The sequence below is a fragment of the Macaca thibetana genome, chromosome 2, assembly GCF_024542745.1.
Source record: "Macaca thibetana thibetana isolate TM-01 chromosome 2, ASM2454274v1, whole genome shotgun sequence".
Lineage (NCBI taxonomy): Eukaryota > Metazoa > Chordata > Mammalia > Primates > Cercopithecidae > Macaca > Macaca thibetana.
This window is the reverse complement of record NC_065579.1, coordinates 48870213-48990701: the sequence shown is the minus strand read 5'-3', so window position 1 is coordinate 48990701 and position 120489 is coordinate 48870213. Positions and strand designations below refer to the sequence as shown.

At 36.6% G+C, this 120489-nt stretch overlaps 2 protein-coding genes across 3 annotated transcripts; both read left to right on the top strand.

The window, feature by feature from the left end:
* The first annotated feature begins 8745 nt into the window (after positions 1 to 8745).
* PLSCR2 (phospholipid scramblase 2) lies at positions 8746 to 56459 on the top strand. Its single transcript, XM_050778167.1, has 8 exons — positions 8746 to 8842; positions 32208 to 32443; positions 33852 to 33894; positions 36844 to 37064; positions 38159 to 38320; positions 42327 to 42488; positions 49982 to 50045; positions 56229 to 56459. The coding sequence occupies exons 1-7, from the start codon at positions 8815 to 8817 to the stop codon at positions 50009 to 50011; spliced, it is 882 nt and encodes a 293-aa protein (XP_050634124.1). The 5' UTR covers positions 8746 to 8814; the 3' UTR covers positions 50012 to 50045; positions 56229 to 56459.
* Positions 56460 to 67944: 11485 nt separating this feature from the next.
* Positions 67945 to 92675, top strand: LOC126947480 (phospholipid scramblase 1-like). 2 transcript variants are annotated; one of them, XM_050778166.1, is made up of 8 exons: positions 67945 to 68029; positions 72998 to 73100; positions 74432 to 74474; positions 81936 to 82156; positions 85215 to 85376; positions 88104 to 88265; positions 89462 to 89463; positions 92477 to 92620. In XM_050778166.1, the coding sequence occupies exons 2-8, from the start codon at positions 73017 to 73019 to the stop codon at positions 92571 to 92573; spliced, it is 771 nt and encodes a 256-aa protein (XP_050634123.1). In that variant the 5' UTR covers positions 67945 to 68029; positions 72998 to 73016; the 3' UTR covers positions 92574 to 92620. The 2 variants fall into 2 exon arrangements, with proteins under 2 accessions (XP_050634123.1, XP_050634122.1); XM_050778165.1 differs by lacking the exon at positions 89462 to 89463 and having other exon boundaries at positions 92477 to 92675.
* Positions 92676 to 120489: the final 27814 nt, after the last annotated feature.

Genomic DNA, 120489 nt, shown 5'->3' with positions numbered 1-120489 from the left:
AATGCTACTTTTGCCAGCTATTAACTTTTCATGGATTTGTAGATCTGTTTTCAAGCTTCCTCTCCTATTCTATTGTTCAATATTTTTGTATAAACAATTCCCTTCAAACATTCCTGACAACGTATTTCCTCTTGAATATTATTCTGGTCCGGTATCTTTAAACAGCTGCATTTTATTGATGGAACATAAAACAGGCAAAGGGAAGGAGCAAGATACAAAGTTCATTTAATATCCTGAAAAAATAGATCAGCCTTTAGTATTTTAACAGCTATATATTATTTATTTAGTGATCTTGGTTTTGTTTGTAAACAAGCTAGTTATATTGTAGTAAAGAAGAAATGTGGGAGGAAAAATAAGACTTTAAAGATGTATCTAATCTTGTAATTAACATACATTCCTACTCAACATTTTTAATTTAATGTAAAATATTTTAGGATATACTATGCATGTTTTTAAATCACTTGATTTTAAAGCTTTTTAATAGAAAAAAAAGATACAAAGCTGAAGTTGTAAGGGTAAGGGTTAAGTATTGAAGTTTTGTGGGCCTAACAAATGACTAGTTTATATAATTTGTAGAATACTTTCTTATTTTACCTACTTAGCTAATACAAGTGGTGCCTAAATAAGTAATGTTTTATAGAATGAACTGATGCAGGTGGGAGAGTCACTGTCATACGAAACTGTCAGAGGCATTTGAACCAGAGCAACTCTATCTTGAATAGAGGCTGGATAAAGTAAGTCTGAGACCTATAGGGCTGCATTCCCAGGAAGTTAGACATTCTTAGTCAAAGGAAGACACAGGAGGTATCTCAAGATACAAGTCACAAAGACCTTGATGATAAAACAGGTTGCCATAAAGAAGCCAGACAAAACCCACCAAAACCAAGATGTCAAGGAAAGTGATCTCTGGCCTTCCTCACTGCTCATTATATGCTAATTATAATGCATTAGCAAACTAAAAGACACTCCCACCAGCACCATGACAGTTTACAAATGCCGTGGCAATATCTGGAAGTTACCCTACATGATATAAAAAGGGAAGGAACTCTCAGTTCTGGGAATTACCCGCTTCTTTCCCAGGAAACTCATGAATAATCCACCCCTTGTTTAGATATAATTGATAAATAACTATAAGAATATTAAGTCAAGTAGCCCATGCCACTGCTCTGTCTATGGAGTATCCATTGTTTTATTCCTTTAGTTTCTTAATAAACTTGCTTTCACTTTAGTCTATGGGCTTGCCTCTAATTCTTTCTTGAGTGAGGTCCAAGAACTCTTCTCTTGTGGTCTAGATCAGGACCCCTTTCCAGTAACAAAACTAGGGATCAACTTAATCTACAAGTAAATTAAAATATGCTTAATTAAACTGAGTAAATATTAAATATGCTATCAAAGAGAATATAGTCAGAGAGACAAAAAACAAGGAGGGAAAGGAAGCAGAATCAAGACTGTTTGCATTCGGCCGGGCTCGGTGACTCACGCCTGTAATCGCAACAGTTTGGGAGGTCGAGGCGGTGCGGATCACGAGGTCAGGAGATCGAGACCATCCTGGATAACACGGTGAAACCCCATCTCTACTAAAAATACAAAAAAAATTAGCCGGGTGTGGTGGCGGGAGCCTGTAGTCCCAGCTACTATGGAGGCTGAGGCAGGAGAATGGCGTGAACCCGGAAGGTGGAGCTTGCAATGAGCCAAGATGGCGCCACTGTGCTCCAGCCTGGGAGACAGAGCGAGACTCAGTCTTGAGCCCACAACAGTGTAGTGAGGTAAAAATGTAGTGGGTGTCTAGCCAAGCTGGGCTTAAGTCTCAGTTACAGCTGAGTCTGCACGAGCCCCTGCACTCCCGCAGACTCTGCAAATGAGTCACCAACCACACACTGCTGATGTTATAATAAGGAAAATCCATGTGCACTGAATTCAAGCGTATTTACAGTTGTAGCCACCGGTGGACTTACTGGTGCCCCACTAAAGAAAGGTCTTAGGAGAAATTTGTTTCACAAATGAAGGCAGAGAAAGTAAAAAAAGAATTTGAGGCCGGGCGCGGTGGCTCAAGCCTGTAATCCCAGCACTTTGGGAGGCCGAGATGGGCGGATCACGAGGTCACGGAGATCGAGACCATCCTGGCTAACACGGTGAAACCCCGTCTCTACTAAGAAATACAAAAAATAGCCGGGCGAGGTGGCAGCGCCTGTAGTCCCAGCTACTCGGGAGGCTGAGGCCGGAGAATGGCGTGAACCCGGGAGGCGGAGCTTGCAGTGAGCTGAGATCCGGCCACTGCACTCCAGCCTGGGCTACAGAGCGAGACTCCGTCTCAAAAAAAAAAAAAAAAAAAAAAAAAAAAAAAAAAAAGAATTTGAGATATGTAAAGCATCTTGACTTGTATACTCACTAGAGTTTCTAAGTATCTCAGGCCTTTTGTTCTCTCTGCTGAGTCACATCAGAATCAGTATAGTTCCATGTAGTCTAGCCTGTTCCACCAGATTGAAATCCGTTCACTTGGGAATGGTGGGAATTTATTTTCTAGTCACTTTTGTCAATTGCCCTGCAATAAAAGGAGTCCTTCAATTACATCTATCCTTTCTGTTTACCAGGTGCTGCAGGCCACCTATGGGTTGGGTAGTTGGAGAACAGGGAGTCTCAGTTAACAAAGCTTAGTAGACTATTAAAAAAGAAAAAAGAAAAAAAAAAAAATCTGCCTGAGATTTGCATCAACTGTATTTATTGAATCATTTTCTGATCTGTGACTCAAATGGAAAATGTATACCCTGGGGATTTGAATTATTATCAGGCAACTCCTACAGATTTCTATTTGTTTTCTTGTTCGCCATAACTCATAGCAGATTATATTCTGACTTTAAGGAGAATGATGTGAAGTTCTCACAGAGAAACTCCTCACATGGGTAGGGGCGAGAAGGGAACAAAGTAATCCCATGCCAGTAAAAAAATAAAGGAGATATATCCCATCATGAACTTGTATGTCTCTGTGAGCTTTGTTTTAGGACTCATATTGACTAGGACTAAACCTGATAACCAAGACTCATGACTCAACTGCCTGCTTGGGCCAGACAAGTAAGATAAATGCATAGTACTACAGGTATAAGACATCCAGGAATGAGGGAAGGTAGGTGCGTTTGTCTGTTTTACATTGCTATAAAGAAATATCTGAGACTGGGTATTTATAAAGAAAAGAGATTTATTTGGCTCATAGTTCTTCAGGCTACACTAACATGGCACCAGTATCTGCTCAGCTTCTGGTGAGGCCTCTGGAAATTTCTACTCATGGTGGAAGGCAGAGAGGGAGTAGGTATGTCACATGGTAGGAGAGGGAGTAAGAGAGAGAGAGGAGAAGGTGGCATAAAAAACAACCAGCTTTCATGTGAATTAATAGAGTGAGAACTCATTCATTACCACGAGGATAGCACAAAGCCATTCAAGACAGTTCTGCCTTCATGATCCAAACACCCTGCACTGGGTCCACCTCCAATACTGAAGGTCACATTTTAATATAAGATTGAGAGAAGACATACTTCCAAACCGTATCAGTAGAGAACCAAAACTGCAGCCCAGCTAATGTCTCTCAAATTAAAAACACACAAGCAGGCTACTTTGCTGGCCAAATTCTCAAATGTAGTCTGGCCTAACTAGTCCTAAATGTCTCCATTTGTACCCACCTACCAGTAGTTTTGTCATATCCATAAAATGCTCCTCAGAAGAGAATGGTTCATGAATAAAATTTAAGTCTTTAAAATGATTTATTATAAACATCAGCATTTTCTCATGATTGAAAGTGGAGACTGTGGAAATGTCCCATTAGAATTAGTATCTCAGCTCTGTCGCATTTGAGCTCTGTGCTTCAGTTTCCTCTGAGCAGTTCTGTGCTTTGGGCAAGTCACATAACTTTTCTATGTCTTAATGTTCCCATCTGTAAAATAGGCCTGTTAACAGGGGGAACCAACTAGTCCGCAGAGGCCGTACTTTTAAATAGTTTCAATACAGTTCAAAGGGTTGTTTTAAGAATTTTATGAGTTTTGATATGAAAACTCCTTTGAGCCATGTCTGGCATATTGATAGCATGCAGCACAATGACATTGTCTATTATTATGTTACTCACTTTTCCCCTTTAAAGTGAAAGTCTGTTTGATATCTGAGTATCATACTTGCATAATGTTATGGTCCGAATGTTTTGTCCCCTGAAAACTCATATTGAAACTTAACCCCTAGTACAACAGTATTAGAAGGTGGGGCCTACTAGAAAGTGTTTAGGTCATGAGGATGGAGCTCCCATGAATGAATTAATGCTGTTATACAAAGGATTGTGGGAACAGATTTTCTCTCTTCTGTTCTTTTGTCTCATAAGAATCAGCGTTTCTCCTCTCCAGATTATGCAGGGTTCAAGGTACCATCTTGGAAGTGGAGACTAGGCCCTTACCAGACAGCAAACCTGCCAATGCATTGATCTTGGACTTCTGTGACTCCAGAACTATGATAAATCATTTCTATTTGTTTATAAATTACCCAGTGTGTGGTATTCTGTTACAACAACACAAAACAAATTAAGATACAGAGTTCAGTTATTCTGAAATCATTTAACCACTTGCCTTTAAAACTTATTTTAAAATATCATTTCTAGTTAAAATTTGGAGCAGGTATATCCATGACACGTAACCTATAAGCTAGGGATCTTTTGGCACAGGGATTGTTGTCAAATTTTACAATATATATAAATTTCCTGGAGAACCTGATAAAATAAAGATTGCTGGGCCCATCTACAGTGTTTCTGACTGAGTGGGTATCAGACTTTCCCAGAGAATTTATTTGCATTTTAACAATTTCTAATGTGATATTGATTCTGCTGATCTGGAGACCAGACTTCAGAACCATTGTCTTAGCAAATGACATCCAATGTTTGTTTGGTAAAGAATTTTGAAAAGGTAAACAGTAAATTTACTCCTCTATGTGTGTATATATACATCCATCCACATTCACATATATAATTTAATAGATATATAAAATTATCATTTACTGTGCATTTAAAAAGACATTAAATAATCATGCAGTATGAATATGTAGGATGTTTAATATTCATATAACATTTCTAAATTGCCATCATTGGCATGTTTAAAAAATATTTTATTTCATAAACATGGGATTTTTTAATTTCTTGAAATGACTAATTAACTCATTCACCCTTGTCTGACAGATATGTATGTAATCACTGTTCATTTGGGGCAGGAAGCCTTCCTGGATGACCTCCTTCGTGCCCGTTCCTGGCCCCTGCTCACCTTGGTAAAGGTCTGGGAAAAAAAATAAAACAATGAATAAACAGAAAACTTTTCTGGCTTCCAGGCGCATGATTGTGTATGTATATGAGATTTTTGAGATTTTATTTTAATGAAGAGTATTTTCCTTTAACAGTATAATTGGAAAGAATATAAAGCCATGTAATATGAAAACTTTAATAACTATTAGTGGCATAGTAATAGTAAATAATGTAAGGAAGTGGAGGGCCAATCAAAACACTAATGAGCGAGCTTGTATTTTGTAACTGAGTTTTTCTTACGTATAGATGTGCATAAGTTAAAATGCAAGATAACATGTGAAAGATTTATTTGAACTTCCCTTTGTGGTAAAACTGGCAGTGAAGTACTCATATCCAGGGACATAATGCTCTAATTTTGGAGTTTCACTCTTGTTGGCCAGACTGGAGTGCAATGGCGCGATCTCGGCCTACCCCAACCTCTGCCTCCCCGGTTCAAGCAATTCTCCCGCCTCAGCCGCCGGAGTAGCTGGGATTTCAGGCATGTGCCACCACGTCTGGCTAATTTTGTGTTTTCAGTAGAGATGAGGTTTCTTCATGTTGGTCAGGCTAGTCTCTAACTCCCCACCTCAGGTTTCCCAGGCCGCCTGCCCTGGCCTCCCAAAGTGGGATGACAGGCATGAGCCACTTCACCCAGCTATTATTTCTTTTATAAATGTGAGAGGGAACTAGTATTTGAACTTTGAAAAACTGGGTGATTCGAGCTACTGTCTGATTTAAACCCATGAACTCACCAAATGTAATAAAATGTAATAAAATCATATTACACTTTCTTATCTTGCTGAAAATATAGGTATGTTTTATTGAAGCAACTACATTCTTAAGAGAAGGAATTAATTCTTTTCACTGTTAATGTATAGAGTGTCTCAGAACATAAAATAATCTAGGTGTTTCCATGTGGCCAAATTGTAAAACAGTATGTCCTAGGATTCTGCCAAGTCATCAGACAATGTTCCCACATCTCCCATTCAAGATCACAGGATATCAGCTTTAAACAAACAGAACTGTGAAGCCCAATAAATCTAAAAGGTGGTCCATTTTTGTTAGTTTCTTGGTTTAGGGCACCATTCTGTTTTATTGTACAGGTCATAAAACTCATGTGAAATCTGTAACTGATCCAGCTTTTCCAATTGAAGAAATAAGTACCCAGTTCACCTCCTTGCCTCTGAACGGCATTTTGAAAATTATTAATCAAACTACTTTTCTAATAATAAATTGATTTCATCCATCTGTAGCAAAAGTAAGTGCTGGATAATTAAATTTGATTATATTATCGACCATAAGAAATAAGTAAAAGTAAATCATTGTTGCTTCTGAAATCCAAATATGACAAGGATTTGATTTCAGGCACCTGAACTTTGTAGCTCAATTTGAACAAAAATATTAATAAAGGTTATCTAAGCTTTGGTTTTCTTACCTCTAAAATTAGGATAATAACTTCTTCATTTTAAAGTTTTTATTAGGATAAAGTAAGCATGTTTTACCATTATTCTTCTTATTTTTGTTATTAATGCACCATTAATTTTCAGTTCTACTTAGATGACATTATGCTGCAAACCATTTTTTATTAATTTCATATAATGTAGGTAGTACTCTAACTGATGAATAATTTTTTAAAAGAATATTTATTCATTCTTGGTATTGGATATATCTAATCTAGCATTTTCCTTCTGAGGAGGTAAGAGCTCTCTTCAACTACTGGTGCATGTTTGTGACATAATTTCAGGTCTTGATATGTAATGAAAAGCATTTATTTGTGTGTGTATCTACTTACTTAACAACAGACACATGCTTCAGCTCTGCTTTCCAATTTTAGATTTCCAAATTTTAGTTTTTTTGTTTTGTCTAAAATTGTAAGCTTACAATTTTAATTCAGTTTAATATCTATATATCAAAATATGATCACTTCCTTTAGAATTCAAAAAAAAAAGAGTGTTTGGGATTATATGCACTACCAGAGAATTTTATTACCAGAAGAAACCCTGCAGTATAATTTATAAATAGAAAAACTGAAGTTTTAATGTTACTAAGTTAATGTTAAAACTCATTATATTAATATTACTCATTGTATATTCTGGACTTTGAGGTGTCTATATTACGTCATGATTCTGGAAAAAACAGAGAACATAGAATATTCTTTTCGGTGACTGAAAAAAGAGAAAAGTAAAAGGGCAGTTTTGGGTGAAGAAGCTTTTGAGGCACTTTCTCTTTAAAAAATCTGAATATACTAGTTGTGGAAGTGAGACACTGTTGTTTCCATATTTCATTTCATCACTTTTATGTCAGTGTTCTGAAACCTATATCCTAAGTTAGTGGGTACAAGAGGACCCAGTTCTGGGAGGCTAATTTGCTCTTTACTGATCCAGATAAAGGGGAGGTTTCCAACATGCTAATCTGGCTGAGGGCTTATGAGACTGCTATTTGCCTGTGATCTATTTGACCTCTCTTGTCTTCTCCATGGGGAAGTTACACAATTTATTTTGGACAGGCTAAGCTCATCTTTCATGAAGTGGCAGCCTTTACCCTTTATTGTTTCCATTGATTAATGCCAGTAGGTTCTTATCTGTCTTGACCAGCTGCTGCTGTGAGGTGCGAAACCTGTGCCCTTATTCACAGGAAATGCAACTCCCCCACCACCACCCTGGGTTTCACTGACATCATGGTCAGTGGAAGAAGTAACTTCATGCCCATGTACCTTCACAGGAGGCCAGATCCCTTCACTTTGTTCAGAGGGGATTACAAACACCCAAGGCTATTGTGCTGTCCATAGCTAAGCTTGGCAAATCGGCTCACACAAGAGAGTGACTTACCATAGTATCCTTACCACTCTGCTTCTAGAGCCTGTAATCGAAATGTATCCAGGTTGTTTCATCTTTCATATATTGTGAATACTTTTCCCTCCTATTTTGAGATACCAAAGAGGTACTTTCCTCTTACTCAAACCCTACTACAAAACATAATGTTCTAATTTACTTTCCACTTAGGCTTTCTCTCTTTCTATATGACTGAGAAGATCTCTCAGTAACAGTGTCCTCTTGCACAAAGTGCAAGGTAATGAAACTAGTACAACAGAGGACAACGTACAATGCTCTGAAACCATTTTATGCACCATCATATAATTATTTTATTGTTCCATTTTTTTGTTTAACGTGTAGTGGTAAAGCCTTAGGTATCAGAAACTTCATGTGGAACTGGCTCCAATTGATCAATTATTGGAATATAGGAGGTGTGACATACTGCTTTGAGGTGTGAACACTGCTTTGAGGTGGCACACTGCTTGCAGGAAGCATGGCCACTGCTTTGAGCCTTTACTGCCATTCCAAAACCATGGGAGAATTATAAGCTTTATATCCTGGTATGCATACAATTATCCATAGAACTAGTTAGCTTCAAAGTTCTAAATGGAATGTATATTGTTGTGGTTGCTTGTATCTGCCCATCTTAGATTCTTCCTAGCAATAATTTTGAGAGACTATGGATTGTGGGCTGAATGGAGAATGAAGCCTTTTCAAATTCGCCTCCCAGGTAGCCAATGACATGTAGTTTCCAGAGACTAACGTGCTTCAAATGTTGGTCTCTATAACTACTATGTACTCCCTTTTGTTTATGTATATGTTCCCATTCATGAACTACCTAATAGGGGCCTTAAACTCATACTCGGTATGTTAAACAGTCTGAGCTGCTGTAACAAATACCATAGACTGGGTGACCTATAGTAACATAAACTGGGGGTTTCTGTTTCTGTTTCTCTTTCTCTTGGTTTCTGTACTTCTGGAGGCTGGGAAGCCCAAAATTAAACAGATTTGGTGTTTGATGAGGGTTCACTTCCTCACAGATGACCAACTTCTTACTGTAACTTCACAGGGCAGAAACGGGGAGGGATCTTTCTGGGATCTATTTCTATAAGGGCATTACTCCCAATTCTGAGAACTCCTCCCTTGTGACCTAATCATCTGCCAAAATCCCTACTTCCTAAAACCATTGGGAGTTAGGACTTTAACAGATTAATTTCAGAGTGTATTCAGTCCTTTGGACTGGGAAACTGTAGTATTCAGAATTTATTACTTTGCTGATGCTTCATTGCTGCACATATAATACAAAAGAATATTTTTATGTATTTTTAGAGACATTGCCTAGGACTCCAGGTTTGGGACGAATCTCTAAGCTACCACTCAGTACAAAGTATCCAAAACTAGGAAGAAGACATTCATGTTCCTCTCTAGAGAGAACAAAAACGAATGCCATAGTTGGAGTGTAACAAAGCCTCCAAATTCACCTCACATCTAACTTGAAAATCACCATGTACATGAAATATATCTGACCCTGAATGACCCTCTTCTCTCCTACTCTAATTGATACCCCTCTTTCCTAATCCATTGTCTATGTCAACTATCCCTGCTATTCCTCTTCTTTAGGATACCTGGATTCACTTTATAGCTCTTCCATATATAAATCTAATGGATAACACAAAATCTCTGAGGCTCATATTTTGATCTGTGAAACTGGGATGAAGGGTAACCTACAAATGATCTGCAGGTTTCTACTAGGTGAACCCACTAGAAAACGCTTCTGGAGAGAGAATGTTTCATAAGTATGAGACCTCACGATGGAAAGTCTGAATTTTCTTCCCAAAATTAAGACACCTATATATTTGGGTGAAGCATAATGCAAAATGCATTTTCCTTCTGAGACTTCAGGAGAACTCTCCAACTAATATAATTGTGTGATTATTACTATTCTTTGAAGATCTGTGATTTAGAAAGTATTTAAACCATGAGTGTTTATAAACAGTGTTTGTATTTTAGGTTCACTGACAGCAATATATTACTTTATCAAATTAAATAGATTTATGAATAATACAACAATGTAACATTGAGATTATTTGGCAAAATAACTAGAAGACCACCTGTTTGTCTGGCATAATTATATATTTTGTCTGGTGACATGTATGTTTAAAAATCAATATAGTTATACTTATTAGCAAGTATTAAAACATGTATACATATATGCACTATATATGCACACCTGTAGACAATATGGAAAACAGTAATATACTTAATAAAACATAAAAATTAATAAATACATATTGGGATTTTTAAATTAAGTACATTGTCATTCATGTATATGAAATATTTATGTACTTACCAATGTACATAGATTTGATGTACTTCTTATTTGTTTTCATTTCAAATAATAGTCTCTGTCTATATACAATTTCACATGCACAAAAAAATTCAGAGTAAGGGCTCCAAAAATCTGTGCCTCAAAGAAAGCAGTAAGAATCCAGGAAAAAATGGGCAAAACCAAAATTTTAGAACTCTGAACATTAAGCAGTGATCTCAAACAATATAAAGGTCATTTTGAAAACTGTGAAACTATCATAAGAACAGTGAGCTGTGGAATTTCAACTTGTTCTAATTCCATCCCCCAACCCCCAGATTCACAGAAGACTTGCAAACCAACAGCTTTGTAGTCACAGTAGCCATAATGTAATCAACAGAAAAATTCCACCTAAAGATGTGTGTGTCATATTTCCCAAAACCATAAACATATTATCTTATACATTATCATATATGTCAACATAATGTCTAATTGAATGAATCCAGTGACATATACTTTAGAGACACAATGTTCTTAAAGTTTTTACAATTGCCAAACAAAAAAAAAAAAAAAAAAAAATTGCCACCTTGGACTGAAAGACAAAAACAGAAAGAAGAAATGAAAGAAATTCACTGGACTACCAAAATTGTATAAACAGAATATTTCCTAATAAAATTACTCAGCTGAAAACACAAGCTTACTTTTTTTTTTCAACTTTCATTTTAGGTTCAGGGGATACATGTGAATGTTTATTACATGTGTAAATTTTATGTTGTTGGAGTTTGGTATGATTTTGTCACTCAGGTAGTAAGTATATTGCCTGATAGGTAGTTTTTCAACTCTCACCCTCCCGCAAGCCTCCCCCTTCAGGTAGGCTCTGGTGTTTGTTGTTCCTGCCTTTGTGTCCATGTACACTCAGTGTTTAGCTCCCACTTACATTTACATAAAAATGCCCACTTTTAATGGGGTCATTTGTTAATTCCTTGTTGATTTCAGTTTCTTATAGATTCTGAATATTAGACCTTTGTCAGATGCAAGGTAGTTTGTGAATATTTTTCTCCTATGCTATAGGTTGTCTGTTTACTTTGCTGACAGTTTCTTTTGCTGTGCTGTGCAGGAGCTGTTTAATTATGTCCCACTTGTCTATTTTTGTTTTTGTTGCAATTGCTTTTGAAGTATTTTCCATAAAATTTTTGCCAAGGCCTATATCCAGAATGGTATTTCCTAGGTTTTCCTCCAGGGCATGTAGTTTTGGTTTTGCATTGAAGTCTTTAATCCATTTTGAGTTTACTTTTTTATATGGTGAAAGGAAGGGATCCAGTTTCAATCTTCTGCATATGGCTAGCCAGTGGTCCCAGCACCCAATATTGAATAGAAAGTCCTTCCTCATTGCATTTTATTGTTGACTTTGTTGAAGATCAGATGGTTATAAGTGTGCAGCTTTATTTCTGAGTTCGTTAACCTGGCCCATTGGTCTGTGTGCCTGTTTTTGTACCAGTACCATGCTGTTTGGTTATTATAGCCTTATCATATGGTTTGAAGTAAGATAGCATGATGTCTCCAGGTTTGTTCTCTTCCCTTAGGATTTCTTTGACTATTCAGGGTCTTTTTGGGTTCCATATAAAATTTAGAATAGGTTTTTCTAATTCTGTGAAAAATGACATTGGTAATTTGATAGGAATAGCATTGAATCTATAATTGCTTTGGGCAGTATGGCCATCTTAACAATATTAATTATTCCTAGCTATGAGCATGGAGTATTTTACCATTTGTTTGTGTCATCTCTGATTTCTTTCAGCAGAGTTTTTTTATTCTCATTGTAGAGATTTTTTCACTTCTGTGGTCAGCTGTATTCTTAGGTATTTTATTCTTTATTAGGATATTTGTAAATGATATTGTGCTCTTGATTTGACTCTCAGCTTGGTCATTATTGATGTATAGATATACTACTGATTTTTGTATATCCATTTTGTATCTGGAAACTTTACTGAACTCTTTTTTTTTTTTTTTTTTTTAAGTTTTAGTAGTCTTTGGGCCGATATTATGGGGTTTTATAGGCATAGAATTATATCATCTGCAAAGAGAGATAGTTTGGCTTCCCCTCTTCTTACTTGAATGTCTTTTATTTCTTTCTCTTGACTAATTGATTTGGCTAAGATTTCCAGTAAAATTTTTATTGTTTTGAGATCAGATTGTTCTCTGTTGTCTAGGCTGGAGTGCAGTGGTGCAATCATGGCTCAATGTAGCCTCAACTTCCCAGGTTCAGATGATTCTCCCACCTCAGCCTCCCAAGTAGCTGAGACTATAGGTGTATGCCACAATAATAGCTAATTTTTGCATTTTCTGTAGAGATGGGGTTTTGCCATGTGGCCCAGGCTGGCCTCAAACTCTTAGGCTCAAGCAATTCCTCAGCTTCCCAAACTGTTGGAATTACACCAATATTATTTTGAACAGGAGTGGTGAGAATGGTCATCCTTGTCTTGTTCTGGTTCTCAAGGGGAATGATTACAGCATTTGCTCTTTTGTTAATAGTGGGATGTTGACTGTGGGTTTGTCATAGATGGCTCTTATTATTTTGAGGTATATTCTTTCACTGCCTGGCTGTTGAGGGTTTTTAACACAAAGGAATATTGAATTTTTATCAAAAGCCTTTTCTATGTCTATTGAAATGATCATGTGGTTTTTGTTCTTAGTTCTGTTTATGTGATGAATCACATTTAGTGAATTGCATATGTTGAACCAATCTTGCATTCCAGGATTAAAGTCTATTCAATCATGGTGGATTAGTTTTTTGATGTGCTGCTGGATTTGGTTTGCTTATTTTGTTGAGGGGCTTTACAACAGGGATATTGGCCTGAAGATTTTCATTTGTAGTGTTTCTGCCAGGTTTTGGTATGAGAATAATGCTGGCCTCCTAAAATGAGTTAGAAGATATGCCCTCTTCCTCAATTTTTTGCAATAGTTCCAATACGACTGTTATTATTTCTTATTCATGTATCTTGTAGAAATAGGCTAGTCCAAGGCTTTTTCTTCTTGGTAGGTTTTTTATTACTGACTCAGTTTTGGATCTTGTTTTTGGTCTGTTCAGGATTTCAATTTCTTCCTGGTTTAATGTTGGGAGGTCATATATTTCCAGGAATTTATTTTATTTCTTCTAGATTTTCTAGTATGTGTATGTAGAAGTGTTTGTAACAGTCTTGGAGTATTTTTGTATTTCTGTAGGGTCCATAGTAAGGTCCCCTTTGTCATTTATGATTAAGTTTATTTAGATTTTCTCTTTTTATCTTTATTCATCTAGCTGGTGGTCTATCAAAGCAAGCTTGATTTTTCTTTTAAAAAACCAAGTTTTGGTCTAAGTTAATCTTTGGTATGGTTTTTCACATCTCATATTCATTCAGATAGCTCTGTTTTTGGTTATTTCTTTTCTTCTGCTAGCTTTGGGATTGGTTTCCTCTTTTTTTTTTTTTTTTTTTTTTTTTTTAATTCCTTCAGGTGTGTTAGGTTGTTAATTTGAGTACTTTCTAACTTCTTGATGTACGTGTTTGGCACTATAAACTTTCCCCTTAACACTTCTTTAACTGTGTCCCAGAGATTCTGGTGTGTTTTAACTTTGTTTTCATTAGTTTCAATTTTTTTTTTTTTTGATACTTTACCCAAAAGTCATTCAGGAGTAAGTTGTTTAATTTCCATGTAATTGTAGGGTTTGTATGTATCTCCTTAGTATTGATTTATATTTTTATTGCACTGTAGTCCAAGACTGTGGTGAGTATGATTTTTTTTTAATTTGTTGTGAATTGCTTTATGCACAAGTATGTGGTTGATCTTAGAGTATGTGCTGTGTGGATATGAGAAGAATGTATATTCTGTTGTTATTGGGTGGAGTGTTCTGTAGATGTCTGTTACATCTGTTTGGTCAAGTGTTGAGTTTAAGTCCTGAATAGCTTCATTAGTTTTCTGCAGAGTATTGTTGCCAGTGGACTGGGAACACCTCAGCCTCTCCAATGCAGTGAGTACTTGATCTCAAGGGGCCAGCACGTAAAACTAAAGGCCTGTTTCCAGGTCAGTAATGTCAGAACATACAGCTGAGAAGTGCTGATCAGAGCCTTGGCACCATGTAAGCATTCAGAAATGAAGCCAATTGCTAAACCCAACTTATAACACAGTCAAATCCTTCAGGGCATCAAACCTCATCTAACCGGTTTTCAAGGTTTTTATTAGCTTCCTTGTGATGGGTTAGAACATGCTCCTTTAAGTCAGAGAAGTTTGTTATTACAGACCTTCTGAAGCCTACCTCTGTCAACTCGTAGAAATCATTCTCCATCCAGCTTTGTTCCATTGCCGATGAGGAGCTGCAATCCTTTGGAGTAGAAGAGGTGCTCTGGTTTTTAGAATTTTCAGCTTTTCTGCTCTGGTTTCTCCCCATCTTTGTGTTGGTCTTTGATGTTGGTGACCTATAGATGTGGTTTCAGTGTAGATGTCCTTTTTGTTGATGTTGATGCTATTCCTTTCTGTTTGTTAGTTTTCCTTCTAACAGTCAGGTCCCTCAGCTGCAGGTCTGCTGGGGTTTGCTCGAGGTCCACTCCAGACCCTGTTTGGCTGGATATCACCAGTGGAGACTGCAGAACAGCAAATATTGCAGAACAGCAAATATTGCTGCCTGATCCTTCCTCTGGAAGCTTCATCCCAGAGGGGCACCTGCCTGTATGAGGTGTGTGTCAGCCCCTACTGGGAGGTGTCTCCCAGTTAGTCTCCACAGGGTTCAGGGACCCACTTGAAAGGCAGTCTGTCTATTCTCAGAGCTCAAATGCCATGCTGGGAGATCCACTGCTCTCTTCAGAGCTGTCAGACAGGGCATTTACGTCTGCAAAAGTTTCTGCTATCTTTTGTTCAGCTATGCCTTGCCCACAGAGGTGGAGTCTATAGAGGCAGTAGGCCTTGCTGAGTTGCGGTGGGCTCCGTCCAGTTCAAGCTTCCCAGCCACTTTGTTTACCTAGTCAAGCCTCAGCAGTGGTGGACACCCTTCCCCTAGCCAGGCTGTGGCTTTGCAGGTCGATTTCAGACTGTTGTGCTAGCAGTGAGCAAGGCACCATGGGTGTGCAACCTGCCAAGCCAGGCACAGGAGAGAATCTCCTAGTCAGCCGGTTGCTAAGACCATGGGAAAAGTGTAGTATTTGGGAGGAAGTGTCCCTTTTCCCAGGTACAGTCTGTCATGGCTTCCCTTGGCAGGAAAGGGAAATCCCCTGACCCTTTGTGCTTCCCAGGTAAGACGATGCCCTGACCTGCTTTGGCTCACCCTCCATGGGCCACACCCACTGTCCAACCAGTCCCAGTGAGATGAACCAGGTACTTTAGTTGGAAATGCAGAAATCCTCTGCCTTCTGTGTCAATCACTCTGAGAGCTGCAGACTGGAGCTGTTCCTATTTGGCCATCTTGGAACGGAACTCCAGGAACACTCTTGTGTAAGGTGCCTGGTGACCTCTGTTGGTGGTGGTTCTCACCCAGTTGGGAGGCACGGGATCTGAAACCCACTTAACAGAGCACTCTGGCTGTCCCTTTGTCAAACAGATGTGCTCTTCTAGGGGGAATCTCAATCATCTGGGCTGCCTGGTTTCCTCAGAGCTAGCAGGGGGACAGACTAAGTCAGCTAGTCCATGGAGACCATGGCTACCCTTCCCCTTAGGGGCTCAGGCCCAGGGAGACCAGAATTTTGGCCCTAAGTCCCTTGCTGGAGTTGCTGAAGTTTCTGCAGGGAGGCCCCACCCAGTAAGGAAGGATGCATCAGGGTGTGGCCTAAAGAGGCAATCTGGCCATGATCTGTCACAGCTGGTGTGCTGCACTGTGGGGAATGCCTTTTGAGTCTCCCAGGCACCAGCAGGGGAAATACGGTGGGCTGGAGCTATAGTGATGGCTGCCACCCTTTCCTCCCAGTAGTTCAGTATCTTAGGCGGCTGGCAGCTGCAGTGTGGGCTGCTCTCCTTTTCCTGGGGAGCTCAGTTGTCTTAGGCAGCAGGCAGCTGCAGGGATGAAGGCTTCCCCTCCCCCTGGGAACTTAGCAGTCCTAGGCAGATGCCAACTAAATAGCTGTTGAGAATCTATGCAACTCTGTGATTGAGACCCAAAGCCCTGGTAGCATGGGCTCATGAGTGGGATCTTATGATCCATGGGTTGCACAGATCAATGGAAAAAGCACAGATCTCCAGGCTGGGTAGCATGATCACTCACCGCCTGCCTTGGCTGGGGCATGGGAGCTCCCCTTGCCCCATGTGGCTCTCAGGTGAGGCAATGCACCACCCTGCATTTCCTTGCTCCTGTGAGTCACACCAACTGCCTAGTCAGTCCTGATAGAACCTGGGGGTATCTTGGTTCCCAGTGCAGGATTCACACACTGTCTTGGTTCTTCTCGGTGAGATCCTTTGGTTGCAGCTGCTTCTTGTCAGCCATCTTGGCCCTGCCCTCCCCTACCCATGCTATATAACAGTTTTGGGAAATAATTAGTGATAATTGTTCAACATGACAATTGAATGAGGCCTTAATAATAGTTGGGGCATAGAAGAAGCTGACCAAAATCTCTTAAAAAGACAATCTGGAGAATGAGATATTAATAGGGGCTTTTAAAAGTTCTGACATATTCCTGAAAATTTAGAAGGAAATATACCTGTACAGAACTGTACACATACCCAGAAAAGACCTGAAAAAGAAATAATCTCTCTCCTCTGGCTGACCTTAAGTTTCTGTGCAAGCAATGAGAGAAAGCTAAGCCAGTATTGCAAATCATCTATTGGATCTTTGAAATAGTGCCCCCAAACACACAAAGGACCTTTTGGAAAAGGCTGGGAGATACACTTATGCAGCATATTTAAGGAAAACGATATCCATTTATTGAATGACCACTAAACTAACTGAAGAGATGTCAGTGGTCACACATAATGAAGAATATAGATTAATATAATTAGTTGAGGAAAGTAACCAAACAAATGCACAATAGGAAAGACCCCACCAACAACAAAGCCTGGGGAAGAGGCAAATACAGTTTCCAGAGTTGTCATATTATATTATTCTAAATATATGGCTTTCAACAAGTTATGAAGCATGTAAAGAAGTAGGAATGGAAGATGAATAGGGCCTGAAGTGAACCCCCAGCAAACTTCAGCAGCCCTACAGAAGAGGGACCTGACACAACAACAAAAATGGTCCCCACAAAAATGGCCCCGACAAATTGGCCCCCACAAAAACCCCATCCAAGGGTCAGCAGCCTCAAAGACTGAAACTAGGCAAACTCATGAAGATGAGAAAGAATCAATGAAAAGATACTGAAAACCCAAAAGACCAGAGTGCCTCTTCTCCCCAAAATGATTGCAACATCTCTCCATCAAGGGCACAAAACTGGACGGAGGATCAGATGGATGAATTCACAGGAGTAGGCTTCAGAAGATGAGTAATAAAAAACTACACTGAGCTAAAGGAGCATGTTCTAACTCAATGCAAAGAAGCTAAGAACCTTGATAAAAGGTTAGAGGAATTGCTAACTAGAATAACCAGTTTAGAGAGGAACAAAAATGACCTGATGGAGCTGAAAAACACAGCATGAGAACTTCATGAAGCATACACAAGTATCAATAGTCAAATCGACCAAGCAGAAGAAAGGATATCAGAGTTTGAAATCCACCTTACTGAAATAAGACATGCAGACAAGAATAGAGAAAAAAATGAGTGAAAAGAAATGAACAAAGCCTCCAAGAGATATGGGACTTTACAAAAAGACTGAATCTAAAATTGATTGGAGTACCAGGAGAAGACAGGAAGAATGAAAACAAGCTGGAAAACACACTTCACAATATCATCATCCAGGAGAATTTCCCCAACCTAGCAAAACAAGCTAACATGAAAATTCAGGAAATACAGAGAACACCATTAAGATATTCCATGAGAAGATCAACCCCAAGACATATAATCATCAGATTCTCCCAGGTTGAAATGAAGGAAAAACTACTAAGGGCAGCCAGAAAGAACAGCCTGTTCTCCTACAATAGGAAGCCTATCAGATAAAAACAGACCTCTAAGCAGAAACTCTACAAGTGAGAAGAGAGTGGGAGCCAATATTCAACATTCTTAAAGAAAAGAATTTCCAACCCAGAGTTTTAACTCACATGTTAGAACCATGATGCAAAGTGAAATCGTCCTCTGCTACTGTTTCCCATAAAGCTGTGTTATACCAGTTACCCCTCGGTGCTGTGGAAGTCTTGGAGCTTTTGAAAAGAAATAAAACCCTCCATGTAGAAGAGGACAACAGGTTAAAAAAAAAAAAAAAAAGGCATGTTTTGAGTATGAAATTGTGGAAAGAACAAAAATAAATATCCTCATAGATTCTATAGCCATAAGTCAGTCTTCACATAAGTGTACATATGGGCTGTACATGTACATGTACTTACGCACATCACAGATACATATTAATACATTCATATACATATACAAAAGTAAGCAGGAAACTCCTAGAAATTCCCAATATGACTCTTCTTTAGCCAAATGTAAGTAATATAACCAAATGCATGCCAATAACAGAGAAAGGAGCTTGGATTCATTATGATTGACAACTAACCAATATTTGTTCTTTGGGTTAGGACATTCCTTTTATGAACACATTGTTCTTCAAGAACTGAACAAAATAGAACACTTAGCAATGGTTCTTAAAGTGAAGTCCCTGGAAAACCATCATCAGCGTCACATGGGAATTTATTCGAAAAGGAAATTCTCAAGCCCCATTTCAAATATATTGAATTAGAAACTCTGAATGTGGGGAACACATATAGAGTTTTAACAAGATTTCCAGGTGAATCTGAGGGATACTAAAATTTGAAAACCACTATTTTACCACATAAGAGCAGATACTGAGTTTTGGTTAGTCAACCAACAGTGTGTTTATGTTATACCGAGATGTGTTCTAATTTAAGATAGTATTTTTCAGCCAGGCACAGTGGCTCACACCTGTAATCTCAGCATTTTGGGAGGTCAAGATGAGTGGATCACCTGATGTCAGGAGTTCAAAACCAGCCTGACCAACATGCTGAAACCCTATCTCTACTAAAAATACAAAAATTAGTTAGGCATGGTGGCAGGAGCCTGTTATCCTAGCTCTGGGAGGCTAAGGTAGGAGAATTGCTTGAACCCGGGAGGCAGAGGTTGCAGTGAGCCAAGATCGTACCATTGCACTACAGCCTGGATGATAGAGTAAGACACTGTCTTAAAAAAAAAAAAAAAAAAAAAAAAAAAAAAAAAAAAAAAAAAAAAAAAAAAAAAGATAGTGCTTTTCTTCAGGATTATAATACAATGAAAGTGACGAAAGTCAAAACAAACAAAACCCAAGGCTGTAATAAGCCAAGTATGACAGAAAGATGAGATTGTATAGCAGGACATAAGATTTCAACTAATTTGAGAATATGAAAAAAGGTAGATGTGGCAAATCATTTTGCAAGACACAGGAAGTCACAAAGGGTGTCTAGACAGATATAATAAAGAGATCCAATTTATTTCCACGGTACCCCAGAGAGAAGGAGGGATTGGTGATGCCAAATTAAGGAAAGGTTAAAATTCTATGATGGGATCAGTGTTCTTATAAGGAGAGGAAGAACCAGAGCTCCTCCTCTCTCTGCCACGTGAGGACCTAGCAAGAAAGGGACTGTCTACAAGCCAATCGGAGAGCCTTCAACAGATGGTGATTTTACTGGCTCCCTGTCCTTGGACTTCTCAAACTCTAGAACTGTGAGAAATAAATGTCTGTTGTTTAAGTCACCCAGACTATGCTATTTTGCTCTTGCAACAGGAACTAAGACAGATGTTGCTATTGTCTGAATGTTTTTGTCCCCTCAAAATTTATACGTTGAAGCCTAATCACCAATGTGATATATTAGGAAATGGGGCCTTTGTGAGATTAGGTCAAGAGAATGGAACTCTCATAAATGGGATTAATACCCTTAAAAAAAAAAAAAAGAAAGAATAAAACACCTTAGAGAGACCCCTCGTCCCTTCCCCTTTGTGAGGACACGGTAAGAAGATGCCATGTATGTGTCAGAATATAGGCCCTCTGCAGACACTGAATCTCCTGGCACCTTGGTGTTGGATTTGTCAGCCTCCAGGACTATGAGAAATAACTTTCTGTTGTTTATAAGCTACCCAGGCTATAGTATTTTCTTTTAGTTGCCCTAATGAACTACATGAAAAGAAGTCAAAATATAAATAGATACTTTCTCAATTTTAATACTTCTTTGAATAATTGATAGATCAATCAAGCCAAATATTTAGTTAAAGTAACAGCAAAATTAATAAACTGACCCAGCCCATTAGAACAAAAATACATCACTCATACACAACTGCAGAATACACCTATTTCTCATATAAAATATTTATAAAAATTGACTGTGTGCCAAAATGTCATAATGTAAGTCTTAAAATTTCAAATGACTGGAACCATACACAGCATGTGCGTGCACTACAATAAAATTACAAATAATAAAAAGACAACTAGACATTCCCAACTACTTGGAAATAAGGAAATGAACAGACATCAAGGAAGAAATATAAAAATGTCCTGGGTACAGCAGGCAGTTTAAAATAAGATTCAAAGACCAGAAGTCAAAATGAAAAAATCAAAGTAAAAATCACTGAAAATAAAAATTTCTATATGGTGAAAGCAACCTCAAATAAGGTTCAAGCCAGAGACCCAGTGGGCAAATGAATTGTATCTTGGCCAGGCATGGTGGCTCATGCCTGCAATCCCAGCACTTTGGGAGGCCAAGGTGGGTGGATCACCTGAGGTGAAGAGTTTGAGACCAGCCTGGCCAACATGGGGAAACACCATCTCTACTAAAAATACAAAAATTAGCAGGGCATGGTGGCATATGCCTGTAATCCCAGCTACTTGGGAGGCTGAGGCAAGAGAATTTCTTGAACCCAGAGGGTGGAGGGTACAGTGAGCTGAGATCATGCCACTGCATTCCAGTCAGGGAAACAGAGTGAAACTCTGTCTCAAAAGAAAAAAAAAAAAAAAAAGAATTGTATATTATTTAACATACCCACAATATATAAAGAACACTAACAAATCAGCAAGAGGGAAAAAAATCCCAATCCAATAACAACAACAAATGAGCATTATATTTCAGACAAATCACAGAATAAAACTGTAAAATAATTAGTAATCATATGAAAAAGTCCTCATTCTCATTAACAATCAGAATCAACAAACAAAAAATAATATAATACTTGCCATTCACAGTAGGAAACATTTAGAATTGGTATTTGAGAATTGAAGAGATGTGGAAAAATTATCAATCTCATGACTTATTGGTAAAAGAATAAAATGATATGTTTTTTTGTATTGTATACAGAAAGATATGTGCAAAGATGATGACTAGAGCATAATTTATAATTGATAAAACTTAGAAACAGCACCTAGATTATTAGATCAATGATACAGTTCTGTATTAGAGGGATAGAGATTTCCAAGATGCATAGTTAGGTGAAAAACACATCAGAGAAGAGTTGTGTAAAATAATCCTCTTTGTGTAAAAACAAACAAACAAACAAACAAAAAACACACAAACAAAATACTGTGTAGCTGTGTATATACATATCTGTATGTATATAACATTTACTGAGCGCTTACTCTATGGCGGGCATCATTCTAAATTCTTTATATATTTTAACTTCCTTAATCATCATAAAAATCCTATGTGGTAGACACCATTACTACTCTCATTTTACCTATTAGAAAACAGGCACAAAGATTGTCAAGTAATTTTTCACAAGTCACAGGCACAGGAAGTAAAAAAGGAAGAATTCAAATTCAGGTAGCTTGATTTTCCTTCTTCCCTTTTGTATATTATTTTCTCAATTTCTTTCTCCACCTTCCTGCCTTCCATTCCCTTTTTTCTTCCCTCCTCCCACCTCTTAGTATGTCTTCAAATGTCTGTGTCAACCTTGGTTAGCAGGGTAATCGGGAGAAAATGGAGAGGGTGAGGTTTCATTTTTCTCCATATATGGTGTTATTGTTTGGAAGACCACGTGCTACTTTTTTTTTTTTTTTTTTTTGAGACGAGTCTTGCTCTGTCTCCCAGGCAGGAGTGTAATGGCATGATCTTGGCTTACTGCAACCTCTGCCTTCCGGGTTCAAGCGATTTTTCTCCTTCTTCATCCTCCTGAGTAGCTGGTATTACGGGGGCACACCACCACACCCGGCTCATTTTTGTATTTTTAGTAGAGACGGGGTTTCGCCATGTTGTCCAGACTGGTCTTGAACTCCTGGCCTCAAGTGATCCGCCTGCCTTGGCCTCCCAAAGTGCTAGGGTTACAGGCGTGTAAATAAATTTTTTAAAAATCAGTAAAAACGTCAGAACAATATGTATTTATTTATTGCATGAGGGTGTGCCAGTTGAAGGCACACCCTGAAAAATCAAAGGCACGCCCTGAAAAATTAAACATTCCACACAGCTCATCATTTTCACTCTTAAAACAGGTTAAAAATGCCTTTTGATGGAAAGAAAAGGGAAGAGGGTAAAGGCTACAAACAAAATAATCTCGACCGCTCCTCATTTGTAGTCTAAGCTCCCTCACCTTGAAAAGCCGCAGGCTTCTGAGGGATGCAGGTCAAGACCAGAGTTAAGGAAGTTCCCGGGGGAGGCCACTCCCTGCCTGATAATTTTCCAGTTCCAGCTGGTGTCGAGGTCCCAGTTCATCTCTGCCCTTCTGCCCTTCTGCCCTTAACCACTGGACAAACGTATCCGGAGCCTCTCGGAAGGGCAAGAAAGGGGACGGGGATGGGGAGGGGGAGACGGGACGGGCTGGAGGGCAGCTCCGCGCCGCACACGGGGTGGTGGGTTCAGTCGTACCCCCAGCTCGGCCGCCCTCCAGCAGCAAAGCCGGATCCCGTGTGCCCGCGCAGGGGCCAGGGGAGGGAAGCCTTGTACCCTTGGTATCCAGAAAGCTAAACGAGGGGCTGCTGCGGGTGTAGATTCTGAGGCTGGTCCAGGCCGCTTTCCCGCCAACTTCAGGGAGGATTGTGCAACAGGTGGGCCTGGCAGTCAAGGGGCGGAGGGGAGGAAGCCATACTAGGACCTCGGCTCGCTCAGGGCTGTGCGGAAACAGCTGCAGCCGCGGGTGGTGGTGTGGTAGGGGGGAGGCTTTCTTAGTCGCCTCCTTATGGGACTGGGGTGTGCGCGGCTTGTGGGGACGACGCTCCGCCCCATAACTGTGTTTGCGTCAGAGGGCTAGGCAAGGGTCGATGGGCCTCGGGAACCGACACCTGAAGTGGAACAGGAACTCGGCAAGGGGCCTCAGGCAGCCCAGCGGCACCCGGGCTCACCCCAGAACCATTCGAATGAAAAGGGGTGTCCTGCCTGAAAACGCCTCGCGGGGCTCGGCTTCCCCTTAGCTACACTGCTTTATAGGCAGATAGCGGCCCTGAATCATGGGCAGAGGCTGGGCTCAGGACCATGTGCTAGTATAGTGGCGCTATTAGAAGGGACGGTTAAGACAGCCTGCAAGCTGTCATTTATCAGTAAGTATTCGCTGAAGTCCGCCTGGAGCGCACATCCATGCTAGGCCCTCTACAATACCAGCTTGGAAAAGATAGCGGTATCTAGCACGGTTGCTAAGACAATTCGGCCTCTACTGGTTCCCATCTGTGGACTGTCAGCCAATTTCTTCATATATGTTATTTCCATTGCCTCATCTCTGAAACTGTGCAACTGTTAAAAGAGCTACAGAGTATTACATGTGTTAATGTAAAGTTCTTAGAGCAGTGCCTGGCACTACAGAAAGTACTCAGTGAAAGTTAGCTTTTATTATTTTAAATATTTGACAAAGTCTCTGCTTCTGCAAACTGACTCTCTGGTTCCCGTGTGGTTTCATTCATGCACTGTTATTTCTGGACTTCTTGCCATGGCCACTTCCCAGTTCCAGGAACAGGCAGTCGTTGTTTCTTCCAGGTTATCACATTGAGATACATGATTAGTACCAGTGACACTTAGAAGTGTCAGGAGGTTTGGGGGCTCCTTTCTTTCTTGAACTTTTCCTAAGAGCAAACCTTTCTCTTATTGCCACCCTGATGTTTACAGTAGAAGGGTTTTGAGCAATGGACAAGCACAAGGAAATGAAAAACACATACAAAGGAAAATGAGTGGATTGCTGCAGTTGGATAGACAAGCGTAAAATACCTGGGTCTCACTGTACATCAAGCAGCCTTCAGATCTTTAAGGGAACTATTCTTACTGACTGAAAAGAACAAAATAATACTGTCCACTTATTGTTGAATTAACCAACACAGATTAAGTGGCCTGTCTTGGACAAGACAAACCAAGCTCTGGCCTTTGAGGGCTTAAAGTACAGGTAGAGCGACTTTAAACATTTATGAACTGGCCCTTGTGCACCTTTCCATCCTCATCTCTGAGGGTCTCTCCATCTTTTGCTCTGTAATTTCATAGATTTTCATTTCCCGAATGAGCCCTGTTTCCTGCAGCTTAGGACTTCTACCAGTGAATTTCCCTCTCTCTATAAGGCCCTCTCGAGGCCCTACCCCGCACCTCACACATCTCCATGGTCTGGCTGATTCTAGAATTTTTTCAGCTCTCTGCTCTGACTTTCCTGACAATGCCATCACTACTCCATCTAAATCAATGACTCCATATCCTTTTTATTGCACCATTATTTGTATTCATAGTACTTAATATATTTGTATATATACAAATACGTTTGTATTGTTATATATGTGTTATCCATAATATATTTATAATGAATTTAATTAATATGATGTGCTGGAATATATTTAATTGTATTAGCTGTCCGTCTCCTCCATTTTTAGTGCCTGTATAGTGCCTTTCATGCTCTATGCCTTTGATTAATATTCCTTGAAAAACAAAATAAGCTTTATGTTAAGTATTTATGTACTTACATATTTATACATATGTACATATATGTGGATATATGTAGGTACACATATGTGTACCTATACACACGCTCTATAGCACTGCCTTGAACAGTGCTAAATTTAAAAGCCAAAGCACTTGTTAATCAGTAGTAACAACTGTGCTTTTCATTTCTCAAATTTTGTTGCTAAAAACTGCTTTTAACAATTTTTTGCCTATCCTAGTTAAAAACTAATTGGTTGTGAGACTAAATTGAAATTCAACATAGTTCTATCTTACATAAGAAATATACCTTAAAGATAACCTCTAACAGCTTTCACTGAAATTTGGCACATTGGGAGAATGTGGGGTTTTTTGTTTTCTTTTTATTCAACGAAATGGGAACATGAGTGCAACAGATACAAATCATGACTAATTTCAATTCAGCTAGTTAGTGAGCTGTACAGCATTAAGTAAACACTTTATCTTTATGGGCTTAGTTTTCTCATTTATAAAGAAGGAAGGAAAACTCAGATTTGTGAGGGAGGTCTGCGTTGTAAGGAAAGGTTTTTGAGCAGTAATAAAGCAATCAAATGAGAAAAACTGACTTTAAGACTCATTTTTGTTTCTTTTGTCTCCTTGTTTTACTTGTTAGTTTTGTAGAACACTTTACTACTACAGTTTCAGTTGGGTCTAGTTGATATAGTATCTACATTTTGATTCAAGGTTTAATATAAAATTCTATAGGCCAGGTGTAGTGGTTCACACCTGTAATCCCAGCATTTTGGGAGGCTGAGGCAGGCAGATAACTTGAGACCAGCCCAGACAACATGGGAAAATCCCATTTCTACTAAGAATACAAAAATTACCCAGGTGTGGGGGTATATGCCTGTAATCTCAGCTATGCCGGTGGTTGAGTCACGAGAATTGCTTGAACCTGGGAGGCAGAGGTTGCAGTGGGCCGAGATCATGCCACTGGCCTCCAGCCTAGGCAACAGAGTGAGACTCTGTCTCAATAAAACCAAAAGACAAACAAACAAAACTGTAAAAGGCTATCTTACATTGGTTCTAAGCGTATGTGTTTTGTTTTCTTGAGCCTAAATGCTGAAGTGGATTTTTATGGTAAAACTCCCGGTTACGAGGTACTTTGCATTAATAACTGGCCTCAGTCACCCTACTTCAATCTCATACCTCACAGATATGATGGGCTTTGTACTCAAAGGCTCACCGTCTTCTTGCCCCACATATTTGTATAAATGCATTTGTGCTTGCTCTGCTTTACTTTGACTGAAAGCACAATTCAACGGATGAAATGTTTGTCTTCTTAGATGGTAACCAAATCTTTTATGTGCATAAAATTTACATATCATGTAACTGAATGACATGAAAGCTATTTAATTTGTGACTTACCTCAATAAATGTTGCCTTCTCCCTGGGCTATTCACAGTTCCTCTCTGGCATAGCATAATGTCTCATTCTTACTTACTGGTAGGAAGTTAGGCACCTAGAATTCTTGTGATCGTTTTCAGAATGGTAGAATTTTACTAAAATCATTCAGAACCTATGTCTCTGCTTGGGGCTTGAGAAGAATGTGAACTGTTTTATATTGTGATTTTTTTTTTTTTTTTTTGAGGGTGAATGTGGCTGGAGAGAGTTGTTCTTAGGCATAACTAGATTTAGGTTATTAATCTGAATTTATTTGTTAATTATCTATGTTACAGGCATAGTAATTTTAGGATCTTCCAGAATTAAGTATGATTTCCCTGTGAGTTCCAGGTTTTACTTTAGTTATGTTTGAAAGCAGTAAGACAAAAATTTCAGACCTTAAGAAATGGGTCAAAAGGCTTTAGCTGTGTCAAAAGATAAATTACAACAAATTTAAAGATGTAATTAACTTATGTTAGAAATTTGTGAATATGACAGCATCTTATCTAAAAATAGAGAGATGCTACATGGGGCATTGCAGAATAGTCAGCTTTTATAAGGTACCTTGAGCAGCAATGAAGAAATAGCATAATACAAAAAGTGGATTAGTTAACATTAAATTAGTTCAGGTTACTCTCTTTATAAGGGCTAAAGTGTGGGAAATTCTTTATTATGTAGGTTGAAACTGCCCTGTTTGGAGGCTAGACTTTCATTTCTCTCCTGATTTCTTGGAAGGTCAAATAAACAACTTAGTTTCAATTTGCTAATGCGGAACTTTCGCATTAGTTACTCCATTTTGATTTGATCTGTTGAAGCCTAGTGCAGGAGCTCAAACCAAATCGATGTCGTCCTATACAGTTGTTAATATTTAACAACTGTAATACAAATTGTGAAGTCAGAACTGGAAATCCTCTGTGCTGCTTCTCCCTCTCCCTGAGTGCGGAGGTTTATAATTATCAAATAGTCCAGAGCAGACATGATTTCTGATAGAATTACTTTAAAAGAGATGTACTAATGTGTATATAGTATGTGCTACCTCAATTTACTCCAAATTTATCACTTACCAGAGAGTTAGAAAGAAGTGTGTAGTAATCAGATTGTAACTTGAAGTTCTGTGTTTGTTTTGGAGTAACTATAATTCAAATGGTACAATATATAATATGACTTTATCACGAACATTTATTTTCTTTTAGTACAGCATAAAAATATGATTTTCTTTTACTCTGAAGTTATTTCTGAAATTTACCTTTTAGTAAAAGTGCTGGAAGCAATGATTTAAAGTTATCATGTTAGATTAATTAGCTAATTTATTCAGGACACAGCCCAATCATTTCCTAAACTGAGTTATGTCATTTCTTGGAATAGACTTATCATATTAGTCAGAATTCTCTAAAGAAACAGAACTAGGATGGAGATATATATATATACACACACACATAAATATATATACACACACATATATATATACACACACACGAAGAGATGTATTATAAAAAATTGGCTCATGCAATTTTGTATGCCGAAAAGTCCCACCACATTAGAAGTCTGTAAACTGGAGACCCAGGAAAGCTACTGGTCCACCTTAGTTAGTCTACCCTAGTTACACATGTTTACTAGCTTATTGTTCACCTTATAGATTAATTGCAGAAAAATATGATTTAATATTTCTACTCTTCTGACTTGATGAGGTCCACAGCATTGATTTCTGACCAGTTAACGCAAACTGGATTCCTATTGTTCTAAGACAATCCAGGAAGTTAAATTAGTAACACAAATACATCTTTTGATTTATTTCAGGGACAAATAAACCCACTTGGAATTATTCAACCTTTGCTGAACTTCTTAGATGTAACTAAGAGGTGACTGTAATTGGAGCATTCTTAAGAGTTTCACTATATTATGAAAATGTGTGCTTAAAGTTGGTAATCATAAAAAATAATTTTGAAATGGCAAGGAAGGAGGTGGTTTCTTCTTGAGAACTCTATATTTTATTTGAGGATGTGGAGGGATCAGTTGACTTATTTGCCACTTAGGATTGCACAGTAGGAGGAGTTGGTAAAAGGGCAGCCAACACCAGAGTGGGCCTGAGAAGTGGGAGGGCAGTTTGCATTAGTGCATATGGGTCAAAGATAAAAATGTTGGGTAATGGAGATTTGCCTGATGTGTTCATTGTAATTAACAGTCATGAAAAGCACCGGGATCTACAGTAGATGGAGAAAATAGTGACTGGATAGTAGTGGGAAAGACTAGGATGGGGTCAAGGCATCAGAAGGCAGAATTACTGAGTAGAATATTTGCTGTCCTTTATGTTTCTATAGAAATACCAAGTACAGGCAGGGAGCGGTGGCTCATGCCTGTAAGCCCAGCACTTTGGGAGGCCGATGCAGGCAGATCACGAGGTCAGGAGATCAAGACCATCCTGGCTAGCACGGACAAAAACATTAGCTGGGCGTGGTGGCGGGTGCCTGTAGTCCCAGCTACTCCGGAGGCTGTGGCAGCTATAGCTGTGACAACTCCTGAGACTGGGTTCTCTGATTAAAAAAAAAAAAAATACATCTCTTAATGAACAGAGTAATGTCACAACTTCTCAAATTTACAGGTCAGGATTGGAATGACAGGTCCACAGGACCTGAAATTTTACGAGATAATTGCAGTGGTGTGATCTGATAATTAACCTTTCTTGCTCTTTACCTGGACCATTCCTGGAGCCCAAGCCCAGAGGCTTGGAAATGAACCACACACTTCATTTAGGTTGTGCAGGCCGTGAAGACTGAAGTTTTAGCTCAATTACCCTTTGGGGTCTTAGCTCGCAGCATTTCTTCCTGATTAGACTCTCTTCCTAAAGTATTCTAGAAAATGATCACCATCAGCCAAGTGCAGTGACTCACGACTATAATCCCAGCACTTTGGGAGGCCGCAGTGGGCAGATAACGAGGTCAGAAGTTCGAGACCAGCCTGGCCAACATGGTGAAACCCCGTCTCTACTAAAAAATACAAAAATTAGCTGGGTGTGGTGGCGTGTGCCTGTAATCCCAGCTACTCGGGAGGCTGAAGCAGGAGAATCGCTTGAACCCAGGAGGCAGAGGTTGCAGTGAGCCGAGATCATGCCAGTACACTCCAGGCTGGTGACAGAGCAAGTCTCCATCTCAAAAAAGAAAGCGTTCATCATCATGGGCTGACCAACAATTTCTACATTCCTACCGAGGCCACATGCAGCGGTTTGTGCCTGTAATCCCAAGACTTTGGGAGGGCGAGACAGGAGGATCACTTGAGTCCAGGAGTTTGAGACCAGCCTGGGCAACATAATGAGACCCTGTCTCTATATAAAATAATAATAAATTCTACTGTGAAAACAGCAAGGGGAATGAGGTCAAGCCCAAAGGATTTAAATGGCCAGATAAGGCTCTACTCGACGAATAAAGAGGAATATCCCGTGAATGTGACTGTATTGTTTTAGAATATCTTGTTCCAACAGTTATACTGGACCTACAAATGTATAGACAACATATTAATATTAGGTCTCTTTCAGAACTATTTCAATCCATGAACAATAAAAGTAAGTTACTAAGTGTTTAATTTCCTCCCTATAATACTAAATGTGTTGTTGACTTGTTCTTTGTTGTATTTTTTTTAGCTTACGAAAGGATATTATTTGTAGCTATGTTTTCCTTTGCAAATCCCAGTACTGGGCACTCCTAAAAACTTTGCAAGATATATACGAGATCATGGTTAACTCTTCTGCTTAAATTCCTCCAGTAATTACCAATGACACCTGGGATAAAATCCAAACTCCTTACTAAGGGTCTCCCTAGATGAACTTCTTCCTATTGCTTTGGTGACAGCCATGCATACTCTTCTTTTCTTATGACTCTCCTCTCTCATGAACATGCTAAATTCCTTACAGAGTCAGGGTTTTTACATTTGCTTTTCCTTCCTCCTGTAGCATTTCTCTGCAGGTCTTCACATAAAGCTTTCCTCTTCTCATCTTTTTGATTTCAACATAAATTATATCCATCTTCCTCTGCCCTTTCTCCCAGGTTTTCCCCATCATACCAATATGAAGTTTTTTTAATAAAAAAATTATTTTATTTCCTCCAGAAGTTGACTGTAAGCTCATTGACAGCATATTGACTTTTTGATAGCTGTATCCCCTGATTCCGCAACACAGCCAATCACATCATGCATCATCTATATTCATTAATTGTAGGAGGAATAAATTATAAAAGCTATATTTACAGTGCATTAGTACTAGGCTAAATCTGTTTGCTAAGCCTTATTTTTATTAGTATATGAGCCTGTCACCAGTGTTCCACTTAAATGTACTGCCTATTCCAAGTATTATATTTTATGTGGCATTAAGTATTCATTTAAAATATTGAGGAACATAGTCCCTTGAAATTATTTTCCATTCCTATGGAATCACTACACTGTGGACTATACAAATAAGCTTATGAAGCATCATTGCAATGTACATTTGCATGTAATATAAAGATTATACTTATTACATTTTTCTCTATTCTGCTAAATACTTTAGAACTTTTCATCTGTTCAATGTTTTGCTTCAAAGTCTGTTGATTTTTTTACTTTTGTTTTGTTGAATTTTATCAAATTGTATGTTCTAAAGATCTAAGAGTGACAAATTGTGAAATTTAATTTTGTAACTGCAATATCATAATTGATGTTTTAAGAAAATTATCAAGGGAAACAGGAGAGAAATACGCTGTAGATTAAAACTCCTGGTAACCTGTTGGCCCAGACAAGCATCTGAAAACTGCTAGGAGGAATGACATGATTTTACCTCTGTATTAGGGTTTCTCAGCACTGTAGTATTTTGGGGTGGATAATTATTTTTTTCCACGGGGATGTTCTGGGCATTTGAGGATGTTTAGCAGCATCCCTGGCTTCCACCAACCAGGTGGTAATATCAGTCTCTCCTCCAGTTGCGACAACTAAAAATGGATCCAGACCTTGACAAATATCCCTTCATGGGTCAACCCCCCTCCCCATTGACTTCTATACATATAGGATATGTCATTTGTTATAATTCCACAATTATAATTTTTCACAGGGTGCTTTTGGGCTCTGGGAATGCTGAAACATAGCCATTATTTTTGGTTTGTTTTTTTTTTTTCAAATTTCATCTCTCTTTTCCATGAAGGCATGCCAGAATCTTCATATAGGTCACTTTAGATCAGTGGATTTACTTTCACTTTCACAGGTATAAAAGCATATTTTCTATCTGAGTTTTAAATAGTAAGGATAAAGCTCTGGGCCGACACTATTCACAGCGAACCACCCTCAATATAGAAGTGAATGTGGAACCACAGATATTTCATTGAAACATATCTGAAGATGAAAACATACCTCAAGCTTCACAGATATAAGACTTCTGAGTTGAGAGGTCAGTTTGTAGATAACTAGGGTTATTCTAAAAAGGATTGATGACAAATTATTTTACTTGCTCCTATTTCAGGACCTCCCAGACATACTGTCTACCCTAAGCACCAGGCTGGACACATTGGGAAACAGGCTGGCCACCTGGGCTCCCAGGCCTTCTACCCTGGACGTCAGCATAGCTACCTAGTCCCACCTGCTGGCGCAGCTGGCATTCCTGTTCAAAATCAGCCAGGTAGACCTGCAGGGGCCCTATGGATGCCAGCACCACCACCACCATTAAACTGTCCACCAGGATTGGAATACTTAAGTCAGGTAATTTCAAATACGTAAAATACTCAGAAAAAATAAAACTGTGCTTCTGGTTTTTGAACCATAGAAATTTTGGTTGAGTGATATTTATTTATTTACTGCTTATTAATTAATTAATGTCAGAAATGGTAAACAACACATTCTGTTAACAAGTTACAGGTTCTTTTGGGTTCGATTCATTGTTAAATCAAAATATGAATGTCACAGGTGATTGTTTTCTAAGATTTTTTATATAATGTGATAATAGTCCAAAGTCAAAATTTATTAAGCACTATTTTCTAGGTTTTGTTTTTAAGCATTATACATGTATTACCTCACTTACTCTTTCCAGAATCTCTATGATGTGTAGGCGTTGTAATCATCATCACCCTACACAAGAGGAAACTGAGGTCCAGAGCAGTTACATAACTTACCCAGGATTAAAAACCTAATGAACTGGGGGTGCCGTGTTCATCACCAATCAGGGGCTGGTACCCTGATTCTGGATTCTGTGCTTTTTAATTCCAATACTGAATAATTTTCTTGACATTTAAAAGACATCTAAAGTTTAGAGTTGAGTTTTAGTAAGTAGTACCAAAAATGACTTAATATTGTTGTGTGGGATTTGAGTCATCTTTTTCTTCCAATTAGTAAAATTACATTTTTATGATGCTTTTATTTTTTGGAAGATCCAATTTTACAAATGTCACCAATAAGGAAAAAAAAAGTCCTGGATTTTGCTGTACTACATGATAGCTTACCTCAGCAAACCGAGGTTTAATATTGGTTTCGTCTTAGAGAACGGATTGGTAAAATAGGAATATAAAGTTTTATATCTCCAATCTATAAACAAATATTTCTGTGATAGTCAATGAGTTTTCAGTAAATGAATTATCTCTCTTTTACTCTTTATAACTTAATTTCCCACAATGTACTTGCACAGTGAATATTATAAGAATGTTTAGTAGTTCATATTTCTCTAAGAAATACCCTAGTTTTTTTAATGAGAGTCTCAAAAATATATAGAAGAAATTGTCAGTTACTATAAAATGATTATATGAAGTAGACATAAAATGAGTAACTGAGACTTACAATAAAAACTTATTTAAATTGATAAAAAAAGTCTTTATATTTTAAATCCTCATTTAGGAAGAACATTGTTTTCTAACTTTTATAGGGATTCCACTATATTAGTTTATTTTACCTAAGTTTACAATATTAGTAGTGAATGCTTTCAATAAACATACAGCATTTTTAATTAAGAATATGTTAACTTTAGTTTTACAATAAAAGGTAACAAACTTATTAAGAGTTGATAATGATAAATGTCAATAACTGATTATATGCAGTATTAAACAATAAAAACATGAATAGTAATTGGTTCTCTATAAAATATTTAACATACAACTTAATTTTCTTTTTACTATAATAGATAGATATGATACTAATTCATCAGCAAATTGAACTTCTGGAAGGTATGTATTAATTGTATTGCTTATATATCTAAAAAGAGAAGTTTATGCAAATAAAGATACATCAAAAACTATAAATATAGCATTCCGAGGGATGTGGGATGGTAAACCTGATTATTTACAAATATCTATCTTAACAATAATGAAATCAGTAGTCTATTTCTGAACATTAGAAGTGAAATGGTAAAATACAGTTGGCCCTTCCTATCTGTGGGTTCCACCTGTGTGAATTCAATCAACCATGGATCAAAACCATATTTTTAGAAATTGTACCTGTACTGAGCATGTGCAGACTTCTTTTTCCTTGTCACTATTTCCTAAGCAGTACAATATAACAACTCTTTACATAGCATTTACCTTGTATTTGCATATTATAAGTAATCTAGAGATGATTTAAATAATACAGGAGGAGGTTCATAAGTTATATAGTAACACCACGCCATTTTATATCAGGGACTTGAGAAGCCTAGGATTTTATTATTCACAGGAGGTCCTAGAACCAATCTCCCACGGATACTGTGGGTTGACTGCACTATTACGATAAGCATCTGTCCTAATGTTATAAACTCTAATGTAGAAAGAATACAGTCAAGACTTACTTTTGCTCTCTTGTCTCTCTCCAAATAACTTTAAGGGATTCAATCACTTTACCTGACTTCTACCACTTCAGCTCTTTTCTCTCCAATTTGTGATCACCTTGAGAATGGCACAGAGCCACATCCAATATTTTAGTTACCTTAGTACATTTCCAAGTGAGTAAACTTTTTGAATTTGGATGGGAGTGTTTTGAAAAATTGTTGTTCCTGCCCACAGTTTCTCTTGGGAGTTCAGATGAATCCAGTAGAATCTTTGTTCCATGCACTGTAGATTACTAGCCAGGGTGCAGGGGCACTGCAGTGTTGGAGGATGCTGACCAGCAGGCCTCCAGCTTGTCTTCTTAGAAGAGCACTCCTGCTCCTGCTGAATATTCCTGATGCCACCAGGTATTTTCTTGGGTCCAGTGCTTCCTAGGTGCAAGAATAAGTTCAGTAAGCCTCTACATGCTTCAGAACGGCCGCTAGGGGAATGAGAGCCTAGGTAGAGTTATGAACCACCGTGTCTTCCCTCTGATATAATAAAGTTACTTCTTCTATGTATTATAAAAACTGCTGGTTTTTAGAAAATATCTGTTAAATAAATTCATTTTTGCATAGCTGCAGTTTCTTTAACTTGTTGAAATTATAACTTGAATTGTACAAGCAGAGTAATGAATTTCATTAACATATACAATTGTTACCTATTACATTTAAACTGCTTTTAAAATATGTGATTAGATATTTATAATGTTCTTGGTTTTTTGTAGTTTTGCTAAATTAAGTTTGCTCTGGAAAGGAGCACTATGTTCTGTAATAGTTTGTATTCTGAATTATTTAAAATGTTTTATTTTATGGAATATATAATAGAGATTATAAAATCCAAAAGGCCAGACAGTATACATTATACAATATTATGTTTACAATTTTTAGATTTATAAGCTTTATATATATTTGCGCAATATATGTGCTTCATTGAAAAATACAAAGTTCCACATTTACCAGTTTTTAATTTTTTAAAAAGACATTTTTAATTTTCTTTTTTTTTCTCAAATTGAAAGTCTATATTGTTTGCTAACATCAAGGCATATAAAAAGATGATTACTCAGTTTATTTTTAGCACCTGAGACTATGACAAATACTTATACCTTACCATGACTGAAAAGTTAATAGATTCTAAAAATATAATTGCTGCAGTCTTTTGTTTTGTCTCCATTTTTCAAGTAACTTGAAGGAAACTTCAAGATTGTGTAACCCCATTGATCTCATTTTATAGATAAACGAGCTTAAGATTTTTTGCAAGCAAGTTACGTAATTAAACAATTCGTTGGATAACAGATGCCCACACAGGAATTAATTTTTTTAAATTCGATTTAAAATTTTTTCACAAACTTTTGTCTATGGCAGATGTTGAGGTCAAGTGCAGTTCCTATATAGGCACAGTCCAGGACCTGTTTGAGTCCCACCATAGATTCTTAAGGAAGTTTATGGTAATAGGACTTGTGAGGAACAATTCTGTGTGATGTCCTTCTGTGGATAGTGGGACAATTCATTGCTCCTTCATGGCTTTAAACAAGGAGAGGTTTCCAGTGTGTGGTTCAATATGGAAGTCCTTGGTAAGATACCATGTGAGCGTCAGCATTTTGCGTTCTTCTGTTTCCCCAAGACGTTAGCCTGTCTAAGGTACAGAGTTCACTTAGGATGCTCACAGTCTAGATATTCTGAGTTGAAGCCCTGATTGCCAAGCACCTTCCCCATTTGTTTAATATTCATCTCTTACTTTCAAATTACTGCAGAGCTAAATAAGGGTGCCCTGAGCCCAATGTGATGTTCTAATTTGCCTTCCATTTTTGCCTCTCACTTTTTATGCATGTGCCTTGAGAATTAACCCTCCTATTGCCTTTCATCAAACAGTGCAAACAAACAAGACATAAGTGTGGCTTATAAAACGAAATCTTAAACCAATTGATTTAATATATTTTTTGCAATCATCCTATATTCCTCTCCATAATATGCGATAACTATACCAAATAAATGGACGTTTTATCCGTACACCTAGCACCATTGTGCTTACCTGCAGCATTGCCCCAATCCTCAGCAGTGAAGTGTCTCTTCTCACAGGAGTCTATGGGATTAGAAAAATATGACTTGCTTTCTTTTCCATGTCTCACAGAAGGACTCAATTTCTCCATGCATTAATAGCCTAGCTTCCTCCTTTCCCTTTGCCTTTTTCCTCTGCCTGATCAATTCTAAATACCATTCCTTTTTATTCTTTCTATGATACTTGGAGCATCATCTAAAACTAGCTAGATATTATAATGTCTTAAGATAGGTTCAATAATTTTAACATAAAGGCAACTGATTTTATTTTCATTTTTAGTCCTATTCAGTTTTGAAAGTAGTAACGTGTATGAAATCAAGAACAGCTTTGGGCAGAGGATTTATTTTGCAGCAGAAGATACTAATTTCTGTACCCGAAATTGCTGTGGGCGGTCTAGACCTTTTACTTTGAGGATTACTGATAATGTGGGTCAAGAAGTCATAACTCTGGAAAGACCACTAAGATGTAACTGTTGTTGTTGCCCCTGCTGCCTTCAGGAGGTATGTGAGCAATTACTAGAGCTTTTCGTAAAGTAGTTCAGCAAGGATTTCCGCCCTTTCATTGAATCTGTATAATCAAATGAGATTTAAAGGAATATGGCTCCATGAGCTATATGTTTGGGCTTCTGAATCAATTGTATAAGAAGGCAAGGAAGGCAAGTAAACAACAGGGAATAGTTAGCCTCGTGTCCTGCAGCAGTCTGCCTCATGGGGTTGAGCAACTGCTCAGATATGAGAGTTCTTGATATTCAAGGGAAGGTCAGATAGGGCACCTTTTTCAAATCATTTTTTAGAGATGACTACAAGAGGCATGGTCGAAACCAGCAGAGTTGCACCATTGAAAATATCCTAAAATAGCATTCTAGGATCATGGAGACAAAAGAATGAAGGAAAGAACAGATGTGTTCATCTCATAATTTTGGCCAACCTACTAAGGGACAAACCTAGGACAAAGTCTTATCTCCTATGTTTTTCATTTCTCCTTTTCAAAATAAAAACCTATATATCTGTGTCATCTGCAAAAGGGATGTCCTAAATGGGAGTATCTTCAGCTCTGTAAAGACCAGATATCTCTGTTTCATATTGCATGGCAGCCTACTCCTAGAGAATACGATTTCAGGGAAGACACTGGGGTTCAGAGATGTTTTAGGAAGGTTGGCCTTTTCCAGGATCCCACTGGCCCAACACCATATCTGCCTGGGTAACTTAGTCTTGCATACAGATTGCTGTGAGAACATCACACAGATAGAGATAAAGGCATAGACTTATCTAAAGTCTAATACTGTACTTATTTTGAGAGGATAATTGAAGTTATTATTAGTGAATTGCTTTGTTTTCCATGCCATTTAGGTTAGGTATAATTATATATTTGTAAGAATATCTATCTGAGGAAAAACTGAGAATTTGATGGGAAATGCTCTATAATTTGAATAGCACATTAAAATATGTTACATTGTTTGATCATTTTTTAAAAAGTCCTAGGAAGTCCTCACTTACAATGTCTGGCACTTAGGAAATGCTCAGTAAATTAGAGCTATTATTAGATATTTTTAGTATGATGATTTATTATATTCACACATATTTTACTTTTGTAGATAGAAATCCAAGCTCCTCCTGGTGTACCAGTAGGTTATGTTACTCAGACCTGGCACCCATTTCTAACAAAGTTTACAATTAAAAATCAGAAAGGAGAGGATGTACTAAAAATTAGTGGTCCATGTATTGTGTGCAGCTGTTTTGCAGGTGTTGATTTTGAGGTAAGAGATGTCATAATGTTTATACAATTTGCTTGTTTAATATAAGAAGAATATAATTTTGCAGAATGTTATGAATGCCTTAAATTAGTATTGTGTACTGATGTCTCAATAGCAAGATAATATTCCCATATATTTAACTTTGATCAGAGGGGGGGTTATTACTGACTAAAGGTCAGTATTGATAATGATAAATGGATGAAAAAAGAAGCAGAGCTCTGTAGTCAAATAAAAATAAGCAAATCATCTAATACTTAAACATGTTGGTTTCTGTGTGGTGACACTATATATTATCCATTATAAATAAAACTTTAACCTTGTCATCTAATTCTGATTGCCAAAGCATATTGATCCTTCCTTAATCTGAAATATAGGCTGCCAGTGCTCCAGGCCATGTCCAGAAGTTCTGACATCTTTGAGTTCCTACAGAAAGCCCAATCATGCAAAGATAGTTTTGAGAAAGTCAGTGTAATATGTATTACCCAATTATACTTCTCTGTGGTCTCTTCTCTAACCCTGTATTAAATTAGGTCATTGGAAACCACAATATGTCTCTATATTAAATTCCTGCAGAAATTTCATTACAGCAGTTCTCCAACAGACAGCCTAGCCTTATAATCAAATCATTTAGCTGCAAATATTTAACCATCAGAAGATTTTATAACTTAATCTTGATTTCCTGATTCTCTTGGAAAATCAGAAAATTTGGTAAACTAGGCCCACAATTCCACAAAATAAGGAATAAAAATCCTAAAGTTGAGTAGGGCTACCTCACTTATGATAAAATGTGGGAACTCTGACAGTGTCCCCACATCTTTCTAAGGTTTTGCACTATCCAGTTTCATTCTGTTGCATCCTTTCTTCTCTAATAATATGATTTTTAATTTCTCTATTAGAATTTAGTTATATAAAAATGAATGCTTCCCCTTTTCAACTTCATAATCTGATGACAGAGATGGGAAATTCTAAGAAAACACATGTGTTGTAGAGACTTAAAATGCTGTTATAAAGGGATATATATATATGTATATAAAATGTATGATAATATGTGTATATAAAATGTATGATAATATGCATTGGATATATGCGCATGTGTGTGGGTGTATATGGGTGTGTGGGTATGTGAGTGTATAATATGTATGTACAGGAAACTTATGTAGGGATATGTATAATAATAGTTCTCTTTTCATGCCCATAAAAATCCAGACAAGTGAAAGATTATTTCTCCTTCTAGGAATGATATTAATAAAAGTCAAATAGGAATATAATTTATTTCTAAGAAATGAGTAAATCACTAACAAATTGTGAAACATTCTTAATACTAAAAATTTAGATTTCATTCAGTAGCTCTTCAATTCTCTATGTCTGCAGACACCAGATTCTAAGAGTAACTAAAAGTCATATGATTTGAGAATGCAGGAAAATAATGCATATAGTAAATTTTATAGCAATTTTGAGCTTGTAATTTAAAAATACCTTTTCAGTAATCTTTCATAAATTATATGTTTTGAATTATGTAGCTCCTCTAGTATCTTACACATTATTTTAATATATTATTTTGGTGTTTACCTAGGTTCTATGTGCTAGTGGCCTATTTGTATTTTTTGCATTTATAATTTACATTGCAAATAAATATTTAGTTTTTTTAGACTATCTTTACCAATTATTAGTATTAAATTTACAGACTTATAAATTTCATGCTAATATAATACACTACAATTCTTTTTTTACTCATACTTCTGATACCAAATGTGTGGATATTTTTTCCCCGTGTCAACCAATTCTCTTTCTCTACAGATATCTACTGGGTTCCCTACAACTCAGGTCAATTCTGACACTCACTCACCTGGAGTTAATGCAGACACCACAGGTTAAGGTCTCAGTCCCACAAAACTGTTCCGTATTTCAAACTCCAACCACAAATGCAAGATCTCCTGTACATCTAACCAACTGGCTATAAATCAGGGTTCTCACAACCTCCTCCATGGGTTTGACAATTTGTTAAAACTATATACAAAATGTAGGAACACATTTTATTTATGTTTGCTGATTTATTATAAAGGATACAGATGGATAGCCAGATGAAGAGGTTAATAGAATGAGTTCTGGAAGAGTCCTGAGCAAAGGGGGATCTGTCCCTGTGGAACTGGGGTAAGCCACTTTCATGGCACGTGAGTTCACCAATCCAGAAAGCCTCTGAACCTGTTGTTGAGAGTTCTTAGGAAGTTGCATTATGTAGGCATAACTGATTTAAACCATTGACTGTTGGTAAATAACGAACTCCAGCCTTACTCTCATCTCTGGAAGTTGGGGACAGGACTGAATGGTTCAATCCTCTAAGCATTGCTTGGTTTTTCTGGTGTCCAGCCTAATACTGAAGCTATCAGGAACCCCAACCAAAAACCACTAGTCATCTTAGTATACAAAAGACTTATTGTTTAGAAGATTCTAAGGATTTTGAAGCTGTGTGCCAGCAATCTGGGACAAACACCAAATATTAAAGCAAGACTCTTCTATTACCCCTAGTAACTTAGAAAGTTAAGAGAATTTTAGAAATTCTGTGTCAGGAAGCAGGGATAAAAACTCAATGTAGGCCGGGTGTGGTGGCTTATGTAATCCCAGCACTTTGGGAGGCCGAGGCGGGTGGATCACCTGAAGTCAGGAGTTCGAGACCAGCCTGGCCAATATGGTGAAACCCCGTCTCTACTAAAAATACAAAAATTAGCCGGGCATGGTGGCAGGCACCTGTAATCCCAGCTACTTGGGAGGCTGAAGGCAAGAGAATCGCTTAAACCTGGGAGGCAGAGGGTGCAGTCAGTGGAGATAGTGCCATTGCACTCCAGCCTGGGGGACAAGAGTGAGACTTTGTCTAAAAAAATAAATAAAATAAAAACCAAAAATAAAAAAACAAAAACAAAAACAAAGAAAAAAACTTAATGTATAGTTCTTATGATATTGTAAATACCAATGTATTATTTCCAGAGGTTGAAGTAATTTTACCTTATTTTCTGTTTTGTTTTTAAAATGTTATACAGAATTTAGCTAAAATTATCTAGACTTTATAACTTTTTTTCATAAAAATTATCTAGACTTTATAATGATCTGCATATGTAGGTCATTATTTATATTTCTGATCCTGTGTTCAAATTTGCAAACGACATTCCTGACTTGGGTTGACATAACTCTTACATGTAGTTTGGTGAATGTTAGCTATATTCAGCCACTACCTGCCCATCTGGTGAGGTGTTTTTGTCTGAGCACACTCTTTTCAACCCTAATGGTGACCCCCAGGTTTCCTCAGCAGAATTTTTACAACCTTTATTTTTTTTTTCACAAAAATAGAAAAGTTTTACATTGGAGATCTTTTCTACCTATTTTTTTTTTTTTGGTCTTCACACCCCACTAGTTATCTGGTCTTGCCCACACCCTTGACTTGAGGCATCCCATCAAGTTACTTATTGGTTGCTTCTTCACTCAAACTGTCATTCTTCTTTTCTAGGCTCTTAGCATTTTATGTTTTCCTACTGACAGTGGGTGGTAGTGAGGCCTCTCTTCATATTTAAACGTTCAGCTGTGTAAACGCTCTGTGCGTCTCTAAAAAGCAGAAGTCTAATAGGAGTTTCATTTATTTCCTTCCTGATGGCTTCTAGAAATTATATCAAAGAAATACTTCAAATTTATATCCTTTTCTGCTTAAATTTTGTTTGGGGTCAATTCAAATAAATAAAACATATGTTAATGTCTATCTTAATATAAAATAGAAAATGTTAAAAATTTCAGTAAAACTACTTTTATATAAGTTTTCTATAAAATAGAACAGTTTTTTTTATGTATCTATAAATATACAGGAGTCTATATGCATCTAATGTAACATATTAACTGTATGCTCATAATTATACATGCTTCCTGTTACTCCAACTTTAAAAGTACTTTTGCTATAAGTTTTCTATAAATTTTTAAGATTTTTTTTTTTTTTTTTTTTTTTTTTTTTTTTTTTTTTACAATTTAGATTACATCTCTTGATGAACAAATAGTGGTTGGCAGGATTTCTAAGCACTGGTCTGGGCTTTTAAGAGAGGCATTTACAGATGCTGACAACTTTGGAATCCAATTCCCTAGAGACCTTGATGTTAAAATGAAAGCCGTGATGATTGGTGCCTGTTTCCTCATTGTAAGTCTATTCCTCCTAATCTTGGTTACAGATGTCTTCTCTAGAATCATTCTGAAATAATTTAATAAATTATACATTGTAAGATAACCATTTAGAGTATAAAGTTTTTATAAAATGTTCTCATTTAATCCCAGCACTGAAATTCTATTTGATTCTGATTCTCCGGACTTATAGGCAGTTAGTTTATGTCTGAAGAGTCTACACACTTTCAAATGGCAAGAGAATAACTTTATATGCTAAGAAGAAGCTCTGGTTTGGGGGAGGGTTATTAAAAAATCAAATATATTATTAGGAGAAAAATCTGAAGCTAGTCTTACGTGGAATAAAACTCAGTGAAACACAGAAATTTCATCCTGACTCATTAAATTAAAACATCTAACATGGGATTATAAAGTGCAATAAGAGTATACATTCAATCAAGCCTCTAAACCTAACTACCAGTTTACAGGAAATACATAGGGTAAAGCGGTGATTCTGAATGTATATTTATATTAGAATTATCTAGACACTTTTTGAAAGCCCTCACGTACCAGGCCATTCCCCACTTCAACTAAACAAGAAGCTCAGAGTCAGAAGTTTGTGTAGTGCCCCAGATGATACGAACATGCAGCCAAAGTTGAGGTTTATGGAAACAGCGCAATGGTCCTCAACTTTAGCTGCACAGTAGAAACACCTGGGTAACTTTCAAACTCCTCACGTCCATCCAAATTTACTAAACTAAAATCTCTGGAGTTAGGATGAAGACTTCAAGCTGTTTAAAGCTCCCAGGTGATTCCAATATTCAATCAAGGTTTGAAACGCCAGATAGATATCTTAAACGTTAATTTGGTGATATAATCAGAAAACCTTAACAGAGAACATACAGCAAAAAGGACCCAGCTCCTTCAACAAGAAAATGGCAATGAAAATAATGGGATAAAGTTAAACAGGGGAAGCTGATGAAGATGGCTGAATAGAAGGCTCTGAGAATTATCCCCATTGCAGGAACTCCAAATTGAACAACTGTCCACACAACAGAAAGCAAGTTCATAAGAACTAAAAATCAGTCATTTGACTGATCATTGTACCTGGTTTAAAGATCACATTTAAAAAAGGCACTGAGGAGGGTAGGACAGAGAGTCTTGAATTGCCTAAACCACTCCTCCCACATACCTGGCAGTGGCTATCTGGTGGAGAGACAGAATCCGTGTGTTTGGGGGAGGGAGAACACAGTGATTGTGGGACTTTGCATTGGAACTCTGTGCTTCCCTGTCATAGCAGAAGGTAACATGTGGCATAGCACTCACGGAGACAGCATATAAACCAGCCTTAGCCAGAGGGGCATTGCTCATCCCACCATTCAGAACCTGAGTTCTGACAAACCTTGCTACCATGAGCTAAAGTGCTCTGGGCTTCTAAATAAACTTGAAAGACACTCTAAGCCACAAGGACTACAATACCAGGGCAAGTCCCGGTGCTGTGCTGTGCTGGGCATGGAGCCACTGGACTTATGGTGCCTATAACCTAGTGAGACACCAGCCAGGGCAGCACAAGGAGTGCCTGTATCACCCCTTCCCCAACTCCAGGCAGCACAGCTTGCAGTTCCAGTAGAGACTCCTTCCCTCTTCATGAGGAGAGAGGAGGAGAGAATAAAGAGGTCTTTTTCTTGCAACTTGGATACCACCCCTAGCACTCAGACAATGTTTCTAAACACACTGCAGGCCAGAAGAGAGCCCACTGCCTTGAAGGGAAGGACCCAGTCCTGCTAGGATTTATTGCCTGCTGACTAAAGAGCCCTTGGGTCCTAATGTCTGTCCTGTTGGTAGCCAGGCAGTACTTGCTGTGGGCATTAGGGGAGACTCTAAGACATGCTTACTTCAGGTATGGCCCAGCACATTCCCAGCTGTGGCAGATATGGGGAGATATGGGAAAGTACATATGGCTGCAGTAACTGAAAACAGATCAAAACACCCAAGTTCTTTTGAATACCTGGAAAGCCTTCCCAAGGACAGGTACAAACAAGCCCAGACTGCAAACACTGCAATAAACACCTAACTCTTCAATGCCCGCACCCTCCTACCTGAGGAAAGAAGAGGAAAGAGGACAGAAGATTTTGTCTTGCAGCTTGTATACCAGCTTGGCCACGGTGGGAGAGAACACCAAGTGGGCTCTAGTGTCCATGATTCCAGGCCGTGGCTCCTGGATGGCATTTATGGACTTGTGCTGGGCCAGAGGGGAGCCTGCTGCCATGAAGGGAGATATTCAGGACTGGCATAATTCACCACAAGGTGACTGAAGAGCCCTTGGGCCTTGAGTGAACATCAGTGGTAGCTAGGTAATACTTAACATCAATGGCAGCTAAACAGTATATATTATGGGCCTGGGGTGGTGGTGGCCAAGGGGAAAGGCACTTTTTCTTAAGGAAATGGAAGAAAATCATGTGAAGATTTTTTCCCTGCAACTTGGGTTGTAGCTCAGCCACAGAATATGGCACCAAGTAGATTCCTAAGGTTCCTGACTCCAGACTCAGGCTCCTGTATAGTATCTCTGGACCTACCCAGGATCAGGAGGGAACCTGATGCCCTGAAAGAAAGGATACAAGCCTGACTGGATTTGACACTTGCCAATAGTAGAGCTCTTGGGACTTGAGTGAACATAGGTGGTAGCCAGGTAGCGGTCATTGCAGGACTTAGGCAAGACCCGGTGCTGTGCTGGCTTTGAGTTTGACCCAGTGCAGTTCCAGTGGTGGTGGTCACAGGGGTTTTTGTGTTACCCTTCCCTCAGATCTAGGCAGCTCAGCACAGAGATGCTCCTTGTTGGGGGAAAGTCAGAGAAGAGAACAAGAGTCTGCTGGTGTCGCAGGGAGTGTTTCTGGATTTTACCCAAGACTGCCAAGGGATTACTTCTATGAGTCTCCAAGAGCCACAGCATTACTAGGTTTGGGGTATCCACAAAAGTACATATGGCTGCAGTAACCAAAACTTAGATCAAAACACCCAAGTTCTTTTGAATACCTGGAAAGCCTTCCCAAGAAGGACAGGTACAAACAAGCCCAGACTGCAAACACTGCAGTAAACACCTAACTCTTCAATGCCCAAACATGAATTAACATCCACAAACATCAAGACCATCTGGGAAAACATGGCCTCACCAAATGAACTCAATAAGGCACCAGGGACCAATCATGGAGAGACAGAGATATGTGAACTTATGGACAGAGAATTCAAAATAGTTGTTTTGAGAACACTCAACAAAATATAAGTTAACACAGAGGAGGAATTCAGAATCCTATCAGATAACGTTAACAAATAGATTGAAATAGCTAAAAAGAAACAAGCACAAATTCTGGAGTTGAATAATGCAGTTGATGTATTGAAGAATGCACCAGAGTCTCCAAACAGTAGAGCTGATGGAGCAGAATAAAGAATGAGTGGGCTTAAAGACAGGATATTTGAAAATATGCAGTCAGAGGAGACAAAAATTAAAAATAAAAAAACAATGAAGCTTGCCTGCAAGATCCAGAAAATAGTCTCAAAAGGGCAAATCTAAGAGTTATTTGTCGTAAAGAGAAGGTAGAGAAAGAGACAAGAGTAGAAAGTGTATTCAAGGGGATAACAGAGAACTTTTCAAACCTAGAGAAAGATATAAATATTCAAATACAAGAAGGTTATAGAACTCCAAGCATGTTTAACCCAAAGAAAACTACCTCAAGGCATTTTATATTCAAACTCCCAAATGTTAATGATAAAGAAAGGATCCTAAAAGCAGCAAGAGAAAAAAAATAAATAAATAACATAAAAGCAAGATCCGATACATGTGGCAGCAGACTTCTCAGGTCAGAAGAGAGTGGCTTGGCATATTTAAAGTGCCGAAGGAAAGAAATGTTTATATAGAATAGTATATCCAACAAAATTGTCTTTCAAACATGAAGGAGAAATACAGACTTTTCCAGGTAAACAAAAGCTGAGTAATTTCATTAACACCAGATCTGTCCTACAATAAATGCTAAAGGGAGTTCTTCAATCTGAAAGCAGATGTTAACGAGTAACAAGAAATCATCTGAAGGTACAAAACTCACTGGTAATAAATAGTAAGTACACAGATAAACACAGAATATTATAACACTGTGATTGTAGTGTGCAAACTACTCATATGGTAAGTAGAAAGACTAGAATATAAACCTATTAAAAATAAAAATTGCAACAACTCTTTAAGACATAGACAGTATAATAACATATGAATAGAAACAACAACAAATTTAAAAATGAGATGATGAAATTAAAGTGTAGATTTTTTTATTACTTTTCTCTTTGTTTGTTCATGTAATCAGTGTTAAGTTTCCATGAGTTTATAATAATGGATTGTAAGATATTATCTGCCAGCCTCAGAGTAATCTTAAATCAAAAACATAGAAAAGATACATACAGAATCAAAAGCAAGAAATTAAAACAGGCCACCAGAGAAAATCCCTTTCTCTAAAAGGATGACAAGAAGGAAGGAAAGAAGGAAGAGAATATCACAAAAATAACCAGAAAACAAAATAACAAAATGACAGGAATAAGTCCTTACTTATCAATAATGGCATTGAATATAAATGGACTAAACTCTCCAATCAAAAGACATGGAATGATTGAATGGGAAACAAAAACAAGACCCAACCACTTGTTGCCCTCAAGAAACACACTTCACCTCTAAAGGCACACATAGACTGAAAATAAAAAAGATGGAAAAAAATTCCATGAAAATGAAAAGCAGGACTAGTTATACTTAGACAATATAGATTTCAAGAGAAAAACTGTAAAAAGAGGCAACAAAGGCATTATGTAATGATACAGGGGTCAATTTTGCAAGAAGATGTAACAATTGTAAATATATATGCACCCAATACTGGAGCACTCAGATGTAGAAAGCAAATATTATTAGAGGTAAAGGGAGAAATAGACCCCAATACAATAATAGCTGGAGACTTCAACACCCTACTTTCGGCACTGGACAGATCTTCCAGACAGAGAATCAACAAAAAAAACATCAAATCGAATCTGCACTATAAACCAAATGGACCCAAAAGATATTTTCAGAACAGTTAATACAATGCCTATAGAATACACATTTGTCTCCTTAGCATATGGCTCATTCTTGAGGATAAACTATATGTTAGGCCACAAAAAAAGTCTTAAAGATTCTTTAAAAAATGAAATTAAATTAAATATCTCCTCTAACCACAATGGAATAAAACTAGAAATCAATAACAAGAAGAACTTGTGGAAATTAACTTGTGGAAATTAAACAACAAAAAAGAACATATGGAAATTAAACAATATGCTCCTAAATTACCAGTGGGTAAATGAAGAAACAAAGAAGGAAATTAACAAGTTAATTGAAACAAATGATAATGGAAACAGAACATACCAAACGCTGTGGGATACAGCAAAAGCAGTACCAAGAAGAATGTTTATAGCAATAAGCTCCCATATCAAAAATGTAGAAAAAAGTTCAAATAAATAACCTAACAATGAATCTTAAAGGATTAGAAAAGCAAGAGCAAATCAAACTCAAAATTAGTTGAAGAAAATAAATAATAAAGTTCAGAGCAAAAATAAATAAATAAAATTGAAATTTAAAAAAAATACAAAAAGATCAACAAAGTAAAAATTGTTTTTTTGGAAAGATAAATAAAATCAACAAAGCTTTAGCCTGAAGAACTAAGAAATCAGAGAGAAGACCCAAATAAATAACATCAGAGATGAAAAAGGAGACACTTTAATTGATACTGCAGAAATTCAAAGAATCATTAAAGACTACTATCAACAACTGTATGCCAATAAGTTGGAAAATCTAAAAGAAATGGATAAATTTCTAGACATATATTATCTACCAAGATGGAACCATGAAAAAATGTAAAACCTGAACAGACAGTAAGTAATAAGATCAAAGCCATAATAAAAAGTCTCCCAGCAAAGAAAAACCCAAGACCCAATGGCTTCGGTGCTGAATTTTACCAAACATTTAAAGAATGAATACCAATCCTACTCAAGTTACTGAGAAATAGAGGGGGAAGGAATACATGCAAACTTATTCTATGAGGCCAGTATTATGCTGATACCAAAACCAAAGACATATTTAAAAAAGAAAACTACAGGTTAATATCCCTGATGGACATTGATCCAAAAATCCTTAACAACATACTAGCAAGTCAAAATCAACAATACATCAAAAAGATCATTCGCCATGATTGAGTGGGATTTATTCCAGATAAGCAAAAATGGTTCAACATACGTTTTGGATATAGCCACTTATCAGATATATGGTTTGCATATATTTTCCCCCAATCCATTGGCTGTCTCCTTCCTATGTTTATTGCTTCCTTTGCTGCACAGAAGCTTGTTAATTTGAGGAAATTCCCTTTGTCTCTTTTTGTTTTTGCTGTCTGTGCTTTTTGGGTCATATCCAAGAAATCATTCCTCAAACCAATTTCATGGAGATTTCCCCCTATATTTTCTTCTAGTTGTTTTACAGTACAGGTTTTACATTTAAGTTTTTAATTCATTTTAATTTTACTTTCGTGTATGGTGTGAAATAAGGGTCGAAATCCATTCTTCTGTATGTATATTTAGTCTTCAAAACACCATTATTTAAGGGTACTGTCCTTTCCTCATTGTGTCATTGTGTGGTGGTGGTACCTTTGTCAAAAATCAGTTGATTATAAATGTTTGAGTTTATTTCTGTGCTTCCTTTCCTGTTCATTGGTCAGTGTGTATCAGCCAGTATCAAGCTGTTTTGATAACTATATCTTTGTAATGTATTTTGAAATCAGGTAGTGTGATGCCTCCAGTTTTGTTTCTCTTGCTAAAGACTGCTTGGCTATTTGGGGTCTTTTGTGATTCCATACAAATTTTATGATTTTTTTCTACATCTGTGAAAAATTCATTGGTATTTTGAGAGAGATGACATTGAATCTGTAGTTCCCTTTCAGTAGTATGGACATCTTGGCAATATTAATTATTCCAATCCAGAAACACAGAATATCTTTCTATTTATTTGTGCCTTCTTCAGATTGTCTTATAGTTTTCAGTATATAGAATGTTTGCCTTTTTGGTTAAACGTATTCCTTAGTATTTAATACTTTCTGATGCTGTTGTAAGTGGAATTATTTTCTTAATTTGTTGTACATGGAATGAATTCAAATTACAAGAAGAGTTATATTACTAGAGAAGGACTGCAAAACATTAAATAAGAAAGATTTCAGGAGGATAAAAGTGACACAGAAAATGACATAGGATTAATTAAATTAATGCAGGTGTCAATAAATACATAGGATTATAGGTTTTAATTTCTATTAAAATAGATAGCTGAAGGTAGAGATCTTATACCTGTAGACTTTTCTCCCATTACTTATTATAGTTAATTTTTCTTATTTAATGGACACTTAACTGTGTTTCATCAGATCCCTTAGCATTTCTGCATCTGATCTCTGGTTTCTGAGAACTCATTTCTGTATTTTTGTTTTTATCTAGGACTACATGTTTTTTGAAAGAACTAGGTAATGACTGGAATGTCAGAGTGTGGGAGTGGATTAATGTAAGTCTCCTCAGAAAATTTGAAGTCTGTATGTTGATTAGGGTTATCTAAAAGAAAAATTCAGTGTTTTTTCTTTTCTTTACTTAAATGACTTACACCTGTGTGAGTTAAGCTGTGATGTTTGTAGCTCTGAGTACATAATTTCACTTTTCAAATTCTAACATATATTTTATCAGTGGGTTATAAATGTTTTATGTATTTTATTAGATTATTCATTGTATATTTGGGGAAAAGAATATAGGAATTTTTAAATTTAGACACAAACCTCCTTTGAAAGACAACTTGAATTATAGTCTGAGTTTCCATTTTATGAGCAAAAATTAAAGGCTTATTAAAGGAGTTTTAATGTATCATATTTTACATTTTAAAGCTAGTTATAATTTATTTTATAGTAAAAATTAATATGCAAATACTGTATACTCAGAAAACAACTTAAAATTGACACAATTTCAGTCTCTTTTACCATGCTAAATATTTAATATGCATATTCTCAAGCAAAACTAAATGTGAATTTTTTTTTTTTTTTTTTTTTTTTTTTTTTTTTTTTTTTGAGATGGAGTCTAACTCTGTCACCCAGGCTGAAGTATTTTTTAATCTTCAGGAAAGCACACTATATTTAACTTCTCCTATCAGCTAACCTAGTACTATAAATAAGATTTTCATAATGATTACATGATAAATTAACAATTTTTTATGGTTTTCAGTAAATAAAGACAGACATGACTATGTGAGTCTATCCAAAAGATAGACTCATTCTAAAATTTGGTATTGTTATCACTTTTGAAGTTATTTATTATCACATGGCTCCTGTATTCTATCATTCCCAGAATATGTTAGTTACAAGATTAATCAGGTGTAAATGAAATAAAAAAATGTGTATCTTTACAAAGCATATTTCATCAGTGGTCTTAGGTTATTTGATGCCAAAAATCAAATTCCTAAAATAAAATTTATTGATATAATTTTTGCATATTTTATTTTTGTTATTAACAAAACTGGATAATCCATCCAGGTGGCATTTTAGACAATACACACTTACCTCCTTTAAAATCACCTTTAAGGAGGAGGTTCCAAGATGGCCAAACAGGAACAGCTCCAGTCTACAGCTCCCAGCGTAAGTGACCCAGAAGATGGGTGATTTCTGCATTTCCAACTGAGCAAACAGCACACCAGGAGATTATATCCCACACCTGCCTCAGAGGGTCCCACGCCCATGGAGCCTCACTCACTGCTAGCACAGCAGTCTGAGATCAAACTGCAAGGTGGCAGCAAGGCTAGGGGAGCAGGATCTGCCATTGCTGAGGCTTGAGTAGGTAAACAAAGCGGCCAAGAAGCTCAAACTGGGTGGAGCCCACTGCAACTCAAGGAGGCCTGCCTGCCTCTGTAGACTCCACCCCTGGAGACAGGGCATAGCTGAACAAAAGGCAGCAGAAACTTTTGCAGGCTTAAATGCCCCTGTCTGACAGCTTTGAAGAGAGTAGTGGTTCTCCCAGCACAGAGTTTGAGATCTGAGAATGGACAGACTGCCTCCTCAAGTGGGTCCCTGAACCCTGAGTAGCCTAACTGGGAGGCACCTCCCGGTAGGGGCCAATTGACACCTCATATGGCTGGGGGACCCTCTGAGATGAAGCTTCCAGAGGAAGGATCAGGCAGCAACATTTGCATTCTGCAATATTTGCTGTTCTGCAGCTTCCTCTGGTGATACCCAGGCAAACAGCATCTGGAGTGGACCTCAAGCAAACTCCCAACAGACCTGCAGCTGAGGGTCCTGGCTGTTAGAAGGAAAACTAACAAACAGAAAAGACATCCACACGAAAACCCATCTGTACATCACCATCATCAAAGACCAAAGGTAGATAAAACAACAAAGATGGGGAGAAACCAGAGCAGAAAAGCTGAAAATTCTAGAAATCAGAGTACCTCTTCTCCTCCAAAGGAATGCAGCTCCTTGCCAGCAATGGAACAAAGCTGGATGGAGAATGACTTTGACGAGTTGAGAGAAGAAGGTCTCAGACGATCAGCAATAACAAACCTCTCTGAGATAAAGGAGGATGTTCAGACCCATTGCAAAAAAGCTAAAAACCTTGAAAAAGATTAGATGAATGGCTAACTAGAATAAACAGCATAGAGAAGACCTTAAACTACCTAATGGGGCTGAAAACCATGGCATGAGAACTACTTGATGCATGCACAAGCTTCAGTAGCCGATTTGATCAAGTGGAAGAAAGGGTATCAGTGATTGAAGATCAAATTAATGAAATGGAGTGAGAGGAGAAGTTTAGAGAAAAAAGAGTAAAAAAACAAAAACAAACAAACAAACAAACAAAAACAAAAACAAAAAAAATGAACAAAGCCTCCAAGAAATATGGGGCTATGTGAACAGACCAAATCTACATCTGATTGGTGTACATGAAAGTGATGGGGAGAATGGAACCAAGTTGGAAAACATTCTGCAGGATATTATCCAGGAGAACTTCCCCAACCTAGCAAGTCAGGTCGACATTCAAATTAAGGAAATAAAGAGAATGCCACAAAGATACTCCTCAAGAGGAGCAACTCCAGGACACATAATTGTTGGATTCACCAAAGTTGAAATTAAGGAAAAAATGTTAAGGGCAGCCAGAGAGAAAGGATGGGCTACCCACAAAGGGAAGCCCATCAGACTAACAGTGCATCTCTTGGCAGAAACTCTACAAGCCAGAAGAGAGTGGGGGGCCAATATTCAACATTCTTAAATAAAAGAATTTTCAACCCAGAATTTCATATCCAGCCAAACTAAGCCTCATAATTGAAGGAGAAATGAAATCCTTTACAGATAAGCAAATATTGAGACATTTTGTCACCACCAGGCCTACCCTACAAGAGCTCCTGAAGGAAGCACTAAACATGGAAAGGAACAACCAGTACCAGCCACTGCAAAAACATGCCAAATTGTAAAGACCATCGATGCTAAGAAGAAACTGGATCGACTAATGAGCAAAATAACCAGCTAACATCATAATGACAGGATCATTCACACATAACAATATTAATCTCCTCAAGCTCATAAGCAGCTTCAGCAAAGTCTCAGGATACAAAATTAATGTGCAAAAATCACAAGCATTCCTATGCAACAATAACAGACAAACAGAGAGCCTAATCATGAGTGAACTCCCATTCACAATTGCTTCAAAGAGAATAACATACCTGGGAATCCAACTTAAAGAGATGTGAAGGATCTTCCAGGAGAACTGCGAACCACTGCTCAGCGAAATAAGAGAGGACATAAACAAATGGAAGAACATTCCATGCTCTTGGATAGGAAGAATCAATATTGTGAAAATGGCCATACTGTCCAAGGTAATTTATAGATTCAATGCCATCCCCATCAAGCTACCAATGACTTTCTTCACAGAATTGGAAAAAACTACTTTAAAGTTCATATGGAACCAAAAAAGAGCCCGCATTGCCAAGACAATCCTAAACAAAAAGAACAAAATTGGAGGCATCATACTACCTGACTTCAAACTATACTACAAGTCTACAGTAACCAAAACAGCATGGTACTGGTATCAAAACAGAGATACAGACCAATGGAACAGAACAGAGCCCTCAGAAATAATACCTCACATCTACAACTATCTGATCTTTGACAAACCTGACAAAAACAAGAAATGGGAAAAGGATTCCCTATTTAATAAATGATGCTGGAAAAACTGGCTAGTCATATATAGAAAGCTGAAACTGGATCCCTCCCTTACACCTTATACAGAAATTAATTCAAGGTGGATTAAAGATTTAAATGTTAGACCTAAAACCATAAAAACCCTAGAAGAAAACCTAGGCAATACCATTCAGGACGTAGGCATGGGCAAGTACTTCATGACTGAAACACCAAAAGCAACAGCAACAAAAGTCAAAATTGACAAATGGGATCTAATGAAACTAAAGAGCTTCTGCACAGCAAAAGAAACTACCATCACAGTGAACAAGCAACCTACAGAATGGGAGAAAATTTTCACACTCTACCTATCTGACAAAAGGCTAATATCCAGAATCTACAAAGACCTTAAACAAATTCACAAGAAAAAAATCAATCGACCCCCATCAAAAAGTGGGCAAAGGATATGAACAGACACTTCTTAAAAGAAGACATTTATGCAGCCAACAGACACATGAAAAAATGCTCATTATCGCTGGCCATCAGAGAAATGCAAATCAAAACCACAATGAGATACCATCTCACACCAGTTAGAATGGTGATCATTAAAAAGTCAGGAAGCAACAGATGCTGGAGAGGATGTAAAGAAATAGGAACACTTTTACACTGTAGGTGGGTCTGTAAACTAGCTCAACCATTGTGGAAGACAATGTGGCGATCCCTCAAGGATCTAGAACTAGAAATACCATTTGACCCAGCCGTCCCATTACTGGGGATATACCCAAAGGATTATAAATCATGCTGCTATAAAGACACATGCACACTTACGTTTATTGCGGCACTATTCACAATAGCAAAGACTTGGAACCAACCCAAATGTCCATCAATGACAGACTGAATTAAGAAAACATGACACATATACACCATGGAATACTATGCAGCCATAAAAAAGGATGAGTTCATGTCCTTTGTAGGAACATGGATGAAGCTGGAAACCATCATTCTGAGCAAACGATAGCAAAGACAGAAAACCAAACACCACATGTTCTCACTCATAGGTGGGAATTGAACATTGAGAACAAATGAGAACACTTGGACACAGAATGGGGAACATCACACACCGGGGCCTGTTGTGGGGTGGAGGGAGGGGGAAGGGATAACATTAGGAGATATACCTAATGTAAATGACGAGTTAATGGGTGCAGCACACCAACATGGCTCATGTATACCTATGTAACAAATCTGCATGTTGTGCACATATACCCTAGAACTTAAAATATAATAATAAATAAATAAATAAAATCACCTTTAAAAAGAGCAGCAAAAGAAAAATTTAATCACTAAATCACTATTGAAAATAAAACAAAATGAAATGACTTTCTTGTAAAAATAAATAAAATCATTTGTTTCCATTTGTTCTTAATTTTTAGGGATTGAATTTTCTCTTCTAATTTTATTTTTGTATATATTAAGGACCTATAAATTTTCAGGGCAAAGTTATATTGTAAGATACATATAAAATTCTACATAAGTACATAGAGATGTTTTCATTCCTTTTACTAGTTGCATAGTATCTCATTAAGTGGCTATGTCAGTTTCTTCAAACAATTCCCTACAATTGGACTTTCACTTTCTTTGAAATTTTTTACTATTCCAAGTAAGCTTTCATGAATAAACAGGCATACATATTTTATATTTTTCCTAGTGCATATTTGGAAGTGATTTGAAAAGTGGAATATCTGTTCAAATTATCCTCCATAGAATTTATTTCTCTGTGAATTCCCATCAGCAATTTAGAACAGTATTCAGTTGCCTTGAGCCATTGGGTATATATTATTATATTTTTGTGTGGTTTCCAATACAGTGAGATATGTTATCCTGACATAGTTTAAATTTTTTATTATCTCACTTTCAATAAAGTTCAGCATTAAAAAAGAAAGGGAAGACTTATAATATTTTGTAGTAAAATCTGTACCAGTGTTGGAAACTAGGATTTCCAGCTGTCAGAAACTTAAAGGCATTTGTAATTTGTTTTGTGGAAAGATTGAATTGAGAGAGGGGACGGCCAACCCACAATTTACTTCATGCAAAGGAAAAGTGTGCTTAGGAAATAAGGGTATCCCTTTCATCTTCAGCAAACTCTTCCAACAGCCACTCTCCCCATAAGTGTTACCACCAGCAGAACTCTACCAAGGCCAATAACCCCAAATGGCAAATGATGGATGAGAACATTGGTATGGCAGTGGAGCTACAGAAAAAGCAATGTCTAGATGACCTCCCAGCAGCCTAAATAATTCATCAGATGCCAGATTCCAATGATGAAGGGTACCCAGGGCACTCATGTCTAGCATATGCTTAGTATAGACAGTATGCCAAGTCAAGTTGAGGTATTTGTATGTGCCTTTAGTTGTGCCAGTTAGAGAAGGGGAGGACTTGCAAATATGGCAGTCAAATGCAAAACCAACCCAAAATGAGGATTAGAAGTACTGACATTATCTCTTTTACAACCATATCTTACTTTCCTTTCTTCTCTCTCTGCATAGGATTCCGGATCTTTGGCTAGGCAAAATGAAACTATAACTGATCGAAACGGTTTCTTCCTTCTTCTACTGCGCAAGGAAGACATAAGGAAAAACTCGCACACTATCTGTGGAACTCATTTAAATTCAAATACTAGATAAACATTTTTGCATTGAATATTTACATGGAGAAAAATCATCAAACATCATCAATTATCAAGTCAATTAATAAAAATACTAGGAATTGCAAAAAAGGCTTAATTTGAATCTTAGTGAGATTTGAGAGAATGATGTGTATTTGTTTCTGAAACAGGCATAGAGAAAAAAGAACATTCTGATGTGCCAAATTTTAATAAAATTGAAAAATATGATGACCATATTTTAAAGTATGATGGAGGCACTAGAACAACAGTTTGCATAAAGTAGATAGCTAACACAATAAATGAAAAATAGGTTTTGGAAACTCTGCCAGAAGTAAGATTAAACACTAAATATAAAGAAAAAAAGTTAAGACCTAGCAAACAAATATGTCAATTTCAATTCATGCACAATAAGAATTCCAGAAGCAGAAATCAGATGGAGGCAAGAGAATATATTTTTAATGTAAAAAAATGTATTTGCAGTAAAGACATACTGTAGTCTTTAAATAAATAGATTTACCATAAAGCAGACAAAAATGAATGAAAATGACATACTTATGATTATTTTTCAAAAAACAATTATTACATAGCTGGTATATGGAAGACATTGTTAGGTAGTAATAGAATGGTTTCCGTGGCTTAACTTCCATGATATACCCACATTCTAGTTTATTATTTTTTCTACCTCACCAGCAATGTTTAATCAAATTCAACACACTTTAATAGCAGGCATTTAAAAGAACCAAAGGATTTAGAACAAAAAGGTAGATTCTGTAAAAGTACTTTTGTCCTTGCCCCCCATTTTCCCATACCTGCCTTTGATACCTTACCACTGCAGGAATGTTTTCCTTCAGCATGCTGTGACTTATGCAGATATGGTGTCCTAGGCTCATTCCCAGCAGTGGCTCACTTTGCCCATCTTTCCTACCTTGAAAAAGCAAAGGAAATGCATCACATATCAGGCCACCATTTTGCCCACCAAGTCCTAAATCTTGGCTTCTAGATACTATTTTCCACTCAAATCAGCTGGGCTTGTTTTGAGAATGGTTGATCCCAGGATTTTGGTAGGGAAAGGTACAAGACAAACTTTGTACAACTTGTGGAAAATCAAGAAGATGCTCAAGTAATGATGCTGACATGTCAAAAGGGTAAAGGAAGGAACTTGAAAGGGCTCTCCCGGACAAAATTTAGAATATTCTTACTTCCTGAATAAAATTGGACATGGTAAGTTCATACAGATATTCTTACAAGTTAATTAAAGGTTTGATGAAGACCATGATATACAAGGTTTCAATTTATTTTCCCTCAAATTCTTTCAATTTCAGAGGGAAAATGAGTAACATTTTAGTGAATGTCTAGCAGCCAACTCCATTAAAGTAAATTTAAAGCAAAATGATTAAAGTAAACATCAGTAACGGGATCAATTAAAATCAAGTACCACCTAATAGGATGCACTAGGACACAGCATTACATGGATCTTGATGTGCATATGAAAGAAGATAATAAAGTCTTTTTTTTTTTTTTTTTTTAATGCTTGATGAGCTTGTCTGTCCTTGTGGTAAACCTTTTGGCCTGCGAATTGTGTTTATGCAGTCCATAGCTTGACTTAGTTTCAAGTATGTTGTATAGTTAACCTTTGTTGCACCCCAGCCTTCATATTCTTTTAGTGATAACTTTTATTCAAGATGTAGGCTACTTTGCCAGAGGGTTTTACCGCATGTTTGCTCCTTGGAGATAATCTGTATCTTGTGTTATTCTTAGCTGTAATTCACTGTTCTTTCCACTTAATTATTGTTAGTTAGTTAGCTGGTGGTGGGAGATGGGGGACAGAATATTCCCCGATGTTTTGGTTTAAGCCTTCCTCTTAAGCAGGCACACCCCAATTCAATGTGATCCTGAAGTCAGAGACTGTAGGGTCTTGGCCAACTTGCTGCTTTAATCGTGTCATCATGCAGCAAGCATTCACTAAGAGGCCAGTGCTGGCTAAAAATTTGAGTTGTGTCTGGGTATGTTTATGTGAAGGGAGTTGTGGGATGGAGAAGAGAAAGTTGATAAAACTTTCAGGCAAAAGATAATGAACAAGCAGGCAGATGTAGTGATTTGGGGTAGAAAAAACTAGAGTAAAAAAGTTCTGAGAAAGCTCCTTTTCATGGCCCCTTCCCTGAAGTGGTTTAGTGGGGAGAAACTGCTTAGAGTATTGTCTCTACTATTATCCTAGGACAGAAAGTGCCTCCTTTACACAGCCCTTCCTTCTCTCACCCCTCTTTGCTCCCACCCCTTCCCCGGAAGTCAAGCATCCTTGACCTGAGGGGGAAGGCAATGAGTGAGACGTTTCTTTTCTTGTTCCATGAAGGTCTAACACCCAGGAGAAAAGTTTGGGTGCTTGCCTCATGCTAGGACCTGTGTCACTGTGGGGTGGTTGTAACAGTGAATGGAAGGTCAGTGGGTATCCCTGACTAGGAGTAACATTGAGGAGGAGGAGTTGTGATGGCTGGGGGATGGAGCTGTGTTTTGTCTTGGGAAGGAATTTCTGGGGACATGGATCAGTGGGGAAAGGGGAGAATAAAGAGGCGGGAAAGGAAAAGGCTAAGAGATGTGACTGCCTGACCTGAGTACCTCTTGGAGGAGACTTGGGGGTCGAGGAAAGTGAAAGTGTAGACTGGAGACAAGACTGAGAACAGGAACAAAAAAGAATATATAGGCAGTTAAATTGCCGAAAATCACTGTGTGGACTCCTGGTATCAAGTTAATTAGCATCTCTCTACAGCTTAGGTGTTAAAGTTTTAGCTGAGTTTGGGCCCAACAGGAGCTACTGTAACATTAGTGTAATTAGAAAAAACTCAATAGAGAATTACTGCTATCATTTAAGGATGGAATGATTTAAAATGGCTCTGGGCACAATTAAGTGCTACTGATGCTATGAAGTGCCAGAAGAATGCACAGAAGTTCTCTCCAAGTCCTGCCCTACCCCTGCCCTTGTTATTACCCACCATGCAATAGCAGCCTGACTTTCCTAGAACCTTCCTGCACCTGGCCCTATCTCTTTCAAGCTCTGTGTTTCTCCCTGTGCCTTAATTTTCCTTAATTTTCAATAGTATAGTTGTCATTGATAATAGTGTGTACTTGTATTAGTCTGTTTGTGTTGCTACAAAAAATACCTGAGGCTGGGTAATTTATAAAGAAAAAAAGGTTTATTTGGCTTCCATTTAGTCATGCTAATCTATCTAGCAAGTGGTGGCTCTACAGCCCTCTTTTATTCCTCTTCTGAAAATGCTTTTTCCTTCTTTCTACATGGCTATACTTCAAATTTTTATGCTTTGCCTCCCTTTTAAATATAAATTCTGCCTGGGCGCGGTGGCTCATGCCTGTAATCCCAGGACTTTGGGAGGATGAGGCGGGCAGATCATGAGGTCAGGAGATCGAGACCATCCTGGCTAACATGGTGAAACCCCGTCTCTACTAAAAATACAAAAACTTAGTCAGGCATGGTGATGGGCACCTGTAGTCTTAGCTACTTGGGAGGCTGAGGCAGGAGAATGGCATGAAACAGGCAGGCAGAGCTTGCAGTGAGCCAAGATCATGCCACTGCACTCCATCCTTGGCGACAGAGGGAGGCTTCATCAAAAAATAAAAATAAATAAATAAATTCCAATTTTAAGTCATTTCTTTGCTCCCACATCTGTGTAGGCTGTTAGAAGCAGCCAGGGTAAATCTTGAATGCTTTGCTGCTTAGAAATTTCTTCCACTAGATACCCTCAGTCATCACTCCTAAGTTCAACCTTCCACAAATTCCAGGGACATGGACACCATGCAGCTAAGTTCTTTTTTCTAAGGCATAACATGGTGACCTTTGCTCCAGTTCCCAATAAATTCCTCATTTCCTTCTGAGACCTTGTCAGCCTGACCTTCGCTGATTGTATTTCCGTCAGCATTTTGGTCACAGCCACTTAGCAAGTCCCTAAGGAGTTCCAAATTTCCCTTGTCTTCTTGTCTTCTTCTGAGCCCTCCAAACTCTTGCCCTCTCCTTTGCCATGTGACATGCTGGTTCCCTTCACCTTTCATCTTGATTGTAAGCTGCCTGAGGCCTCACCAGAAGCAGATGCTGGCACTATGCTTCATGTGCAGCCTGCGGAACCATGAGCCAAACAAACCTCTTTTCTTTATAAATTACTCAGCCTCAGGTATTCTTTTAAAGCAATGCAAAATGGATTAATACACTACCTCATAAGGTCAGTGTGAAGATTTAGTGATCTAATACGGGTTTAGGGACGTGAGAAGGTTCCTGCGGCAGAACAAACATAGAAAATAAATAGGACTGTGTGTTGGTAAAGATCAACAGTTTTTAAAACACAGGGAGGTGACTCAAAGTCAATGTGGAATATTTGGGCTACATTAAATTTCTGTTTTGCAACTTTTAATGGATACAAAACCATTCTGAACCCTATGAATATTGATTATCCTCTCAGAAGAGAAAATAAGTCTTTATGCAAGATGCCAAACTAAGGAATGATTCTCATCTCACGGAAGTGTAAACTAGCATCTGGGCTAGAGACTGTTTTTTGTTAGCCTCATAGTATCAAAATGCAGAAGCCATTGTCTGAGGTAGTAACAATCTCATACCCTAAAGCCAGATGAAACATAACTGAACAATATAGGGTTTGAACTCGGGATTTACAAGGTGGGAGGGCTATAGAATGATAAACAATACACAGAGCTCTGAACTTACTATTCCCACAAACCAAGCACTGAAGTCAAATTTTAATCTAACATTATCACTTCTGTGGCTGAAAATATCCTATTAATGACAGGTTATAAATTTATCTAATTTGGAAATGAACTAGATTTGGAAAACTGATACTTGAAATCTACTTGCCTACTAACGGCAATTTGTTTCTGCCTGTGGATTCTGGTCTCTTGTCATTAACATATTGAGGTTATTTCTGTCTGGCAGAGATAGGAAACAAACCTTGGTTTATTTCTTCCTAAAACTGCATTTTCTTTTGAGAATCAGTTGCTAAGAAACATTTCAACTTGAATCAAATATTGCCAAGAGACAGTAGTAATTCAGAGATAATCCAGAGAAATTATGTTTCAGATACCCTCAGATACCCTAAGTTGGATCTACCATGTACCTTCTAAGCACATTTCTTTTAAATTGTACTGCCAGAATTTTCTCACCATTGTTGCTAATCACCAGCAGAAGTGGATTTATTTGCAAAATCCTTTGTTTTGCAGATCTAATTTTTGTGTGTGTGTGAAAAGATAGTCACTCATATAAATGCATTTGTGGCATTTATTCCATGAGAACTGAGGGGGAAACCAATATAAAAATATAAAATTGATAGATTTAAAGGAGATAAAGTTGATTATCAGTCAATTAATAAATATATACAAAGATATTGCTCTGGGCTGCTGGTTTTGTTAGGTATATTGGCCTCAATAATGAACCAAAATTATCCTCAAGGTACTTAAGTACAGGCATACATGTGAAAAGTGTTATGATCGAGTTAAAACTATATAGAAACTAAGTATTAGGAATGCTGAACTCAATTTTAATGAAATTCTTCCTGTGGGTGGTGACTTTTAAATTAAGACAGAATGGTGACTTTTAAACCAAGACAGAAAGTTTGCTCAGCACAAGTGAATTGGGGAGAATATAATTTTAGACAGAGGAAAGAACTTGGACACAATTCACATCGGTCCTCTGCAATGTGGCTGGACCAATAGCTTTGTATTCTTGTGTGCATTGCAGGTGCTAGACAGGGAGGGAGGTGAGGCATGTGAAGGAAGGCTAGATTATGTAGTGCCTTGTTAGCCATGTTAAGAAGTTCATCCATCTTATTCATGCTCTTTCTCTTGACTGCTGACTTTCCTAGATCTTCCAACCATTCCTGAAAGAGTTTCCTCCTCCATGTAGCTCTCTTTCAGTCTCTAGGAATCTTGATGGTGGGCTTGTCTGAAATTGTACCTTTTTCTTTAGCACCATGGCTTGACTAATTGTTCTCTAGGAACTAGTATAGATTCTAGACTTAGAGAAGTTCTTTTTGAACATGCTAAAACTGGATACACAGTATATGGCCTAAAATTGTTGAATTATCCATCTTTCAAATTTATAGGGTGAATTGATTTGTATTGCAAATCTTGAAATTTCTCAAAGTTGTCAAAGTCCATTTATGTGAAAATATTGAGATAAGCACTTGTTTAAATAAAATATCAATAAAAAGTGAAGAATAATATTTTTAAATGCATGCATTCTTTTAAATAAATTTAGGGTGAAGTTTACTACTACTACTATTATTATTCTTTTTATATCATTTATTTATTTTCTAGTCTTTGGATGTAGGACCAAAGGCCAAGTGTGGACCTGCTGTTCTACCTTGTCTTTCTTCCATAAAGATACACGTTTTATTTTTGTATAAATGGAACCAGAATTTAAAGATACATAATACTAGATTTTTACTACCATTTTCTAGTGTTTCATATCAACTTTAGCAACTAGCTTTAATAAGTGTTTTCAAAGACTTCAGGTTAGTTCTTGTAGAAAATATTTTAAAATTAATCTTTAATTAAAGTACTAAATAATATTTATCTGCTTTCTGTAATATTAATGAATATGTTTTGCATAAACTGGTTTAAGAAAAAATACAAATCACTCTTTGTAGGTGTAGAACTCAACTTGTTAGGGCAGATGTACCCTCACAATTAGAGAATGAAAGGGACAAATTTCATGTACTAGTCACACACATTCAGTGTAATTTGGGCATCATGAGTAGGTTTTATAAAGAGTTTACAAAGTCAACCCATAATTTGGGTAAGTAAAGATCAGTTAAGGGAACGCCTATCTTGACTTCCTCTGAAGTTCTTTGTTTGACAATAAAAGCAATATTCACCAGCAGTCGAATAGGTAGAATAATCAGACACTTTCGTGTATGATTTTGATGGAAAGAAGGAAGGAAGGAAGGAAGGAAGGAAGGAAGGAAGGAAGGAAGGAAGGAAGGAAGGAAGGAAGGAAGGAAGGAAAGAAGGGAGGGAGGGAGGGAAGGAGGGAAGGAAGGAAGGAAGGAGGAAAGGAAGGAAGGAAGGAAATAAAGGGGGGAGACAGGGGAGGAATAGGGAAAAAAATAGAATGCTCCTTTGTTTGCAGAAAAGCTAATTAGAAGTAGAAGAAATGATTGAATTCAAAAAATTCTCAGTTGGCAATCATGACAACAATTTCATTCTAGCAATAAATCATAAATGGCTTCTATAATCAGTAGTGGAAAGTTCGAGGAGTAAAAGTGTATTTACGTTGTCTTAAAGCAGCACTCAATAAGATACTTGTTAATTTACAAAGAATAAAGTAATAACTTTAATGCAGCACAAAATTTAGCTCATCTTTCTGCCATTATATAATAAAAATCCACTTTTCTCCAGTTTCAAATAATAGGTTCTTCATCTTTATCTGAGCCGGTACCCCTTCCATGCCTTTAGCTCCATATTTCTATCATCAGTCTGCTCATGATGACATATTATTTAAAATAGTACTTATTTTATTTCCATGAACCTCACTTCTTCCGAGTACTGACCAGCAGTCATTAACATCATATTTATATGAGATATCTGTTTAAGCCATCTTTACTTTTTCTATCATACTCCCCAGAATCCTTTCAGCCTGGCCCATTGCCAAATTCCAAAGCTACTTTGACATTTTTAGATATTTGTTAAATGCAGCACCCCACTTCCAGATACAGTTGCCACCCTCTTGTCTGCAGGAAACCCAAGCCACACCCATGGTGGAAACCCCAAACAGTGGATAGTACCAAACTCTACATATGGCTTGCCACATAGGACCAGAGTTAATATGTCCTTTCATGGTTTATGTCCTGGTACCTTTTTTGCACTTTTATGAATGTAGTTTCTTTCAGGCATCTTCTTCCAGAAGAGCCACATTTGGGTGGTATACTTTCCCCTTAACTTCTTTAACTCCTCCGGAAATGTGGTAGCGGCTTCTTAATGGGCAGATACAGCCTCTTACTTGCAATAAATGACTTGATGTCATTCATTTCAGGGGGTCCCTTGCTGGAGTCTTCAACGCTTTCTGGTGCAACACATTTAATGTCTTTTCTATCTTAACTAAGCACTTATCATGCACTATGGCTGTAACTTCTACAGTTTGTGGTGCAGCAGTGAAACAAACACAAATTTATTTTTCCTTCCTTATAATTTCATGGATAGAAGATTTGTTCTTAGTATATATATACACTGAGGTTCTTTATATATATATACACACACACAGATATGTGTGTATACATATATATACCCACATATATATTATTTCTTAAGTTGAGAACTTTTACCTGTTCACTTATAGGAAGCACTTTATGTCTTCCCTTTATCATATCTGTATTGCCAGCATCACTACTCTTGCACTTTAGGGCCCTTATTAATTAAAACAGGGGTTATTTGAAAACAACCACTGTGCTACATGGCAGTCAAACTGATAATGAAAATGTCTTATGGGAGGATAGTGGAGATAGTGTGGATCTGCTGGACAGAGAGATTATTTACATCCCACAAGGACAGCTCAAGATTTTCACACACTACTCAGACTGGCATATAATTTAAAACTTATGAATTGTTTATGTCTGGAATTTTTCATTTAATATATTTGGACCTCAGTTGATCGTGCTGGTAACTGAAACTATAGAAAGCAAAACAGCAGAAAAGCTGGAATTCCTGTACCAAGATTTATATTAGGATTTTATTGCTGGCATAACCATCTACCACAAACTTGGTGGCTTTAAATAAAACAAATGTATTGTCTTATGATTTCTGAGGTCAAAAGTCTAAAATGAGTCTTACATGGTGTAATGGACGAAATGTCTGTGCTCCCTCAAAATTCAGATGTTGAAGCCCAATCCTCCAATGTGACTGTATTTGGAGATGGAGCCTATAAGGAAGGAAGTAAGATTAAATGAGGTCATAAGGATGGGACCCTGATCCCAAAGGGTTACTGTCCTTATAAGAAGAGTCACCAGAGAGCTCTGTCACTTCCTGGGCACAAGCACCAAGGAAAGACCAAGAGAGGACATAGTGAGAAGGTGGTCATGTATAAATCAAGAAGTGAGATCTCACCAGAAACTTACCATGCTGATACCTTGATCTTTTTTTATATATATACTTTAAGTTCTGGGTTACATGTACAGAATGTACAGTTTCATTACATAGGTATACACATGCCGTGGTGGTTTGCTGTACCCATCAACCTGTCACCTACATTAGGATACCTTGATCTTGAACTTCCAACGTCCAGATCTGTGAGAAAATAAACTTCTATGTTTAAGCTCTCTGGTCTGTGGTAATTTATTTGGGCAGCCTGAGAAGATTAATATATTGGGTTAACATCAACTTATTGGAAGAGTTTCGTTATTTCTGGAAGCACTAGGGAAGAATCTGTTTCCTTATCTTTTCAACTTTTAGAGGCCACCTCTATTTCTTGATCCTCCTTCCATCTTCAAAACCAGCAAATGCTTCCACTGCAACATTTCTGTTCCCTGACTTCAATTCTTCTACTTTCCTCTCCCACATTCAGAGGAAGCTTGAAATTACATTGGTCCACCTGAATGATGCAGGATAATCTACCTACTTTAAGGGTACCTGATTAGCATTATCTAAAATATTTTAAGGTACACAAATCATATTATAAGTCATTGGATATTAAAGCTCTTTACTAGAAAATAATGATGAAAAGCATATGTTTTAAGTGTGAAGTTTGAATATTTTTTGTGTGTGGATCAAATGAATGACTACTTTATGTGACTTTTAGAATAATCTTTATTTTACAGTCATACCTAACATTAGTGGAGCCTAAATAAGTAATGTGTTATAGATAGTATTGAGGCAAATGAAATAACTGATATTGAACAGAAGTAGAAAAAGTTATCAATTTTACTCGCAAGTTAAAATACTGTTAACTAAGTAGAGTTAGTATTAAGTTTCTCGTGAGAATCTAACCAGGGAGAGAGAGATGCACAATAAGGAGAGGAAAGAGACAGAACCAAAGAATCAAGAATGTTTGCATTCTTGAGCCCACAATAGTGTAAGGACATAAGAATCCAGTGGGAGTCTAGCCAATCTGGGCTTAGGTCTCAGTCACAGCTAAATATATGCAAACTTCATTCCCACAGACCCTCCAAATAGGATGCCCACACACACTGCTGACATCCTAATAAGCAAAATATTACAATATCGTAGCATTATAAATACTATAAGAAATATAGACCTCTGATTTATCTAAAGGGTGGTCCATTTTTATTTTCGGCTTCATTTGTGGCAGTGTCCTGCTTTATTTCACAGATCACAAACCTGTTATTATACCAGGTCTACCCCTATGCTTCTAGGTTTTGGGATTTAATATTTGGAGACTTATATGCACTGAAGTGAAGAGCAATTTTGAGTTACAGCCACATGTGGACTTATTTGTGTTCCGTTGGAGGAAGGTCTTAGGAGAAATTTGCTCTACAAATGAAGAAAGAGAATAAATAATTTGAAACATGTCAAGTGCATTGACCGGCTTGCTCACTAAGAATCTCAGTCTTCTTTTTTCTCTTGCTGGCTCAAGTCAGAACCAGTGTAGCTTATAAATTATGCAGTGCATAGCTGTTCCAACTTGGTCTGCTAAGTGGAACCATGTATAACCAGTTCCATCAATGGGAAACCCGGAAACTGGAATGATGAAAGTTTATTTTCTGATGACTGTGATAACATCAGTCATAGCAGTCTTCACTTAGGTTGCTGTCCCTGTCCTCTCTATTTACCAGGAATTTCAGCCACCTGCAGGCTGGGTGGGTGGAGAAAAAGGAGTCACAATTTATATAAATAAGAAACAAAGAAAAAAAAAACCACAAAAACACTTTGTGTGGGATTTGGATCAGCTACATTCATTGGCCAGTTTTCTAATCTGTGACTCAAAATCTAAAATATCACCCTGGACACTTGAATTCTCAAGCAATTCCTACAGATTCCTATTGGTTTTCTTGTTTAATATTACCCATGCCAGATCACACTCTGACTTCTAGGCATGAATGATGTGAACAAGATTCTCTCAGAGAAACTCCTCATGGAGGTGCCAGCCAGAATGGGTAGAACAAGGTAACCCTGATGCCAATAGAAGATTAAAGACAATATCTTATATCTGTGCACTTGTATGTCTCTGAGAGCTTTGTTTTATGACTCATATTGACCAGAACTGAATCTGTTAGCCAGGGCTCATGACTCAGCTGCCTGCTGGGGCCAGGCAAATAATATAAATACACGATACTGTAGATGTCTTAAAAGACAGACAAGAATAACAAAGGTAGGACACTGAAAGTGCAGCTCAGCTAATGTCCCTCAAATTAAAAACAAAGACACAAAACTATTTTTCTGGCTAAGCCCTCACCTGTTCTGGCCTGATTTGACCCAAAGGTCCCCATTTGCACTGACCTACCAATTGTGTTGTCCCACCCATTCACTACTTTCAGGAGCAGATGACTTAAAAACACATGCAAGTATTCATAGAACTAATTACCTTCAAAATTCTGAATGGAATATTTATTGTTGTGGTTGCTTGGATCGGCCCATCTTAGACTCTTCCTAACAGCAACTTTGAGACACAGTGGGTTGTGGGCCAGGCAGAGGACCAACGCGTTTCAACTTACCTGTCAGGTACCCAATTCCACATGTAGTTTCCAGAAACTATTCTGTTTCAAATGTTGATGTCCATAACTGACAACTACCCTGTGTTTATGTCTATAGTCCTTTTCATTTCTGATCTAATTGAGATTTTATGTAACTCGCACCAAGAAATAGTAGTCTTCAGGCTAAAGAATCTATAACCTTTCTGATGCTTCATTGCTGCTGATCTAATATGAGATAAAATCCTGCTCTTTTTTTGTAGAATATGCCTAGGTTTCTGGGTTTAATATACTATAAATATGAGACACCCACATATATCTTTGGTATACAAAGTAGGAAGCAGACATTTATGTTTGTATCTAGGGAACACAGAAATAAACAACATAGATGCAGAGTAAAAAAGCCTTCAACCCCATCTTTCTTCTGATTTATGATTAAACATTTGTGTAAAATATATATGTACAGGCCTCTTTTTTCCTGCCTTGATACATTTTCTCCATCTATACTCCCCACTCTTCTTCCATGACCCATCAGAGCTGCTTCTGCTGTTTCTCTTCAGGATATCTGAGTTCTCTTTTTAGCTCTTCCATTAATAAATCTAAGTGACCACACAATATATCTAAGGGTTATGTTTTTGATCTATTAAACTGAGATGAGAGTTGAACTAGGAATAATCTATAAGGTCCCACACTGAACCAACTACAAATCTTGTTTGTATGTATGAGATTTCATGAATTCAGCCAGAATTTTCTTCTAGAATTAACAAACCTATAATTTGGCTGAAGCATAATACAATATGCCTATTCTCTCTAAGGATTCAGGTAAATTATCCATTTTATATAATTATGTGATCATCATTGTTGTTGAAGATCCATGACATAGAAAGTATTTAAATCATGACAATGTTTAAAAATTGTTTGTATTTAATGTTCACCAGCAGCAATATATTGCTTTATTAAACTAGAGATAATCAATACTACAGCAACAATTTAAAGTTGAGATTCTTTGAGAAAACATTTGAAAGATAACCAATTTATCAGCATGATTGCTTTATATCTTTTTGCTTGGTTACGATTGTTAAAAAAATCAACACAGCGTTACTTATCAAACATTAAAAACACATATATTTATATGTACATATACAACTATATATATATACAATATTATACTGTATGAAACCAATACATTTATTGAAAATATAGAAAAATTAATAAGTGGGTAATTGAAAATTTTTAGAAGTGTATTTGTCGTTTATATATTTGTATATTAACCAGTGCACACAGATGCTATATTTTGATTTGTTTCCTAGTAATAGTCTCCCTACATATGTTGATTATTTTACACAAATTTAGAGTGAGGGTATCTGAAAATCTGCTCCTCAATAAAAGCAATCAGAACACTGGTAAAACTTGTCAACATCAATTTTCAGAACTTGGAAAATTAACCAAAGGCTTGCAACAATCTGAAGAAGATTTATTCAAGAAAAATGGGAAAATCTCAGTAAGAAGAGTGAACTTTGTAACATTTTGATTTACCTTATTTTCATCACCTTCTCCTCAGCATTACAGAAGCCTTGAAAATCAACTACTTTGAAGTCACAGTAGCCAAGATGTGACTGATAGAATAATGGTCCCCAATGATGTGCATATCGCAGTCCCCCAAAGCTATAATTACTTTGTCCTAAATGACAAAAGTAACTGTGCATGTGTGATTAAGTTAAGGCTCCTAATATGGAGAAATTATCTTGTATTATCTATGAGGCCTTGATATAATCACAGGTATCCTTACAGGATGAAGGCAGAAAGTAAAAGAGGGAAGGAGACACTATGCTGCTGACTGTGAAGATGGAGGAAGGGGGCCACAAACCAAGGGATGCAGGCAGTCTCTGGAAGATGGATAAGGCCACAAAACAAAACAAAACAAAACCTGCAACAAAACATAGTTTTTCTTTCCTTAGAGGCCCTAGAAAGAACAGAGTCCTGCTGATTCAATTTAGATTTCTTAACTTCATAACTGCAATATCATACCTGTGTTGTTTTAAGCCACTAAGTATGTAGTGTAGTGATGTGTTATAGCAGCAATAGGAAATGAATACAGGTTTTGGTACCTGGAAGTGGGACATTGTTTGCTGTAGCAAGTACCTAAAAATACATAAGTCGCTTTGTAATTGTGTAACGGGTTAAAGCTGGAAGAACTTTGAGGAGCATAATGGAACATTCCTGGATTACTTTACAAGACTGTTAGTGGAAATATATTTATTAACAGTATTGTATGTGAGAGATCAGAAGGAAGTTACAGGAAACATGAACAAACTGTATTCTTCTTATATAATGATAGAATGCTTAGCTGAACTGTGTCATAATGTTATTTTGAAAGATAAATTTGATTTTTAGTTGAAATTCCAAGCAAAGTGTTGAAATTGTGGTTTGGTTTCTTCCTTTTGCTTATAGCACAATGTGGGGGATAAAAAAAAGAAGAGAGAGAGAGAAAAAAATCTTGAGAGAATATTAAGCAAAAAGGAATCAGGACTTGATGATTTAGAAGATTTTCATCTTATCCAGATTGCACACGACACTAAAATGAGCACATTCAATGTCAGGAAACTGTGCTCTGGAGAGAAGGCAAAGGGAGTGGCTGGACAATCTTCTGCTAGTGCTTCTGAAGTAGCAATATTTCAGAGTATTCAATCACGCAAAGGACTCTTTGAAGAATTTAGGTGTGTGACTTTTGGATCTAAGCAGAAACCAGGAAGGAAGTTGGCATTATGAAGGAAATATCAATGGAGGAGCAAATGACAGGGAAAGGAAGAAATAAAATAAATTAACTAGAATTGCAAATGAAAACTGCCTAATAATATTACTTAGCTGAAAACACATGCTTCCCCTTAAGAAAAATGAAGAATGATTCTGAGAGCAGAGCTGCAGGACAAGAGGGCAGAATCCTGAAGCCAGAAGGTGACACTGACAGCCACAGGATTATTTCAAGTCCTCAAAACCTAATAGAACCTCACGTGCTGGATTTCAAAATTATTTGGGTTAATGATTCCTTTTTTCATTCTGTATTCTCCCTCTTTGAACAGAAATACCTCTAACAGGGAAACTATGCCTGTCCTACCAGTGTGTTATGAAAAGAGTAACATGTGTTCTTATTTTACAAGTCAAAGTATGAACAGAAATTTTGACCCATAATGGATCATACCCACAGTCACAACTGATACAAGATTTACATGGTGAGATTTTGGATGTTTAAGCTGATGAGGTTTATTTGAGATTTTGGACTTAAGTAGATACTGGAAAGTGTTGAGATTTTGGAGATTTGATATGGGGTTTGTATGCTTTGCATGTGGGATAACTGTTCCTTTGGGGGAACCAAGAGAGAACTACTGTAGATGAAAAAATGGTTCCCCAACATACCTATATCATAATCCAGAGAGCCAATAGATATATTACCTAGATGAAAAAAGGTATTTTTCAAACATAATTACATTAAGGATCTTAAGATCTTTTAACACAGGGCAAATTATCCTGTGTTATCTGAGTGGATCAAATGTCATTAAAAGGCTCCTAATGAGAGAATACAAGATCAGAAGGTAAAACTAGAAAAGAGAAAGAAAAATATAATTCCTACAGCCTCCAGCACGAAGGCAACCCTGAGGACCCATCGCAGACTTCTGACCACCAGAAATTGTAAAGCAATACATTTGTGCTGAAGTTTTAAATTGATACTTAATATTTTACATATTTAGATGGTACATGTGAGTATTTGTTAAATGCGGAGAATGTGTAATGATAAAGTTCAAGGTATTTGGAGTTATCCATCACCCTGAATATTTATCATTTCTTTATGTAGAAAATATTTCAAATCCTCTCTTCTAACTACTTTGAAATATACAACACATGTTGCTAACTAAAGTCAGCAAGCTTTCCTTTTGAACATTAGAACCTGTGAAATGGAGTAGCCACTTTGGAAACATTTAGCAGTTTCTCATAAATTTAAACATACAGTTGCTATCTGACCCATCTAAAATAATAACAATAGTAACTCTTAAGTTTGTATCATCCTCTCTTTTGCTAGGATTCTTTCTTTACTTCTCTTTACCTCACCTCTTATTTCATAGTCAGTATGTTTGGAATGCAAACCTGCTATTTAAAATTTACTCTTGTTTTTGGCAGTAAACATTTTTCAAAAGTATGTTTTCTTCTTTGTCATTATTTATATTCGTCTCTTGTCTACGTGTTGTGGCTTCTTAGTTAAAAGTTCAATTTTTTTTTTCTTGTAGCTATTTGAGAGTAGCTCATACAATATTTGCCACAAAATAATGCAGGTTCTGCAATATTTTCAATGTATTTATAGGCACTGTTAAAATCCTCCCTTTAAATTTTGAGCTGGAAACAGGGTTTGTAGATGGATTTATTTTATAAGTTTTATTCTGAGCAACCTAAGGAAAACACAGAGAATAAAAAAAATCCTAATTAGGGCCAATTAGAAAATTTGGCTCCATAGAGATTCATTCTAATTTTGTTAGAATCGTGGTGCTGGAGACAGAGACCTACTCAAACCTCATTTTAAGATGATTTATCTTGTCTTTACTTTGGATACAATGTTTCCATGTTCACCAGTGCTCATTCTTCAAGATTGGTGTGGGTAAAATCCAGCCATTTTCAAATGATTCCGAAACATAAAGATTTAATTTTGTTTAAATAGATTAAAGTCACATGGGAATATCAATTTGCACTCAGTTTATCATGACTGTATTAACTGATACTTGTACTCCTAAAATTCCTTTTTGGTACTTCATAAGAGACGGACTTCATATATAAAGCCACATATATTAAAAACAATTTATAAAATAAGAGATGAATCATGTTTACACCATTAAATGTAGAAAAGCTAAAACTGTAGTTGTATATTCCTGTCTCTAACCAAGTTAATACGTTTTGATAATGTTAGATGTTAAATATTAAAGGCTAAATATTTTCAATTTGTCATACTCTAAAGCACTTACATAATCCAGATTATGGCTATTTATGACCTACGACCCTGGTTGTCTACACCAGAGACAATAACCAGCTGTCCACCTGGATTGGAGTACTTGTATCAGGTATGGCAATGTGCTTCTCAACTTATTTGATCCACAATAACATGAATTTAGATCATTCCAGAATATAATTTGTTATAAACATTTTTGACTATGGATTAAAATACTATGACCTTACCACTAAGATTTTTGTATTTTATTTACATTTAAATTTTTATTTTTGATTGAGATAGTAAACTTACACTTTACATATTATAATATTGTTACTTACAAATTTATTTCCTAGGAATCTCATTTAAAAATAAATACCTACTTTTGGCCAGATGCGGTGGCTCATGCCTGTAATCCTAGCACTTTGGGAGGCTGAGACAGGTGAATCACGAGGTCAGGAGATCAAGACCATCCTGACTAACACGGTGAAACCCCGTCCTTACTAAAAATATAAAAAATTAGACGGGCATGGTCGTGGGCGCCTGTAGTCCCAGCTACTCGGGAGGCTGAGGCAGGAGAATGGCGTGAACCCAGGGGACGGAGGTTGCAGTGAGCCGAGAGCGCACCACTGCACTCCAGCCTGGGTGACAGAGCAAAACTCCGTCTCAAAATATAAAATAAAGTAAATAAATAAATGCCTACTTTTAAAATAGGAAATTGTATTTTGAGAATGTAACTTATACTAACCTCGAGAATCCTCACTTCATCTATTGCTTGTGCATTAGAAGCCTGGTATGAAAATGTAAAATATAAACATTAATATTAGGAAAATGTCTCTTATTCTGTACTAGATTGAATACAATTAAATTAAAGCTTATGATGTCAATTCTGATTTAATTTCCTGTGATATTGTCTCTTGAATAATTAACTTTGACAACTTAGTTGTCTGTAATCGTTGGCCACATTTTATTTTGTAATACTTTAAAAATAAAATAGTATACATGTAACTTCTTGAAAAGGTTGTTTACATTTTCAATGCTTAATTATAAACTTGTCATAAATTATGATATAAATATAATAAAACCTTTTAACATTTGGGTAAAAACTATATTAAAATATTCAAATGATAGTATAGATATTATCTGAATTTCAAAAATATTTATAATATGTATTTTAAATTTTTGTTAACCAAATTATTGAGTATGTTAACAATTGAGACAACACAAAACACCTTATAGACTGTAATAATAATTTTTCATTTGCCTGTTCCATGGTGAAGTAAAATAAAATTTAATTTTAGATTACTATGATATACAAGACAAGTGACAGAAAAAATCAGAGATGTTGACAATGGATCAATTACTTTAAATATCCTAAATGTAAATAATAAGTTATCTGTTGATATGTGCTTTAAATGTAGTCTGAGTACTTCATAACCACCTTCTTTATTTTTACTCTAATAGATAAATCAGTTAACAGTGTGCCAATATTTTGATCCTCTGGGAGGTATGTACCAAACACACTGATATATTAATTCTTGAAGTTATAACTTATTTTGTTGTAGTTAGATCAACCCCCATAAATTAAAGTGTTTCTTAAGGAAACTAAACCTTGCAAACATGAAGAGAGTGTATAGAAGGTCGTTAGATAATGAGAAGGTAAATGCAGCAATAGTCTTCTCATGGGAAAGGAAAAAAATACTTTTTTTTCTTATACTTTGCTTTCTCTTAAAGTAGATCCTTTCAGGATCATTCCTGCCCTTTTAGTATGCTAAACATAGGTACAACTCCTGAAATGGTTTGCCCACCCTGATTTCTTCAAATACAGGTATTTTAGAGAAACAATAATTCTAAATTCTTCAGAAATTTTGTTAATAGAAGCAGAATGCAGGTAAGTTTCTGGATAGTCCAATTGTGCTCCCAAGTCTGAAAAATTAAACTGTCCTTTAGAATTTAACTGTTTACCTTTATCTCAACTTAGTATGAGTATTTCTTTTATGTGGATGAAACTAAAATGCATGGAAATGAGTATCTAGTTACAAAAAAAAAATAGTACTATCATTGCCTTTCTTATGCGTTAGCGATTCTAAAACTAACATGGGCATTGATGATTTGTTTAACTCATGAAAGCTTTTCCATTTTGGCATATTGTAAAAGAATGCTTTCTTTGTTTTTTTTTTTTTTTCTTGCTGAATTTATACTAAATTGCTTTAATTTATGAAAGATCATTTACTACAGAAACACCATATGTTATTACAACAAACAAGGCATATGATACTCATTTTGAGAGAATCAAGGAAGAGTCAGATCCAGGCTTGCACTGAAGAACTTCCTCTGAAGTGTGAGGAATTAATATATTTGCTGTAGTTTCAATGTGTTCGCCAAAGTTCATGTGCTGGAAACTTAACCATCAATGTAATGTGTTGACAGGTTGAACCTTTAAGAGGTGATTAGGTCATGAGGGCTCTGCCCTTATGCATGAATTAATGCCTTTATCTCGGGAGTTGGGTTAGTTACTGTGGGAGTGGATTCCTGATAAAAGGATGCATCTGATCTCCTTCCTCCCCCTCTCTCTTACACATTCTTAGCATGTGATGCCTTCCACTACCATATGATGGAGCAGGAAGGCTCTCACCAGGTGCCAGCCCCACCTTCTTGGACTTCACCACCTCCAGAACTTTAGAAATAAATCTCTCTTCTTTATATATTACCCAGTCTGTGGTATTATTTTATTGAAATACCAAACAGACTAAGATAGAAAATTGATACCTGAAAATGTGGAAGCAGCTTTGGAACTGGGTCATGGGTAGAGGCTAGAAGAGTTTGGAGAAGGAAGCTAGAAAAAGGCTAGATTGCCATCAGTGGAAAATTAAGGGTGATTCTGGTGAGGACCCAGAAGAGAATAGCTATAAGGAAGTCTGAGACTTCTTAGAAATTACTTAAGTGACTATGATCAGAGCATTGGTAGAAAGATACACAGCAAAGGCAATTCTGATGAGTCGTAGATAGAAATGAAAAACAAGGTGTTGCAAACTGGGGTGAAGGCCATACTTATTATACAATTGCTGAGAACTTGGCAGAGTTATGTCCATGCCCTTGAGCTTTAGGGAAGGTAGAATTTAAGTATAATGAATGAGGATATCTAGCAGAAGAAATTTCTATGCAAAATATTGAAGGAGCTGCATGATTAGTTTTCACCACTTTCAGTAAGATGCAAGAGGATAGAAATGACTTAAAATGGAATTTATAATTAAAAGAGAAACAGAATGGAAAACTATGGAGATTTCGCAGAGTACCCATATAAAGAGTAAAAAGGTATGCTTAGGAGAGCAAACCAAAAGTGTAGCCAAGCAGTGGTTTGTTAAGGAGATTAGTAAAAATAGAAGGGAGCCAGGTACTATTCATCAAGACAATGGGAGAATGGCCTTGAAGGCATTTCAGAGAGCTTTGAGGCTTCCCCTCCCATCACAGGCCCAGAGTTCCAGGAGCACCAAATGTTTTTGGAAGATGGATCCAAACAACACTCCACAAGCTCACTGCTCAGGGCTGTCTTGGTTCTGTTAAATATAGTGAACTTCATGTTTCTCTTCAAAGAATCAGTATGTTAGTATGTTCAGCTCTCTTATTCTTTGTTCTCCATTTTAAAGTTTAACTTCCTGGTTCTCTTTGCCCTCTTGCTTCTAGTTTCAGTAAACAACTTTCCCGCCAGTTCTAATCAGTAGTTCACATCTGTTCCCCTGGTTACCTATTCCGTTCTGAGTCACCCCTGCTCACCTGCTCTGACCTGAATCATCCTGAGTCACCTGTTCTGTAACTGTCCTTCCTGACAAACTACTCACCCCACCACTCCAACTAACACCCCTGCTCTCTTTAAAATAGCCAATCAGAATTAGCTTAGACTGTGCAGTCCAACCCTAGCCAATAGGGGAATGACACAGCAGTAGGGGCTATCTGCATCAGGAATAAGAGCCTCTTCCTCTCCCTTGTTCAGGTGTGCTCTTGCCATTGCTCTATCCACGAATCATACCCTTTTATAGAAGTAAAATTGCCTTGCTGAGAAAATTAAATTTATGTTCGAGTGCTATTTCATTTGTGGCACCGAAAATTTATTTATGATAGTTCTCTAGTCCCAATACCTCACTGAAGTACTCCTTGGCCACCTCAGCCATGGCTCAAGCAGGCCCAAGTGCAACTCATGCTGCAACTCCAGAGTTCACAAGTGGTAAGCATTGGTGACATCCAAATGGTGCTTAGTCTTCAGATGTGCAGAGTGAACGAGCTGTGGGGCCATGGAAGCCTCCATGTAGATTTCAAAGGATGTCACAGACAACCTGGGGGCCCAGGGAAAGACTTGTCACAGGAGCAAAGTCAATACAGAAAGCCTGCACTAGAGCAATGCCCAGTGGAGTGGTCAAAGTGGTCAGCTTCGGAGACCACATAACTGTAGGTTCACTAGCAAGCAACTCCAGCCTGAGAAAGGTGCAGGCTTCAGAATGCAACTCATGAGAGCTACTGCGTGGACTGAAACCAGTAAAGCCATAGGGATAGGGTTGCCTGAGACCTTAAGGATCAAACCTCCCCACTCTGAGTATGCCCAGACTGCAAGACATAGAATCAAAGGAGATTATTCTCCTGCTTTAAGACTTAATGTTATTTTTCCTATTGGACTTAGGACTTACTTGGGACCAGTTAACCCCTTTTTTTCTTGCCTATTTCTTCCTTTCGAAAGGGAAATGTTTGTCCTATGCCTATTCCACCATATTTTTTTGGAAGTAGATAACTTAATTTCATAGGCTAGTAGCTGGAAAGGAATTTGCCTTGGGACAAATTGTGCCTGGAGTCTCACCAATGTCTGTTTCAGATGACCTTGTAAGGTGATGCTTGAGTGAGTTAAGACTTTGAGGCTATTGGAGTGGAATGAATGTTATTTCACATATGAGAAGAATGTAAATTTCGGTGGCCAGAGGTGGAATGCTGTGGTTTGAATTGATCCCCCAAACTTCATGTGCTGAAAACTGAATTTTCAATGCAATAGTGCTGTGATGTGGGACCTTTAAGAAGTGATTAGGTCATGAGGGCTCTTCCTACCAGCATAGATTGTTGCCATTATGGTAGGAGCATGTTTGTTATTGAAGGAGTGGATTCCTGATAAAAGGATGAGTTTGGACCCCTTCCTTCCTTCTCTTATATGTTCACTCACCATATGATGCCTTCCATCATATTATGATTGTTATAAATAAAGTTTTGGTGCCTCAAAAGAAATAGCACTCAAATATAAAATTTTCTTTGTAATTCTCAGCAAGGCAAGGTACTTCTATAGAAGGGTGTGCCCTTACAGATGGAGCAATGGTGAGTGCACATTTGGACAAGGGAGGGAAAGCAGTTCTTACTCCTGACACACGGGGTCCCTACTGCTGTATCATTCCTCTATTGGCTAGTGTTAGAATACACAGGCTAAACTAATTCTGATTGACTACTTTAAAGAGAGTGACGTGGTGAGTGGTTTGGCGGGAAAAATGGTTATGAAATGAGTCAGGGTGGAGTAGGTAATCGGAAAAGGTTGCTTTACGAAGAAGTTAAGTTTAAAAGTAGAAGGCAAGGAATTGAACATACTGACATATTAATTCTTTGAAGAGAAATTTGGAATTCATATTTAACATGATGCAGTAAGAAGTCCCTTACCAGATGCCAGCCCCTCAGCCTTGGACTTCCAAGCCTCTAGAACTGTGAGAAATAAATCCAGTTTTTAAATAAATTATTCAATGTGTGATATTCTGCTGTAGTGACACAAAATAAACTAAGACAATACTTAAATATGTAGTATAGAGTCCTAAAAATAATGAGACAGGTAAAAACTAATTGTGGAAATTCAAAGGAGAGAAATAGCCACAGTAACTCATAATTTAAGTCACAAAAATAGCAAAAACATTGGGAATCTAAACATCCTTGAATAGGGAACAATTTCTCCAAACCAGTGACTCTCCAGGTATGATCCCTAGAACAGCAGCATCAACATCACCTGGGAACATGTGAGAAATGCAAGTTCTCAAGCTCCATTACAGACCCATTGTTGATTCAGAAAATCCAGTTTGGGGTCAATAATTTGCTTTATAAAGCCCTCCAGGTGACCTTGATGCAGGCTTAAGAACTACCCCTCTAAATGAAGGCACTTTCATGTAACTTAACACCGTGAGTTATTTAAAAGAATTAGACAGCTCTACAGATATGCCAGGAGTATTTTCAGAGTATACTGCTAAGTATAAACAACAATTACAAAGTAGAGCATATAGTTAGGAGTGTGCATGTGTGTGTGTGTGTGCATGTGTGTTTACAATATGTGTAGTTTTTTTATATGCTTTGTGTATCTCTGAAAGGATGCATATGAAATTCAAAAGGATGGGGAGAGGGTAGGGCTGGAAGAAGAAATTATTTCTAATGTTATACTCCCATTTGCATTTTTAAAATTTGTGCCATACATATGTAATTTCTACTTAAAAATTGATTTTTAAAGCAGAAAGTATTATTTTAATGAGTTATGAATCATGATCTGGTCATCAATATCAAATGAAAATGTGTACCTTTTATATATGTTGGCACGGGATAGAAACAATTACATTTAATGCCTGCAGAATCATTAAAAATAAAGAAATTCTATACTCAACCTGTTTCAAAGTTTAGCCTTAAAATAGAATGTTTAGGCTGGGCACAGGCTCATGCCTGTAATCCCAGCACTTTGGGAGGCTGAGGTGGACAGATCATGACGTCAGGAGTTCAAGACCAGCCTGGCCAATATGATGCAACCACGTCTCTACTAAAAATACAAAAAGATTAGCTGCGTGTGGTGGTGTGCGCCTGTAGTCTTAGCTACTCAGGAGGCTGAGGCAGGAGAATCACTTGAACCTGGGAGATGAAGGTTGCAGTGAGCTGAGATTGCACCACTGCACTCCAGCCTGGTCAACAGAGTAAGACTCCATCTCAAAACAAAACAAAACAAAACAAAAAAACAAAAAAAAAACCCACCAGAACGTTTAATGTATGTTAGAGTAACACGTACTCGTTAAGTGTATACTCATTTCAAAAACAACAGTGAGAGAAAAAAAATCATCCATGCACAACTACTGATACATTTCCTCTGAAGAGGTTTTTAAAATTATTATTTTGTTAGAGTTTTTAAAAAATCACTTTTAATTATCATCCACACTATTTTTCTTAGTCACTTAAGGTTATTTTTTCTTTATCATAAAAACCCAGCATTTTAAAGAGCTACACAGTAATCCTCAATAGGGGATAATAAGTATTGCCTCTTATTGGACACTTTCTTTGTTTTAACTTTGTTTTTTCTGTTCTAAATAGTGCAGTAGTGAACATTTGATGCCTAAAACTTTCTTTCTTAAGTTTTAGGATTGTTTTGTTTGCATAATAACATAAGTAAAATTATTAAAACAAAAGATAACAGTATTCTTATTGCTTGCAAAAGGGGTAAATTTGATTATTACCTTATATATATAATAGAGTATTTCCTACTTCCCTCAATTTAGTGTAAGTACAATTTTTTTATTTCTACTATCCAGAATGGAGTTCTAATGAAATCTTTTTAAAATTCTGTAATAAGGAAAAGATGAAGAATACAATTTAACATATAACATAATTGTAATGGGTTAACTTACTTGAAGTTCAAAAAGGTTAACAAAAAGCTATGCATAGAATTTTAGCAGTAAATGGAGCCAAAGAGTACCTAGCCTAGCTCTCATTTTTCTTCATAAGAAGACTAAGATACCAGTGAAAATTAGTTACCTAAATTCAAGCAGTTTATTATCTATTGGGGGAACTCACCCCCAATAATTCAACATTATTTCATGTAGGTTCTTTTCTATTTCCCTAAATGTTGGCCGGTCTGAGAAACAAAGGGAAAGAGTACAAAAGAGAGAAATTTTAAAGCTGGGTATTTGAGGGAGACATCACATGTCAGCAGGTTCCGTGATGCCAGCAAAGTTTTTATTAGTGATTTTCAAAAGGGGAGGGAGTGTACGAATAGTGTGTGGGTCACGGAGATCACATGCTTCACAAGGTAATAAACTATTACAAGGCAAATGGAGGCAGGGCGAGATCACAGGACCGGGGCAAAATTAAAATTGCTAATGAAGTTTCGGGCATGCATTGTCATTGATAACATCTTATCAGGAGACAGGGTTTGAGAGCAGACAACCGGTCTCACCAAAATTTATTAGGTGAGAATTTCCTCATCCTAATAGGCCTGGGAGCACTACGGGAGACCGGGGCTTATTTCATCCCTTGTCTACAATTGCAAAAGATAAATGTCCCCTGAGCGGCCATTTTAGAGACCTCCCGCTAGGAATGCATTCTCTTTCTCAGGGATGTTCCTTCCTGAGAAAAATAATTCAGCGATATTTCTCCTATTTGCTTTTGGAAGAAGAAAAATATGGCTCTGTTCCGCCCGGGTCTCAGGCAGCCAGACCTAATGGTTATCTCCCTTGTTCCCTGAACATCGCTGTTATCCTATTATTTTTTCAAGGTGCCCAGATTTCATATTGTTTAAACAATTTGTGCAGTTAACACAATCATCACAGGGTCCTGAGGTGACATACATCCTCAGCTTACGAAGACGACGGGATTAAGAGATTAAAGACAGGCATAGGAAATCACAAGAGTATTGATTGGGGAAGTGAAAAATGTCCATGAAATCTTCAAAATTTATGTTTAGAGATTTCAGTAAAGACAGGCATAAGGAATTATAAAAGTATTAATTTGGAGAAGTAATAAATGTCTATGAAATCTTCACAATTTGTACTCTTCTGCCATGACTTCAGCCAGTCCTTCTGTTTGGGGTCCCTGACTTCCTGTAACAATTATCCAATATAATTTCCATATTTGAAGGTAATTTGATACCTGTTTACATATATCTTACATCAGTATTACTAACAAATTCATACATTATTTTATTCTCTAGTCCTCAGAAAATTTGAAACTAGTAAAACCTATGAAATCTTGAACAATCAAGGACAGATAATTTATTTTGCAGAAGAGAGAAATAATTGCTTCCTTCGACACCTTTGTGGATTTTCAAGGCCTTTTACTATTACAATTTATGATAATGTAGGTAGAGATGTACTTGCTCTGCATAAGGCTCTGAAATGTAGCTGCTGCTGGAGTAGATGCTGCCTACAAAAGGTAAGTAAATATTTATACCATCATATCAAAAAAGCCTTGGTGCTGGACAGTATGATAAAGTCTAAACATTGGGATTGGCTGCAAAAGATTTTCTGGAATGAAAAATGTCAGAGAGATCATTGAATTTTTGTACCATGTACCTATAGGCTGAGAATCATGCACAACATTGCAAATTTTTTCTAGGCAATGAAGGTCATAAGATCTTTAGATGTTTTCTGTTCTAAACTATCTAAGCATCCATCCAAGGCTTTTTGTGACCTAAGAAATCTTTTCCTATTGCGAAGTGGCAAAAACTCTATCTCATGTTTCCTATAGAAACTCTATATTTAAATCTACCTCCATTTTTAGTTAATTTTTGTATTCATGTGAGGAAAGTGTTGAGAACCTTTTTTCCCACTTTAATATTTAGTTGTTTAAACACCATTATTTGTAAAAGACTATTCTTTTTCTACTGGATTGTTTTGGCAACGTTTCTGAAAATGAATTGCCAATGTATATGTTTACTTATTTCTAGAGTCTACTCTCTTCTATTATTCTACCTATGTGTATACATACAAATATATATACACATGCAGAGCTAAGATCATAAGGACAATATAATATTGGCATAATACCAGCTATAGAGTAAGTCTTAATATCAGGTAATACAAGCCTTCTTATTTTGTTTTGCTTTTGTCAAACCTATTTTGGCTCTCTTAGTTCCTTCACATTTTTATATAAATTTTACAAAAAAAAAAAAAAAAAAAAAAACCTCTCATATTAAAAAATCCGGCTAAGATACTGAGGGTATTTAATCAATGGATTAATTTGAAAAGAACTTATGTCTTATTAATATTGAATTTTCTGCTCAATGACTATGGTTTATTTCTCCTTCTAGTTAGATCTTCTTTAATAACTCCCAGTAATAGTCATATTCAGTACTTAGGTCTTACAAATATTGTATTACAAATTAATTTAATTATTGTATGTTTCCAGATACAATTATAAATGGTACTTTTTATTTAAACTTTACATTTTTGTCGCTTTTATATAGTATATTGTATATAGAAAATTATTGCTCTGTGTATACTTACTTTACTCTGACCTTGCTAAAACTTACTTATAAATTCTAGTAGCTTTTTGGTGGATTCCCTAAAGTTTCCTACAATTATAGATATGAAAAATGAAAATATAGATTTTACTTCTTCCTTTCTCTTTTTTTTTTTTTTTTTTTTTTTTGAGACAGAGTCTCGCTCTGTCGCCCAGGCTGGAGTGCAGTGGCCAGATCTCAGCTCACTGCAAGCTCCGCCTCCTGGGTTTACGCCATTCTCCTGCCTCAGCCTCCCGAGCAGCTGGGACTACAGGCGCCCGCCACCTCGCCCGGCTAGTTTTTTGTGTTTTTTTTTTTTTTTTTTTTAGTAGAGGCGGGATTTCACCGTGTTAGCCAGGATGGTCTCAATCTCCTGACCTCATGATCCTCCTGTCTTGGCCTCCCAAAGTGCTGGGATTACAGGCTTGAGTCACCGCGCCCGGCCAACTTCTTCCTTTCTCATCTGTATGCTTTTTATTTGTATGTATACATTTATGAATGTATGTATTTATTGTCTGGATTCTGGAAATCTCAGAAACATTTTATCCTTGTCACGTGTTTCACTACATCTACTTATATTTTGAGGCTTGAGGCTTTGTTTTTCCATCTAATTTTGCCATTTAATTTTGTCTAAAGAATTTGACAGTAGTTTTGTTTCGTTTTGCTAGCACACTTGTTCTGTCCTTTTCCCTGATAGTTTTTGGGGGGATTTATAAGCCATACCACCATTATCATCAGATTGACTTAGCAGTCTTCCTTTGCCTTTTAATGGCTAATACTTACATATGGTAAGAAAAAGAAAAGGAAAGGAAGGAAAGAAGGAAGGAAGGAGGAAGGAAGGAGAAAGAAAGAAAGAAAGAAAGAAAGAGAGAAAGAGAGAAAGAAAAGAAAGAAAGAGAAAGAAAGAAAGAAAGAAAGAAAGAAAGAAAGAAAGAAAGAAAGAAAGAAAGAAAGAAAGAAAGAAAGAAAGAAAAGAAGGAAGAAGAGGAGAGAAGGAAGAAGGAGGAAAAGAGAGAAGGAAGGAAGGAAGGAAGGAAGGAAGGAAGGAAGGAAAGAAGGAAGGAGGAAAGAGGAAGGAAGAAAGGAAGGAAGGAAGGAAGGAGAAAAGGAAAAGAAAAGGAAAAGGGAAAGGAAAGGAAAGGTCAGAATTCTCTACTTTTCAGAATAGAAAAGGACAGAATATAACGGAAGCATATTCAGGAGAAACAATTTCTCTCAAATGCTTGCTTCCTAGGCCTCCTACATCCCTTTTTAGATACAACTACCATTATAAGTCTCTTATGTACTCTTCCACAGTTATGTTGTGAATATTTGTATAATGTATTATATAAATATAGCATGTTTATGCTATGTGTGTGTGTTTTAACATAATTAGTAGCATATTATTCTACTTTTTAAGCACATAACACTTTAATTTGAGGATTACATCTATGTTTAGAACTTCTTTGTTCCTTTAAATGGCAGCATAATAACCCATTACATGGATATGCCATAATTTATTCAACAAGTCTCTGTTGAGTCTGATTAACTGAGCTTTAAATAAAAATTGGGACAAAATTTAGATTTGCCATGGCAAAGAGTTATGAAACTGCTTTGCATATTGAGTAATAAGCAGTTTTGGATGAGATTAGAGTTTATGTTGTATTTCATGGGCATTACAATTTAAAAAGTAATTCTCATACATGCCTACAAAGGAAATTATTATTATCCCTCTTTTGCAAATGGAAAGTAAATTTCAGAAACTTTAGTGATTTGTTCACATTTCAAGCAGTTAGTAAGCAGTGAAGTCATGTCTTAGCTCAGGGGACTTTAACATATAAATTCTCACTTCTATGTTTATTCTCAAACATGAGGCATCCCTTAAATACAGAAAGTTCTGTCTAAATATACAAAAAGCTCATTTAAGAGGTCGTACAGAACTAAATAAAGTGTTGCTTACAAGTCTAACATATCCGGTCGGATCAATGATATATTTTCAATCTTTTGTAGCTAAAAGTTGAAGCTCCACCTGGTGAAACAATTGGGTATGTTTATCAATACTTTCACCCATTCTTGCCAAAGTTCAAAATAAAAAATGAGAATAAGGAGGAGGTAATGAAAATTAGAGGCCCATGGTTGGTCTTCAGCTGTCTCAGGGATCTAAATTTTAATGTAAGTAATTAACAATATTTTAATGTCATATTAAAATTAGTTTATTATATTTTTATAATAGATATAATTAGTGAATATGAATAAAGAAAAATAAAAGAATATTATTATGAAAATATTGTAACTATTCACTTTTTTAAAAAATTGGATTACTAATTCACAGCATCCTTATTTAAAAGCTCTATAAGTTTATGTAGCTTATAAGGCAGGTTTTAAAGGTATCAAAAGTTAGTTATTTAATATCTCAAAGAATATTGACAGAGAAATTTAAACTTTATTAAATGGACAATGACCTAATCTGGTACTAATTATAGCTAATGTGTTATATTAATGTTAATTAACACAGTTTCTGCTTTTTATAAAACTTTGAAATTTAATATGTTTTAAAATTTTTTCTATGTGCTTACTAATTTACTTCTCAGATTATAGCCAACATCCAGATAATAATTTGGGAAATTAGCTACTAAACATACTTCATATAGTTAATAAAATTAAATAACTTGTTATATTTATTTAAACCTGAAGATTTCTAAGCAATAGAGAATATTGTGTTGGTTTAACATTATAGTAGATGTGCAAAAAGTCATACTTTCCTAACTTTCATCCAAAACCTGTTTGTTTGTTTGAATATCTAAAATATCTAGTAGAAAATTTGCATACAGCCTAACTAAAATACTACCTAATTTTCCTTCCTTTCTTAGAATTATGTCAATTCATTTTAGTGATTCTGATTCTTACTGGCATCTGCATATACTGATTAAGAAAAATATACTTAATACATTACAAATTAATTGTTAATAATATGGTTAGTTCAGAAAGTAATAATATGACTCCATGGGGCTCTATTTTAAGTTAAAAGCCAAAGTAACAGAGTAGACTTCCAAAGTAAGCATAAAACTCTGGAATCCAAAGCCATTTTTTACTGACACCAAATAATAAAATGCTTTTTGTGCATTATTTTGTATTTCAGAGTATAATATAGCAAATCCTACTCATTGTAATATTTGCAACACTTTGTCAAAGCTATATAAAACTCTTCCCATTTTTTCTGTTTGAAGCAAAACAATTTTAAAGCTGGCACTCTTGGGTAAGCTCCAAGTAAGAGGAGCAAGAAAGGGAAATCATGATTTTCTAAGAAAGTCATCTTTTCCATGAATGTGGACAATCCTTTTAGTACTTTTGGCTATGAATAAGAGGAAAGAGATAAAGTAGTAGCTAGTTACAGGGCCAGAACTAGAATGAGGCAATTGAGGTGTTCATCTCAGGTACAAAATTTAAGGGAGCAACACAAATCTTAGTATTAATGGTAAGTGATAAATGAATGTGTTGCAGTTTTTTTTAATTAAAATTAATGCAAAACGTTTTTTATGATGAAATACACCAAATTATTAAGAAAGGAACTGACCATGTACTTGTATTACTTATATCTCTGCAATACCCCAATCCTGTTTCTGGCTTGATGAAGACACGGGTGGACAGTGAGGTATTTTTCTGAAAAGTATGTCATTATCCCTTTGATTGTAAAAGAACAGAGCCAAATGAGAGAAAGTGTGGAGATACAAAAGAGGCTGAATACTTGGTGAACCCGGTTTCTTATTTGGTATGGGACTAAGACACATGTAGAGAATTAGCTTCTTATAGAGATGGCCCATTCACCATAACAGGAAGGAGGCCGGAAATGTTGATACGAATACGTTCTGTTTGTAGGGCTGGTGTCTGAGTGTGAATTCCTGTTCCACAGCTTTTATTTTTTCTGTAATATAAGAGATAAGATATTTTGTTGAGAATGAGGAGGAATGATGGGTTCAGAGTTCTGAAAAGGGTGAAGAACTTTGGCCATATTTAAAACACTTTGATATTTCTCATTTCCCATATTCCTTAGCACTACTCACAAGGCTGTGTATGAGCAGCCCTGCTAACCTCTCTGGTCTCACTAATTTTCTGCTATTAGCCGCCTCCCTCACTTCACTCCAGCTATGCTCCCTCCTAACTCGGGACCTTTTCACATGTTAACTTTCTCTGGAATGCTGTCTGTCTTCCTATTTCTCTTGTCACTAATTCCTTCTGGTCCTCTAAGTCTCAGCTTAAATGATGCTGTCCCCAAGCAGCTTACTCTAAAACCATGCCCCTACCGTTTGTGTAGTCTGCTTATTAGCTCCCAATTGTACTACATGATAGTACCCTACCCTTCCCTTATGGCCCTCATTACAAGGCAGGTACTATGATTCATCCCAGGTTTGTTGTTTTATATTTACATGAGCATCTCTTATTCTGAAGGAATTAGTGTGAGTTGGTATGAGAAATGATGCTCTAGGAGGTTTAGATAAGTAACAGAGAAAAAAAATGAGGAAAAAGTAAAGGCAACCAGAAAATAAAAGAACTTCTGAAAGAGTTGGGAAGCTGTGTAATGAGCTGAGAAGCTAGTGGTTTTCATTTTATAATGAAATTCATGCTCATGTTAAATTAAAGCAAATTATATGAATTAACTATATATGTGTGTATACATAGACATAGAAATAGATATAATCAGTTGTATACAATTTGAAAATCTACTTTTAGATAGGAATTGCCTGTAAATTTTACCAGGCTATTATGTGTCCATGTTGCATATTTTATAAATTCTTGGGTACAATCAGTATGATTGTAACTCATAAAGGTCATAATTAATAAATTTGGTACAGGAATAACTTTTTATCTCATAGATAAAGGTTATATATTTTTCCATTTTAGTTATTGACTGTGGATGAGGAAATGGTTATTGGAAAGATTTCAAAACAGTACTCTGGATTTGTAAGGGGAATATTAACCAATGGTGAGAAATTTGGGATCCAGTTTCCATTTGATCTTGATGTTAAAATTAAAGCATTGATGCTTGGAGCAACTTTCCTCATTGTGAGTCTATTTTTACTCTATTTAGCTGAAAAAATTATATTTTCTGAGATTACCATTGCACTTTTGCTAATATTTCTCCTTGAATCATCTGAATTAACTGCGAATTGTGCCTTTCTGGCCATCCTCAGTCCCCAAATGACATCATGGATTCAGTATTCACATTGCAAAGGAAGCAAAAATTAGAGTGTTCTAGAAACATGATGATTCAGGTTTAAATCCTTAGCCTTCATGAAAAATCAGACTGTCACTGAAAATAGGAAAAATATGGTTCATTCAATGTGACTTATAGTTATCTCTTACAATGTAAAATTAATACATGCTTATTACACTTTATTGAAATGGTAATATATTGTTAATTTGGAAACTATAGATATTATTTCATTTAGCTCTATCTCTTGAGCAATACAAAGACCTTAAAAACATTTTAATTCTAATCTCTCTCTCACAACTTATATACTTTTGTTGACTAGTGTTTTAGTTTTGCTTCTTTTTAAATTCACAAATTAAATATGTGCTATTAGTTTATTTTTCTAATAAAATCACAGATATGTTTAGCATTTTATTTATTCTCAAATTTTATTGAACTTTAGATGAGCACTCCAAGGTTATGTTCCTTTTCCCTAATCCTCACTTAATGTCATTGTATTAGTTCATTTTCGCACTGCTATAAAGAAATACCCAAAACTGGGTAATTTATAGAGGAAAGAGGTTTAATTGACTTACAGTTACACATGGCTAGGGAGGCTTCAGGAAACTTACAATTATGGTAGAAGGTGAAGAGGAAGCAGGCACCTTTTCCACAAGGCGGCAGGAAACAGTGAGTACAAGCACGGGACATGCCAGATGCATATAAGATCATCAGATCTCCTGAGAACTCACTGGCTATCAAAAGAACAGCCTGAGGGAAACCACTCCCATGATCCAATCACTGCCCTCCCTCCCCACTTGGGGATTACAGGACCCTGCCTCGACACATAGGGATTATAATTCAACATAAGATTTGGGTGGAGACACAGAGCCAAACCACATCTGTCTTCGATGGATTCTTGGAAACTGCAAATTTAAGCACAATGATATAGAATAAAACTAATTATTTTTGCCATCAACATTATAACAAAATGACACTGAACAAAATGACATTTTTGTAAATTTTCTGTAACTACCAGTTGACAGAAATTGTTAAATTGGGCTGGGAGTGGTGGCTCATGCCTGTAATCCCAGCACTTTGGGATGAGGTCGGGAGTTCGAGACCAGCCTGACCAACATGGAGAAACCTGGTCTCTACTAAAAATACAAAATTAGTCGAGCAGGTGGCACATGCCTGCAATCGCAACTACTCGGGAGGTTGAGGCAGGAGAATTGCTTGAACCTGAGAGGCGGAGGTTGTGGTGAGCTGACATTGCCCATTGCACTCCAGCCTGGGCAACAAGAGTGAAACTCCATCTCAAAAAAAAAAAAAAAGAATAGTTAAATTGGATTTTTAGAGTGTCTGTAGTCTCTTTTAAAAAGACAAACCTAAATTAATGACCAAAAAATTGAAAGAAAGAGAATATGGATAAATACCACAAGAAAGCTAGGGAAGCTAAATTAATAGCAGGAGAAAAAAAAAAAAAAAAAAAAGACATTAAGACTCCAAAAAATAGAAACAGAAACAAAATGGGTTCCTATGATGATAAAGTTTCTATTCAAACAAGGTGTAATAATTCTAGGCTTGTATGCATGTAATATTAACTTCAAAATATAGAGACAAGTGGCCGGGTGCGGTGGCTCATGCCTGTAATCCCAGCACTTTGGGAGGCCAAGGTGGGCGAATCACCTGAGGTCGGGTGTTCGAGACCAGCCTAACCAACATAGAGCAATCCCGTCTCCTAAAAATACAAAATTAGCCAGGCATGGTGGTGCACAGCTGTAATCCCAGCTTCTAGGGAGGCTGAGGCAGGAGAATCACTTGAACCTGGGAGGCAGAGGTTGCAGTGAGCCGAGATCACGCCATTGCATTCCAGCCTGGGCAACAAGAGCGAAACTCCGTCTCAAAAAACAACAACAACAAAACAAAATATAGAGACAAGTGTTAAAAATTAGAGTGACAAACCCATCATAAAAATGGGGAATTTACTCATATCTCTTCATTTATACTAGATATAAGAGACAGAACATTAGTAAAGTTATTTAAAATTTGAACAACAAAATGAATACGCTTGATTTAATGGTCTTATTTAGACCTTTTTTTGTTGTTGTTGTTGTTTTTTGAGACGGAGTCTCTGTCACTAGGCTAGAGTGCAGTGGCACAATCTCAGTTCACTGCAACCTCCGCCTCCCGGGTTCAAGCGATTCTCCTGCCTCAGTCTCCCGAGTAGCTGGGACTACAAGCGCCCGCCACCACGCCCAGCTAACTTTTGTATTTTTAGTAGAGAAGCGGTTTCACCATGTTGGCCAGGATGGTCTCAGTCTCTTGACCTCGTGATCTGCCCGCCTCAGCCTCCCAAAGTGCTGGGATTACAGGCATGAGCCACCGTGCCCTGCCGAACTTTTACCAAACAATTAGACAATACACACTTTTCTCAAATAAACATTGTTTACAAAATTGATATAATAGTGGGCCAAGAAGCAAGTCTCAACAAATTACAGAGAATCATTATCATTTAGACCTTAGTATATGAGCAAACGACACTCAATTAGAAGTTAGTAAATATTTTAAATGTTTTATACATATAGAAATATAAATAACCCAATTATTTTTAAAAAGCCATAACAAAAAATTTTAAATACTTTAAAATATGTAATAAAATATTACATGTCAAAACTCTTGGTATGCAACTAAAGATATTAAAATATATAGCTATAAATAATTATTGAAGAAAAGAGAAAAATTAATAAGTTAAATTAATTAGCTAAAACTATAAAGTTAGAAAAAAATAAGAAAAAGAATAAACCCAAGGAATTGAAGGAGATATTGAACAATTAAGCAAACAAAAATAAACAGAGTACCCATACTTGGACTCTAGACAAATAGGTCTTTTGAAGCAAGAAAATCATAAAGTAACAGACTACTACATTTAAATAGCTTAAATTTCTGTACCCCATAAAACCTCATAATATTAAATATTTAAAAGCAAATAATAAATTAAGGAACATATGGGAAATAAGGAAAACAATAAATTAAGGAAATACACAACAAATATGACCAACGAATAATATTCTTATGTTAATAAAAATGATATTTAAATAAGAAAAATATCAAATACTTAATGAAAATGCACAAATATTATGAAAAATAATTCAAATAACTATCAAAGAGGGAATAAAAATAAACACTCAACCTAAGAAAGCATTTCCAAAAACACACAAGAGAAGCAAAAAATAAAGGATAAAATACCATTTTTAAAATCATATATTAATGTTTTCATTTTTAATGATGTATGCTCCATGCTGATGAAGATTTAAGGAATCAAGTGCTCATGAACTCTAGGTACAACTTTTAGAGGAATGAATTAAAAACATTTGTCAAAAATGTAATGTTTATATTCTTTCAGATGCAGACAAATAATGATGTACAATCTTTATAGTAACTAGCAATATATACTCTATGTAGCAAATTTCACTCAAATAAACAGTAAAAGTTAAAACAACATAAAATGTGTGAGTATGAGATTTACTAAATACATTATGAGACATCTCTAGAACAGAGTAATAAACAGATATCAAAATAAACTAAAAAACTAAATACTTTTAAGGACCTTTAATGATACAAATACTCAGAATAGTTTACGCAGTGAAAAAAGCCAGGGTATGAGCACATTATAACAGCAATTATGTACGTCTTGGAGGAATTTGTACCAAAATACTTACGGTAGATTTTGGGATTGATTGAAAATATAAACGTTTTCCTTCTCTTTTCCTCCAGTTTTCTAAGATGCGTATATGAATGAAAAAACATATATAAGTAAAATGAGGTAGTATTAGTTGCTGATCTCTAAGGGCCTTTAGCGATGCACAAATCTATTATTTTGATGTATTTAAGGGCAAACAGTCATTCTTATGCCCTTGGAAATTTGTTCCTCACGGGTCTGCTCCTCAGACACTTGCTTTTTAATATGTTTTGTGATCATGATATTATAATATAGGGACCTTAAAAAGCATTCTCATGTCTAATGCCTGCAGTTGTTTCTACTATTAAACCAACCTAATTGTATTTTTCATTTTCATTCTAGGACTACATGTATTTTGAACTGTGGCCATAAGAACTACCCTGAAAGAATATGTCAGAGGCCACTGGCATTTATTTTTGCCAGTCCTCCACAAAACTAAGCAACTTTAACTGAAAATATCTAAATACATTTTATTTTACTAAAACTGTTCATATATATTCTTTCTGCATAATAAACTGTACCAAAATTTTTTAACTTCAAATAATCATTGTGTTTAGCTTAGGATTCTGTTGTATAGTTCTCCTGTTCAGAACCTGGCTCACTCATGCATTTTGAGTCAATTATCAGATTGGTTGGGACTGTCTCATCCCAGATGGCTTCATTCACATGTCAGGCTATTGGCTGAGGGAATGGGGGCAATAGGTCACATATTTTTCATCATCTAGGAGTCTAGCCAAAGCTTTTACACATGACTGTGTTACAAAAGCAACAAGAAAGCAAGTTCAAATGTTCAAACTCATTTCAAGCCTCTGCTTCTATTATGCTTAGTAATATCCCATTGACCAAAGCAAATCACATAGCCAAGCCCACATTCAAGGGGTGGAAAAATAGACTCAATTTTTTTAATGACAGTTGCTGCAAAATAATGTGACCTTTCTTCCTCCAACACAATTTATCACTGTCTTCTCTCTGGTTCCAATTATTTACATTCTCCCCAAACACAAAATATCCTTAACCCCATGAAGACTCCCAACAAATCTCTTTCAATTACAGCATTAAGCTCAAGTCCAGTATGATGTGATCTGTTACCTTCTGTAAATGTGAGTGAGGATACTTGGATGCAGCTTCTCTTGATTCAGAGACTTGAGAACAAAAAAGCCCACTTTACACGTAATACTGAGCAAAGGTCAAAATAGCCACAATGAACAAATAAAATTCATGTAGTAGTAGCTGGTCAATAGAAATTATAGAAGTCAGAAGGGATATGTTTCTAGTTCCCCTTACTCTGGTGACAGAGAAAATGCTGCTCCCTGGGAGTGGCTTTCTAGTCCATTGTTCTACTCTGATCTCTGGAATTTTGTGTCTGCCTTCTGAAACAATTTTTTCTTTTCTAAATGAAATTACCATGTTTTTAGCTGAGTAACTATTATAGGTTTCTGTCTACAAATATTGAAAACAGAGGTCTCTTCACTTTAGAATGTCTTAGTCTCTTTTAGTTTATGCTTATACAACTGCCTTAAAAACTGTGTGGATTTCTACTTACCAGATTTAGTCCACTTCATTGGAAAAAAGTCACATCCATTATTCTTTTTAGGACAGGCTTCTTTCTCTGGATTTATTCACACCTAGCTTAGCTTCGTTATATCACAGGTGGGTTGCAAACGGAGCCAGAGAACACATCCTTAATGCACAAGCACATTTCAAACCTGTTTGCATCATGTCTGTTAATGTCCCATTGACCAAATCAAGTAACATGGCTAAATCCCCGTTCAAGGGATGTTGAAAGAGATCTCACTTCTTGATGGGAAGAGCTCTAAAATATCATGGACTTTTTTTTTTTTTTTTTTTTTTTTAACAATCTAGCACACTATTTAACGGGTGATTTTTTTTTATTCATATTACCTATGAAATATCTTTGAATTTGGAATATTTTCAATTATATATCACTATTTAATTAACTAAAATATTTATGATAATTCATAGGTATTATTGGTTTCAATGAATGATGATATCCAAATAACAGGTCATCCTACATCAGAACTACACAGACACTCTCTTAAAGGGATCAAAAGAGATAAAGACTCAGTGAAATATAATAAAACAAGCCGTGGATACTCCCATAGAAAAGCTATTCTTCTTTCTTATAAAAGTATCTGGATAGAGCAGTCCTAATTATACAAGTGTTACCATTTAATGTTTTGGATAAATCCCCCCCTTGTGGTTAGGATTTCTGCCCACAGAAGAAAATAACAGATTTTTGTTTGCGAAAGTTTATGCTTAAAAGGGTATAGTCTAGGTCATTCTAGAAAGACTTGGAATCAAAAATTTAAAGCCAGCAGAAGTGATTCACTCAAAGGGAGAGGGAACAGATTTGAGGCACATGTTGCCAAGGTGCAGGGATCTGTCCCTTACTCCCCTTCAAAGATCCAGAGGCAAATGGACCCACATGTATGCCTGAAGATGTTTGTTGGGTGCACTGTCCTGGTAGACTCACATAAAGAACCTCATACTCTGGGGTGGCCAGGAGGAAGTGGAAATTCCTATCTTCCAGGGGACTACAAGACCCTAGTCTATAAGCTTACCCCAGTCCTCTATGCTTTGTAACATTTCTTAGGAATCTTTTAGGACATTTTATTGGGAAAATGGCACACACCACTTTTTCTCAAGAAAAAAAATTTAAAAATCATAAAATGGAATTTCTCATACATTAATGAAAAGAAACTTGAAACAAAATTAATTTAAACAAGAAAATGAATAACATATTTTCTGCTACAGAATTCTTGGGAAGCAATCTCGTTTCCAAATTATGTGTCTTGTTCATAATTTCTTTTATGAAACTTCCCTGCCTACATCCCCTGGAAGACAGACAAATTTTTCCCTCTCTATGCAGATCTGACAGAATCAGGGTTTGGAATATAAAATTAGGTAATTTTCATTATAATGCATGATACATACTGAATGCTTAGTATATATTAGACAGTGTTATTACAGTCATGTTCAATTGAATGCTGATACTTCAGATATGCTAGCTCACACAGAACATTTGTACATGACGAAAGTTAGAAATTTTCACATACGGTTATCTTGTTGGTTTGCCCCGTTCATAGAGATTCAAACTTTTTTTAGAGGAAGAAAACTTTGGTTGAAGTTGTTAACAGAATTTTTTAATGGAACATTTTCTGCTTGTTTTTTGGTCAAGCTTGCAAACACTAAGCACAGAAGATAAAATTTCATTGCTCACATTCCAGAACAAGGTTCTAAACCATTTATGTAGGTTATGTTAAAAAAATGAAGTTGTCCTCAGCGCAACTATTCCAATACAGTTCATGTAACAAAACAGTTACAGGAGGGCGAGAAGAAAGTATATACTATGGTGTCTAGTCTCATCCTTTGTGTTTTGAGTATTGAGGATTAGAAGTTGGTAACATTGCTCAAGAAGAGACCACGTAGGCTTCTTGACACAGGTGAAACTGTTTCAGGGACAAAGTTTACCTCTCACATTGTAGATTAATTGATGCTCATCTAGCACCCTAAGTATTGGAAGCTTTGACAGCACTTATACCCAGTGACATTCCCATAACAAATCATAGCACAAGTGAAGTTTCTTCAGATGACTTGGTAGGCATTAGGGATGATTAAGTGGGAGCAAGGGCACAAGAAGCAAAGACAGCCTCTAGCAGGGGGAATTAGATGTACAGACTGGCTTTTGAAAACATAAAATACGCCATTCACCGAAATAGTGATTTTCAACTTTAGCATGTATCAAAATCACCTGGAGCGTCTTTCAAACCACAGATTGCTGCATCTCATCCCCAGAATATTTGATTCAACATGTCTTGGGTGTGCTGATAATTTCCATTTTAACAAGTTACCAGGTGAAGCTGCTGCTACTACTAATGGGAACCACACTTGAAAATTTTGGCACTTGAGCAAATTACCAGACTTCAGCCAGAATTCTGTGAGCTGCTTGCTAAAGGCAGCAAGTTGAGAAAATTATGAAGGCTTATGAAACATTTTAGAGGACCACTGGAATCATCTAAATCACCCCATCTGTATGCAGCATGGCTGGGGATCTTCAGGTATATCCTCCTTCTTTCATCTTCAGTCTCCCTCTCTGGAATATAATGTCACTCTAAGTGTGGCTTTGAGTCAGCAACATTAATGTAATCTGGGAACTTCCAAAAAGGCAAACGAATGAGTCCTCCCCTAGACCTAGTCAATCAGTAACTCTGAGGATGAGACCCAGCAATCTGTTTTTTATTAATAACAAATTCTCAAGATAATTTTTATTGTGAGAAATGTTAGAATAATGCAGCGCTTCTCAGACTTAGCTATACATTGGAATCACCTGGAAGCTTTAAAAAACTATTGATGCTTTGGTCTTAACTCCAGAGAATGATTTCATTTATCTAAAGTACAATTGGGGCATTGGATATTTTTAAATAAGTAGTTTTAGGCTCACAGCAAAATTGGCTGGAATGTACACAGATTTCATATATATTCCTATCACCATGCCACATACAGGCACTAAAATTTTTAAAAGTTTTCCAGATGATTCTTGTGCACAGCCAAGTTTGGGAACGTTTTTTATTTAAACGTGCTGAGGACCTTATTTTAAACAAAGTTTCCTTTGATCGCATAGCTACCTTCACTTTTAACATTTTTGTTGTTGTTGTTGTTTTCATTTTAAGCTTTTTCAACTTTCTCTACTTTCTTTTTCCACTTCCTTGCCTCGTATTCACCACAAGTCTACTGTGATTTCTCTTGCATATCTACGATGACCTTATTTTTACCAAGGGGTACTTTTAAATTTCACCTTAATTGGATTCTGTACAGCATTTAGTATTGTTGACCATTCCTTCCTAAACTCTTTCATTGGTTTACAGAAAGCTCATTCTCTGAGATTATTTTATTCTTGCCACGTATCCTTAGGCTCTATTAAATCTTCTCGTGTACCCATTCATTAAACACTGATGTTTCTCAACATTGTATCTTTGGATCTTTTCTGGACTATCTAGCTTATCACGTAGCAGGGAAATTGAAGGTACATTAAAAACTTTTAAAATTAATTTTTATTTATCAAAGTAAAACATTTGAATAGTCTAAAATGCCAAACACTGCTGAAAGACTTATTACACAATCAATAGCATCTGGCTACTCCCCTCTACCCACTTTCTACATTACAAACAAAAAACCCCAGTAGAACTTCTATTTGGATTTTTATTGAATTTTTAGATAAATTTATGGAGAAATGGAGAACTGATATTTTGACAATATTGAAACATCTAATATGAAAACATGATATATTTCTCTTTTACTTAGGGCTCCTTTAATCTCCATCATCTAAGTTTTGTAGTTAGCACAGTACAAAAAAAAAGTTCCTTACATATTTCTTATTACTTTTATTACCAGATATCTAACGTTTTCATGCTTTTGGACATGGCATATTTCAACTATATTTTCTAGTTTTTTATTTCTAGTATATGGAAATACAATTGATTTTGTACATTGGCTAATACTGTTACCTTTGTCAACCTAAATAGCAAACTAAAAAAAAGAAAAAGATATGTATTTGGGAGTAGGGCATTGTAATGGGTGTATGTGTGCCATAGTAAACTATGTGCATATTCAGGGAAGTAAAGGAAGACAAAGGTTTTTAAAGAAAAAATGAAGACGATCACATAATTCTTGTATAAGTATCTTTAGCTACAAGAATCAATAACAAGAGTGACACTAGTTTGATGTTGAATAGGCAGTTGTTAGACAGATGTCTTTTCAGAATTATTCTTTGTGTGAAGTTGTAATAGCCTTTGTTCAAGGCTGCAGAATTTGCAGTCTTTTGTGATCATTTTTATCAGGCATTTATACATGGGAACCCTCTCTTCGTAGCATTTCCTGGCTCAATTTTTAAGGTTTCATTTTTAACACAAGCAACTCTATTTTTATTCTGACAACTTTCTCATTTCCTCCTGTTGATCAAGCTATTTCTCTGAAAACATCATTGATCAATCATCCTTGTTATCTCTTAGTGCCAGAATGAACCTATTCCAGTTTATTGGTCTGGTCCCATGTTGGGAAGAATGGTGCGTAGGAGTCGGTGTCAGAACTCTTTTAACTGCATTTGAATAACAATGGTGGTTTGAAGGAAGTGGCTCTCAGGCTAAGCCTACCTAGAGTTCATTATTAAGTTCAATTTTGTCTCTTCTGTAGTCTTTTGCTATCATCTCAAATAACTGGGCCAGTATTATTTTGTTAAGAGTTGCACTTCTTTAGAATTTTAGCAAGTGGCAAATACAAAGTTTAAAACTGGAAAATACAAAGTGAAATTAATAGTCATGTAACAATCTCCATTTGCATAATGGTTTAGAGCCATGAATCCAGACTTAAAGGCAACTAATTGAGTGAATCAGATATCTATTATCCTGCCAAGTGAAAAAGGTAGGCATTAAGAGGGGTAAGAATCTCATTATGACATGGAGTCTTGCTCTGGCATCCGTGGAAAACTGTCTACTGCATGAAAATGTCAACTTCTTGTCCCAGTTTGCAATTTGAGTGTCTCTTGGTTATGGCATCAGGTGGGTTTGGTAAACGTTTTGTGTGGCCAATACATTAGATACAAGTCTTGCTCCTTAAAATTATTATAGTTTTAGCATATAAGGCATTAGGAACACAGCAGTTCCCAATTTTAATAACTCCATGAAAGAAAGTTAGATTGGAAGAATGTAAAAGAATTCAGGATCTAGTCTAGTCTATTGTTAGATAACAAGAACTTGAAAACAATGCCCAGGGCTACAGCTTAATAATAGGTATTATTGTAGCTTTTCTTTGGAAATATGATTTTTCCCATATGTTGATTATAAAGGAATCTCAGAAAACCTCTTGAGACTAGAAAGCCAAACCAAGGCAGACTTTAGATTTGACATATACTCTTTAAGGTTTCTGGGCCTGCCAAGAAGTAACCATTTTTATCTGCTAGGAAGGTGGCTGTACTGTAGGAACCCTTGAAACCAGGCATTCTCAAATGTGATATTTCAGTCGAAGACTTGGTAATATAATCAGTGTTTCAAATTGTATCCTGCTATACAGAAAGAGCAGATTTTTACTGGACTTATGCAAGTAACCATATTGTCATAAGAATAATCTTGAACATTTTTGAATTTTGGTGGAATCAAAGAGAGAGAAAAAGCAAATTCTTCTATCTTTGTTTTAAAAAGTATATTTTACCAAATTTCTGTAAAGTTCAAATAGTTTGAGAGAACAAAAATTTCTTAAATTTGGAAAAAAATAACATTTAATAAAGAATCAACAATGTTTTAAATGTCATAAAAACATTATATTCATTAGTTGTTCAATCTCATGTAATTAATTTTTGTTCTGCTTGTTCTTGATTAGAAATTTTATAAACTCATCAGTTTCTTCATTAAAGTTTTGAAAAAAATTTATTTTGCCCATTGATCTTAAACATATTAGAAACCTATATTTAAGAGGACATATAAGTACCTGTTAGTCTTTTCCTTGAATCTGATTGCAAATACTTTTAGAGAATAATTCAAAATAATCCCTGTGGGTGACAAAAACTTAGAATAGCCATGGTTAAAAATCTGGTGGAAGTTTATTATAATCAGCATTTGACAAGATAATTTAGTTATTTTTGTGGCATACAATATGATAGCCACAATTATGATGGATAACATCTTAGGTTTCTAAGAGTTTTATCCAAATTTGGAATATGCATAATAATAACATACCCATAAGTGTAATTGAAACATCTGGATAGATACTCTTATCAGGTTGAATACATTTAATTATATTTTTCAATTGCTGAGATTTTTATTAACCTGATTAATGAGTTTGAAGATTGATTCTATTACTTATAAAACTATATATAGTTATAAAAATTGTTCTAAAACTAGAAATTTAGATATATTACATATTATAATATATATAACATTTATTAACATGGAAAAATTATTTTGTTACAATGAAGATGGCCTCAATCACATTGTGTCATTCAAGAGACACTAATTTCACATATAAGCGCAGTATTCCAGGACAAAGAAAATCAAATGAGAAAAGGGCAAAAGGCATTTTATGATCCTGCTGTCTGATAAATCAATTTGTGGTTGCCTACCTAATTATCAATGGTTTTTGTCAAATGCTATTGGAGAAAGATTTATGCTGATAGTGATTCACTTTACCTTATGCTAGGACATTAATAAGTGGATCAGTTTCTCTTTAGCTAAAACATTAGCTAAATCGCGTTGGGAAAATAAAACCCAGAAGCGGAAACTAATGGGAAACATTGCTTTTAGGTAATGAAGCACTTACATATCTGTTTTGAGGATTCATTAGTTTTAGTTTGGGGAAGTTTCTACATAACTCACCTGAAAAAATGCATAATAGTCATTGAAATATATACTGCCAAAGTTACTGAATAAAGGGGGAACTTTGGCATTTTATTTCATTTCATTTTAATAAACACTCATCAAAGTTTGGGCTAAACTTCAGGCTCTAAAGATTAAAAAAAAAAAAAAAAAGATGATCAAGGCTATATCCTACTACTTAAGGAACCTAGTAGGGGAGGAGAAACACAATTAAACCAACAACAACTCTACCAGGTAATAAGGGCTATTAAAGACATTTGCATAATGTGCTACAGAAACACAATGAGATCAAAATTGTACATTCTTTCTAGGTGGGAGATATAGTCTATTGATAGTGTTTTAACACCTCTTTGTCTCTCTTTCCCATAGGCTTAGTATTTTGAAGATAGATGCAGGAAGGGCCAAAGTATCCCCTCAGTAAACTAGAGGAAGTTAAAACTGCCCCTGTGGTTTGCTAAAAGGTTTGCATAAACCAAATGAAGTGCATTCTAGGCAGGTACAGAAGGGCTCAGTAGAGTATTTTCCTTTGAAGAACTTTCAGGAAGCATCATTATGGGTGGAGAGCTCTTCAGCAACGAGCAAGCACATTTGGGGTCAATAAGTGCAATTGTCATAGGTAACAGAATCTGGTATCTGAGACATGAAGCTGTTTTACTAATAATGAAAAGAAAAGGATCAGTCATGGTTGTCCCATGACAATTTTTCTTATTAATTAGAACAGGTTGTATCACATTCATTACAAACACAGAGACTATTTAAAGAGATGTTAAGATATTTTCCAGAAGCAGGACTAGCTACATAATTTGTTGAGCTCAGTGAAAACTAAAATGTGATGTTCCTTCTTCAAATATTATGAAGAACTCAGAATGGAAACAGCAGCACATTCATGCAAGCACAGGGCCCCATGTGACTTCCTGGCAGTCAGGCCTATGAAGCCAGCAGTGGTCAGAGGGCAGTATCGGTTTGTATATTGTAGCAAGCTAAATATTTATAGAATGAGAAACCATAACTTTGAACTACAGCAAATGCAGATCTGAGTTCTAGCTCTATCACATATTACCTACTGTATATTGAACAAGTTATAAAACTTTCTACTTCCTCATTGAAATGTGGCCATGCAAATTAAAACTTCCACTTAAGCTCCAATATTATATACAAATGCACATGTAAATTTTCTTCTGCTGAATATACAAAAAACTGATTTTGTTATTTAAAAAAGAATGTATCCAAATTAGTGGCTTTCAAATATTGCTGCTGATTTTAGAAATATAATTTTATTAAAGTAAAACAATTTGTTCATTTTCAGTTATTATTTTAATTTCCTTGGCCTTTGATTCCACCACTCACCCCAGTTGTACACTAAAGATTCACCATTAAAAAGATTATTTTAAGATTGGATTTGTAAATATTTAAATAGCTAAGTGCAGTGGCTTATGCTTGTAATCCCAGTGATTTAGGAGGTAGCAGGATCCTGTGAGCCCAGGAGTTTGAAATTAGAGTCAGGTATGATTGCACCACTGTACTCCAGCCTGCACAACAGAGTGAGACCTCGTCTCTAAAAATAAATAAATGAATAAAATACTTAAATAGAATTCATCTATTGAAGATTAAGAACATAATATTCATGTGTGTTTTATAATCTCCACACAGAAAATTGCATTCTTCATTTTAATATTTCATTATTACTTTTTGATATTCAGAGATAGACTCAATTAATTTATGTAATGCTTTACCATTTTAACAATATATTACTTACATTTTGTCCTTTAATTATATGAAGAAAAGGAATGCTGGAGCATTCTCTCTGGGTTGGCCGGGCAAATTCCTTCACCATCTCCAAGTGCTAGACAGCTGGCTTTTGCCAGCACATCATTAGAAAACTTGCTCTGGGCCGGGCGCGGTGGCTCAAGCCTGTAATCCCAGCACTTTGGGAGGCCAAGACGGGCGGATCACGAGGTCAGGAGATCGAGACCATCCTGGCTAACATGGTGAAACCCCGTCTCTACTAAAAATACAAAAAACTAGCCGGGCGAGGTGGCGGGCGCCTGTAGTTCCAGCTACTCCGGAGGCTGAGCCAGGAGAATGGCGTAAACCCGGGAGGTGGAGCTTGCAGTGAGCTGAGATCCGGCCACTGCACTCCAGCCCGGGCTACAGAGCAAGACTCCGTCTCAAAAAAAAAAAAAAAAAAAAAAACACAAAACAAAACAAAAAAAAAACTTGCTCTGAACCTTAAAGTATCTGTTCCCCTGAGAAACATCATTGTTATACTTACTCAATTAAAAATAGAAAGCAGCAGAAGGCAGATGACCTCTGTCAGCACCCAGTCCCATTGTCTAAGCACATCTCTCCAGACTATTGCAAAAACAGAGACCTGTGTTCCTGCTCACCCTTAGCCTGTGAGTTCCTACCTGCATTATGTGATGTTTGCTGTCGTGTACCATTAGTACAGGCAGGAGGCAGAGAAATTCTAGGCAGATAGGGGCAGATCTCCAGTGAAATCCCACATTCAAGCCAAAGTAGCCTGAAACCTGTGGCCCAAAGTGAGAATTTCTATTCTTGTTTGCATATTCTCTCCTGATTGGTACTTTCTGAATAATGCAGTTTTACCAATTGAATGTTGCCTTTTCCAAAACTACCTATGGCCCGCCCCATTCCCATCCTTTGCCTATAAAGACCCTAGACTTGGTCAGTAAAGGGAGAGAGGCGGTTTGACTTCAGCAAGATGACTTGACTTTGGAGATAAAATGGCTGGACTTTGCCGACGAAGAGATGGCTTGATTTTGGGGAAGACATGGCTGGACTTCAGGGAGAGCTTTCTGCCCTTCCCGTTGCCTCTGCAGCTCTCCTCTCCACTGAGAGCCATTCCCATTGCTCAATAAAATTATTCACGTTCAGCATCCTTCAAGTGTCCATGCGACCTCATTCTTCTTGGACACCAGACAAGAACTCAGGAGCCACTGAGTGCAGGTACCCAAAACAGGCTGTCACACCAGCCCTTTGCCCTCTCTGGTGGAGGGCAGCTGCCCCACACAATGAGACAAGGGGCAAACTCAGCTGTTAACACATAGCCATCCATAACCAGTGGAACTAAAGGAGCATTGTATCACCTCTTCTGGGGCCTCAGGGTCACAGGCACCCCACCTGGTCACTGCCGCACAGAGCTTGCTCATGTTGGCTCCCGGAATGGCTGGCTTGATCCCTCACACACTTGCTCATGTGCTCCCTCCTTCAAGGAGGAGCATAGTTGGCCAAGTAAATGGGGCTCCCCTGTTGCGAGCCTGATGAAGAGGCCGAGAAACATTCTGTACCACCATGAACCTTCACAAGAGAAAAACCTATCAAGTCATTGTGGGATAATGGGGACAGAAATTATTAATCTCATTTTACCAGTGAAAAATATAAAGTCACATGGATCATGTAAAATGCCCAAGATCACAAATCTAGTGATGAGCCTTGATGTGGCACTTGAACTTCCTATTCGAAGATAAATTATCAGTGATATAGGCCTCTGAAAACAAAACAGCTAGCACATTATTTACTTTCTACCAGCTCCTTTCATGAGTACTTCACATTTATTGACACAGTTAAGCCTACAATAAACCTCTCAGGTAACAATGTGACTCCTTTTTTACAGTGGCAAATACTGAGACAAAAGAAAGTTTGGCGACTTCCTCAAAGTCACCTTACTGTTAGTGAGTTGGAAAGTAGGGGGTTAAATCATCCAGAGTTCGTGCTCTTTTTTTGTTGCTACGCTGAAACTCACATGCCGACTTAGAAACCCTTTCTCAGAGCTAGGAGAGCTACCCAAACATTGCTATCCATGAGCCGTATAACCAGTTGGTTTTGAGAAAAAGAAAGAGAAGAATCTCCTCATCAGTGGTCAAGTTGTCATGTAGGCTAATTCAAGACGCCTGTATTAACTGGGAGTTTTTGTAATATTGAAGCTCTTTTTGTGGTTTTAATTGAGATCGACTCTATGACTAAAACTACAAATGTTTCAGTTGTTAAACTGTGTACCTATTACTCACAGGTCCTTAAATGTTAACACAATATCTTGGGGATATATAGGACTAACAGTAAAGTAGCATGTCCAACCTGTAACACAGCCAGAAATATGAGATATTATGGGATATTAACATAACCAGAAGTATGAGATATAGGCACAATAGAACTAAGAGAGAGGCGGAAATATTATACCACTTTTCTTAATCTGAAAAGCGTCATGCTACACCTATCTCTGAAAGCAAGGACTTTATTTTTCTATTCTTGGGTATTCAAACTCATCAAAACTATAAAAACATAATCCATAATTTATATTTTTATGAATTTAGTGATAAGATCATTGTATTTTCTTCAAATTATTCTCTATAAACTATCATTTATAATTATTTTAAATACATACATTTTGTAGACTTAAATACTTCTTCTCTCTTTTCTTACCAGCATGAAGCTTAGTCACCTCCTGATTTACTCAATTTAAGATGTATTCAGACCTTCAGAAAATAAGAAATATTCAAAACAAAAATATTTTATAATGGATTTCATCAGCTCATGGGTGAATCTCAGTCTTATTTTGTGGTATACATGGTAACATTTCTCACAAATTTTTCTGTGTCCCAAAGCATTATAATTTTGTTAGCGTCCACTTCGTGTTAAATAAAAAGGAACCTTATCTTTGGATGGCTATCATAGTAATGAAGAGAAAATTATCAGACAAATTGACATAGAAACATTTAATTTAACAATGATTCACTCAGTGTGTTGTTAGTTTTCAGAATGCATTTTAACATGTTCTTTATCTTAATAAAAGTAAAATGAGGTGTGTTTTAGTCCATTTTCATGCTGCTGTAAAGAACTTCCTGAGACTGAGTAATTTATTAAAAAAAGTTTAACTCACAGCTCCTCATGGCAGAGGAGGCCTCAGGAAACCATCATGGCAGAAGGCAAAGGGGAAGCAAGGAAGGCACCTATTACATGGCGGCAGGAGAGAGAGAGAGAGAATTAGGGGAAGTGCCACACTTTTCACCATCAGATCTCGTGAGAACTCACTCATTATCATGAGAACAGCATAAGGAAACAGCTCCTGTGATCCAATCACCTCCCACAAGGTCCCTCCTTCAACACATGGGGATTTGGGATGAGATTTGGGTGGGAACACAGAGCCAAGTCATATCAAGATGAAATGAAGAAAAATGGAACAAGCAATATGTCTTGACCTGTTCTGCTTTTATCTACATGGCATTCTCTAGATGACTACTCAATTCTAGTAAAATATATGCAGGAGATGCATTTGTCCATTCAAGAAACATTAAATCCAACTAAATTCCAAAGTATAGAAACCAGAGAGAATGATGTCAGGGAGCAGAGGGTCAATCAAAATGGAATGGTGTCCACAAAATATGAAAATACGCACGTCATTGTTTAAGCCAGAACTACCTTTAGATATTAAAAAATGAATCTAGATCAAGTGTACTTGAGGAATACACAGGAGATAAGATAACAGAAATATATAACAAGCTATGTTTTTAGGAAGCTCTGCAGGAAAAGGGGAAGTAAGAGACTAGATAGTGGCTACAGGGAGTAGAAAAAAGAGATGGCTTTATTTGGTGGGAAGAACGAAGCCTACATTTTGGATATGGGGAAGAATACCAAAAAAAAAAGAAAGAAAAAAATAGTTGAAGATATAGGAGAGGAATACTACGTATGACCAACAGAGCAAGAGCCTGGAACCTAAGGATGGAATAGCAAGCGGGAGACATGAGGAGGGCATACCTAATCTTCTGCAATGAGAAGAAAAGTGAGTATAGACATACATGTTGATAACAGTTTGGGTAGGTCAGACAGGAGAGTAAGGAGGATTACTCCTGATGGCCATTGGTTTCATAAAAAGGTAGCAGCTAGATTCGCTTCTATGTCAAACTTACTATTCACGTATTCCTTCAACCAGTTGATTCAGTATCCACAATGCATTGGTTAATGAAGGAGGCACAGTTTCTGCCTGTACTAATTTTGCAGTCTAACAGTCTAGTGGGATTTGAAGATGCATAAATGTGTAGTAACAATACAGTGTAACAAGTGGCTTTACAAGTGAGGTAGAGATTATTGACATTCATAAAAATGTTTACCAATGAAGATGGGCTATCTCATATGACTCTACTGCAAAAAAAAAAAAAAAAAAAAAAAAAAAAAAAAAAAAACTATAATTTTAATTATATTCTACTACTTTGCTTGCATATTCTTGGGTACTTTTTCCACAAGGTTTTGAAGATCATATTGGACAATTTTGGTGAATTCATAGTGTAGTATTATGTAAGAATAAAAACCATGACATAGTTCTATTTTAATTTAATTGAAATAACACTTGGTGCTTATTAAAGTGAAAACAACAAAAAAATTGCCCATAGTATGTGTGCCCTAGTGTTTAAAAGTAAATTATAAAACAAGGAATCAGAAAGGAGCAATTGATTGTGTAAAATATTGTATCAATATTAATTTCCTTATATGTTAATTGTGGTACTATTAAGGGAATATTCCTGTATGGAGATAATGCACACTGAAGTATTTAGGAGTACAGCAATACCATGCCTGCAATTTACAATTATTATTTTATATGTATGTATGTATATAAGAGAGTAATAAAGCAAATGTGGAAAAATAGAGGAACGTAGGTGAGGATTATATGAAAAATTTTTGTACTATTCTTGAAAATTTTCTGAAAATATGTAATTATTTTTAAATTTACAAAAATTACCAGGCAGTGGGAGGCAATGGGATAGTATAGCCTAAGTTTACGTAATAGAGTAGCTGACTGCCTGAAGGTCATAGGAAAAGAAAACAAAACACCTCACATGCTTTTTCTTTTCTTTTAGTATAATAAATTCTAAAATTATGCTAACATTAAAGATAAATCAACCTTTCAGTGGCAAAGTGCCAGTTTTGTCATTTGTATGTTCAAGTAAACAAGATAACCTGAATGGGGAAGAAACAGCTGCCACCTGGATTCCACACCTCCTTGAGTACCCACCTTTATTTGTCTATTCTCAGAACCCCAAATTTCTCCTTTCTTTTTGCTTGCTGCAGAAAAATGTTAAAAGAATAACTGTAAGCCTCACCATGTGCCCTAATTCTGAGGATTTCCTAAGCTTATGGAAAACTTAGAAACTGAGAGACTAAAGATAAACTAAAGATAGACTAAACTAAAGGTAGATATATCTATGTAGCTATCTTTATATAGCTATCTATCTACTTATAGTGTTCGTTATGTTTCTCTGGAGAACCCAAAGTAATACACATTATGAACAAAACAAAAATTGATGGGATAGAGATACTGAAGAAAAACATGACTAAATTTAATAAATAGAAAATGGACAGAGATTCTTTCTTTGTAACAATTCAGACAGCAATAAACTCACATGTAACATGTGATAATTCTAAAAAAAACTTTAAAAATAGAATTAAATTCTACATCTTCACTGGAAATAAACAACTTAAAATATTCCATTATTTTTACTCTTTATTTCTATAACCTGCAGACAATTTCTAAACTACAAAATATTTTGAATCTTTGTTCTTCAAATTCACAACACACCACTGTATAATTAGGATGAAAAAAATACACTGTGGGTTGAACAAGAGAAGATATTAGCAAACCCTTTTAACACTTGTCATGTATTTGTGAGTCTAAAGCATTGAGAAGCTACACTTTGAAAGCTAATCAAATGGACTGAATTACTCATGGAAATGGATTGGAAAAATCACTTCTTGTGCAGAATCACTAATGTGGAAAATACTCAGATTCCATTACTTTGAATTATCATTTAAATTATATTTTCAATATTTTCCTTGCCTATTGTGGAAAATATTGGGGGAGGTTATTTCTCCCATAATTTGAATATCATTTTAGATAATTTTTTAAATGCTGGGATTATTATGTATTAAATTAATACATTAAATTTGAACGAGTTCACTTTATCTTTAGTGATCCTATTCAAAAGCATTGGTTACATTTTCAACATTCATTAAAATTTCACTTTCTAATGAATATCTTCATTTCTAAGTTTATTCTTAAATTCTAAATCTGTCTTTCCAGTGCATGAATTTTTATTTTTATTTTATTTTTGCTTTTCTAGACCTGTAGAAGCTTGTATTCCTTGCGGGAGGCAGAAGACAAATTTAATAAATACCTTTGTAAGCTAAACAAATTTTAAAGAAACAAGATATATGGTGTTTGACAAAACAATCTGTAAAAGTACTTGAAAAAGTTATAAGTGCATTAGGTAAAAAACAAGAAACTAGGAAAACCCATACACTGTGGGGTTGTAATTTTAAGTGGAATGATTGGGAAAAAGTTTTATATTTAATGGAAAATTTGAGGAGGACCAGAGAGCAAAACGTGTGGGCATCTGGGAAGAGCATTCCAATCAGAAGATGTAGCATTTGCAAAGACTCTGAGGTGGGAGTATGCTGCAGATGCTCACAAAACAGAAAGAGGCCAATGTGGCTAGAGTAAAAGCAAGAAATTAGAGAGAATGAGAGATGAGGTCTGAACTGCGAAACTGTGCAGGTCGTTATAAAGATATTGGTATGTATTCTGAGAAGACTGTATAATAAAAGCAGGGGAGTCACCTGTCTCCTTCTGAGGCAGTTGGAAGAAGATTTTCAACACCCAAATCTACTAGGACTTTCCTAGACAGAGGGGCATGAAGGTCAAGTTCTTGTGATCTGTGCTATGCAAGTCCTGGCTTACAGAGATTATCAAGCCCAAATGATACATGGTTCTGCATTAGTTGTCCAAACCAACATCTCACATACACACACACCAGTGGGCCTAAGAATTTCAGGAAAGAGTTCTTAGGAACTCAGGGAGGAGTCACTGACGCATATAAGTAGGTAGTGGAGGAAAGGGTACTACTGTGCAGTCACCATCTTCATAGAATCCTGTGTTCCAGAATTTCTAACTATATTTAGCTCAATTCAATTCCACAAATTCTCTTCATTTCTCTTTCTTTATCCTGGAGAAGACAAAAAGTCACAAATCAAAATTATTTCTGTATTTTAACAGATAGCATTCAAGTAATTTATTTGACCTTGGTACTCTAAATTGAACTTTGTACAAAACACAATATTGTTCAACAAACAGTATTTTACTTTAGATGACTTGCAAACCAGCAATCCAAAAAGTCTTGGCTGTGTACAAAGAAGCTCTAGCTCCTTCACAGAGCTATTCGTGACTGTGGAATCACCGTTGTTTGAAATAATGAACATGAATATAATAAAAATGACAAATATTTTTAGTGCCTTCTGTTTGCCAAGTATTCTGCTAAATATTTTATATATGTGGTTACCTCAATTCTCAAAACAATGCAGTGTGGTATTACTGATATTTTACTACCACAGAGGAGGAAATATATAGATGCAAACACATGCCAGGTGGCAGAGCTGGTCTTGTCTTACTCCAAATCTAGGAGACTTAACGCCTATTCATTGTTTACAAAACCACTGAAAAAGTTGGAGTTATCCAAATGAAAAAGATGCATAGCATTTACAAGAAGCTGTATTGCAAAGTTCTCCATTCTAGTTGACCTATTCAGATAGACAAGAAGAGCAGTTCAAGGCTTATTTTAGTGAGCATGATGCAGCTTTCTACAAAAGAAAGTCGTGAAGAAACAGCTGTCTATTGTCTATTCTGTTTTCAAACCATCCTCTGCAATGATACTGCAGAGCAATTACATTTTTAGTTGCAGGGCACTTAAAGATGCAGCTTCTGTACAGAGGACACTTTACTCTGTCTCTGCTTTTTATTCTGTCTCCTGAAAACCAAAGAGTATTTTTAAATGGTGAAATGTATTATATCAATTTAAAATTCTCAAAAGAAAGTGAGGAAAACAATAGAATCTATGCATTTTCCACTTTCCTAAATGTGAAAACACCAGTTTTGGCATAATTTATTCACATTATTGTTATCATCATCATCATCATTGTCATCAGTATTTGTAGGTAAGTTCATTCCATGATTAAAGTATTGTGTCTGATCTACTGCACTAAGAAGTGAAGCGCTCTCATCTTCCCTTCTCAGATAATTTTGCCAGGGCTGAGCAGGGACCACGTATATCCGGAATCCTCTGTATAATATACTTGCTAGGAGGCCCTTTGTGATTATGCATAAGGCAGTCATTAGTTTTTAAAACCTAAATGTCATACTTTTTAGTAATTTAATTTTATGTCATGAGTTTCCCTCAACTATTTTAGTGCTAGTAATAGTTAGCTGTTTGGAAACAAAAATAGATAGGGTAACAATTTGATTAAAGATACAATAACCAAATTGATTGGACTGACAGAGAAGCAACTCAAGTCTTGTTCATTAAAACTTGAAGTCCCAAAGAAGATGGGGGATAGGAGGCAGGACTAGCTTGCATCTCCTTCTTGGACAGACCGAGCAGCATGTGGAGATTCACATCGTGAACATCTAAGACTTACCACAGGAACATACCAGGAAAGCTGAGAGAATCCAAAGACACTTTGAAGAAACTGGATCGCCACTGTAGGCTGCCTGAGATGCCGAAGGACTTGCTTTCTCAGTGGGGAGGCTGATGGTCTGGGGCAAGTTCTCAGCCCTGGTCACTGGCTGCCTGGAAATACACTCGATACTGTTGGAGGAGCAAGGTGGGAGTGAGATCAGCCTTTGGGATTGCAGGCTGTGTGGGAGTGGGGTGAGGCCTGGGACTGCCGGCTTTCCCCCACTTCCCTGGCAACCTGTATGACACAGCATAGGCAGCCATAATCCCGCTGAGAACATAACTCCTCTGGTCTGGGAATCACACTCCCATTGCCCACAGCAGCCACAGTAAGCCCCGCTTAAGAAATTCTGAGCTCAGACATGCCTATACCTGCCCCCACCTGGTGGTCTTTCTCTACTTACCCTGGTTGCCAGAGACAAAGGAAATAATCTCTTGGGAGCTCTATGGCCATACCCACCACCTGAGAAACATGAATACATAACCAGGCAACCTAGGGCAAGTTTGCATCTTCTCTATAGTACTGCAGCTGATGTGCTGTTGAAAACACCACCTCCAGGCTGGAGGTTAACCAACACAAAATCAGCACACTAAACAAAAACACAACAAAGGACACTCACAGAGTTCACTTCATTCCCTTGCTACCTCCACCAGAGCAGGTGATGGTATCCATGGCCAAAAGACCTGAAGACAGATTATATTACAAGACTCTTTGCAGACAGTCCCCAGTGTGAGCCCCAAGCCTGGTAGCTCCATTGGGTAGCTAGACCCCAGAGGAGCAAAAACAATCACTGCACTTTGGCTCTCAGGAAGCCCCATTCCTAGGGGAAGAGGGAGAACACCACATCAAGGGAGCACCCCATAGGACAACAGAATCTGAATGGCAGCACTTGAGTCTCAGATCTTCCCTCTGGAATAGTCTATCCAAATGAGAAGGAACTAGAAAACCAATTCTGACAATATGACTAAATGAGGTTTTAACACCCCAAGGCATCACACCAGCTTACCAGCAATGGATTCAAACCAAGCTGAAATGTCTAAATTGTCAGAAAAAAATTCAGAAGGTTGATTATTAAGCTAATCAAGGAGCCACCAGAGAAATGTGAAGTACAACTTCAAGAAATCGAAAACATGATACAGAATATGAAAGGAAAAAAAACCTCAGTGAAATCACATAAATAAAAAAAATCACAATTTCTGGAAGTCAAGGACACACTTAGAGAAATGGACTAGAAAATGTACTAGAAAGTCTCAGCAACAGAATCAAACAAGCAGAAGAAAAAAACTTCAGAGCTTGAAGACAAGGCTTTCAAATTCACTCAATCCATCAAAGACAAGAAAAAACAGTTTTAAACAAATGAACAAAGCCTCCAAGAAGTTTGGGACTATGGTAAGTGTTCCAAACCTAAGAATCACTGGTGCCCCCAAAGAAGAAGAGAAATTTAAAAGTTGGGAAAATATATTTGAGGGAATAATCAGAGAAAACTTCCCTGGCCTTTCTAGAGATCTAGACATACAAATATAAGAAGTTCAAAGAACACCTGGAAAATTCATCACAAAAAGATTATAGCCTAGGCACACAGTCATCAGGTTATCTGAAGTTACGATGAAGGAAAGAATCCTAAGAGCTATGAGGAAAAAGCATCAGGTAACCTCTAAAGGAAAACCTATCAAAGTAACAGCAGATTTCTCAGTGGAAACCCTACAAGCTAAAAGGAATTGGGGTCCTATTTTTAGCCCCCTTAAACAAAACAATTATCAGCCAAGAATTTTGTATCCAGGGAAACCTAGCTTCACAGAAGGAAAGATACAGTCTTTTCCAGACAAACAAATGCTGAGAGAATTCACCTCTACCAAGTCATCACTACAAGAACTGCTAAAAAGAGCTCTAAATCTTGAAACAAATACTCAAAATACACCCAAATAGAACTCCCTTAAAGCATAAATCTCACAGGACCTATATAACAATAACACAATGAAGAAAAAAAAAACACAAAAACAAGGTATTCAGGCAACAAATAGCACAATTAATAGAATAGTACCTCACATCTCAATATTAACATTGAATGTAAATGGTCTAATGCTCCACTTAAAAGATATAGAATGACAGAACGGATAAGAATTCACCAACCAAGTTTCTTCTGTCTTCAAGAGACTCACCTAACAAATAAGGGCTCACATAAACTTAAGGTAAATTTTATGACATTTTATGCAAATGGACACCGAAAATAAGCAGCAGTAGCTATTTTTACATAAGACAAAACAGACTGTAAAGCAACAGTAGTTTAAAAAGACACATGGGGGTCGTTATATAATGATAAAAAGACTAGTTCAACAGGAAACTATCACAATCCCAAATATATATTCACCTAACACTGGAGCTCTGAAATCTACATAACAATTACTACTGGACACAAGAAATGGGATAGACAGCAACACAATAATAGTGGGGGACTTTAACACTCCACTGACAGCACTAGACAGGTCATCAAGACAGAAAGTCAACAACAACAAAAAATAAAACAATGGACTTAAACTATACACTACAATAAATGGACTTAACAGATATTTACAGATCATCCTACCCAACAACTGCAGAATATATTTCTATTCATCAGCACATGAAGCATTATTCAAGATAGACCATGTGACAGGCCACAAAACAAATCTCAGTAAATTTAAGAAAATTGAAATTGTATCACGTACTCTCTCAGACCACAGTGGAATAAAATTGGAAATCAATTCCAAAAGGAACCCTCAAAACCCTACAAATACATGGAAATTAAATAGCTTGCTCCTATATTATCATTGGGTCACAAATGAAATCAAGATGGAAATCAAAAAATTATTTGAGCTGAACAATAGGGACACAACCTGTCAAAACCTCTGGGATACAGCAAAAGCACTGCTAAGAGGAAAGTTTGTAGCGTTAAAGGCCTACATCAAAAAGTCTGAAAGAGTACCTATAGACCATCTAAGTTCCTGCCTCATGGAACTGGAGAAACAAGAACAATCCAAACCCAAATTCAGCAGAAGAAAAGAAATAACAAAGATCAGAGCAGAATTAAATGAAACTGAAACAAACCAAACACACACACACACACACACACACACACAGACACACAAACATACACACACACAAAAGACAAATGAAACAAAAAGCTGGTTCTTTGAAAAAGTAAATAATATTGATAGATTGTTAGTGAATTAGCCAAGAAGAGAGAACCAAATTAAATACTCATGTTACAAAAGAGAAAAGTCTCAAATCAATCATCTAAATTTGGACCTCAAGAAATTAGAGGTAAATTAAGTCCAATATAAGCGTTATGTGGAATCCAAAGTCTATTTTTGCTTATATCTTCCATCCTTATCATTATCCTTTTCTAGTTGTTATCTTCTGATTTTGAAAAAAAAATTTTTTTCTTATCCTCAGGACATCTGTCTCCAGGGAATCTCAACATAGATGAGAGAATTCAAGATTGGTCCCCCAATAATTTACTTCTGCTTCTCCACGATGAATTTAAGACAATACAGTATTTCCCTGGCTTCCTCCTCCAGAGACCAATGCCAGCAGAGCTTCCTAAGTGTAATTAGTTTCCCCAGATGTAGATGAAAGTGATATTTTCATCCAATTTACTTGCCCAATATATGGAAATCACATTGGTACACTCGATGAGAAAATGCATATCAAAAATTCATTTTTGAATTTATCATTTTTTCCTGAAAAGAGCAATTCTCAAAGTGTTGTTTGTTAGATTTGTCTGAAACTACTTTTGGCTTCCTTTTTCTCTTCAAGCCTTAGACCAAATTTTTATCTTTCTCATTCTTTGATGAGCTTTTCACATTTCTCTTCTGGCATTGGCTCCAGCTTTTTCGAAATACAATAGAGAATTTATGCAGATTTATCACAATTTGTTTTTACGTTTATAGTCCCCTCTCTTCAATTTGTTTCATAGTTCTCAATATCCAAAGTAAAAAGGAACAGCATTTCATCACTCAGTTTTGTTGTGTTATTGCTTTTCTTCATCTCCTGCTGAAAGGGGAATATAGTTATAGGTACAAAGGGCATCTTTACATAGTTCAAATTTTGCCTATTACATACAGCAAATTGCTTAGTCATGAAAATAATCATACTACCATGGTCAATCCAAATATTTCCTTGACCTACACAATAAAAATATAATCACCATGCCACTATTCTTTAATGAGATTTTTCCATTTTTCTTATGCTCACCCAGACACTTGGTACCTTCTCCTTCAAGGTTCTCTCTAACCATGTATCTGTAAATCTGTATAGCTTAGTAACTATCACCACACCCATGTACCTTGAAATCAGATTCCATTACAGTTAGTAGTTCTTTCTTGGAATACAGTGTTCTCACATCGCATTTGTTTAATTGGTTGTTTTTGTGCAGTACATTTTGATTCTCTTGAATCTGCCAGAAAAACAGCAAAGAAAATTTGTTCTTTCAGTTCTCAAGATTGTTTAGAACTCAACAGTGAGATAATGCCCAATTTTACTTTTCTAGTAAAAAATTCTTTAATGTGGATCACCTTAGCTTTTTTGTTTTGCTTTTGTTTAATTATCTCATTCTAATGGTTTATCCCGCAGAATTAATGTCACGTTTCTTTTCTCACTCTAAACTCTGTGCTGATTTTGCAAGAGCAGAAATTTGTCTTTTGATGCAAATTTAACGTGTCAGAAAATGTATGGGTTTCTGCAAACCTTTAATTTATTGGTTTTCCAAGAGCTCTGAAATGAAACATTGATGGATGGGGGCAAATTCTTAGATCATTTGATAAGTGGACAGATTCACTGTTTTCAAAAAGTCTAGAAGAACTTGTCCAAAGTTTGTAGAAAAGGGATGTTTTAATATACTCTCCCACTGGAGTAAAAGTTTGTTCTAAAATTTTGCAGAAATTATTGATTCTATAAGCTCAGAAGTGATGGCCAGGAAATCTGAACAAGTAAAGCACAATTAATCAAACTGAAAAGCTAGAAATATTCAAAAGAGAAATGTTCTTTCCAATCTTACTAAAAGAAAAAAAAACCTTTAAAAAACCTTTAATTTGAACAACTATTCAGTGATGAAATTTTCAGCAAGTACTTATTAATTGCTTACTGTTTCAGGACTGTGCTAATCCCTGGAGACACAGAGATAGAGATGGTGCCCTCCTGACATATGCAGCCTTATGTCATTGAATCTTCACAAAGATTCTTTGTAATAAATGAGTTGATATTATTATGTAAATAATAGATAAGAATCAAAATTAAATGGCTTGTTCAGGATCAAACTGGAACTTAAATCTTCATATTCTTTTTTTTTGGTATTTTTAATATATGAAAAAGGAATTATATCATAATTTTAAAATATCTTCAGTATCAAAATATTAAGGATAAACCAAGAAAGAAAATTTTAAAAAAATAGAACCATTTGTTTTTGGTTTTTCTTACTTGGATAATTTATACACTAAATTACTGGAAATTGGTTGCTTATTGCAGGAACTGCTTCCCCATGCAAACTATTCCTTGCTTTCTATTTCGATTCGTTCTTTTTCTACAGACAACTTTTGCGAGATAGGTATCAGATACTATATTTGGTTTCACTCCAACATATCTTAAGATAATGAAAGAACCAGCACACGCCAACCCCACATTTTCCCTCTGTACAGACCCAGCAGAGGTTCTCTGTAAGGGCTCTGCCTCTGTGACAGGTCTCTGCCTGCGCACCCAGGCTTTCTCATACATCCTCAGAAAATTAGGTGGAAACTGCCATGCCTCCTTCACTCTTGCATTCTGCACACCCACAACCTTGCCACTGCATAGAAGCTGCCAAGGTTTATAGAAACTTGCGTTCTCAAAAGTGACAGCCTGAGAAATATCTGGGGCCCTTTGAGCCAAGGCTGGAACAAGAACAGCTGGGACTTGGGGAGCAGTGTTTCAAGGCTGTGCAGGGCAGTGGGGCCCTGGCCCTGGCCCAGAAAATTATTCTTTCACCCTAGGTCTCCGCCTGTGATGAGAGGGACTGCCTCAGAGATTTCTGAAATGTTTTCTAGACCCTTTTCCCATTATCTTGGATATTAGCACTTGACCCCCTTTTAGTCACGCTAATCTCTCTAGCAAATGGCTGCTCTGCAGCCTAACTGCATTTCTCTCCTGAAAAAGCCTTTTCCTTTTCTATCACATGGCCAGGATGCAAATTTTTCACATTTTTATACTCTACTTCCCTTTCAAATATAAGCTGCAACTTTAAGTCATTTATTTGCTCTGGTACCTGAAGATAGGCTGTTAGATGCACCCAGGCTTCACCTTGAATGCTTTGCTGCTCAGGAATTTCTTTCACCAGATACCCTAGGCGTATCAGTCTATTCTTGCACTGCTATAAAGAAATACTTGAGACTGGGTAATTTATAAAGAAGAACGATTTCATTGGCTCATGGTTCTGCAGGCTGTACAGGAAGCATGCCAGCTTCTGCTTAGTGTCTGTGAGGCCTCAGGAAACTTGGAATCATGGCAGAAGGTGAAGGGGGAAGCATGCATATCATGACTGGAGCTCACAGAAAAGAAGGAGAGAGAGGGAGGAGGTGCTACACACTTTTAAACAACTAGGTCTCACAATAACTCACTCACTATTATGAGGAAAACACTAAGGGGATGATACTAAATGATTCATGAGAACTCTGCCCACATGATCCAATCACCTTTCACACAGGATTACAATTTGATCTCCAACACTGCAGGTTACAATTTGACATGAGATTTGGGCAGGGGCACAAATCCAAACCATATCACCAGGTCATCACTCTTGAATTCAAACTTCCACAGATCCCTTGGTCATAAACACAATGCAGCCAAGTTATTTGCTAGGGCATAATATGGGTGGCCTTTGCTTTAGTTCTTAATAAATTCCTCATTTCCATCTAAGACCTGATCAGTCTGAACTTTACTGTCCATATTTCTGCCAGCATTTTGGTCACAACCATTTAAACAGTCTCTGAGAGGTTCCAAACTTTCCCTTATCTTCCTGTCCTCTTCTGAGCCTTCCAAACTCTTCCAACCTCTGCCCATTACCCAGTTCCAAAGCTGCTTCCACATTTTCAAGTATACTTGTAGCAAGACCCCATTCCTGGTACCAATTGTCTGTATTAGGCTATTCTTGTGTTGCTGTAAAGAAATGCCTGAGCCTGGGTAATTTATAAAGAAAAGAAGTTTAATTGGCTCACAATTCTGTAGGCTGTACAAAAGGCATGGTGTCAGAATTTGTTCCTGGTGAGGGCCTCAGGAAGCTTATAGTCATGATAAAAGATAAAGTGGAGCAGGCACATTTCACAGCAAGAGCAGACAAGAGAAAAGGGGGAGGTGTCACACTCTTTTAAACAAGCAGATCTCATGTGAAGCTAGAGTGAAAACTCACTCATTACCATGGAAATGCCATGAAGCCATTCATGAGGGATCTGCCACTGTAACCCAAATATCTCCTACCAGATCCCATCTTCAGCAGCAAGGAATACGTTTAAAAATGAGATGTGGAGGTGACACATATCCTAACCATATCACTGCAGTATAACCCATAACATTTTCAGACTGCGCAGTCTCACACTGCCTCTCCATTCCCTTACCTTCCTCTGTTCTTCTCTAACCACAAAGTGTGATGAGATTGAGCTGTTGCTGAAAAATGGAAGATAATAGTAACCACAGTTCTTTTACTTTTCCTTTCACAGGACCACTATTTTTTATCTTTCTGATTTAATATATAGCGTATTCATCCAACCCCAGCAGCTCTCAGTAGGTGGATAGTAAAGTATTAATACGGAAGAGATTTGAAGCTGGGAACTGATAGTGAGAGTGAATACTGAGGAATATTGAGGTACAATGGGAGCAAGTGGTGGCTAGAGGGGAGACGAGCAGTAATTATTGCATCATTAGAGTCACAAGAGCTGGTATAGTTTGAATGTGTCTCCTCACGCATATCTCATTTTGAAACATAATCCCCAATGTTGTAGGTGGGCCTTGCAGGGAGGGACTAGATCCTGGGGATGGATTTCTCATGAATGGTTTAACACCCTCCTCTTTGGTACTATTCTTGTGATAGTGAGTGAGTTTTAATGAGATCTGGTTGTTTAAAAGTGTGTAGCAATTCCCCCCTTGCTCTCTCATTCCTACACTGGCCACATAACATATCTGCTTCCCCTTCACCTTCTGCTATGATTGTAAGTTTCCTGAGGCCTCCCCAGAAGCTGCGCAGATACCAGCCTCATGCTTCCTGTACAGTCTGCAAAACGTTGAGCCAATTAAAACTCTTATCTTTATAAATTACCCAGTCTCAGGTATTTCATTATAGCAATGCAAGAATGGACTAATACAAGGGGAGCGTCTATCACCTATACTCAACTCAGAGCCTCCATTACTCAGATCTTCACAGATGTAAAACAGAGACCATATACTTCTGGGTAAGTTTTTATTATTTCATTTTTTTCAGAGATTGAAAAAACTTTTCTTTTAAGTTTTGTGCTTTCAAAAGAGACATTATTTGACTACTCATCTTGATTTTGATGTCAAATAAATCTAAATATATGGCTCATAGAAGATATTTAAAATATCTGGTAAATGACATTATAATAGAAAAGTAATTTGATATGTTTTAACTTCCTTGTTCTATTAGAGTTCCAAAGCCTGAATTTATTACCTTTCCAAATTCTGATATCTAAATATCTAAGTTTGACAGTTACATATTGAGTGTAACCTTTTTCGTAAATGCATTCTATTATTATTTATTTTTTTCAGCTTAGGTATATTGACAAAAACTATATATGTTTAAAGTATACAATGTAATCTTTCGATATAAATAAATATTGTGAAATGATTACCACAATCAAGCTAATTAAGATATCCATCGTCTCACTGAGTTACCACTGTGTGTGTATGTGTGTGGTGAAAATACTTTTTTGTTCTCAGCAAATTTCAAGTATACAATGAATTATTATCAAGCATAGTCATTTTGCTAAACATTAGATCTCCAGAATCTATTTTATAACTCAAAGTTTATATCGTTTGACCAAAATCTCCCCACATTCTCCACCTCCCCAACCACCAATCTACTTGCTGTCAAATGGTTCTTTTATATGTGAACTAATGTCATAAAACTAAAAATTCATAAACACACATTTCATTTAAAGAATAATGACTGATCATCTCTATTTCTTAAGACTATCAGCAGAAAGAGTCTCTTGTTCCTCTTCACCCCTCTCCAAAGATAACCATTGTGTTTTGTGTTTCTCTTCATTCCCCAGCTTTCTTTTTAACTTCATACTTGCATCTGGAAAAAAAATATTTAGTTTTTCTGCTCTCAAACATTTTAAAATAAAATATTATCTTCTCCAGTGACTTGCGTCTGTTTCTCAGTTTGATATTTTTGAGCTTTATTCATGATGATGCATGTGGTTGTTTGTTTTCACT

Coding starts and splice junctions, on each gene's coding strand:
- PLSCR2 (XM_050778167.1), top strand. CDS start 8,815: ATGAAGCCTTTTCAAATTCGCCTCCCAG. Junction 32,444..33,851: donor GATTGGAATACTTAAGTCAG/GTAATTTCAAAT, acceptor TTACTATAATAG/ATAGATATGATACTAATTCA. Junction 38,321..42,326: donor TTGCAGGTGTTGATTTTGAG/GTAAGAGATGTC, acceptor TTTACAATTTAG/ATTACATCTCTTGATGAACA.
- LOC126947480 (XM_050778166.1), top strand. CDS start 73,017: ATGGCTATTTATGACCTACGACCCTGGTTGTCTACACCAGAGACAATA. Junction 73,101..74,431: donor GATTGGAGTACTTGTATCAG/GTATGGCAATGT, acceptor TTACTCTAATAG/ATAAATCAGTTAACAGTGTG. Junction 74,475..81,935: donor ATATTTTGATCCTCTGGGAG/GTATGTACCAAA, acceptor TTTATTCTCTAG/TCCTCAGAAAATTTGAAACT.